The sequence below is a fragment of the Saccostrea echinata genome, unplaced genomic scaffold (assembly GCF_033153115.1).
Source record: "Saccostrea echinata isolate AGI-Se365-2 ecotype Australia unplaced genomic scaffold, CSIRO_AGI_Sech_v1 ptg000022l, whole genome shotgun sequence".
Lineage (NCBI taxonomy): Eukaryota > Metazoa > Mollusca > Bivalvia > Ostreida > Ostreidae > Saccostrea > Saccostrea echinata.
The window spans coordinates 1,738,349-1,882,527 of record NW_026889771.1 but is presented as its reverse complement, the minus strand read 5'-3'; the positions used below and the strand labels follow the sequence as shown (position 1 = coordinate 1,882,527).

Here is a 144,179-nt window from a genome sequence, read left to right as displayed (position 1 = left end):
GGAAATGGGGCATTATAAGTGGCAAAAATGACAGGTTACCTTAGAAATATCTTGGATGAACCCATTAAAAATGTTAAAGGGGATTTCCTTTTACTCTATTGTATCAAAAAGTTGGGTTAGGGCAACCAGACTTGCAATGAACATATTCAAGCGAAAAAATATTTAATATATATATATATATATATATATATATATATATATATATATATATATATATATATATATATATATATATATATATATACAAAAAAATGACGTTCAGAAAAATGGAAAGGGGAGGACACCCCACCCCTTCTTCTATGTACCTTGTCCTCTCAAGTAGGAGAGATTTTTTTTAACTATACTGTATAAAAAAGAGGGGGTGGCTACAAGTCTTTCAATGAACAATTTCAAACTAGAAATTGCTAAAATTTACTTTCAAAAGGGGGGATCCCTCCCCCTTTTCCGATTTTTTGCAGGTGAAATAACTTTTCAGAATTGTTTTAACCTATTTTTTGTTCAATGTAGAAAAAATAAATCCTTATGTTTACCTTGAAGGTCAATAAAATGGCCTGTCTTTAAATTGAAATACTTCAAAACTACACTGTATTGAAATTTTTCCATATTGATTTGACAAATGTATCACTATTTTAAAGTAGATGTAACAAGCTAATTCAGAGAATTTGTGTCCCCCGCTTAGGGAAAAAAGAAGAGCATGCCCAGTTCGCGGACCCCCCCCCCCCCGGATTTGTAGAATTATTAAATGTATATATGTATATTGAAGCAAATGGAAAATGCAAATATGGATATAAAGATTTGATTGCTTATTCTTTAATATGTGTATAGAGATTCTTTTTATATAGAATATTTATCACACTGTAATAATGATTTTATGAGTTTGTACAAGCCAGACGTCGTAACTTTTTCATTTCACATGCTGAATACTATCATTTAGTAAATCAAAAAAAAATTTTTTAAAAAAAGGATCGTCCTGGATTCGAACCCGGCACCTCTCACATGCGAATGAGAGTCATACCCCTGGACCACGGAGACACTTGATTATATAGTAAATTAAATGCAAACATTAGGTCACATATAAAGTTTATATTCACGTTCGATATTGTCAAAATTTTACACAATACATGGTGTCTAATTTAGCCTTTACTAAGCAGTTCTAATAGATGTAATAAGAATACAAAGTCCGCCGACAACCTGTATTATTACGTAATAACTCTCCACAGGCTCCTGTGCTAAAAATAGTGCCAAGCGACTTTAAATACAATAATAAAAACAAAACGGGGTGGGACACTTTGAGAGGAGCGAGAGAGGCCCTAGGGAGTTATGGTATAAATTTTCATTGCAAAAGGTCAAAAGCTTCTTGAGATATCGCCCGGAAACGAAAGTGTTACACACAGACGGAATGTATGAATTTACGACCTTGAACTTTGACCTTTTGACTTCGCAATCAATAAGGGTCTTTCTTAGGCCACAGGGAGTTGCTATGTAAAATTTCATTCCAAAAGCTCAATGGGTTCTCGAGATATCGCGCGGAAACGAAAGTGTTACAGACAGACAGAAATACAGACGGACGGACGGACAGACAGACCCAAATTAATATCCCCCACTTTCAGTGAAAGCGGGGGACAAAAAAAATTATCCGTCTTACATGTATGTATCCTATTCTCAGACGATCATGTTAACAGACTTGAATGTACATTATACTCGGACTCTTCCTTATTACTTCTTTATATTTGAAAAGGAATTCCCGTAGACCACTGTTTATAAATAAAATTGAATGCATATTATGTTTGCCATGCACGTCTGCTTCAAATTTGAACGTTCTTGTGATTATAGGCCCAAGATCACTATTAATTTTTTAATTGAGGCAGGCTACTGACAGATACATGTACATGTGTAAGTTGATGTTACAGGGGTTTCAACAACCTCGTTTAAAGTCAGCATTTCGTAAATTAAATGGTCGTACCAATGACCTTGTCAACTAATATAGACAGAGGACTAATTTCACTTTGCATTAAAATGTCCTCAATATCAAGAACAGAGAATTAAATATATCAAGAGTTATTATTTTTAAAAAACCGTCAGTGTTTAAATTAGTACATTGTACAATAAGAAATGACAAAGCAGTAAATGCTATTGTTTATGTTACTGATAATGTATATTGTATAGCATATACTACATTTATCCTGTGCAAATTCTATGTGTAAATATTCATGTACATATTTTGTATACCTATGAGATCTAATGTCTCTGGTTCAAATGAAACATAAAATATAACCCATAATTGGGTCAATTGTTTGGCTTTTGTTTTTATATGAAATTCGAAAACGAATGCCCCGTTTACCTGATTTATTCGTAAGGCTCACGGCGGGTGTGACGGGTCAACAGGGGATGCTTACTCTTTCTAGGCACCTGATTCCAACTCTGTAATTTTCGGGGGGTCTTTTTTATGCCCTGTTAACAGAATTGTATTGTTTGTGGATCTTTTAAAATCATCACTGTTCGTTATCTTCACCCTTTTTTCATTTGGAAATATATCCACAGAATGTCGTTTGGAAAATATTATGTCATTTGCGATACATTCTACCTCATTTTTACGACTTTTTTGCCATTAAAATATATATATATATAAAAGAATACTTTGGGAGACATGTTTACCATAGAAAAACAAGAACATCCCGCTTGTCTGTTATTTAGCAATGAATGTCTATAATCCGTCAAATATCTAAATATGAAACAAATGGAAGACAGTCATAAAGGGAGACTACGTTCAGAGTAATAACCAATAGTAGCCATTTTACGATGTTCAATATGTGCTCAGGGGCGTCAGCAAAGAGGCGGCAGGGGCGGCGGTCGCCCCCCCCCCCCCCAATAATTTTGCAAATAAACAAAACAAGCAACAAAAAGTGTGTATGAAAGGGGGGGGCAAGCAGCGTCTAAATGAATGAATTTTTACATATGGAAACTTAAGCAAAAAAAAAAACTATTCTCAGAAAAAGTGGAGAAATTGAGCAAAAATTGGAGCACTCCCTCCTCCTGACACCCCTTATAACAGGCCTGTTCATTGTCGATTTTTGATGAATCGAAGTTGTAAGTTATTAAATTAAAGCAAAATACTAAAATACTGGGTAAAAATTACTATTTAAAACAACTTCAGTTGATTTTTTTTATAATGTCATACATATTTCTGCAATTAAAAATGGAGAGATTTTAAAGGATTAATCATCCTGTCCATTTTAAATTTCATACTTTTGCAATAAATATTATTCAATAATAGAAAATTATATGTATCTTTATCTTTACTTCGTCATAAACCCTTCAATGTTCTTTCTATGCCGATTGGGAAAAAACCTAGCTCCTAGCTATTTAAAAAAATATTCCGGTTTTGTTTTCATTCATACATGTAGTATATTTAACTTATTAAAAAAACGTAAAACATTTCTTTTTGGTTTCATATTTAATTGGGTTTTTTTTAAATCAGAAAATACCTCTAGGCTTTTGACTTAATGGGGAAAATATCAAGATTTTGGCGGAAATTTCAATTATTTAGTTCATGTCACAAAAATTTGGTTAGGACCCCCTCCCCCTTTGATCCAGTTCGCCTCCCCAATGTCAAATATTTGCCGACGCCCCTGGACTGCTAAGAACACAATATGCTTAATAGTTAGAATTATGCATTGAATGTAATGCTGTTTTAATGCATTTTAATTGCACCTTCGTCCAGTGCTGGTCAAAAAGGACATAAAGAAGAATTAAACATTGAGGTTCAAACCTCAGCATGAATCGCCTGTTAAGGGGTCATTTTTCAACTGGGGTCAATTTTTTATAGGACACATATATATTTTTTTTAAAAATGACCCCTGGGTCTCTTTTTCTACAAAAAATTAATATTTTCTACGGCTGGGTGTCATTTTTTGCCTTTGAAAAATGCCCCCCGGTCATTATTCTACGGAGGTCATTTTCCGTCTTTACACCATCTTCGCTAGCCAAGGGTTTCTGATACGCTACTCTCCTCATAAGCCCTTGGCATACGGTGTTAAAAAAAGTTGGGATTTTTTTCTCAAGTTGTGATTGGAGTTGATCGACATCGTTCGACCAATCAAGCAATTGTTTTTTTGTAAATGACGATATTTGCGTTCGGGATATATCTTGACTCTTTAATATCGGGAATGAAAAACGCAAGTAAACAACGATCCGTAAGATAACATGCCATTCTATGAATAGCTATATGGTGTCATCCAATATCTTAAGCTACGTGCAAAATATGTGATTAAGAATCAATACTGAAGATCTAGATTTGCATTTTAACATGTTTAAATAACCAATTAACATAACTCAATACCTTCTTGTTAATTATTCTTTAAAAACATTATTTTTTTAAATACGCTTTTTATTTCTGTCGATGACGCAATCTGTGCGTACCTGGTAAGAATTGTGGTCACGTGACGAAAACAATCCTTTGTCAGCACCGTATTCCAAGGGTTTATGAGGAGAGTAGCGTATCAGAAACCCTTGGCTAGCGAAGATGTCTTTACACCGGAATTTTTATTTTACGATAATTAGTGTTTTCATTGTGCTGGTGATAATTAGTGTTGGACCGTTAGATTGTTTGAGAATAACAAATTTAACATCCTTTTGGTAATACCACTGATTGGTATATGCACCGCCTTAACAGATCTACATGTTGTTTGTTTATATACGTGCAGAAAATTTAAACATATTGACTAAAAAATGCCAGATAATTATCTAATAGTATTTCTTCTTTTGAAAAAAAATATATTCTTATAATGGTAAAATACATTTATAAAGTCAACCTGTTGGACGGGGTGGGGATAGGGTGGGGGTGTTATTTGCATAATAACGAAAGTCGGAATAGGCTTTTCAAATATTTATCATAAATCAAAATGGAGGCACCAAACTTCGTTGAACATACCGCCACACAAAAACAAAAGGCGTAGCGATTATTTTGTCTTAAATTAAAAGTCACTGGAATGGATCTGTTGCTTTATGTTTGTTTGCAAATTCTAGACATCAATACGTGTATTTGGAAAATTATATTTTTAAATCATTGATAATTTATATATTCAGAATTTCAACTCGTTTAAACTTTAAGCTTTCAACATGTGAGGATAATAAAGGGTGATCAATCTCATAAATCCAGTAAACAAAACGAATCACGAAAAAACAAGGACTCCTGGAAACATCAGATGTTGGATCAGGTGCCTACGAGGAGTATGCATCCCCTTTTGACCCGCCCTGGGTCCTATGTACTGATCATGTATATGGAGTACTCCGTAGTCAAATTTAGTATAAAAGCAATGATTTAACAAATGGTATGAAACATGTCAGACAAAATACGACCCGAAGATAAGCGGCTGTATTTACAACAAGGTCTACGCATACTGTCAATTTGTGACACAAGTTTTTTTGAGAGTTTGTTTCAAAATAGCGTATAATATTATATTTTATAATGATTTTTTGCAGGTTAATATACCTTTATTCTTTGAAATAAAACATTCTTTTCGCATATCAAGCACTTTAAAAAGGTTTTTGTTTGTGACAAGAAAATTTATGATTGCCACAACTTCACTGAATGTGGACGGTAAGCTTTAACATTTTGATTATTAGTTTCGTTCATAACGTTCTTTGGAATCCAAAGAGAATTTTATTTTAGTTTAATATAATCTAAATCCTGTACCAAGTTTTATGAAATTAGAGCTTAATTGTATAAGGGTTTTTTTTATATTTTATGAATGCAAGTCTGATATGCGGTGCTTATGTCAGTCAACCTGATTTAATGTTATTTCACTTCTTCACTAACTTCTTACTCTATATTCTAAACAAAAAAGAATTACGCTTACGGATGCATGAAAATAATTATTTGAAAATAATTTACGAAGACTAACTGGTCGCCCGCGTGGCGCAGTGGTTAGAGCGTCTGCTCGAGTCGCGGCGTAAGGACTTGATCATTACGTCGCGGGTTCAAATCCCACTGTGGGACGTGGAGACCGGTCCTTCGGATGAGACCGTATAAACCGAGGTCCCGTGTCGCAGTAGGTGCTGGCACGAAAAAGATCCCTCACTGCTCAATGGCCATAAGTGCCGAGTATAGGACAAAATTTGCAGCTCCACCGGCAAGTGGTGGCGTCTCCATATGAGTGAAAAACTCTCGAGAGGGACGTTAAACAACATACAAACAAACAAACAAATGAAGACTAACTAAAAGACAGTATAGCTTAGCATCAGTTCTCATGCACTTTTGATCAACAGTTGATCAACATGGTATTTAAATGAATTTAAAAAACATAAACATGACATTTTTCTTCCAAATCCTTAGGATCAAAGTGCAAAAATTCTCAAACGCAGAAAATACATGTTACACGGTTCTAACATATCACAGGGCCGCAATTAGTCACAGTAACATGCAGCTATCCTCACGTAATGTAGAAAGGTATAGTTGTTATAAAACAAATCAATTTTTCCTAAGTAAGATTTTGCCCATAATGGTGAGTGTTAAATGTTTTCCCGCTGTAGCACTTTGACTCCCATTGTTTCCTCACTCTATGCTCTTTTGGGCGCATGATATACATGTACTCCTATATATCCTTATTTAAAGGACTTATCGCATGTTTCTAAATTATTTGAAATTAAAAGCGTATTACGTTCCTTATGACCACAATTTATAAATTCTGTGTTTTTACTGTGGATAAATCGCGGTAATCAACCAATTATTGACTCAAATGAAAACCCCTGAATTAAAAATCTAAGTTAATTAGATAGCAATCACGTGACCCTGTGACGTCAAAGGCGACAATGGCTGATCAGCTCTTCATTAATCTTACTAAAATATACGCGATACAACCTGAATTTTCTGCGTTGTGGACGACCAAATCACTTATTTTATCGATATAAATTGAATATTCAACCTTATATGCTAGAATTGTCAGCAAGAAAAAATCTGAAAAATCTGTTAACATTGTAAAAATAGCATCGACGATAGCGAGGGAGACGCAGCGAAGACGAAGAAACTCGTCATAACAATGTAGTTTGATTTGTCATCTTATCACATGTATTAACTTGTTTGATTCACAAATTAAACATTATATAACTTTGTTATTCTTCGTTTTGTATATAACATTAATTTATGCAAGTCTTCATATGTTTTTTAAAGGATGGCGATCTTGAAAAGTAAATTCCCGATCACGAAACATTGCCGTAATTAGAGCTACAGGTTCTAAATATTTTGAATAAAAAACGAAAATATCTTAAAAGCCTTATACCTTAGAACTAATTAATGTTCTATAGTAATTGAAAAGCATAATTATAAGGAATTCATTTTTTCAGCATTTTTCATAATTAAGCTGCATTTGTCGTTGATAACTCCGTAAATGTGTGCATATTCTCATCTCTCTATCACCGAATTGTCGCCTATGACGTCAGAGCAGTATTTCGCCGAAATCCGATTGAAATATGCATATTGCCGTATTTGAATTTCAGCTCTCCATATCTCTTAAAATATGCTTTCAACAACGTTTATTGTATTCAGTATTTTAATAAATAAGGTTATAGATAAAATTTTTCATAAAATTACGATTTTTGAAAGATCATGCGATAAGTCCTTTAAGAAAATGCATAATTTTAAAACGCAAATCTTATTCTGAGAGCCAATCAGAAGATTATGGTCTAACATATTTCTATATATAACTTTAATTACATATTTTCGCCTAACCTTACTTGTGAAGCCAGGATTGAACAAATCTGATCTGTATAACAAACGGATGCTTCGGGTTTCTTTTCTTTCTCGTCTATTTTAAGAGGACGATCTAAAGTATCAACCCATATATTCTTGATACAAATATGTTATTGTTTGTCCATCGCAATACCCAGGCCAATTGGTCATGATTTGAAGAAATATGCTTTTATACTCTTTACTCTTTAAATGTTGTCTTCTTTGGCCTAAAAGTTCTTGGGAAGAACATTTGAAAAGACCCGACTCCTTTTTTACTACTATTTTTTTCTTGAAATGGCATGATTATTTATCTGTACTTACAAGCTATATATTTTACAGTCATTACAAATATTGCTTTGAGACCAGTTTCGTTGATTTTAGCCCAGTGGTTCTTAAGGAGAAAAAAATGAAATGTCGAAAGTTTTCACAGAAAAGAGAGAGCTTACCTCAGAATGCGTTCCAATAGATCACACGTATTCTTTCTTCTAAAACAGAGGTTGTATGTAGGTACATTTATACTACGTTTACCATACACTGTATTGTGCAAGTATATTTAGATTGCGACAGATTTTAGCATTGTAAATTATTCTAACAAACCTTTTCATGTTTTTATAGGAGCAATTTGTATATTAACTTTCTACAAATGATTTAATGCATCATGTTTGCCTAGGCTAGTTACAGCCATGAAGCTTTGTCTTCGTTTTACGCCGAAATGTGGCTGAAATATTGCCGACTAGGCGTTAAACAATAATAATAATCATATAACGCTTGCAAACTTCTTGTGTACTCCGTCTTGTGTTCTTTTCATCTGATTGACTGCTTCACCACTGGCCTTGTCACCTGTGCCTCTGTTGCATGTTTCTTCATTACTGAACAAATTTGCCCTTTATTTTTAACCGTAAATCTTCATATTCATAAATTTTGTATGTATATAACCTACTATAATGTTATTAATAGAGAGAAAGTCAAATGCAAATGAAATGTTTTCTAAAGGAGTTTTCTTGCATGGGAACTATTTTGTTCGTGTGGAAAGATTTCAAATAAGAAATGCAAAAAAAAATTTGCTTATTTTAGTTTTATAATAGTTTTTCAAACATTATAAAACTGAAACTGATTTTCCAGACATTAGACAAATAGTAGAGATTATATATATATATATATATATATATATATATATATATATATATATATATATATATATATATATATATATATATATATATATATATATACCATTAGATCAATATAACTATATATATATATAAACATAAATAAATGATATTTTGATTAGTTCCTTCTTGATAATTCGTGAAAGATGAAAGTTCAGGTAAAATACATTTTAAGAACTTTTGATTTTTTAGCTTGTGTCAAAAGTATTTTATTTTGATCAGGGAATCACTTGCTATAAAAAAGAATAAACGATTCTTCTATTTTAATTGAAAGATCACTGGAATGGATCTGTTGTTTCATGATTAAATGTTTGTAACAGACATCAGTACTTGTATGTGGAAAATAGCATTTTTAATACATTGATATTTAAATGATTCACAGTTTTAGCTTTCAACATGTGCATCATCGACACATTAGAAGAAATAATAGCGCAGTATTTTATATATTAGCTCACCTCAGCTAGCTATTTCAATAGAATAGATCAATAACACGGTATTGGCAGTCTTTGTCATGGCTCCCAATATTTTCTCTTCAGCACAATATACTATCGTGTTGTCCTGAAAGTCTCGCGCACATTTACGCCTTATGTCTGACCAAATGTTTTTGTCCGATATTGAGTTATCAAGCAAAACTTCTGAAATGTTTTCCTCATAAAAATATGGTTTTTGAACAAATCTGGACTCCTCTCACAATGCTTGAATTTGACATTGTGGTTATGGAGAAGATATAACCTTATTATTTTCTTCACTATACTTTCAGAGCATACAACATATTGTTGGAAGACCTGATCTCCAAAGACAACATAGATATTGTAGGTCAGAAACACAAGCATCTTTTAAATGTCAACTTCAGACTACTTGTGTGTACAATCAGAATGTTTTTAACAAAATAATGTTGCATAGGACAAATGACAAGGTAAGTAAATCAACGAGTTCCATTTTTGTTGAAATTATTTATTTTATCGTGGGGAATGGTTGTATACAGAGTTAAAAGTCGTAATTTTTATGCTATGATTTTTATGATTTCATATTTTCCGAAAGTTTCTTGGAATTCTTAAGTATCCAGATTTGATTTAGATCAATTCTCGAATATATTGTTGCACAATGTTCCTGAAGTTTTCCTTTACTGCTGTTAATATTTTAGTGAGGAGTAAAGAAAGAGGCTTGGTATAACATTTACTGGAACCTGCTATGTATCTTTGTTTGTAAGGATTTTTATGAGGTTTTGGAATCCAATATAAATATGGTAATTCAAGTTCATTTTGGTTGTTGGGAATATTAAAGATATTCAAAACTGACATATGATTTTGAAGAATTTCCTCCTTAGAAAGGGAGCCATGGGTATAAGTTGGATTACCACTTGTAGATTTAAATCCCAGTTCTTCTAAATACAATTAAAACAAGCTAATTCAGAGAATTTGTGTCCCCCGCTTAGGGAAAAAAAGAAGAGCATGCGCAGTTCGGTGGAGGGGGGTTCAACTGTCCCCCGTATTTGTAGAATTATTAAATGTATACATGTATATTGAAGCAAATCGTTGAAGAGGAACGAAATGCAAACTTGATCTGTAACTCATCAAGATACACTCACATACCGAAAATCAGCTTAATATCTGCAAGCGTTTAGAAAAAAAAAGTGCGGAAAACCAAGTGGGACAGACTGACAGAGGGACAGACTGACGGACGGACAGACTCAGAGGAAACCTACAGTCCCCTCCGGTTTCACCGCTAGGGGACTAATAATGAGCCTTAAAATCAAAGACAATGTTGTTACATGCTTGGTTAGCTTGGACTAGTACACACAAGGATAGATGGCTATTATGCTTTGCATCGGTGATCGTTCATTTTGCAGAGTCTGTTGATTTTACTTTAAGCTGTTTGTTTCGTATTTCAGTATTTTTTTTTTGTTTTTTTTTTTTTTTTTTGTGTTGTTTGTTTTTTTTTTTGTTTTTTTTTTTTTTGTTTTTTGTTTTTGTTTGTTTGTTTTTTGTTGCAAATTAATTGTTCGTTTTGTGTAAACGTCTTTTATACCCTTTCCTCCGCCCATAGCCATCGATATATCTAAATGTCGAATTGCAGGCCAAGGCAAGAGTTTCCTTCTCATGTAGAAGATTTTGAATAAATTCTGCTTCATAGGAATATTAAATCGTTCAGCTAATAGAGGCAATAAGTAACCATTGAAAATCCAACAAATCACTCATCCAAGAAAAGCAGATCACTTATTACATATATCCAACCTCATCTTTTCACTATTCCATTAAAAGGATGAATCGTTTAAACGTCCAAATCTGCCCCCCCCCCCCCCCCCGATAATTTACAAAAAATTAAATTAAAGAATTTCTAAATATTTTTTCCTCAATCTTTCCATCAAACATTGTAGTTTATTAATTTCAATTTAAATTTTTACTTCCTTGCGCTGTAATTAGGTATTTATGTGATTAATATAGCAGGGGTATGCTGTTTACATCGATTTCTCATAGACTTTAGGCCACACCTCCATTTTGCAAGCCCATTTTTTATATGAGCGCATGGATGTTTCAAGTTGTCGTAAATACGGTCAATGTAAAGAGCTATACTAGTCATTTACATTCATGAAAGAAATTGAAGCAATCTTGCGCTCATTTGTTATTTTGCAAAAAGGTGCAAAATCACGGGTGCTTGTCTCCATAGTAAAGGCACCCTATTTACAAATTTCAACCCGTCTTTGATCTCATGAATAACAAAGCACTGAACACGTGACTCAAATCTATTCACTTCCACGCTTTTAGCACACCTACGCAACATATAGTGTCTAGTGTCTGCGAGCTATCGATGGTCAAATCATATTTCAAATGAGTAATTAAAATTCTGGGAGAAAACTTTATTATGATTAAGATGTGTTAATATATTCAGTCGATTTTGTTTGATTTTTTTTTTTGGGGGGGGGGGGGTATATATCAATTTATATTGAAGTCCTGTAGCATAAAGCTTGCACTTACTGCTTGTGTCTCATAAATACAGAATTTTAAAATTCAAATTACTGTGGGTATATATGATTCATTTGCCCTTGTTCCTGAAAATATACATCGGTGCTCCGTTCGTTGCCTTGGAAGATATGAAAGATTTTTTTCAGTCAAAACTGTCATTAATTTTATAGTCCGTTATTTGAAAAAACACCAATTCATCATATCTTTCGAAAAATAAATTGTTTGTAAAAAGTGCACAAATGCATACTTCCAATAGAAGAAACCTTCATGGAAAGAAATTGAAGTACGGAGCGCTCAAAAAACCTGTGTATCGGATGAAAAGTCATTTGATGAATACATTTGCACAAAAAGCACCCCTAATTTGAATAGAAGAAAGCTTCAGGTTTAATCTGAAGCAAATAATATAACTTCTAACATCGGCACAAAATTAATTTCACAATTTTTTTTTTTTTTTTTTTTTTTTTTTTTTTTGTTTTTTGTTTTTTAGATCATGTGTAAGAAAGTCCATGTTCGCAGGTATTTTTAAAGCATAATGTTTAAAAGCAAGAACATGCATTCGTATGACCCTTTCACATGTCCGATCTAGATATAAGTAAAAAAAAATCAGTCGAATGAAAAAGGGCGTTAAAAATACCTCAGAGTGATTTATTATTTATCTTACTACAGGGAGAGAGTTTGTTAAAATCAAAAAGTACAGGAGTGGATTTCGACAATTAATGAATTCCGAAATGAGGAAGATCATATTAACTTGTCTGGCATGAATAAACAGGATTTTTTTAAGCAATGCAATTTGGACTGTACAAAGTACACTGACACGGATGTTTCTTTATCCACCAGCTATGATACTGACTTTAAACTGACGTTTAATTGACGTTTAAATTTTCACTTTCTTAACTATCTATTTTTTATACACCGAGTGTAGTTTTATATCGTAATTCAACCGCCTACGTGTATTTGTTGTAGCACTCGGATTTTGCAAAATTATATATGCATGAACAATTTCTAATTATGTTCGTAATAAGCTTAAATGGATTAATTATTTCTTTTTTAAAAAAAAAAAAGGGGGGGTTTCTTTAAAGTGTGAAAAATAGTGTATCCTTCGTTTTACGGCCTGTTTCCAAATTCCATTGTGTATTTAATATATAAATAATTTAACGAATTTCTAGTAAATCATTTCAAATACGACTCGTAAGTTAAGCAGAAAAGAAATCAAAGTTAAGCCAGCCAAATTAAAAATGTATGCTTATATTTTGTCGGTCTCTAGCATGAAAAAGGTTTTTTAGGTGTCAGTTAATCATAAAACTTAGTACACTTCGAACACACGCTAATGTATTCACACTAATCGCACGCTTGAGAGACGCTCCGCCTTCTCGTTCAAATAATACAATGACCTACCTAGCTGTAATGGCGAAACCAGAATTTTACAGTGAAGTATAAGATTTTATTTAATCGATATAATGTATATATTGAAAGTGTCTTTCCCCAAAAAATCTTTTATGAGTATCTATACAGACTATGCTTTAAGACTTTAGCTATAATAGAACAATGTTCTGATTTGAAAATGTAAAATTCTGCATTTAAAAAGGGGCGAGAAAGCAGTGTTATGAGGATTCATTCTTTGTAAAACATAAAATGTAGAAAGAATTCTAATGAGAAGCTTTCATAAAGAACGACACTCTTAAAGTCTCTATTGAATGGCCAAAAGAATTCCTAAGCTTCATAATTTGTCGCACTGTTGAATGTTAATTTCGATGTAATTAACAATTAAAATTGCAGAAGATCACTTTTGCCGATTAAAGGTTCATTTTCAGAAGTATTTTAGTCAAACTGTCTTTGAGGGTTCTCTTGCTGTAGAAAAAATAGCGATGGGATTGATTTAAAAGGAAGTTTATTGATAATGACCAGCTTCTGACATCATTGAAAAATGCTTATGATTGGTCATCTACCACTTACTTTGCTAAAAATTATTCCGATTCTACTCATAAGTACTCTAAAGTGTAACTAAACTCTACTCTGCGTTCTTCATAGACAATATCTATGTAGTCTTTCAACAATGTGTCGGAATTTCGATGGACAGTAATTCCTATAATTTATTTTCTTATGAAGCATAATTGGTCTTAAAAATTCTACATGTAAAAAATAAACTCTTGATGTAGCCTTCAATTCGACAACGACAACATTTAGAGACATCAACAAGGACGACATTTAGATGCATGGACAACGACGACATTTAAATACATCGACAACGACGACATTTAGATTATGTCCTGCTGATCTTCAGAGGATTATTTTAAAAAAATTTCCCTCATTGTTTATATGAAAAAATTTGACCCAATATTGTGGTCCAACCCTAGCTTTCAGGGGTCATGACAAAGCCGAACTTGAATCTACGCATCACTGGGATACTTCAGCATCAAATATGACTTGCGTGTTCCTATATTCCTATCCCCCTGTGGTATTCTCAACCTATCCTGTGGGCATGGTTTGAATTTTTTGGTCTTCTGAGTAAATGTCATCCTTAAGGCCCAGTTGGATCTTTAAAAAGTCTTTTAAATGACCTTACCAATTCTTCACGTTTTCTCTATTATCCCCCCTCCTCCTCGACAAAAGAGTGTGGCTCTTCATTTGAACGAACTTGAATTCCCCTCACCAAAGTATCCTTTGTGGCAAAGTTTGGTTGAATTTGACATATTGGTTCTATGTATTATTGGTAGACAGACGCCTCGGCCCAACAACAACTTGGCCCGTCACGTCTGACACCTGGGCCCTGACAGGTCGGCCCAAGATTATTAACACCTCGACAAATATAAAAGACACCTCGGCCCAATCAAACTTTTATGATAGAAAAAAAATAAACCCAGCGTCTGAATTGATATTATTGATTTATTTTTTGTTCTGACGATTAAACGATTTTTTAATTCAAAAATTTATAAATATGGGGAGAGGGATTTCAATGATAGATAATTGTTTTACTTTCCAACTGAATTAGATCAGACTTTAATTTACATCTTTTGCTTCTCGAAAATGCCCTTTTGCTATATATACATTTAAATAAAACTTTTTCAACACACATGTACTAGCAATTCTTTAAATCTTATGATTTTTAATTTCTATTGAAAAAAAAAAGAATTTTATCGTATCATTTGCATTGTTTCTCTGATGTGCTGAAACATCTGATATAGGTTGATAATCTGTGAAAAGATATACACGTATATAGACTTCATTTTTACGTGTTTTGATAAATAAAAGAATTAGCAGTTGCAGCTATTATTGCAGGAAAAAAATATATAGATAGAGTTACTGAGTTATGTAATTTTTTCTGCAATATCTGGTTGCAACCATTAGACGGGTTCGAACTAGTTTGATATAAAGGGAGAAAATATTCATTGGACGTAAGTGTTCTTAATTACCTTCTCACAATTAAGCCTGCTCGTAATTAACCCCTCATTGTCACCAATATGACACTCACTTGAAACTCCAAAAGATCTTGTTTGTTTATCAGTTACCATTTTCAATGATTGTCTTCTCATTCCTTGATTATCGTCAACATACTCGTGGAAGGTCTTTTTTTAATATATATATATATATATATATATATATATATATATATATATATATATATATATATATATATATATATATATATATATATATATATATATATATATATATATATATACATAAAAGATCGTTTATCCATGTACTTTTTCAAGCAAAATTTTATTTAAGTCGCAAATGGGAAATATATTTTTCCTAATGAAATTTTGCTTGGACCGAGGTGTCTTATATGTAAGTCGACCTGTCTTAAATCTTGTGCCGACGTGTTTGGGCCGAGGTGTCATTGGACCTACAGTTAAATGTCAATGGATCGAGGTTTCGTTGAGCCGAGGTGTCTGACATTCTTATTATTCTTAGTCGTAGGTTATTATATATTTACGTCCACTGAATATTTACTCCTTTATTTCTTAAGAAAACCATTGTTGTTAATCAGTCAGTAAACACCACTAAGGATATCACCTGTATAGATTTGAGCAGTGGCTCTTCCATCATTGAAACGTACAATGATGTACATGTCAATAATACAATATTTAATCTACTTAATTCTTCATTAGATGATTATTTGTACAGATATCGATATAAACAATAAAATGTCTTTCTTTGGCTGTTAGTATGGAAATTAAATTGCAGCTATTGCAGAAAAAATTACATAACCAGCTTACGCGGGTTATGCATTTTTTTCTGCAAGAGCTGCAACATTAATTCCATACTAACAGCCAAAGAAAGCATTTTATTGTTTAAGTAAAATGGGCATCTGAATCACACCAAATGATAGATAGGAATAATTTTTTCTGAACCAAATTCTGAACACATTCTTATTTGTAAATATTTCAGAAGTACATTGAAAGAAAAATTATTCTTTCTTTATTTAAACATTTTGTGATAATCAGTAAACAAGACTAGAAAAAAGTCAAATTTTCCATCCCTGAAAACTTGAATAAAACGGCAACAAATTATTTCCTGTAATAGAACGAATATTAACTCTGTCGCCGGATTTCAAAATTAGTGGTACAGTATTAGAGCAAGACTGAAGCCCTGGATTATCTTCATTGTTACAGCCTAGCAATCCTTTCCTATAACTATTAACGCAAATTTCAGAGTTAAATATTTTTCGTCCCCCTACCAAACTAGACCAAGCAAAGGTGTACAGTCCGTCAGATGGCGCAGTGAAAAATCCGGAGTGAGTGTCGTATGCGCTCCCGTTATTGAAATAAGCACCGTCATATACAATGTTGGTTGGAGTATTCCTATGAAAGTGTAGGGTCCTATGAGTACATGCGTGGAAAGCTATGAAGGATTTTCCTATAGAAAGAAATCAAAAATGATTTTTTTTTTCTAAAAGCAAACTCAATTCATTCCTTACTGATTTTATTAATTGCTATTTTATGATATTCGTTGTGTTTATTTTATTAAGATAATTAGATTTAATATATATCCTGTTTATGTCTTGGGAATCATTGCTCTGACGTTGAAGCTTTAATACATATTTTTTATCTTTCTTTACTAGTGATCACATAATCGATCGATATGAATGTTTGATTTCAAATTTTCCATTTACCTTCTGAAAGTGCTTTTGACTCCTGAACACACCGATAGGTGATTTCTAAATATTTACTGTAATTTGGACATTCATCTCCAAAGATTTTATTTGAGGCATGTAGGTGACACATTCTGTATCCATTACAGTTCCATTTGACTTTGATTTCAGAGGTCTTTGACCGACAGGTGTTTGTATTAGTATTATTCCCGGGACATACATGCTGATCTGTTCGACCATAATTAGCAGAAACAATCTGTATCTTTGTACCATTGGCACATCGTATAAAGCCTTTCTGGTCACCACAAAGAGCGAAAGACTGGTCTATATTGTAAACAAATAGAAATTAAAATAACAACATTGTGATGTCTAAAAGTATACGTTCGAATTTTAAAAAAATTAAAAACAAACCCGAGACTTTTGTCACTCCCATCAAAGGCAAAAGAAGGAAAGTGATTAATGGAAATGGTTTCATCTTTTTCTGTCAAATAGATAATGCACTTAAATAAATAATAAATGTAACCGTTCTTTTTCTTTGCACTCGTAAAACTGCATTATTGCTTATTGACAAAAAATATTGAGCGATCATAGAAGGTTTGTACGAAAGCTGGATAGGCTTATTTCTGAGAGGATATAAAATCTATTTCATTATAACCATGCAGTTATCATCTCGTTATAAAGAGTTGGTTATCTCGTTATAACGGAATAGTTTTCTCGTTATTACGGGAAAGTTTAAAAGCAATACAGGAATATAATGGATTTTATCAATCGAATTTAAGTTGAAAATGTGATAAATGGTTGAAAACTTAATTAGCACTAGGGTTAAATTATGATAGAGTATTGAACTGACTTGCTGTCAATAATAATATTTTGATAAGTAAAGTAACATTAAGGCGGACACCTTTACACATCAGTTGCATGACAATATCACTGTGTTGAAAACAATTAATGAACAAGCTATATTTTATATTCGTTCTGTTCAATATAGAACACTAATCAAAAGCATAAGACAATAAACTGTTATGCTTTTTGTTCCATAAAATATTTATAGTGCACACTACAAACAAACTGAGCGAATCGACTCTGTATATTTCCAGTACTGGTATTCTTAACTTAGAGATATTAACGCTGTAGGTCAATTCTTATTCTTAATAATGAGATAACTAAGACGTTATAACAAGATAACTAACTCGCTATAGCGAGATAATTATCTCGATATAATGAGATAAGGAAGACATTGACTCGATATAACTAACTTGTTATAACGAGATAATTATCTCGTTTTAACGATATTACTAACTCGTTATTACAATTTAACTAACTCGTTATAACGAGTTACTAACTTGTTATTACTAACTCTTTGTGACGAGTACTAACGCGTTATAAGATAAATACCTCGTTATAACGTAATTTATATTTTTTTATCTTCTCAAAAATGGGCCTGGCCTATACGGCTTTCGTAGGTTTGACATCAATAACAAAATGTAAAATTAAAACAAAAAGTATGTGGCTGCTAAACCAACTTCTCCATTTCAAATATACGAAGGGGTCAACTAAAAATCAAAAGACATATTTTTTTAAAAAGTTTTTCCCCGATTGGAAATATTTAAACTAAGGAGGCATGCAAAATGCCTATAGCTTCAAATTTATAAAAGTTATATTCAGTTTGTGAATTTCGTATTAAGCGTTAACTTCTTATTATTGAAAGGTATGGAATTCTGACAAACAAAACTTTTCTGTGGAAAATTCTTTTGAAAAAATCCTTTTATGATTTTTAAAAAATGTATTTTTAGAATTCGACCTGAAGCAATAAAAATCCTGAGTAGCATTTTGTTTTTCGAGACTAAGACATTAACCATTACGCTGTACAGCCTAAGAGAATTGATGGCATTCAAATTATGCTTGTGATATGACCCTTGAATAAATGGACTTCAAATATTTCTCGGGAAAATATTTTTTTAAGGTATAGGGGGTCATTCCCTCATGTTTATATTACCCAATAATTGTATATTTTTACCCATAGTTTGAGTATAATCTTTCAAAAAATGGAGTGAACACACACTCATATGGAAGAATTGTGTTATAACATGAAGAAATGATCATTTTTTACCTCTTTGGTGTGTGTATGTTATTTCATAGACTAATGATTTCAATCTATGCGAGATTGTTGCATATTGCCGAGATTTTACATCAAGTAAACGTTAATTAATATTAAATGAAATATCTAAGAAAATTTGGTCGCATTGAGATTTAATTTTTGACTTTCTTATTTGTCGCACAATAGGCATTTTGCACGCCTTGTTCGTCCATCTTCTTCAGCAGTAAATAATAACATAAATTATTTAAAGATAAACATAGACGGCCATAACAAAAACTAAACATAAATAAAATAATGTAAGATTATCATTTTTATAGAAATCATTAATTCATAAAAAATAATATTACACACATAAATCATAATGTTTAGTATTACCAGATTAGTAAGGTAGAAAATTGACTTTACCTTCAAATGTAATTTGGCAATATTTGCGCAGTACTAGTATAGACACTGTAAATGTGCTATATCATCATTATTTATAGATTGTTATATATGTATTACCTGACTCTCACTCTAAACGTGTGTGTTATTTATCAGGTTTCAAATTACATGTAATACATATTCTCTTACTGTATGTAACAGGTTTTAGAGGTAATTTCCATCACAATACATTAATTATGACTAGTCTTTGGTCGTGCTTAACTGGTCTCAACTGATCATTTAGACTGGACATACATGTTTACTTTGAGTAAATATTTCTATTTGATTGACAGTTGCTGATCAACAGACTATTATTTTTTTCAGAATTCTAAACATTTATGATTGTAGGCTATAGTATACATAATTTCATTTCGATTTTTTGCACATAATTGATAATAGCTGCAGAACTGTAGCTCTTTGGATGAGAAAATTCGGACCTGTCAGACAAACCAGTGCGCTACTGATCCATTGTAAAAATGTTCGAGTTTTAAAAATATGCATTCCGACGTCATGTTGGGGTTATCGTTAAAAAAACACGCCCGAGTTTATATCTATACATATTGCCTTCTTTTAAGGACGATATAATAGATATATTTAGATTCATACATATGCCTAATTCGTTTTAGTATATCTAATATGCCATCTTTTCCGATACAGTAAAATTGACAAATGTCTTGGTTCATAACAAGACCTTTAAATGATCTTCTTGCCCCAAAAAACAATTTCTGACGTGCACTGAGCACTGTTTTTGCCCATATATGAAGTTGGTGACTACCGATAGTGGTTGCACCAGAAGCAGTCTCCCAGTTAAAAATCAAATAATATACAGAGATTGATTATCATATCGCTCAATATCTATCAAGTACCTTGGTGTCCATACCCAGTCCACCCAACTTCCGGTTGCCCCTACTTTGTGGAACAATTGAGGTGTGGTGCTTACTTAATGCCGTGGCTATCTATAGTAAAAAAAAATTATGCTAATATATTTGAAACAATTTTTCCTTAGAGGAATGCATAATCTTTCAAACCTGAAGACGCCAAACTAATTGCTTTAGCACGCTCTTCTAGGTTTAAACGCCGCATACAGTTTGTATTATTTTACATTTGATTACATATTTAGTGAAATAGCCAATATTCATCCCCCTTCCTAAATAATGATCCTTATGTTGAGGTAATGACTGTTTTGTTCCTTGTAATGTATTACAAGCTTATCTTTTAAAAAGATTGGTGAGCTAGCGCTGTAGCATAATAAAATACAGAAGATACCTGAACCATTTGTTAAATTTGCTGAATCGATTAATTATTAATAAAAAGGCACATTAATTGGAGCACTGGGGGGTTGAGTCGGGAGGGGGGGTCATAATTCAGAATGGTGAATCTAAGAGTGGGCTTCACGTCGGCAATGGCATAACTCCTAACTGTGCTTTAAGCATTCTGTAATCTACTGTAATTTCAATTTGGAGGTGAAAAAAGGTCAGTAGAACCAATGAGCACTAGTTTAAAATATTCCAGTGTGGTACTGTTTTTTAGCAATCGCATCTTCTCGGAACTTTCCGGCAAGCTCGGTAAACATATCCGAGGTTGCGGCGGTTTTCCGAACTTGCCGGAAAAATCAATGAAGGTAGATTAGAAAAGCTAGGTATTCATTACAATTTTAGAAATAACAGTCTTCGTTTTATAAGACCCGAGTAACTGTTACTTTTTGTTCATTTACGTGCAGGATAGACAACAAAACACGAAACTTCAGATCATATGTATTTTCAGATGATAAAAACTAAACTGACATGTCTTTCCGACATACTCTGAAAAGATTTTTTTCCGAGCTTGCCGAAATTATCCAGGAAGGTGGTATAACTGTGAGGAAAGCTAGATGTCTAGAATCTTGGCATTATATGACCTAAGTTTTTCTTGTACTTTTATGTGTAGGTTAGACAATAAATTAAAAAAAAAATCAGAATCCGGATCTAGACTGGTATTGCCTGTCTCTAACGTAAGAAATGTATATCGCACATATCAGACAGGAAAGGCTAGTGTAAATTCTGATCATATCTATATTTGTATGACAAAACGAAATTGTTATCGCACAGTCTATCTACAGTAGTTTTCCCAGAATGCCCGACCGTGAAGTCGAGCATGCGTATTCCAGAAATATAGACTAACGTAGTTGCTAGCGCTCGAGAGCGCTAGCAAAAAGGTTAACAAACAATATGAAATTGAAAAATTACAATGTTTAGCTTGTTTTACGATATTTTGTTTAGTGGCATTACTTTTAATTTTACTTAGGCATTAGATGTATCGAAATGTTGAGTTGAAGGCCACAGCAAGTTTCCTTCCCAAGTAGATTTCGAGTAAATTTTCTGTCTTGTTCATACTAATATATTAAACATGATTGAGGATAATATAAAATTACAATATTTCAAAGAGCATGCAATATCCTTCAATAGTTATTTTCATTCATGCGTCGACTCCACATAACCACGTGAAGAGTCTGCCACATTCGTTACATTTTCGAATGTTTTACTAACGATAGACGATAATGGCCAACTAACAAACTAAATAATATGATAAAGAAGATGACTTCATCTTTCCCATCGTCAACTTCCTTTAATTAAGTATAAATATTTCGATGGCACTTGCACATGCTGTTTATGTACTCTAGCTGATTTAGTACACAAGAATATGTTGAGAGTAAGAACAACTTCTAAACCAATGCAGGGTACTGAAAGTATGTTGCTATCACAGGCTTTCAACAGTCAACAATTCGCAAATTTTATGGCTGTTATAGCGACATTGTTTGCAAATAAAACCTATTTTTTGTCGTTGACTGCCATCTCTCGATTACCTATTGTTATACCATTGTGTTTACTACTTTTGACTACAGATTGCCCCGTTTAACTGAAAAATACATAAGGCTCAATGCAAGCGTGACCAGTCGACATGGGATGCTTACTCCCCCTAGGTACCTAATCCCACCACTCGTGTTTCCAGAGGATATTGGGGTTTTTTCCGTTGTTCATTAGTATTCCTTACAAAATTTATGAGAATGATCGCTGTTCGTTTTCTTCACCATTTTCATTTTAAGAAATACCAGTAAAAAAATTCTAATACATTAAAATAAGGACTGGATAAAATAAAAACCCTTCACTGTATAAATCTGGCATCACGTTTTTTTTCCTTGTTTTTTTCTTCTTCTTTTTTTCCCCCCAAAAAAGCATGTCATTTTGAAATAAGTTCTGCATGAATTGTTTATATCTTTGGTAAATTTATTCCTCTTTGTTTAAGGTCTCATAGATTTGTGCTTGATTTGACAAGAAGCTGTCACAAGGCCAAAACATGAAAATTTCTGACAAATGTAAATTTGTGGAATAAAAGAGACCAATACGTTGTCATTACCTTTATAAAAAATTCTGTAGTTTACTATAGTATTATATTTTACTAAATATTAAAGTTTTTAATTTTATCTGTTTTATTTCATTTTCTCCCATTATTACACTTGATTTTTTAACATTAAAAGGAAATATTACGCTGTATTTGAATATTTCCAAAATTTGCAGACTCTAAATTAATCTAATCCAAAAAAGTTCTTGAGTAATTTCATAGTAAATTAAAGTATTAAATTATGTTCTATACTCATCTATAATAAAATATGCAAAACTATAGTAAATAGTTTGTTAGAATAGCTTTGAGTACAAATAAAAAATAAAGTACATGTAAGTGGTATTATTTACTAATGTAAACATATACAATAGTTTATTAATTACAATTCATTTAACAAAAAGAAGTATTTTTGAAATATAACAATATTTTTTTCTCATAATTTTTTTTATCTGTAATTACAAATCAGAATATTAACACTATTCATTCATAATAGTCTAAGTTGTATTAGATCAATAATTGATTTGCCACAAAAGAATTCATAAAATTCTTCGAGACTTTTAATTTCTGCAACTTGAGATCCTTAATTTCCTCTCGTATTGATTACAGATGTATAAATAACAATCTTTATTAGGCAGTGTTGCATCTTTTTTTTCAATTTAGAAATTCGAATAGCAAAAAAAACTGCTAAAATATGACTATGATTCATCTGTGAGAAAACCATCATTCACAAATGTATATTAAATATTTTAATCTCCGTTACTCTGAATACACATTGTACAAAACCATATATATCATAAAAATGGAAAACGATGCATATTTATATTAAAACTATAGTCTGTACTAACATATTACTTTTTAAAATTGAAATCTGAATATTTGAGTTTCTTTGGTAAAATATATGTACAGCAGTTATTAAGAATGTGACAATTAAACATCCAAGATACAACAAATAACAAAATGAATAATACATGTATTATTGCAATCAATCACAAATGAAAAATGAAAAATCTAAAATACTATTATATGAAAATCATATACAAAGTTATGAAGATGAACGCTGAATATTTACGATAGATGTCTTTAAATAAAACATGAATATCCTGGTATCGCTGAATTTTGACTTCAAAAAGTGTTTTCTGTGGAAAAGATGAGCGTGCTTGGAAGCTGAGAGACAATAAAAACAAATCTACAAAAAGAAACCGTAGTTTGTTAGATTTTGGAGTTTATTTTTCCTTCTACACAGTATCTTTTTCAGTTCCATTCATAATGAATTTCATTTCTAGAATTTTGACCCCAGTTCTTATTCTTGGCCGATGAAAAGAATGTGTCTTGTGTCAAAACAACTCAAAAAGAGTTTGTTTATGGCCATTTTTCAAATCAGCTTTACAAAAAAAAATCTACCTTTGGTTACCTATCCCCTGTTATTCCCAGTGTTTCCGCAGCGAGCTATGCCATCTGGACCCACGGGACAGGAATATCCAGGTGTTCCCTATAGTGGAAATATATATTCTTTACAGGCAATAATATCAATAAATACCCATAACCAAATAAACTCAGAATCTTATGCAATTGAAAATGTGATTCCAAAGCAGGGAAAATTACGTATGCCCAAGACAAGTAAACATGCGACTGTTTAGGATGCCGCACACAAGCACCTGCTTACTTTTCATGATGTAGTAAAGCTTTATTCATACAAGATGGAGGCATGTCTTTGCGACGTTTTTCCATTTAAATTTGACAGACTTGCACTTCTTTCACTTAATTTTGAGGAATAGGAGTGACCTATGATAAACCAAACACGTCTGGTATAACAAACCAACCCCTAGTACTTTGAGAGTAAGCAGACGAGCGCTTGTGCATTGTTTAAGGATTGCCATCACTAAATATTTTTCAGTGCATGCTCATTCGACACATCTCCGGTATGTCTTGTCCAAAGAGTTACTTAAAACATGTCCGTCTAACATTATTAGCAAAAAATCGTAAAATAAATACCTGTCATGCAATTAAAAGAACTATTAAAATAAGATTCCAAAACAAGAAAATAAAGGTTGGGTAACATCATGCACGGATGTGTAAGATGGAGCATGCTTGTTACCTCTGTGTAATACTGAATACCACAACCGGGTAATGGAAGACCATTTTCACCAACAGGACAAGGGGCGTCTAGACCGGGCATTCCCTGACCACGCAAAACCATGAACAATTAGCAAGAGCATTTCAAGAGTCAAAAATACAACTATTGGGACACACACAATGACAACAACAACAATAAATCAACAGATATTATGACAACAAACATAAAACCACATTACAACCTTGTTTTATACCTTGCAATTAAGATATTTATAATCAATTGGCTAAATTCTCAAAATGTGCTCTGATTATCTCCTGCAGCTAGGTTTAAACTTTATCATTTATTTAAAAACAGGATTTCTAATTATCAAATGTGTAGAGTAATATACCCTCTGAATTATTAACATACATTATCATTATATATTTTTTTTTTAATTTGACCATAGCAAAAAAATCAGTATTTTTTTTCCTACACATGCTACGTATTTTTTTTTTTTTTTTTTTTTTTTTTTTGCCAATAGTGAAAAGGAAACGAAAATGGCAGAAACAATACCTGCATTCCTTTAGGTCCTCGCTTGCCCCTTCTTCCCCTATCCCCCTAAATGATAAAATGCACACTGGGATTTTTTTCGTACAATGCAACAAATACGGGATTCAAAAACATTAATAGAAAATTCATCGAGCACATCCACATGGTTATCTTTCTTACCTTTTCGCCTTTCTGACATGTGCATGCACCTTCATTCACTGTGTTCAATGGCCCAGGAGGACCCGGTGGTCCCTGAAAAATCGGCGAGTTTTTTTCACAAAGATCCGTCAATTATGTGGATAAGATAAATACATGTATATCTCTTTTCCTTTTATTTTTACAGATCAAAATGATAATCATAATTACCAAAGGCATGAATTTAATTAGAAAATCAACAACAAAAAAACAGAATCGTGAAGTTTTCCTTTCAAGTACATTTCAATTATATATAACTTTTTATGAACTCATAATGATTTATTATTATAATAAGATTAATAAAGCATATACACGTCAGTTATAATAAAAAAAAAGTATAAATGGATATAATTGTGTTGAAAGTTGCAAACGATAATAAGCTTAGAGCAGACATTTCATAATTCTTAAGCCAATTAATCAGTGATCCCTGCTTTTAAAGAATACCAAAGAAAAACCTGGAAGAACAAAAAAGATCATGCAGGTTAGCATGCATATCAAACATTCACTGCATCAAATAGTACAGTTTACTCAATGCACTTCCAATTTTCCTATCCAATATTTTCCTTGAAAAATATTTAAATGTGTCCAAAAAGTCATTTTGGTGAAATTTATTAAATTTTTCAGGCTCTTTTAAAATAATGAAAACCAAAAATAAAATTATATGTGTTATGTGATCATAATGGTGACACTCAAATCCTTATATCAATACTGAGATCCCTTGACAAAATAAAATCATACAAGCAGAAAAGAAATCATGTGTAATTTGTATTCTCCGCTTTAATTAAGATACATCAATATGCATTTATTCCGTCTTTAAATCAGATAATCCAATAAACATGTATTCTGTCCGTAAATCAGAAATAAAATGGTATCCATGTAAAATAGAATTAATTTTACAACGGGTTTTAAAATACACTCAACTTAGTTTATGGTGCTTAAAACCTGTTCACTATCTCATGCAAGGTTGCATCAAGGCGTTTACAAAACAGTCCGCCCTTGAAACATCGCATTTTTTTTCTTTCCCATTAAACAGAGGTATTCTGAATGCCGATGTAACGAGGGCGCACCGAATCATCAAACCTTCTTAACTCACCATTGGGCCCTGTAGACCTCTATCCCCAATCTCTCCTTTTTCACCTTGTGGCCCAAAGCGCCCCTACGTTAATCAATTACACTTAAAATCTAGCAATTACACACCAAAAATATTAGCTACATGTACCTGTTTGGAACAGTGCCTTAAGCAATCCTTAAGCAATCCTTTCATTCTTATTAGGCCTAATAAAGAATAGACTACGTTTCTAACACAATTACTTGCTTGGTAGAGTTGCAACTACAAGGATTTCTTAAGCTATGAAGGTTTTAAAGTATTGAATAACATTCATATAAAGTCCATGTATTGCAGAGTCGTAATTTTTTCCTGAGCATATATATATCATTTGACAACCACATACATGTATCTGTAGCAAAGGGACTACAACATCAATTTTTCTAGCCATTCAAAACATTGAAACCATAAAGCAACAATGAAGCTAGAACCCTTCTTAGTAATAAATTTTTTACATACGTTTATCAATGCATGAATCTACAATTCACTTTAAAATAGACATCTTCAAACAAAGAGAACTTACAGGTAAACCCATTGGTCCCATCTGTCCTTCCTCCCCCTTTTCACCCTATGATGAAGCGAAGATTAATAATGTCAGACAAGCATTGAAAGTTAAAATATTATAGATGGAAAGACAAATTCATGTTTTCATTTGGTACTGCCATTATTGTTCTTTCAGACAAAAGAGAGAATTTCAAGAAAGTGTATACATGTACTTATACCAATCGAAGACATAAACAGGTTAATTTAATTAATGAATAAGACATTATAAATTACTACCAACCATTTCTCCTTTAGGACCAACGGGACCTTTTTCGCCCTAAAATGAAGACAAAGAAATTTCTTCAAACACGTTGAATTCCATTGAATCTGCTTGGATTTACACTTCTATTGAAATGTTTGGTTTGGATTATTGTTACACCTGTAATGATTATTGTTACACCTGTAATGATCGTGATGCTCACCTTAATTCCTGGTCTTCCTTGTAGACCTGCTGGACCCTGTATGAAATGGACGATATTCAAGATATCTATATATTTAAAACAATATTTTGTATTTATTTTAATGGAAACAAGTTTTAAATAAAGTTTCTGTGTTGTTACGAATAAGATATATCAGTTAAATAATGAATTTTGCCTGTGGACCAGGGGGGCCTGGGGGTCCTGGAATCTGAAAAAAAGAAGAAAAATTATTTGTATTGATCTAGAATTTAAAAATAAACTAACGTGGTTTAGAATTGATGTAACACAAATGCAACAGATGTAAAAACTTACAACTCGACTAACTCCTTTTAAGTCTGCGCTGTTTATTATACTTGTATCACCCTATAATACAAAATGTAAACAACTGTATCTTCAGAAATACCGTGACACATTTACACGCTGTCTGTTTTGTCATTCTTTTACAAATAATCATGTATTTTAACCAAAAACAGATAATAGAAGGCGAAGGAAATTCAGGTAGTGGTATTTGTTTTATGTTTGCATGAAATGGTCTATTTCATAAACTTAATCAAAGTTTGATAAGGTTATAAGTTATAACACATTTCCTCGCAGTGCTTACTGGGGGGCCCGGAAGGCCAGGAGGACCTATCTGTCCTTCACGTCCTGGGGGTCCCTCAGGGCCCTCATCTCCCATGTCGCCTTTCTCTCCCTAAAAAACGGAGAGTATCTTTTATATCTTTGCTCATTCTCTATAGAGAAAAAGTATCTCAGAAAATAGATATTACTAGTATCATAAATGTAGTAACATCAAATACACAGTCATGAAATGTGAAGATAACGAACAGTGCTAAGAAGTTAATTTAAACAATACAAATTGTGAGCAGAGCCAACAAACAAATTGAATACAAATTGTGAGCGGACCTCTGAAAACAGAGGTGGGATCAGGTGCCATGGAAGAGTAAGCATCCCCGGTCACACTCGCCGTTTGCCCCTTGTCATGATCGGGTTAACGGACAAATCTGTAGACAATTCAGTGTGAAATTAATGGCAAACAATTTGTATAAATTAAAGTCAACACATAACGTTAGATTCTATTTGCGAACAAGGTCATTGTATAGACCATAGAATTTGCAAAATGTTGACTTTAAACGAGACTGTTGATATCCTTGTATCATCAATGAAATGGATAAAGAGTGATCGATCTCTAAAAACCTACGAGCAGTAAAATCTGAACAGAGCATTAAAAAGAAATTCCAGAGATGGGATCAAGTATACAAAAGTAAATTAGTACAAAACATAGTTTTAACAAGTAACAGCTTTTCAAAAAGCTTGCCTGACTGACTAAAGCAATCATTATCTATAGTACTTATAAAGTGAAGAACGTTTCGCTCCAATGCCTGTTTCATATCATATCATTGAACAGAAAAGGAAAAATAAAACCGTTTTAATTTAAAAACTGTTTAATGAAGTTGAAAGAAATAATTTTTTACGGATGCAAATTGTTAACCGTCATAGTGCGAAACGTCGTTCCACGGCAGGGAGAACAGTATTTGGATGAGAAATGTTTCGTTACCGTACATTTTGAAAACTTCCCATGAGAGGATTTCGACAAAAAAAGTTTCTTTTGAAATATATAACTACTGTCCGACTCTTTTAAACAATGGAAAGTGAATAAATTCAGGTGAATATAATATATGTTTTGCCTGTATTTTAAAGTACATATCAATGCATACGAAAACAACGGGACCACAAGTGGAATACTAAAGTATGTACTTCCATGTACATAACACTTGAAAGAAGTTAATGATGACATTATATTGAAGATTGTTTAATTGCTTTAAATTAAAACTAGGGTAAGAAAATTAAAAAAAAAAAAAAACGAATGAAATATATAATACTGTCCAAAATGCGTATTCAATCGGACTCATCCATTTTGGAGATAAATAGGAAAACAAAATAACTAGGAAAAATTAACAAATTCCTTGCTTTTGTGTTACCTGCCCATATACGATATGTTCTATAAACTCTGTGATGAATTAAGTTGTTAAAGCTCGAGAATCCGCTTATACGAACAAATATTTTATTTCATAGAAGTCATCACACCCATACAAAAGAACAGGCATTCAAAGGAAAAGGCGGGAACATTTGGCGCGAAATGATTGTGTCACCCCTTTCGTAGAAGACAAGTGGACTGAAACGCAGAAGAAAGGTTACACTGATATCCGTATAGGGAATTGTATGAAATAAACAGTTGCATGCAAAAATTTCTAAAGGAGGTCAACTCGTCAACATTTTGCCTCAGTAATATTATTGTTCCTTCTGCTTTGTTATTAAAATGCAAATAACAATTTTCTGATGTAAATTTGCTTGTACAAAGTTAAGCTGACTACTTTCAACTCTTAGTTTCAAACCATGGAAAAATTATCCTTAACCTGACTGACGCTCGTGGCGCCAGGCAATAACGGAGGACCAAATAGACATCGTCAAGCATATTTTATTTTAAGGTTATCAGCATCAATCATCGACATTATCTTACAAATTTGGATAAAATGTAAATTTGAACAACGTCTACAGTAAGACAAAAGCTGTAAGTAAAAAATAGTATATTTTGAAAACCAAATTTTGCACTTATGATTGGACCAACAGATGAAGCCAAATAATATCGTCTAATCTTTGACTAAAATAACTAAAAGAAGTATATATTTTTTTAAAACGTTTTGTCGTCTTAGCAAAACAACCTCAAACAGTATACTGATATACTTCTATCAAGCTGTATTACATGTATAGACATTAGCCCTATCATACGAAAGACAGTGCAAAAGAAAGAAAAAGAATAAATACAAATTTTAATGTTTGCCTGCAAAAAGAACATTTCTGATTATGTATGTGACTAATACAGAAAAACTTTTTAATAGTTGCTATAAAAAAAATAAAGCATCATTTTTATTTATTGCAATTTTTTCTTTTGTTCATTTTGACGATTTTTTAAAGATTAAACATTTTGAAAAATTGTTAAGTCGTACGAAAATTAGATCACCTGAAAATTATCTCCCTTGCCTTGAACAGCATTTCAACCAATAAATAATAATTGAAAATTTTCACATCATGCATTTTCTACCAATCACAAAAGAGAGGAAGTGCATAGTCCGAAGACTGTAAAATACAGGAAATAAGACATAGGTTTGGACTTCAATTACAGTTCTATGATATAATATTATATAACGCACAAGAGAAATAAATCATCAAAACAGCTGGTAAAATTAAAAAGTTGAAGTAAGTCTTCCCCACAGTCATCAAGAACTTAGATGAGACACCCTAATGTTTTAAAAATCTCTCCTCGCCAGAAAATGTTTGGGTAGAGGCAAACCATTCGGAATCTTGGTGCTTTTAAACTCTGACTATAATAAAAATAAGTGTAACTGTGTTTAACAAACTATGAGAAATAAAAAGTTCATTTGCCAAACTTACAGGAACGCCTCTGATGCCGGGTCTTCCATCTTTTCCAGGAATGCCCAATCCTCGCTCGCCCTGACGTAATAAAGGAAACGCATGTCAAATGCCCAGGTAGAATAAAGGTGAAAGTTAATCTACCATTATGTGTCAACAGCCAACATCATCAAAGCACTGTCAATTTTCTTATATATGGGTACAGAATACATTTACTAAGCAAATATACCAGATTTTTTTAATCTCTAAATTATCAAATATTCATATCGATGTGATATAACCATTTTCTCAAAAACGTTAAATATTTCTTTAAAATGGAATTCAAATACTTTTTTCAGAATTCAATTTCGCTCTCAAATCTTTTCTTTGTAATACATAAAAAAATCATCCTACCTGTTCCCCTGGTGCCCCTTTATCTCCCTTGGCACCTTTCTCACCCGGAAGTCCTCTTTTACCCAGAAGACCCCGTGGTCCTGGTCTCCCTATGCCTCGTTTTCCTCGCTTACCCTTATCGTGGGAAAAAAAATATTTTATTATATAAATTAAACGATAAGTAAAAGAAAAAAATATTAACTCATTCAACTGAATGGTTATATGCAGAGATATTTTCAAATCTTGCAGTATTAACCACTTTAGTGTGAAGCCCCTCTTAATATATCCACATCCACCGATAACAATACTATGTGTACTATGTAAAGATTTACAAGCAAATAAATTGAAGAACATTTAAATTCCTTATATTCTCATTAAAAGTCAATATATACCAAATGTAAAACCATAAGAAAAACAACGAATATATTTTTGTCAGAGAAAATTTTTAAAAACTTTTTTTATATTGTTTCAGTTGCTATTTGAACTAAAAATCCTATTTTTAAAAAACTGTTCATATTCAATTTATTTTTGTACATGCGCAACGTGTTCATGCAAAAAAAAACTTGTAAATATTTATAATTTCGAGTTCTTTAATTGTGTACCAAAAAATTATAACAAAATATATTGATAAGACAGGACTACACGTAATTGAAACAAATTTCTCAAAAAACACAAACCTTAAAGCTGACAAAATGGTGTGTTATAAAGAGGAAGCACTAGTATTAAATCTCAGGCTTTATGTTATTTTATTTTCATGCTGTTTGCGATTGTCCTTGACAAAATATTTGCACCCAGGAATGAAGGGAGCAAAGATTTCTTTAGAAAACAATAAACTTAGAAAAAAGAATTTCTTTCACTCATATAGTTAGAAAGTTTTTAAAATGATGTTCTATGTACGGTGATAGAGTTCAAGTAAAGCAAGTATGTTCTTCAGTTGATTGAAATACTCACTAAATCTGAAATTGAACTTGTGCGACATCTTCTGTGATAGCTACAGAAAAACAAAACTATCCATAAATATAACACATGCTCAACATAACAAAAACAACATGCTGACCACTGTACATCTAGGCTGTGATCTTTTGTTTAACTATTCATTCGTGTTTCTATTAGCAGGGCGTACATCTGCACCAATCTGAGACTGTTTTACCTTTTTGCCACGTCTTCCTCTGTCGCCCTTTTGACCTCTGACGCCTGGTAATCCCGGAAGTCCTATTTCACCCTTCATGATGAACAAATTCTTTATGTTACATAGAGCTTTATGTTTTTTATTGAATGACATGAACAAAATTTACATAATTTTGCAACTTTCAACGGCGTATTGCCATAATGGTGTATGTTAGAGGATTATATAACAGTTACCTAGATATAATCAGAAGTATGTGAGATATATGAACAAAATGTAAAATTTCAAGTGTTAAAATTGCAAACACATTACTGCAAATACAAACCTTCTGCAAGCTGAAAAGATGTTAGTTGATATAATAAGTTATTGGACTGCAGCAAATACATGAACATGCAGAAAAAGCAACTTTCAATTTTCCCGCCACCAAGGATAGCCACCGAATACCTCCTCTAATTGCCTCCTTCTTGAGCGCCGTCTGTTGGAACAGCCTCGATTTCGTGATCGTCTCTGACGCAATTGATCTTCTCCGTCATTTGAGTCAGGAGTGGATGGATCTCCCGATTTTACAGCGCTGGACAACACCTCCATGCGACATGTTCTCGAGTGGCGCTTAAGGCAGACAATTTTGAGAGTTAAGCAGCGTTATTTATTGATTATTTTGTATTTGCTGCAGTCATCTTGATTTTTCAAATATTGCTGCATAAACAAGGTACAGTTACTGCAGCGCAAAATTTCCAGTAAAAGCTGATTAGTAACCTAGTGAGACCATCACAGGATGAATAAGCTCACCCGTGGTCCTATATCCCCTTTCTCTCCCTTTATATACCCTGCGGGATAACCCCTTGAATTGGGTACAGATAACATGAGACCAGCTACCTGAAATAAATTTCATTTGAACTGTACCTCAACTCTAAAATTTAGGAATCATGATTTGGCCCACAGTGTATCAGACATGCATATAAGGTGTCCCATCTCCATGCTCATGACCGAATCTAAATGTAGTTTACGTTTTAGTACATCAATGCACACTTTGTATTCAAAACTACCGGATCACACTTCTTGACGCCAAGCAACTCAACATGAATGACGTCATGCAATTGCGCATGCTCCGAGACTTACTTGCTGACCTTGAGGACCTGGAGGTCCTGGGTCGCCTCTACCAGGGAGACCTTGAACCCCCTTCGATCCCATCATGCCCTAACATAAGGATATGTTCGGTTTGAAAGAGAATAACAATTGAACCTGCCACCTTCACACTTCAATTATTTACCATAAAGTTATTGATAATCATTAATTGTAAGCTATTGACCTTTTTAATCCTACTCCATTTTGAAAGCCAATCAGCTTTAATAAAATATAGATGTATTTTTTATATTTAATTTTAATTTAAAGCTTTAGGACTTTTTAATTTCTTAACAAATCTTAAAACGGCGAGACATAGCAACTTAGAAGATTTTCCTCCTTTTAATCCAATGGAAAATGTGATTAAATTCTTACCGGTACTCCCGGATTGCCCGGAACACCCTACAAATGAAGAAATAAATAACTCTACCTCAGCCTCAGTGATTCTATCACACAATCCAGATACCATGTCATACACTCAAGAATCTACTTACTCGATCGCCCTTCGGCCCAGGAGGTCCCTGTAACAAAGATACCCCAATACAGATTAACAGGGGAAATGGGTAAAAGTTATTCTGACCTGCTTTAGGAGAATGGAAATAAGTGGCACAATATTTGTCCATTACGTAATAAACATGCAAAAAATCAAAGACATCAACAAATTTCTATCTATGCATACTTCGTCTTAATATTTTACTCATAAAGTGAGTAAATTTTAGCACAAGTTTAATAAATATTGACTGAACTATTGAGAGGGAGAACAAATTAAAAAATAAAATGCCTGTGCAGAGATGAGACCATGCAAAAATGGGGCAAAGAGTTTTTACACAGAAATGAAAAAAAAATCTTTAAGCTTTTCTAGCAGCACTGCAAGCTAGAACTTGACAATGTTAGTGATGCACAGCATGACCTGGGACAAAAAATTAAGATTTTCTGCAAAAGAATATATCCACCTGTGGTCCGGCTGGTCCAGGTAACCCATCAAATCCGGGTAACCCTGTATCCCCCTTCGGTCCTGGTGCACCTGGATCGCCCTGAAGCCCCTTGGCGCCTTTCTCTCCTGGTTCTCCCTGAATACAGTTCACAAAATATTCATAAGCCTAAACTCTTCACAGATATGTTGTTCCGTGGTCTTTTTTGAAACATGAATTACAATATACTGTTGTAATCTGTCTATAAAGATTAAGGGAGATTAAGGGCTTGTTTTTAACCTTCGTCTTTTTTTCAGATGACTCAATATATTACATCAAAAATCAAATAGTTCTGATGGAGATTGTTTCAAAATGAGCATTGATTCTTAATACATGTATCATAAACAAAGATCAAAGATATACAAATACAAGTACAAATACAATAATTTATATTTATTCAGTTTTCATTCATCTTAAATCACACATGCACATGCATCGGGAACACAGAACACAAGGTATCCATCTACCAACATGTAGTTTACATACTGAGTACTGTGTGAACTATAACAAACAGGCAATAACGTGCTCTCTGAATCGAGATGCATGAGCTCCTTCTTTTTACTTCTGTATACAGCACTTAATTGAAATCGAACTTAATACACAGGTAAGATCTTGGGTAACTAACGAGCTTCCGTTCAGGATTGAAATTAAAAGATTAAGAAAAATTGGTTGCAGTATTTATTTCAGGAATAAAAGCAAATTACACTTTGGATTTTTTTTAATTTTCTCCTCAGCCATATTTCTCCAAGCAGATAACGAGAGGAAATGCTGAATTTGAAAAAAAAAATACTTCTGACACATTTTCTACAAGTGAAGGAAGAGATGCCTGGATTCATTACACTACAGAAAATATAGTTTTAAGATAGTTCGATCCAATAAACAATAATTTTCAGTTAGAGTTTTTGTTCCTGGTTTAGGAGACTACTTCCTAAAATACAGTGTCACCATGTGCATGTTTTGGGAATTAGCAAGCCAAATCAATACATAATTAAATAATTCCGGATATAAAACAGTACACATGGGCATTACATTTCATCGTATTAAGAACTGCCATCGAAAGTAAAAAAAAAAATCCTCCAACACTACCTTGAGAATCTCGAGCTGACGTTCTGCCTCTTCTGGAACGAAACTGGGTACACCCTTCGGTCCGCGGTCACCCTTCAAGGAGGAACATGCTTCATTCATGCATTCATACAACACCATTATTAAATACTAGTACCTAATAATTCCATTAAAAAAAAAATTTCATAATGCGCTGTTTTACTATATTAATGCATGCAATACTGATGCATGCATTTGTTTTCCTTCTTGTTTGTTTTTCCAATTCTGTTTTGCTCTCTGTTTGCTTGGTTTGTTGTTTTTCATTGGAGGGAATTCATTTTTTCACCTTTGTTTGAGTGTTTACGTTTATACATACATACATTTATATATATATATATATATATATATATATATATATATATATATATATATATATATATATATATATATATATATATATATATATATATATCCCCTTGTTTTTTTTTTATTTGGTTGTCTGTTCATTTTGTGTTAAAGAATACAAAGTCAGACTCTGGTGTATAAGTATATAACAACAATGAAACTGTCTGTATACTGAGACAAAAGTGTGTGTGCGTAGAGATCTCGTATTTTGAGTTTGCGTAACTTTGCGGTTTAAGATACTCATCACACATCATCAGAACTTGATTATTTTACAGTTGTTTCCCAAAACAACAGTTGTTTACTGACTAAACAAACTTTGTTATTTTGATTATGTTTTGTTTTTCCTTGATGTTAAAGTTTCTCTCCAAATAATATCAAGTTTTCACAAAGACCAAATACTTTCATGACTTTGTGTTTATCATAATTCTTCAAACATATGTTCCTAAAGATTGACTGTACAATACATGCAGATTTTTTTTCTCCTAACAATTCATTTTTTAGTTTTTTATTATTATTATTCAATTGCATGCCAATAAGCAGTTTTAAAACACTTTGGCTGAAGTCTTCATTTCTAAAACTATTAATTTGGTCTACAGTGTAATGCATTAAGGAAAAAAACCACTTGAACTAACTGAAATTGACAATGCTTATTGAAATGTGACAAAACAATGCAATGCAAATACATTTGTGGCATGCGCTTCCTCCTGCAAGAAGAACTAATTTTACATTAAGCAGTTCTCAGGGCATGCGCAAAATACTGAGTAGAATTAACATGCAGGGTACCGACCTTGATAGTAATAACTTCGTAAGACGCCCCCTAATAAAACCGGAAACGTATTACGTCAAATTTTGTTGACGTGAGACTTCAATTATAATTTTCAAGAATTTCAGAGTGCTTTATATTTACTGCGATTTTTTTTTTTTTTTTTGTCTCATGATTTTGATACCTTAAGGTCTACTATATTTCGGAACGTTTCGTCTTGGAATCGAATTGACCTTTTAACCCCCTGTAGAATAAAATCACATTGTCACAATAAACTTGATGTAAAGTAGAATGATATGGTATAATACTTCAAATGCCTCTAAAGCATTTCATGATTGCCAGATTGCTTAGAAATCCCTGCTAAGAACAGAAGTATTATATCAATTATAATCCTTCGGGTTACAAGATAGTTCAAAGGGAGATTAAAGATTCTGCGATAATGCATCTATGTTACGAATTATCCTTAATATCAAATAAAAACACATTAACAAATAACCGAATTATCATATACATCTCATTCTGATTTGTCTAAAAGTAATTCAATTGATCTGAAACACGAAGTTCAGACAGAAATAGAGATTTGTTTTTTACCTTTGGTCCTGGCGCTCCATCATATCCAGGTAAACCCTCATTACCCTTGTCTCCTTTTTCTCCCTGAAACACAATAATCCGTACTGATGTGATTCGAGTAAAATTTATAAAATTTTTCAAAAATTTAAATAAGAAATTTTGCCTTACCTTTGGTCCCTGAGGACCCGGTTCACCAGTATTACCCTGAGGTCAAAATAAACAAGATATTAATGCTATGTAAGCATCATCAAATACTGGTAAATAATGTTTTGTGAACAAAATAAATAAATAATTAAAATACACTAAATAATGCAAAAACCCGAAACACTGCATTTGATAAAGATTAATCTGTAGAGTTATCTACCTTTGGTCCTGTTTGTCCCATGGAACCCTGCAACAAATAAGGATTCAATGACGTTTCAGAAATGGTGAATTTTATATATCGTATTAGCTGAACATGCCATTATGATTGTCTATGTTAATTTTAACCAATACACATATTTATTAGAAATTAAAATAACAGAATTGAAATTTTATAACCTTTGAAAAACTACTTATTAGAAATATTAAAGACTTTTATACTCTTGCAAGAAAACTATTGCCTAATCTTTGACAACTTTCTAAAAATACATTTTATTAATTTATTTTACATACATGTAGCATCTGTTAGGATTAATAACAAATGATATGTTACCAGTGTTATAAGGAGCTGGGTTAGAGATTATAATACACTCCCCAAAAAGGGTAAGAAAATCGTGCTTCTGTATGTTAATGAATTTGAACTTAAAAGTTAAATAATGAGAAGCGTTTTAGAAGCATTTATTATGAGATAAGTATAAGATAAGTATTAGCAGTGGTTTTTTTATGTTATTAGTGTTTCTTTATTTCTCATAGTCAACAAACACACACTGAACATTTTAATTTAAAAAAAAAAAATCGAAAATCATTTAAGAAGTAATTCAAAAAAAAAATCGAGTATTATTTGGTGATCCAAAGTTATGCAATAATTTATCATTCCGTTTTTTGTGACGTTTTTCAAGTCATGCTGGTTTTATTTGTGTCGAGTACATGTAACAGTTTAATTACTGTGCTTTAAATGATAATTTTGATGTAAAATTCAAACGGACCGGAAACCCTGGGTAGCCGATATCACCTTTAGGTCCCTGAAAAATATACCCAAAATGACTGCCTTCTAATTCAATGATGACTAATTATTAATTCAACCAAATGACTAACTACTAATCCAAAAATAATTAATTACTAAATTAAAAATGGTTTTATCTAAACGATAAATATTATTGCATAAAACGATAGGCTCAAACACACTGCAAAATTTCCATGTATTTTAATTCCCAAATATCAAAACGATGATACGTGCATTTATTAGTATATCAACATCTAGTTACTTTTCATAACTGTGTTCTTTAAATTCTTTCAGTCCTTTCATTTGAAGTTAATTAAACTGCATTTAAACCCATCTTGAAATATAACATATGACCTTTTTTTTGGATAAGCTATATCCCTGCAGATTAACGTATGTGCATGTATGTGCACTTTTCCGAAATATCCATCATTTAACAAATTGCAGCACTACTTTCAGCGATCACTTTCTTTTAAATGGTTATCTGTTTTATGTTTCGTGCATTTGAAACAGAATAAAGACATTTGTCAAACTCTAGGCACCTTCATCTATACATCATTATGCCTCATCAAACAGACACAATTGCAGCAGGCCAATCAGGAGTACATTTATTCCATGTTAACTGCGTCTGCAGCTGACTGCAATAATGCATTGAGAAACCGCAGATCCGGGAAAGTGACGTTTAAACATGCGCTACCCGAGGAATATTGGAGTACCCCCTTAGAGAGCTGGCGTGAAATGAATGTATTAATCCTTTTTTCAACATGGGAGGCATAAGCCCGAGAAAAGGAAATTGGATTACTCGAAAAAAAATATTGCCGTCTAGTTTTAAGAGAAACGCGAGTAATTTGCACTAGAGAAATTAACAAGACAACCTTGAACTAAAGTAATTATCTAGACTTGTTGGTTTTAATGAGGCTAAATACTAAATTTTAATTATGATGAATTAGTTTGAAACTACCTTTGTGATAACTGAAAGCAGGTACATCTTATAGATAAACTAAAGCATTTATTATTCCCACAATCTACCACAAACAGGGAGATAAAATTGTTATTTATCGTATTTTAATTAATACGAAATTCATTAAATATATCAATTATATATCCTTTGGAAAGAAAGTTAAAGGCAATAAAGAAGCTAATATAACCAACTCTCCAGAAAATTTTAGTGGAAATTGTTAGTTTTTATATGATCTCGTAAAATAAGATAGAAGAAAAGAAAATATCGATTTTTAACAATACCGGAAAACCACTGTCTCCCTGAAACACATCATGTTATGTACAATTGGTATAATGTAATATTCTTCCAATTTTCTTTATTCATATTCATTTTTTATTGAAGTAAAGCACAACAAAAATAATAGTTACCTTCTCGCCTTTCTGACCTGTAAAGGAATACGTATCTATAATTTTTATGCTTTTCAAAACGCTTTTCAATTTATTTAGAAATTCAGTTCTCTTAAGTGGATAAACAGATGATCATTTTAGAATATCTTTATCTAGTTATTATATAAAACTATATATATTAATGCATCGAATGAATCCTATAAACATCTTTAAAAAAAAAGAAAAGAAAAGAATGTATTAAGTGAATCATTCTTCATCATTTTTTTTTTAAATTAGACGAAAATCAGAAAAGACAGATGTGAACAAACTCATTTGTAAGAGTATTGCTCTTCAGTATTCTGCAATGACGTCATGGTCAAAGCTGACAAGTAGACACTCATATTCCCACAGACATCACATATACGTCATCTATATAGTTTCATAATCTGTTACATAATCATAGGCATAAAGTGTAAAAGAACTACTAGTATACTTTATTAGTTTAGCATTCTTCTATTTTCGATGTTAAATGTATATTTTCCGAGAAATACTTTATTACAAGTTAAATATACTGCAAAGGATGTCAAAATTCTTTGAGAGAAGTTATAGAACGTTGCCAGCATAAATTCTAAAGGTTAACGAACATTAAGCGAAATTGAATATAAAGACTATCCCGAGATTCCGCATCCGCCTCTCCGACTGAAACACAGCTCTTCCTTATTATGAAAGGGCTGGAACTCAAATGAACAAGCATTAATGGTATGCTTTCAAGCACATTCCTACATTGTTTTGACAAATTTACAACACATTGTGTATGAATTGTAAAATTTGTAGAACATAGTATATTATAAAACATTCGTTTACATCGCATAAATATCAGATGCTTTTTGCTGTTGAAATCATGTTTTTCACATCTTGTGTCTTTTCTAGAGACTTTTATTAAATCACATTTCATTTGTGTCTTTATAAATTACTTGACATTCATATTTTTTTTAAAATAAATAAGTGAAAGCAACTGCCATAGATCTGAAAACAATTGTATTTGCTGAAATATTTTTGAAATATTTATTTCAATAGAATAGGCAATCACAGAGGTCATTGATTGTTTTATCCACTTAAGATCACTGAATTTCTTTAGAAATCTTAGTGGGGTTTTTTTTACCATTAATTTTTTATTCTAGTTTGGTTTAAAACTTTTGCCCATGACTCAGAACATAGATACATGTAAATAATCATAATAATGGCATCTTTGGGAGGGACGGATTTTAAAAAGATCTTGCTGGATATTCGGGACTTTGGACCGAACACTGAATTAACAAGTAAAGCTTTCATAGTCCATGCTTCCCCTTAATTAAAAAAAAAGATTTAAAAGAAAAGAACCAAAGATTTACTGGTAGAACTTTTGCTACTGCGAGGCAGAGATGGCCCCGGCGACACAACTGGAAAGACAACCTATCTGACATTTAAGATTTAAAATTCAACGAATTTAAGATTTTTATAGGTAGTTTTAAATTCTGTTTTACTTCTTGAATTAAAGTCATAAAATTTAGGCATATGAATTTTGCATAAAGATGGTTGTTGGTAGTTTGAATTGCAGTGAATTCTAAAACTTTGATTTAAGAAATAAATTCTTCAATTCTATTGCTTCAAAAAATCCAACTGACTGAGACATACCATTAAGTTTGTGAAAGACTAGACAGAATTTCACATTTAGATGATCACAAGCTTATTTGACTTCATTCACAAAATTAAGGAACATCATTTCTTCAATGAACACATATCAAAAGCGCACGCGTCACGGTGCTTCCATTTTCGTTTTATCACGGGATGCTACGCCACGCGCACCTGTTGATGAGATTTTAAGGGGGAGTGTTTTTGCACTTGCTTCTGATGTAATCATCCATTGCTTCTGTGATCATAAATACTGAGAAGTGTATAAAAACAAAGATAGATATAGTGTACTTAAATGTCCTACCCAGTAATTATATTGTGCTTCTTTGTTAAATTATTACACCTTTGGACAAAAAATAGTTTTGTTATCTTCAACAGTTCTGGATCGTTCTGCTGTGTTTATCTCAAATGTTAGACAGACATTCTTTGGAATAGGACTAGTATTCAGTTGATATGCTGCGTTAGTTTGTCTATTTCATTTGCCAGTTTATAATATTTGATTTGCCAGTTTATAAGCGTATCTTTTACTAACACATGTAGTTCGTATTGTAAAAAAAATAAATCAAAACTGAATGATTTTAAAGATGTCACCCAATTTTCCCACACTAGACCATAAGCTTATCAAAGTTGTTTACCAAACCAAATTATTTCAAAATCCGTAAACTATACAGAAAATTGAAACATGAAGTATCAAAATATATTTCCTTTTAACAAACTGGAAGAGTTAACAATAAGAAGTATGACATTCAAGCACTTTTTTTTCAATCCCACGACCTTTAAAAAAACGGACTGAACTTGTTTTTCAAAGATTTTGATGAATATATATAAGTTCTCAGACTTTTCATGCTCTGTATATGAATCTTGTATACCTTAAGTAAAAATTCATCACAGACTATCTACCGTGCATTTAATTCCAATCCCAGATAACATGCAGTCTTTATATTTATGTAATTGGGATCTACCACAGAACAATTTAAGATTTGGAGAAGATTTCATCCAGACCCTCCATTTCCCGTATTTTAATAAGACATATGTTACCAGTAGGTAAACTTTATTTCAATTGTTTTGAGCATGAACCAATCACGCGTAATAAGGGGTATTACTTAGGTTTATCATGTTGTTAATTCTTCAGTCATGGTTTTCACTATAAGAAGGAGCTTCTGGTCCGGCGATTTGAAAAGCGTCTACATTCTCTGCCAAAGCAATCAAAAAAATGTCTATGTTGTTATTTTAAAAAGAACGTTTCTATGATATAAAAATTCTATGTTATAGAACATTGGTCTTATTTTGTCTGGCTTATAAAGCAAAGCTGGTATTCAAAACAAATTCATGAAATATGGAGATAACGAATAGTATTCAAGCTTAAAGTCCATTAAAACAGTATAAATCGGGAGCAGAGAAAACACGGACCTCCAAAAAAAGATCAAAGGTGGGATCAGGTGTCATGGAGGAGTGAGCATCCCCTGCCGACCGGTCACACGCGCCTGCGCTCCTTGTCATGATCAATAACGGAAAAATCCGCCGAAAATTCATTGTGTAAATAATTTCCTAACAATTAGTATGAAAAACGTCAGTCAGCATATGACTTAATGATAGATTATATTTTCATCTATTATGATCTATTTTTCCATACTTTTATTGTACTGCAAGGAATGAAATTTGATCAAGTGTTCAAATTAAATTCATTATAATCTTTATTAAAGCTCTTTCTTATAAATGATATTGGTTATGTAATGATGGTTTTGTTTTCAACTTATTCTTAACTGAAACCACAAACATGGTCGATACTGTAGAAAGGTAAATACATATAGATACTTGTTCAACTTTATTTACATGTATCTCAACAATAGATGAAATGTAAAAGAACTGCTACAGTTATACAAATGTATTTGTAATTTCTAATTATGCACTTAATGCTGACTACTCAACATGAAAATAAAGTAATTTTTTTTATTTGTTTGTTTCGTTGATTGTTTTTTTTTTCCTCCTATTTTTTTTTTTTTTTACATTTAAACAGTTTTGAGCGATAAAATGCCCCCAGAGGAAGATTCTTTGAAATCTATCATGACTGTTAAAGTTTCAAAAAATCACGTATAATCGATTGTATTAAAAATGTATCTTAAAAGTAACCAGATATATCTTTGATGATGCAAAGAACATTTGAGGTTTTTCATCGTAGTTAAAGGAATTTCCAAGTTTTTTTTTTTAATTCATAAATATTAAACTTAATGTCGAAGTGGTTTAGAAATAGAAACCTGAAATATGTTCGAAAACATTAACCTCTTAATTCTTTCGTCGTCCACAAAATATAGATGGGATATGTCACTCGACATTCTTTATGCTATTTAAAACGTTTGGATTTTTTTCTTCGATGAAATTTTCAAATAACATAAATTGTCGCGGTTGAAAAATCACATAGCTCACTTGTTGTGATAAGACAAAATGGAAATAGAAATATGTATATTTCCATGTTCATGTTTTAATATTTAGATTTTTTTAAAATCTATAGTTGCTATCGTTATCTTGCAAAAAATAACAAACTAGGCTCTTCAAAAGTTTCTTTTGCAGTAATGTCAATAAAAATTATTAACTATTTCCAAATCTATATCCTTCAAAAAGCTACTGACAATATTATCGAAAAACTATGAAATACATCTTATCAAACATTCTCATTTGTAAAACAAAACATTTCAACAGACCTGTCAGTTTTCGAACAAGTATGTAAAAATAAGTAGCATCTTTAGAAAATCTACTGGTATCACTAAGACAAACGTTAACTCAGACATTCTTTCACGTCTTCATCTGTCAGTATTCATTGTAATGCATGGACCTGTATTCGGTTACAAAACCAGAGCCCTCTTTATCGCGTTCTTGTCACAACATGGCGGTTTCTTGTTGATTATTGATACCAGAGGCAGTTTAGTGGTTTCTCATCAATCAAAATAGAATTCACTTCGAACACGTTGAGAGGTGGTCCGGCATAGCTACCACTGACTTAACACCTTTACATCCTGATAAAAGCAACTTTAAATGAGACATTGGCTTTCATTTTTGCTCTAGAACGACAACAGACCCTGGTAGTTTTTATCATTTATGTATTTTAGTTGTTTTTGTCAGACAGTTTTGTCCGTTTTTACTTCTGACCTTGTACGACCTTAGGGCGCGGAGAATACCAAAGGAATCCCGCATTCTAGGTTTTGATACTAAAAATGAAAGATTAGTTTTTTATTTATCAATAATGATGGTTACTTGTGAAGATTTACAAACCATGTATTGGCAAGAAATAGAAAACAAAGCAAAGATTAATATAGAAGGACCATCTGTTCTTCACACAGTGAATTCATCACATTTGTTTCTAGGTGAAAGGTTAACGGCTTTTCACATTCATATCTTAAGTTGTTTTGCCCCTTTAAACAACCATTTAATATTGTCAAATTATTTACGCCAATTACAGTTCAGATCTATAATAGTTATACGACATTTTAAACATAACAGGACTTCCTTAAGAGATGTTTTCAAAGTTGTTTTCTTCGTGAAATTAGACAATGTGCGAAATTTACAACTGAACGAAAGTATAGAAGCCGATTACTAGCTAGTATCTATACAATTTGGATACATTTAAGGTATCGCATACTTATTTATAATTAAAATTAAAATATAAAGTAAGTTTCAAGTTGGTAAATGATAAACTATAAATGTATCCATATGTACAAATGAATACATGTAAATAACAAGCCTCGTTTTCAGAAGGGATATGATACTGGAAAGAATCAATTAGACATTATCCTCGACCAGTCTAAATCAGGATATTGTCTACTTGTCTTACATAGTACACAAGGAAAACATGGTTAACTCCAAAAATTAGGTTTATATAATTCCAAAAATTATATATATTAGCCTGTCAGAATTATTAAAAGAATGATCAAAATGTTCCTTTTTTGAAAATTAACAGATACAGTTAAATTTTTTGAAAATACGACAAACAAATGACCAAATCTCTGTTTTTTTCCTTTATCTTTCCCGTTTTACGTATAGAGTGTATAGAATATCAAAAAAATCAATTGAAATACCAGACATACTAAGACATTGTCATACAGTACATATAGTTGAGAAATGTTAAGCATCAGAAGCAGATTTCTGGTAAGCGTCGCAGAAAAGCATAGGATGGGAAACATACATGTAAACATAAACGCAAAGGAAATGACAGCAAAGGAATGTTCAAAATCATTCTAAGTATCCATAACAATTTGATTACAATGCTATTGAAATTAAAGCTATTCTTTTTATTCACTTCCAGTTGGGAAGCAATCTACTTTTAATGTTTAAGCAGTACTTTGGTTACAAGTCCTGAATTACGTGGAGACATTGAACGTCGTCTTCACAATAGAACAGAACTGCAGGTGCTGTTGTGATTAGATCTCGTAAAATAAGATGAAGTAAACACAAATTACCGGGATCAAATTTGATACCTGTTTCAAACAGGTTCATGTCTTGTTTATGGGCTACTAAGAGGTTGTAATCGTTTCCTATTACACTGTAGCAAAAGTTCAGAGTATTCAGTAAAGAACTCAACAACGGGCTACCAACTCTCTCTCTCTCTCCCTCTCTCTCTCTGCTTATGTCTTGCAGACGCAAAAAATAAGCAATTTCTCAAAAAGCAAAAACAATATTTCGCACTTTTCCAAAATGCGTTTATTCAATTAGGAGAGCGGATTAAAAGTGCTTAAACCCTAAACACAGGAAGCGCATTTAATTAGTGTCTACAGACCTAATTAGACGTTCAAACTTCCCCATTTTTTAAACAGAATAATCCACAACACAAGTTTTCTTTGACATGCAGAACTTAACCATGTCACGGTTCGACGACATTGAAGTTCTAGTTAGCGCGGGACACGTGAAGAGAACGAGATGTTATCGCGCGCGTGGATGCTCTGTGGGGTCGTTCATAAATATTATTAGTTAATAATAAACTGTTAGCTAAAAACTATCTTCTTCAATGTAATCGAATTGAAGAGGATCTGGATTTAAGTCGCAGTCAATATATTAGATTCGCAGTTCTTATCTCATAATCGCAGTAGAGGCTAATTACTTAACGTAAACAAGACCCTTGTTGAAACAACCCAGAGCATAGTGAACATTAGAATCTCTTTCACTTGAATTTATATACACTCTTATGTCTACTTTTATCCTAATGTTGTTGACATTTTTCTTTCTTCATCTTTACGTCAAAATTACGCCACGTACGAAAAGAAGACATTACCTACAACCTTGTCCTTGAAAATGGGAGTGCAAAATGTTAATACGTCAGGTTTCCTCAAAGCTAGGACTTTGAAAGCTTACCTGCCTTGTTATACCTGTATACATGTATCTGGCAGTTTGAGACAGAGAGGGGGGTGTTTACAGTTGGACCCCCAATTCTATCAGCAATGTCAAGATTGTGCACAGATATACATATTTTTGTACCATATTTTGTCTCTGTCCAAAACCGAAAATTTTTAAGTGTGTGGAAATTTATTCTACAAATGAGATACCCTTATTCAATTCATGAGACAAACTCTCTCAGTGTATCAATGGTGTTTTTATGGTTGCAACCTTGACCTCTAACGTGCGTGGGTGGTTAATTAGTACTCACCTCGACAGGTGCATGACTGTCTTTTATAACGGGGTTGGGAATGCGTGTAGAAACTTGGTAGCTGCGCCGTTACTAGTTGCAATTTCTAGAAAAATAAAATCAAAATATTTTGTCTTTGTGTAATGTCAAGACACCTGATATATCTGTTTTAATGTACACCAAACATGTATATAGGTACAATACTAGTATAAAATTTCTTAATCCTCGGACCGTGTTGTCAAACCCATGGAAAATGAAACAAAATCAGCAAAAAAAAAAAAACAAAACAAAACAAAACACACACACACAATAATGCTTTTATGTATATTTCATACTTAAAAATTTAATTTACATTATTTATTTTTAATTTGGATGATGCAGAATTGATATGTCGCAGATTTTTAGATTTTTTGATTCTAGGCATTGGTCACTGTCTTAAGATGTATACTATAGTATATACTATATACTATATATATATATATATATATATATATATATATATATATATATATATATATATATATATACTATATATATATATATATATATATATATATATATATATATATATATACTATATATATATACTATAGTAGCTATTTGATATCGGGCTCCAACAGGCGAACACACAAGTATCCCGTATCGGAATAACTCAAGTACTGGTAATTAACATGATGTATATATCCATCAGTTATTGGGGATATCTAAGCTTATATGTCTGCTGAATAGATTCTTATCAGATTTACTCCACATCGCTTCAAACAAATTCTATACCGTTCCTTCGCGGTTCTTGAACGAAATTTATTTCTCTGAAATTGCCTCAATGGAAATCGTGAAAATCACAGCAAAAATACGTACCTTAGAAACTTCTTCTTCAACTTTCGTAGCAATTATATCCTCTCTGTTCGATCTGAATAATTCTAAATCCACTTCAAGTTTGTCCACCCTTGACTGAAGGGAGATAACTGTGTTCTGATAGGACACTAACGTCCATATTGTAAATCCCAATAAAACCACCATCAGGGATATGGCAATCCCTGAAAACATCCACAGAGAGCATCGCAGACATTTGTCCGTCTCTAGTCTTCTCATTGTCCTCTCCGACCTACCTTTCTCCATGTTTATTCTTCTATATTTGAAATCGAGTCCTTCAGAATCTTTTTTTTTTCAAATGTCGCTAACTCATTTCAACAAAGACTGTAAAATTACTCCACCACTTTGTAAATCCATGGAAGAAAAGTGTGTGATAATCCTGAATAAAAGCCACAATCTTTGAGAAGATGATTTGATAAAAAGCCCGATTACTTGGGTCGCATGTTCCGGTCCTATACACACCGACTGAATTTTAACTCGGGATACTGGAATCGAATTTCACCGTTTTCCGACGATGTGTCGCACTTTGTAAACATCTATTATATCCAGCCATATTAACAATATCTTATTAAAATAATATAATGGGATTTCGATATAGTTCTACAAAAACTCCTAGACTGCTATCCGCATTGATAAAATAACACATGGTTTGGTCGAAAGCGGAGAGAGACGGCAATGTTCCAGCATGTGAATCTCAGAGAGCAATAGCAAGTCTGATACACAAAATATTTAACTTCCTTCTCGCTATCAGTTATCTTTTATTTTTTAAATCAAGATCTAAAAAAGCAAGCTGTGATACCTCAGATTTGACAACATTTCATTGATTTTACGTAGATGAGTAATGGCAACATAATGGGACGATTGCGGCGCAAGTTTTGAGATATTTCGTGAAATTTATTGTTCTATATCATAACCATGCACACCAAAAACGCTAGGAACATCTGTAACACGGGAGTAAATTGTCAGAGCTGCCAACTGTGCAATTCACACAAAACACATCAAGGTGCATTTACAGTATTGTCGCTTTCCAAACCTAAATGCCTCTAATCTGGCAGCAATTTGATTCAGGTACCGAGATTCTAAGAGAATTTGCCTTTGGACAGCGTAGGAGTAGGTTAGCCAATTTCTCATGATCTTGCATTCCGATAGTTATGCCAGAATGGGTTCAATAGTCGACAGAGGTATATGAAAGGGAAACAAATATTACGAATATCAATTCAAAAACTCTAAGAGAAAAATACATTTTTTTTTCAAAATAAATCGGTTAATTGTGAAAACGTGTCGATTTAAGGATCTGAGGAATTGGAAGAATTAAAAAATTTCAAATTCTTGTCTACAACTCCTGAAAATAAGCATTAACAAATATTTTGAATAATATTATGATCTAGAAAATCACACTCACACACACACGAACACACCCTTCCCCGTGTACTTTATATATGTACATCACACTAATTATAGATATAGAATGCTTTTATCGTAACCAATAATTCAATTCCTCTTCATAATAATATTTCTTTTAAAAAATAATCTATAGATTTAATGTGCATATTTTGAACATACCCCCGCTTGAACGACAGGAGGTACACAGTGACGGGGGATGTCCGTTCTTACATTCCCCAACAAAAATTTGCTAGTTAACTATATAGTTTACTACAGATACAGTGTAACTATAGTAAATACTTTGAAACTTTGATTTACTATAAAACTTGACTCTAGAACTTTTTTTGAGATTTCGAAGCTTAAAATCTGTAAATCCAGTATACCAATGATGTAAAATTCGGAATTGAAATAATGTGTGAACATTTTCTGTGCAAGTAATATTTCCATTCAATATTTAAGATTGCGTGTATGAATTAAGTGTATGGCTTAAAACATAACAATCTGAAATCCATAGTTAATACACGTTGAATTACTATAGTAAAATCTTTGATACTTTAGTAAACCAAAGTCCTTCCTCTGTCAGTGACACTTTGGGGTACCCATCTTTTATCTGCAACTCCTCATATACCACTGAATAAATTTTAATTAGACTTTCACAGAATCAATTACATAATGCCATTGTGCACGTCTTATTTTACATTTCAATCGGAAAAATATTTAGGGTTTCTCATAGCAAAACAAGGACAATGCCATTCTTTCTATAACATAAAGGGTGGAGGCTTATCCATCTCTTATTCACAACTTTTATACCAATGAATAAAATTTAGTTAGACTTTCACAGAATCTTCTTTACATAATGCCATTGTGCACCTCTTATTTTGCATTTCGACTAGACAGCTATTTGGAGTTTCCCATAGCAAAAAATGGACTTTACCATTATACACATATGGGAGCGGGGGTATCATTTTGTGAGCTCAGTGCTTACAGAACCTCTACTTATAAAAAGTTATTTGAAGACTGATTGTCTTGTTACTAGCCTAATTGCTAATTGTTTATTTGACAAGAATTCTTTAACTTGTGAGAGACAAGAGTTTGTTTAATTGAAGAATGAAACTGAGTACGAAGAGTAAGAAATTCATTCACAATTATACTTTAAGACCCACGGAGAGGGTTCTATTCCTTAAAATTTCGAAAAATGGGTCTCCTTTGGGGGGGGGGGGGGTAATAAGGGTAATAAAGGTGGTATCCCTTCATGCTATGGACAATCGTAAAAGCTTCAAAGTTTTGTCACGAAGGCATACTTTCATGTCTTGCACAAGCATGATAGCCTGGCCATTTCCTCGTGGTGGCATTATTTTTTTTTTGAACAGATGCTGTAAATGTGTTATTTTATAAAATATGGTATCCCTCCTTTGCGCATGAATATATCGCCATGGTCACAATGAAATTTTGGAATATCCTGGAATAACCTGAAAGGAATCGAAGGGTTAAAAAATCTCTATTTTATCGCAGTTAATAATGCTTTCATAAATCTAGTTCGTCTTGCAAGTCTTAACTGAAACAAAGAATGTCTGTATTATTAGCATTCCTTTGTAATCTAAATGAAGTCTTTTCTTTCTTTTATAATGGGTATAATTCAGAATCTTGTAATATACAATGAAAATTTTATAATTCTATGCTCTTTGAAAAACGTGATTGAATGAAACCTGAAAAGCATCTTTTATTGAGCTAAATAAAAATAGTAACATGGAATTTCTATTATGTTGCCATACACTTAATTGAATGTTTTGAAAAATTGTGGTAAACGGTTATTATCCCCTTCCAACAATTTAAAACAATTTTATCGTTCTACGCAGTGAAATTATCCTTTAATGGTTTTAACCATGGCTATAAAATAGTTAGATTGATTCATTTTTTTTTTAAATTAGTGTTAAGAATAAAAGATGTCAAAATAACATGAAATTTATTAAATTGTTTGAAACAACAATATATTTATACATGAATATTTTGGGGGGGTCGATTATTTAAATCCTCGTGTTATCAGAAATGCTACCTGGTTTTTGAAGACCAGAGAAAGTTAAACTTTATATATTCTATGTTACTGTTCTATTTATAATTTTATTTGCATACTTTAACACAAAGATCAAATTTTTTTTTTTTTTAATTTTCTCATTTTTATCAAATCTTCAACAATTTTAAGGAACGATTTACTAAGTATTTCATGCAACTAATGTGTTAATGTGTTTGCTTAAGATTTGCTTTACTTATCAATTGATAATTGATAGCAAGACATTGAGACTTTATCATAAATTAATCCTGGCGCAAAATATATTTTCAACCATTTATCAATTGACTTTAAGTTAAATTCGACTGATATTATAATCAGTAATTCAAAATCACCAACTCGTTATAACGAGATACAAACTCGCTAAGACGAGATAACTAACGAAATAACTAACTAGTTATAACGAGATTCTAACTCATTATAACGAGAAAAATAATTCGTTATAACAAGTTAGTTAACTCGTTATAACGAATTAAATATTTCTTCTACCTTGTAAAAAATAATCACATCCGGCTTTCGTAGAATTCTGGATATGCAGTATAATAAATCTTTTTTTAGTTTATGAAAACGAAATTAAGTCTTTCTCTTCACAATAACAGTTGAATAAACATAATGATATCAAAGGTGAACGACATACAGATCTATGGAGAGTTGAACATGTATCATAATTTTGACATCTTTATGCCCAGTGACATTGAACTTTGAGATATGACATTGAGTCTTCAAGGTACATACACCCCCACAACACCCCGCTTGAAAAGTAGGAGTGTATAGTGATGGGGTGTCCGTCCTTCCGTACGTCGGTAACACTTAGGGTATCCATCTCTTATCCGCAACTCCTCCTATACCACTGAATAAAATTTTAATAAGACTTTCACAGAATCTTTATTACATAGTGCCATTGTGCACCTACTGTATTATTCTTCGATCAGACAGATATTTGGGGTTTCCCATCGCAAAACATGGACTCTGTCATTCTTTCTATAACATTGATGGGGGTTTGGGGAGGGGGGTACTCAACTCTTATCCGCAATTCCTCCTACACCAATGAATAAAATTTAATCAGACTTTCACAGAATCCTTATTACATAGTGCCATTGTGCACAAACCTCCTATTTTATTTTTCGAAATTTCAGAATTTTGGGATTTTCCATAGCAATACATGGACACTGCCATTCTTTCTATAATATGGGGGATGCCCGGAAGGGGTACCCATCTCTAATCCGCACTGAATAAGATTTTAATTAGTGATACTTTTACAGAATCTTTATTACATAATGCCATTGCGCATCTCGTATTTTTCGTTTTGAACGGACAGGTATTTTAGGTTTGCCATTACAAAACATGGACATTGTCATTCTTTCTATAACATGGAGGCACCCAGGCATCTTTAATCCGCAACTTTCACTATACCACTAAATAAATTTCATGAAATTTTCACAGAATCTTTACTGCATGCTGATATTATGCACTTCCGATTTTTCGTTTTGATCGGACAGATATTTGGGGTTTCCCATAGCAAAATCTGGACACTGCTATATACTTTCTATAATATTGGGGTAATTATCTCTTATCTGCAACTCCTCCTATACCAATGAATAAAATTTAATCAGACTTTCAAAGAATCTTTATTAGATAGTTCCATTCAGTATCTTTTATTTTATATTCTGATCGGACAGATATTTGAGGTTTGCCATCGCAAAGCATGGACACTGTCATTATACTCATATGGGAGAAGGGGTATCATTTTGTGACCTTAGTGCTCACGATACCACTAGAGTAAGTCACGCACTTGTAAGATTGAATTCATTTGAATCAGTATCTCCCAGACACGATTAAAAATGTATTCCCGAATAACCCTAAGTATACGATATGACCATGCATGACAGACTTTGACGTCACTTCCTTCCAGTGTGATAAAGAGTGAGAATTATGTTTTTGGAAAACCACTGAAGGACATTAATATACAGAAAATTAAGCCACGTTGTATCTAAATTTACAACAGAAAAATATTTAAGTGCAAATATGTAATACTTTTATGGGATGAAATCGGCTATCAGGTTTCAAAAATAAATCGCTCCGTAAACTTGAAAACATTTCTCTTAGAATGGGTTAAAAAGAAAATTACAAATGAGAAACGCCTGAAAGATTGCAAGGCGGTGAAAGAGGTGTTAAGTTTATCAAGATATATTTAAAAAGGAGGATTTAGAACACTCGGGGTAATAAAACAGTCGTATAGTGATATTTTACATTCATTAGGAGAAAACAGATTTGCACTTGCTAGGAACAGTAACTCCTGAAATGATAATTTATATTTATGGCAGGGAATATATATTTGAGGATCTAATTTCTAATTGCAGAAATTCTTCTAGATGGAAGATTTATCTTAGATGGATCCTTGGTTCTGGAGTAAGATTATTTAAATTTTGTACGAAATAAAATGATTTTCATTCACATATACATTGTATGTATATATATTTGTGTTTATTTGCATATATAATATCATTATAATTGAAACATGGTGTGTTCAAAATATTTGAAGTAATTAAAGGTTTAAAGATTTTGAGTCCTTTAGAACTGTTAAATCTAAAAAAAAAAATCCATGCAACATGTGTAGACACTTGTGTGTATATCACATTCGATCGTAAGAGATATTTTGAGCAGTTTGAGCCAGAAAATTCTTGTACATGTATCTTTTTTTAAAGGGAAATGGCATAGGGGCCATAATTCCGCGGAATCACACATTCTTTTCGATTGCTTCTATATGCCTTATATTTATTTTAAGTATGCTAGGACAAATTTCCATGGAAAAGTGACCGCGTACTTAGCTTAAATTAATACCACGCGAAAAAGTACTTCTTCATTATTCTTGCCATAGCTTTTTGGCCCATTTGAGTGAGTTTTTCTGAACACCCGTTGCCTGGCGTGCGTCCGTCTATCCGTCCGTCTGTAAACTTTTCACATTTTCTATGCACTTCTTCTAGAACCATTCGGTCAATTTCAACCAAACTTACCACAAAGCAACATTAGAAAAAGGGGATTCAAAATTGTTCAAATGAAGGACCGAGCATCCTTCCAAGTGGAGATAATCAGAAAAAAAAGCAAAAATAGGTTGGGTCATAAAAAATCTTCTACTCAAGAATACCGTGTCAGAAAATATGAAACTTAATGGAAAGCTTCCGGAAATAGTGTTGTTTTAAATTCAAAGTTTTACAACTGAATATATCATATTAAAAAAAACAAGATGTGTTTGTGAAACACTGATGCCCCGTATGGCAACTTATAGTGAAGATTAAACTCTCTCAAATGCAAATCAAATATGTTGGTACAATGTACCAGAAGTAAGGTCTTGTCTCGAGGAATATACCTGTGAAATATGAAAGCCCTGGCAGCAACCATTGAATAGATATGGAAAAGATTCAAGTTTTCCAAAAGTAAGTCAAATATTTAGGCCAAGGTCAAATGGTCAAAATTTATGGTGCGCAAAGAAAGGCCTTCTCACAAGAAAAACACATGTGAAACATAAAAGCCCTAGCACCAACTGTTCAAAATGTATAACCAAGGTTAAAGTTTTTCAAGAGAAAGTCAAACTCCAAGGTCAAGGTCAATTGGTTATATTGGTTGGTATCAAAAGGAAGGTTACACATGTGAAGTATAAAAGCCCTAGCACCAATTGTTCAAAAGTTATAGCCAAGGTTAAAGATTTTTAATAGTAGGTCAAACTCCTAGGTCAAGGTCAAAGTTGTTGATATCCAAAGAAAAGTCTTGTCACATGAAAATAAACATGTGAAGTATGAAAGCCCTAGCTTAAACCGTTCAAAAGTTATAGCCAAGGTTATAGTTTTTCAAAAGTAGGTCAAACTCCAAGGTCAAGGTCAAAAGTTCAAATTTGTTGGTATTCAAAGGAAGGTCTTGTCACAAGGATTACACGTGTGAAGTATGAAAGCCCTAGGACTAATTGTTCAAAAGTTCTGGCCAAGGTTAAAGTTGGTTTAAGTTTGGCAAAACTGGGTCAAACTCTAAGGCCAAGGTCAAATATAATGGTACCAAAAGAAAAGTCTTGTCACAAGAAATACACATGTGAAATATGAAAGTCATAGCTCCAACCAATCAAAAGTTATGGGCGATGTTTAAGTTTTTGCGGACAAAAGACAAACAGACAGACAGACAGACGGACAGGGCAAAAACTATATACCCCCGAATCTTCGATTACGGGGGCATAAAAATAGGGGGAAATCCTTTAAAATCTTCATCTTAAAAACCAATTAAATTGAAAAGAAAAATAACAAGATGTGTTTGTGAAACACTGATGCCCCCGCACGGCAACCTATAGCAAAGGTTAAACTTTCTCAAATGCAAATTAAATATGTTGGTACCCAAAGTAATGTCTCGTCTCAAGAAATATACTGTGAAATATGAAAAACATAGCAGCAACCGTTGAATAGATATGGAGAATTTAGGTTAAAGTTTTTCAATAAAAAACCATTGCTTTCAAGAGAGGGGACATTAAATACCATTCCTCTGTCTGTCCGTCTGTCAGTCTTTCTGTCACAAAAACTTTAACCTTTTGGTTAAAAATATGGTATGAGGTTATATTTTTTAATAAGAAGAATACGAAACTTCAAGTGCCTGTTCTTCATTTTGCTATTTAATATTCGATCGGAAGCGATATCGCTGGAATTCATTCAAGTTAGAGGGTACCCGATGCATGGTGAACTCACCCTATATTTAAAAAAAATCTTCAAGAAGAACAGGGCCTAACTTCTAGGGCTGCGCAAAAATATCGATATTCCGGTATATTGCGATTCGTTGACAAAAAAATATCGTATTGCGATACGTTTTTCCAGTACCGGTATATCGGTAAAATGCTTGGGCTTGGAATTTCTAAAGTAAAATATGAAAGGGGGAGTTTCGATAAGGCTGCTCAGCGGCCCACTTTTTTTCATAAAAATAAATTTCAATTTATTTTTTCAAAACTAGTTTAGAATTCAAGATAAATATATTAACTTTTGTTATTTACATTTCAAAAGTTAATATGAGATGAATTCACACCGTAGCTGATACATACTTAAATGTACCCTCAGATCCGTTAACATTAGGCTTATGGGAAAATATAAGAGGGTGGCATTTAAAAATCGATGTTTAGAATATGAAGTGCATGAGGGACACTCACCTATGACAAGCCCTTTTACTATTTATTCGTAAAATAATTTTTTCTTTCAATAAGAGAGATATCTCTTTAGCTTAGAGAGATATCTCTTTAGCTTATAGAGATATCTCTTTAACTAAAAGAGATATCTCTTTGACCAAGAGAGATATCTCTTTGACTAAGAGAGATATCTTTATAACCTAGAGAGATATCTCTATAAACAAAAGAGATATCTCTTTTTGCAAGAGAGATATCTCTTTTACTTAGAGAGATATCTTTTTAAGCTAGAGAGATATCTCTTAAAGCGAGAGAGATATCTCTTAAAGCGAGAGAGATATCTCTTAAAGCGAGAGAGATATCTCTTTAACAACGTTAAAAGAGATATCTTTCTAAGTTAGAGAGATATCTCTTTAGATTTTCAAAAAGAGATATCTTTCTAAGTTACAGAGATATTTCTCTTAATGAAAGAGATATCTCTTTTCAAGTTAATCTTAAAATGAAATAATTATTCCTCCCTTAATACGAAAGCGAGGCTAGACACCACATGGCAGGAAGTGTAATGTTTGATGATCATATGACATATATACGGTAGATCTCTGCCTCTGGAATAGATTCAGCATGCCGCTGTAACCGTGATTTCTGTCGCTAGTGCTCAGGGTCGCTCTTAATAGAATATTTTGGGAAAAGAGCGACTCAAATCACTGGCCTCTGCGCATGCCTGGGGATTTTAGTCGCTTCAAATCAAAGCGGTGCTCTACTGGTTTTAAATCCAAGGTAATAGTATCCGAAGTCTTAGCTTTCAGTGTTTTATTTATTTATTTTAATCCTAAAAGTATGCAAAACAATTATATATTTTATTTAAAACTTAATATTGAATTTTCTTCGTATAGGATTATTAAATTATGTTTTAGATTTCTAAAATCTATCTATTTTCCAAAAGGAAATAAACGACTTCAAATTTAATTAGAAATTTTTGTAAATTGAATATATATTTAAAAAGAAAAGAAGGGGGAAAAACATGCTACGGTTAACAATCTCTCAGTCATTTGTTTCAACAGGTGTGAATCATGCCCAGGGTGTTATCTTAGACAGGTGTCAACAATTACCTGTATGTTAATAACTCACAAACACAGCTCCCCGTGGTCAATTTTTACCAAAGGTGTGAAGTGTGTTTTTATAACCACTTCATTATGTACACTTGTTTCTTGTCTTCAATGAACCATAAATACCTGTATATCACCAGAATATAAAGTGTTAATTCTTATCTCATTTCGACCTATTTTTTATTTAACAGATAAATTAAATAACGGGAAAATAATTCTGAACAAATAAATAATGACGACATAATAATTTTAAATACGTTTAGGGTGGTTGGCCACTTGTCCGGCGAACTGATAAGAAAAAGTGAAAAAAAATGGATGTGGTTTTAATTTTATGTAGCTGATATAAATTTTGAGTTTAATAAATCTGAATATGAAGAATTGAAGAAATATTATCTTGAACAAATCAAGAGCGTCGGTGATTCCAGTCGCTCTTCAAAATTACGGTTTCATTTTCAATTGTTTTAGACGAACCGACTAGTATGCCTTCTGTTACAACATTAAATAGTAAAACGGGATGCAGTTCTGATTTAAAGTAGATTATCTGAGTGTAGTTCAATATTTCTAGGGAAAAAATCGGAAAACGCTATTTTAAATTTATTTAAGTTATTCGGTCGCTCCTCAAAAAGGGGTTTCATAACCTACCAGAATTATATTTCCATCTCTAACAACTTAAAAAATTGGATGCAGTTATGACAAAGAGTAGATGATAAAAGGTTAGTTTAATAATTCTAGAGAAAAAATTGGAATAATAATTATTATGAATAAATTATGAGCATCGGTGATTTCTGTCGCTCGTCAGAAATCCATCAGAAGCTATAGTTCACGGTCTGTACCAACTTAAGGAAATTAAAATGGATGTAGGTTTAGCTTCAAAAAGAAAATCGAAGTGTAGTTTAATAATTCTAGATAGAGATATTAGGGAAAATAATTATTTTGAATTAGTTATGAGCATCAGTGATTTGAGTCGCTCTTCAAAATGGCGATTTCAGAATTTATCAAGACTGACTTATTTAACGTCTGTAAAACCAGTAAAAAGTGAAATTTGATGCCGGTTTCATTTGAAAATAGATAATCTAAGTGTAGTTTAATTATTCTACATGAAAATATTATGGAAAATAATTATTTTGAATTAGTTATGAGCACCAGTGATTTGAGTCGCTCTTCAAAATGGCGATTTCAGAATTTATAAAGACTGACTTATTTAACGTCTGTAAAACCAGTAAAAGGTACAATTTGATGCCGGTTTCAATTGAAATAGATAATCTAAGTGTAGTTAAATAATTCTACATGAAAATATTCGGGAAAATAATTATTTTGAATTAGTTATGAGAATCAGTGATTTGAGTCGCTCTTCAAAATGGCGATTTCAGAATTTATCAGAACTAACATATTTATCGCCTGTAAAACTAGTAAAAAGTACAATTTGATGCCGGTTTCACTTGAAATAGATAATCTAAGTGTAGTTTAATAATTCTACATGAAAATATTCGGGAAAACAATTATTTTGAACTAGTTATGAGCATCAGTGATTTGAGTCGCTCTTCAAAATGGCGATTTCAGAATTTATCAAGACTGACTTATTTAACGTCTGTAAAACCAGTAAAAGGTACAATTTGATGCCGGTTTCAATTGAAATAGATAATCTTAGTGTAGTTTAAAGAAAAGAGAGAGTTTGATTTTTGGAATGTTATATATAATATCAGAGAAAGAGGAGTAAACGCTTCCCGATCGATTCACATGCGAAAACATCTCCGGCTGACGTGACGTTAAAATGACGCAGCGATGCTGCTCCAGGTTGATAGACCTATGCATGTATATAATTTCACAGGAATTTATCTATTTATCCTATAAATTAGAAATTTTGCACAATTGTATCATTTGTTCTATATAAAATGTTGACGAATTTTCATGAAATTATCTCTGTTCTTTATGAAGTAAAGGGAAATGTCTCAATAATTTCCGAACAGCCCTCGTATATGATAAGAAGTATTTACCAACATAAGAACATCATAAACAACATTATAAAAAATGTGAAGAAAATGGGTTCAGATGACATAATTTTAATTTTAACAGCTTCAAATATATCTATTAATAAATGCTGTAAATCACTTTTATTCACGATAACTTTATTTCCGTAATTACGCAAGACGGATTTCATTTTCACGTGTACCGTTTAGCGGGAATTTTTAGCAGGGCAGGCTTCAAATGGGGGGCAACTTCCCCCAAAAAATCTGACAAGCAAAAAAATGATAATAATAATAATGGAAAAAAAACCCTCAACTAAGCAAAAGTTGGGGGGGGGGGGCGACTTCCCAAAAAAAAATCTGACAAGCGAAAAAAAAAAGGCTAATTTACTGTCATAATCCTAGAAATTTGCCGGTGCTCGACTTACAACATCAAAAAGTGGGAGGGGGGGGGGGGGCAACCAGCATCCAAAGGAAAATTTACTACAGCAAAATACTATACTCAGAAAAAAATGGAGGGGGGGGCTACCCGCGTTCTACGGGCCTGCCGGGTGCCAACTTTGGCTTAGTTTAGCGGTTCTGAAGTAGCCAGCTAAAATTTTAATTTGCACCCTTGCGTATAAGTATACAGAATACAAGAAAAATATAAACTTTGGTCAGCCTGTTGTTAAACAATATATCTTCCATCTGGTGTTGGTTTTTCATCAATCTCTGGTCTAAATCCGTATTCAGAAGTATATTATTATATATATTATACTAAAAATTCTAGAAAAAAACTTCCTCTCTTTTACAAAGTCATAGTACTCAGTGTCTGTCAAAATAAAGTTCTGCCAAAATTACTGGCACACTTTTGAGCAAGCAAAAGGCCAAATTTTACACCCGCCAAGAAAACCCGACATACGGTATTTTCAGTAGTATAGATAACATACAACAATAACCAGAATTCATCAAAAATGTTGTCTTGCTTATAAATATCAAATACCCACCTGGAGAAAACAAGGTGTCGCAAAAGTTTGGTGATCTACAGTATATATAAATTGTCAGTATCAGAGAACTCATTTATGATGGAGGGATTGAAGAAAAGATGCATGATTGGAAAAAAAACATAATTAAGAGTTCTTGCAATTTTTATCATTTTCTTAAAACAAAAAAAAAGACAAATTATAAGAATATTTTCTTTTTTAATATTTTTGTTAAAGTATATTCTTTTTGTTATTATAATACTTCTACAAAACATAGATTTCTATCATGCAATTTAAAATTTTGAAAGTTTTTGCAAAAACCTGTGACGTCACAAAAGGATGGAAATACCCTAACGCCTAGCTGCAAAACACGTCATACTACCAATAGTCCTCTGCGTCTCCGCACAAATAAGGCATTCCAAAAAGTGGATAAAATTGACACTGATTGGTTGTAAAAAATTTAGACATCCAATCAAATACTTCCATACAAGGAACTGAAACGTACAAAAGTGCGTAACGGCCATATAACAATCCATGGACAATCTGTGAGCTACTTTCGATTGTCTGAATTTATCACTACAAATCACCGGGGTTGCAACAGAATTATTTGAAGGTCTTCAGTCATACAATAACTTGTTGTTAATTTTATAATTTGTAGAATGTAAAGAACATCAATCACTCAATCTTTAAGAGAAGGGTTAGTCATTTTTGCTGTTTTTAGATTCAAGTGTAACATAATACGAAAATTCACCTTGTTCCATGACAAAACCACACTCTTCTTCGGAAAGCATACTTCTGATTGTATCTCGCCTCAACTCCACGGAAAGATCATCTTTGTTGAGACGGATCTTCACTTTTTTCAAGTTTTTGCTAGACACAAGAAAATTTTTAAATCCAATGATTGACATTTTTGGACAAGCATACAAAGAGAGAAACTCCAAATTCCCTTCGACAAGACAAGCCAAAGAAGCATTCGTCAAATTCTTGATACCTTCCAAGTCCAATTCCTTCAGCAACGTAAGGTGTCTAGCCAAAACGATGATGCTCGTATCCGATAACTTATGATTGTATGCGAGATTCAGATTTCTTATTTCTGGACAATATTTGCAAATCTTTAAAATATCAGAATCACAAACCCTCCTACAAGCGGACAGATCCAGTTTTTGTATCCAGGAATGGTCGAATGGAACTTGCAATGGATTAATTGGTTTAAAGACTTTTGACAAGTCCGAGTCTTCCATGATGGTTGTCTGCGAATTCTTCTGATTCCCTAAATTTCCATTCTTTTGACTTTTTTGCTTGATAATTTCATTTGTTAACCCATACATTACTTTGATTTCGTTTTGTCCTTGAATGACTCTAGGACAACATTTTGATTCGCTGTATGTTTCTCCGGATCTAAAGACTTCATAACAATCGCATTCAGTGTTGCCTGCAGCCATATTTTGATGCAGAGAGGCTATTGGAATTTCCGGAAAACGTTCATTATTACAAAGAACAATCTGTTCAACAAATGGACAACTGTACATCTGAAATTCCTGAAGTCTTGGACAATTCATTACCAGACAACTTAACCCAAATCCTGTGATATGACGACAGTGACAAAGATTGACAAAGCTAAGCCCATTGCAATGCCGAGACAGTTCCATAATTCCATAGTCTGTGATCCCTAAACATCCCTCAAAATCCACCTCCTTCAGTTGAACACAACCGCGTGCAAGAGCAAGAATTCCTTCGTCAGTAACTGCCGATTCATCTGAGTAACATATGCGTAGTTCTTGGAGGTTTCTACAAATGGACAAATATTCCAGTGCTTTGTTGTTTACAAATGTATTTTCCCAATGGTCCAAGCAGAAGCGGAGATCCCTATCACCAAATCCTCGCTCAGCTGCAGCAAACGTGTTGAGAAGAGGACAATTTTTGCCAATGTACTCATACATCTCCTCTGTAATGTTCGTACAGTCCAACAGAGTAAGCTTTCTTAACTTCTTACTTGAACATGCAGCAACAAACAAGTTTTTCATTTCATTTGGATCCCTTTCAAACCTATCTAAAGATAATTCTTCAAGCATCGGCAATGACGATGTGAGATCTAATTCGTCTGTTTCGTGTGTATTACAAGCACTTAATTTCAAACCTCGTAAGTTTTGACATGTCTCAAATATTGTCTTAATTGTGCGCCCACTTGTTCTCCGTAAAGAAACATTTAAGCTTTCTATCTCAGGATGTTCACTTACCAAATCCTGCAATTCAACATTTCTGTTTTGTCTATTCCAGACAATATTGGAATCTTCGTACCTTGGAAAGTCATCCGTATTCTGACATTCGACGAGTGTTAGTTTTTCCAGCTTCGGAAGTGGTCGTATTGGAGGCAAATAAGCACAGAGTTCTGAGTAAAGGCTCCAATCCCACACAATAGTTGTTACATGAGGATATTTTTCAAGAAGTTTACGGAAACATGTAGGAGATACATTTGTATCAACAGTATAAATTGCTTTCAAATTCGGACAGAAAATGTCTTCTCTCAGAAATAAGAGAGGTCCGTTATATTCTTCAAACATACCCATAAGCATCGACTTAAATGGTGTTGGCTCACAAAATCTTTTCAGATAAAGTTTTTCAATGTTGGAGGCAAGATAGTCATCAGGTTCCTCTCCATTTATTTCTGAGTACTTCAAAGTATCGATGTTTCTTGCTATCACGCGGACACGTTGTATATATCCTTGTTCGTCGTCGGCCTCTTTTACCCATTTCAGAAGTCCGCGTGTATTCCAAAGACATTTTCGGTCTCCTAAATCCCGCCAGTGAGTACAAACAGCTTTAACGTTCTTTACAATGTCATAAAATGACATAAAGGAAAATATTATCACAAGAAGTTCATCGGGTAAGTCAGATATCCCAACAGGCATATTAACTGAAATGAGAACGTTGATAATTTTTAAAAGGTTAATTTGTATCTTTTCATGATTATTGATAACCTTTGAGTTATCAATAATCGCAGAGAATGTGGTAAGTATTCAAAACTCAATTTACACAAGATTTGTTTGTGAAACACTGATACCCCCATTTGGCAGTTCATGGCAAAAATTAAAGTTCCCAAATGCAGGTCAAACTCCAAGGTCAAAGTCAAGATATTAAAAATAATGGTACCCCTAGATAGGTACTGTCACAAGCAAAACACGTGAAATAAGAAAGCCCTAGCACCAACCGTTCAAAAATTATGGCCAAGGTTAAAGTTTTTCAAGAGTAGGTCAAACTTCTATGTGAAGATCAAATGGGTCAAAATTAATTGTGCCCAAGGGAAGGTCTTGTCACAAAGATTACAAGCGTGAAATCTTAAAGCCTTAGCACCGACTTTTCAAAAGGTATGACCAAGGTTAGAGTTTTTCTAAAATTTGTCAAACTCCAAAGTCAAGGTGAAAGTTCAAAATTGTTGGTGCCCATTGGTACCCAAGGGAAGGCTTGTCACAAGGAAAATACATGTGATATAAGAAAACCCTAGCATTTACCATTCAAAAGTTATGACCAAGGTTGAAGTTTTTCAAAAGTAGGGCCAAACTGCAAGATCAAGACGAAAGAGTCAAAATTGTTGGAATCACAGAGATGGCATTGTCAAAAGGGACACACCTGTGAAATATTAAAGCCCTAGTACCAACTGATTAAAAGTCATGGCAAAGATTAAAGTTTTTTTTTAAGTAGGTCAAACTCACAGGTTAAGGTCAAAATGTCATCAAAATATTTGCCCCCCCCCCCCCTCAAAAAAAAGATCTTGTCACAAGAAATACATCTGTGAAATATAACAACACTAGCATTATCTGTTCAAAAGTTGTCCAAGGTTAAAGTTTTTTTTAAAAGTAGGTCAAGCTTCAAGGTCAAGGTCCAAATTTCAAATAAAAAATATTTGTGCCTGAAAAAGGTCTTGTCACAAGGAATACACTAGTAAAATATGAAAGCCCTTCTTCAGAAGTTATATCCAAGGTTAAAGTTTAGTAAATTTTTTTAAAACGTGGACTAAACAAGCACTGCAAGGTCAAGGTCAAGAGGTCAAATATACTGGTACTTAATGAAAGGTCTTGTCTCAATGAATATACCAGTGAAATATGAAAGCCATAGCTCCAACTATAAAAAGTTATGGGCAAGATTAAAGTTTTAATAAATTCGAAGAGAGGATATTGATGATGCATGTGTACATATAACACATAAGTGATTTTGTCATCATTTGTGAAACATAATTCAGTTACACCCCAGTGAGCAAAAATGCATAAAAAATATCAGAGTATGTCTTATAAATCCAGTATAAAATGTTTATGCATCTTTTACTGTGCTCCAAATATTTTATTGTTACTATCACAATATAAATAATTTATGCTTCTGATCGTCAGATAGTTGGGGGTAGTGGTTTTAAATCTATTTAGACAAAATAAAGAATAGAAATAAATAAAATAAAGTACACTACATATAAATTACTCTTCTTTTTTTTACTTTTTTTTTTATCTGCCACCATTTCTTCATTGCGACTGTAAGTATGCAGTTTTGTTTTATCTAAGAATTCAGCACCATGAAATCTCATAGAGAGAGAAAGAGAGAGAGAGATTCCTTAAAATGTTTTTAAAACTCAAAACAATAAACCAAGAATATATTCTTTGAAACGTATGGGCGTAAGTTGTTTATAGCTGGTTATTTTATACCCAATGAAGTAGATTTTTTTTTTATAATACATGAAATAATAATATTTTTTAAATCTATTGTCAGCTTATTCTGGTATAGTACAATAATAATAAATAATTAATTATTAGTATCATGATATGTAAAAAGGACTTATCGGGGGGGGGGGGGGGGTAGATCCAAGACTTCCAGTTGAGGTTGAAAAAAGGGGGGGGGGGTCACAAACTAATGACAGCAAAACTTGCAATTAATGTAATTATTTAAAGTTTAATCCCATAAGTTGTCTTGAATTTAAATTTCTTTATTGTTTATTAATTGAAATCAATCTAGAAATTGAAAATTGCTTTATACTTTCCTACTCCTCTCATTTTTTTTCTCAGTGAGAAGGGGAGGGGTGCCTGGTGCGGCGCCACCACTGTGTACAAAAACTATTTCATAAAGAAAACTGAAAAGAAAATATAGGGACAGCTCTTATTGTTTCTGAGGGTGTTACCTTTTTAAGCAAGATTTTGTTGAATAAAATCAATCTTGCGCTGATTGCAGGACAATAAGACAAGGATAAATGAACACCCGTACATGTCTTTCACTTATGACTGTGACCCACATCATGGCCGTAGGAACCGGAAGGGGCTGATAATTTTGCCGATATATAGATTACTATCATAAACATAGATACTATATGCTTGTGCCCCTCAATAAAAACGTCTGATGACCCTTTTTTTTTTTTTTTTTTTTTTTTTGCTTGTCAGGAAATTTTGGGTAGTGCCTCCTCAACTGTCAACTGAAAATGTATGGCTGAGCCCCCCCCCCCCCCCAATGAATTTGCTTCCTACGGGCCTGCACATATCAGCAATATAAATGCAGCTCTACTCTTTTTATAAACCATAAAAACCATTATGTGCAATGAAATCGAAAGTAGGAATTTTACACTATAGTTACGTATGCTAAAAACGAATAATTATTTTGTACATTTACATGAAAAATAATCATATAATTTTCGCAGATTTCTATCTTTACAAATTCCTTGCAATTAAGATATTTGGGAGAGAAATATTCGAATATTTTGCAAGAGAAGGGGGGGGGGGGTTCTAGCAAATATCGATAAATATAAAATAATGAACAGGGCTGATTTATTTTCTGCTTTAGCCTTAAATTAGTGATTTTTAACAGGTTTATCTTTCTTAAGAATATTTTTTTGGAAATGTATTTCATATTATTCCAAAGAAACTCACATTTAGGGCGACAATGTTTTGATGAGTTTTGTTTGCTTAATAAACCATTCTGATAAGTTGCGACACCCCTTTTCAATTAATCTATGTCTCTGTTTCGAAAACGACGTTCAAAATACTGTTACAAATGAATATAAAGGGATTAGAAACAAGTCTTTCCAACTTTTTACTTCCTCCCTTTTTCCAAATCATTTAGAACTTTTATATGTTAAAATACTCGCAAGTTAAGGATCTAAGAATTTCGCATTAAAAGTCTATTTCCATTTAAACAATTTTTTTTTGCAATTACTTCTATCCATTTATTGAATTACATTGTAGTTCTTCAGTTTAGAAACATTCGTTTTAAGATCATTTCAGGTATCTCGTTTTTTTTTTTCGGACTGCCCTCTTCCCCACTTTGAAAAACAAACTTCGTGCCTGGACGCGCATTCCAAAGATCAGCTAATATTTGCAGGCGTGTAGGAAAAAGTCCGGAAAACTAAGTTGGACAGGCTATCGTCATTTGAAGCAAGTCGTATGTTTTTTTTAATGATGTTCAATACTCAATACTTACATGTAATTAGGAGCGATGCATCGCACAAAAATGTGTTCAAGGGATAGAAATACAATGTTCCTTCTTAAAAATTATATTAGCATAGGGACCAGGTAGAGTGAAAACTTTCCGAGACAGTAACACAGATTATTTTTACTGTACATGTATCTATAAATTTCAATCAGTTAAACACGCAGTTGCCATCAAGACTGCGATGTGAAATCAATTTCCAACTGTCCTTAATTGTCTTAAATTAATTATGAAGTTTATTAGTAAGATAATAAATATCTATCCCAATTAATACTAGTTTTAATTCAAAGTCACATATGTAAAATCGCTCAAGGTAATTTTTCCGCCCTACGACGTTACGTTTCTAAAAATGACGTTCTACTAGCATTTTTCTTTTAAAACACCGTCATACTTCAAACTCTCTTTTTCAAAAAATATAATCGATATCGAAAAAAGAAAAACGGCAAAGAAAAGCTAAAAGTCTACACTATCAATTGACAAAACCCCGTTACTTTTTGAGACAGGGCCATTTTTGATGGTTCGTGGCTCTTGCTCTTTCAACATTCAGTTTTGTGTACAAAAAAATGTTCTTTCGATATAAATTACGTTAAAAAATTTGACTGTCAACGGGCATTTTAATCAAACTTTGTATGACAAATCGATTGCACCAAACGCACCCTTTCAAAAACGCACCTCATTACTTTATATCCTATCTTCACATTAGATGAACGATCCCTTATTGTAGCCCTACAATCCCCATGGGCCATAATTTGAAAAGAATTGAATCTGCATTGTCTGAGAATGCTCTCATATTGTTACCACTTATCATGGCTCTGCTTTTCAGTTTGAGAGAAGATTTTTCTGACATATTCCTGAATAAAGCTTTTATTCTTCAAGAATATTGCCACTCCAACTCTACCCTGGAGATATATTCAAACTGCCCTACTTGAGGATGCTTGCATATTATTTAATATCACTTATAGTCCTGATGTTAATAATGTCTCGGTTTAAAAGATGTGTGAAAGTTGGTCAATATATGGGGTCTCACTTGCTCAGTGGTTAGAGCCACGGTACATGTATGCCAAAGACCCTGGGTTGAGTCCCTCTTGAAACTTGATTTTTCACCACCTGTTACATTTGGCACCCAATATGATAAGAATATTTAAAAAAAAAAATCCTGAATTTTCCTGTATATTCCTCTATGAGATCTTTCATATGCACCTACCATCCTGGGCATGATCTGAACAGAGTTGAATCCATACTACTGGTAGTGGTACCTGATGATGTTTGCAAATCAGTATGACTAACTGTGGCTCTGCTATTTCTTGATATATTTTTTTCTTAAATATGTAACAGGAAAGGAGAAAAATCTGACAGACCAGACAGGGATTCAAACCCGGGCCCCCTGAATCTCCAGTCAGAAGTTTTACCAACTGAGCTATCGAACCCACCTGACCTCCACAAATATTTCTACTATTAAATTAAAATAAAAATATTCTTTTGGATGTTTTCAACAGTTTAAATTTTTTCAAGGTAAGGGGCTGACATAGGGCTGGTGATTCATAACCAGTTTCTTTTGTGCTAAGCAGATGAAGATCATAGACTTAGAGACTCTCTATGGAAGGGACATAGATCATCAGAGGTCTATTACTTCCAACTTTCAGTATACCGGTATTCATTTTCAGCTGGGTGAACTGAGACAAATAAGACATAAGAAGCTTTAATTAATTAAGGTGTTCAATTCCTAATTGGACAAAATTCTCTATCTTTAAATATCAATCTGATATAAAATACTCTTGCATTCATCTAAAGTAGGGATTGATATGAGGAGAGAATTTTCAAAAATGTTACTACCTCATAAAGATAATCTCACTTTAATCAATATACCCCTGTAATCTTAAATACAGGTACTAAGAATACAAACAAATGTTGTAGTGAAAAAAAAGTAATTTAATTATTAAATTAGGAATAACACTACAGTTAAACTACTGGATAATGACTCCCATCATCAGTTTGATTAAGTGCATCAGATTTAACAATTTATGGGAGAAGAGACTGCATCGAACCATTTAATTATTAACATTTTACATTTTCAGGGAAAATTTATTTATTGTATCTGTATTCTTTTTGTGCCCTTTCTTTTACTTTTTTTCCCTGCTTTTGATTTCTACTTTTAAGACATTGGTTGTAATAAATTATCATCTTAAGCACCATGTTTCTAACAGAAATTTTACAATCAAAATGTCGCTTTGTTAAATTAAGCTGTTTTAAATAAACAATATTGGTCTGGATATCAAATGTTCATCAAATCCATTATTCATAGTATGTAGTCTTGACATATAACTTCAGAATGAAAAGGAGGTCATCCATGAATCACAATAAAATGATGTAATCTATTTTGCTTTAAGTGTAGCATAAAATAGCTACAAAGCGCTCGAGTTGTCTGAGAAGGTGGAAAATTGTCCAAACAGTGGCCAAGTTCTTTGAATCAAAGGTGATTGTCAATGTGAATTGTTCTACAGGAGAGCTGTCTTAGGGGTGACTTGTCCAGCATTGTAGTGCATGTGCAAGCTGATTTTACAACATATTATCTGGTTATATATTTACTTAGCTTATATATTCAGTGTGGACCCTGAGGTTCATAAACTTCAGACTGAAGTTTAATAATTGACTGTAAAGAAGGTTAAACTCCCCATCCCCACCCTAACAATAATTCACTGACATTGTATCTACTTATTTAGTTTAATAAATGTCTCCAATGCCTATATCATAACTGAACAAAGCCAGATATCTATAGACATGATGACCATACTTAGAAATGTAAAATGAATTCAGTCAAAACACATATTATCAACTTACATACATAACTTTGATGGATAGTTATTATTATACTTGTACAAAGTGGTCATCTAATGATTCATCATCAGTTATCATACATGTAGATACTGAGTTGGGATATATTAATGAAAATTAGTCGAAGGGAATCCTTCTATAATCTATAACCACAAAATATGATGAAAAACTGCTTTAAATTCATAATTAATTGCAGAGAATTTTAATTTAATAAACACTTAAGCACCTATTTAGAAAAAATCACCAGTAGTCCTAAATTATATGAAAAAAGTCAGTGCTTTTTAGTGTTATAAACACAATAGAGGAAATTCGCGTCACAACTTTGTTTCGAATTAGCATTAGACTTGTGTGATCAAGATTTAAATTTATTCGTGCTTACAATGAACTTATCGCTAATAAAATAAGATAATTATTCTTATTTTATCTTTTAAAACACTGTCTTACTTACAATAAATCGACTTTACAAATCATAATACATGCCGATTCGTATGCGGTTGCCTATTGCCGGGTGCGTCGATTTACCCAAATGGACCCAAATGGAACCCAAATGGAACCAAATGGACCCAAATGGAACCCAAATGGACCCAAATGGAAACCCAAATGGACCCAAATGGAATATTAAACATATATTATCGTATTCTCAAGTTGTTACTCATTTAAAATGTTGAAAATAATGAACTTGCAAATGGAGAATATTTAATTATTCATTTCTAATATTGTATTTTAAAATACAAATTGATTTTTTTTTTCATTTTGTAATAACTATTGCATATCATTGAATATAAAATTGAAGTATTTCATTTTAAAATTTATATAGTTTTCATGGCCGTAGGAACCGGGGGGGGGGGGGGGGGGGGGGGGGGGTGTAGCACGGGGCCTGTGCCCCCCCCCCCCCATAATTTTGCCGATATATATATATATATAATACTAAAGAAAATTCATTCGTATTTAAAATACAATATTAGAAATGAATAATTCATTAATATTCTCCATTTGTAAGTTCATTATTTTCATCACTTTAAATAAGTATTGTAACAACTTGATAATACGATAATATATATATTTAATATTGCATTCGATTTCCATTTGGGTCCATTTGATTTCCATTTGGGTCCATTTTGATTTCCATTTGGGTCCATTTGGGTCCATTTGTGTTCCATTTGGGTAAATCGACGTGCCGCCTATTGCCTAATAAAAGTTGGATGCCGATCTCGACGATTCAAAACATAATTCCTCGTACGATTCTGTTGTTGCCTTTTTTCAATAAGAGGTTATAAACTGTCTAAATATTTAATTTAATTAGTCAAATTGTCCAACTTCTCACGTAAGAGATGAAGATAAACGAAGCCCACATGCCGATCGCGATGTCAATTAAGAAATGACCATACACTTATTTTCAGAATTTTTGAAGTAAATATTGAATAAAACAGAATTGTTCAAGAGTGTTATAACTTTTTTTGCTTCAAAATGTTTCATTTTAAACACCAATAACATCTATATTACGTGGTTATAGCGAGCGCAGCGAGCGGCGCAAAGCGCCGCTCGTCACTGCGAGCTCTAACGACAACGCCTGGGCGAAGAGAAAATTCGGACTACTGCACATTCATTCAATAGAATTTTTTTCCGCAGTAATTCTGACCCACAATGCATCGCTTCTTGTTCTCGCTGCTAACTTCGTTCACGCGGTGACAACAACTAAAATTTCACAAAAAATAAACTCACCTTAATTAATGGCTATTGCATGCAGATAGTAGATTAAACGATTTACAGTCACTTCGTACACAAACCGAGTCGTACACAAACCAACTCGTATACAAAAAGTCAACTCGTACACAAAAAAAAGTCAACTCGTATACAAACCAGAAGTCAACTCGTACACAACTCATACATACGTTTTCCTATGTGATTTAAGGTAATATTTGCCATAGTTTCCAAAAAAATTGAGAAGTCAACTCGTACACAAATGTGTTTTCTGTACATTTTTAACTAGTACATGTGTATATATATATTTATAGATCTTAATCTTAATTGGCTATACACATCAAAGACACATTGCTTAACTATAACATATTCTCTAATTGTATCAACATTTTGGCACATGAGTTAACTAAATCAAGATTGTCAAATTCATTCTTAATTCTTAAATTAATTCTTAAATAAACGGAATTATCTTAAATAATTCTTATATTGTAAATTTGTTAAATATGTAGTTGAAAAACTTAATTCAAATGGATTTCTAATTGTCAACAGAATTGATATACGTAGTTTTTATATTTCTAAAAAGTTTTCTGTTATGCAAGTAATGCATGTTGATGTAGAATATAATATTTTATAGCATCCTAATTTATTATGTTAAATAGATATATAGTGTAGATAGTAAATTCGATCTAAATACATGGTAAGAATTTAATGGTATACTGTATAACACATTTTTCTTGCACTTATCTAAACTTATTTAAACGAAAAAAGTTTTAAAAACTTACCGTCTTGCTGCAGGAAAGACAACTCTCTCGAACCATGGTGAAGTATAAGGAATGAAGAAACTTGGAGACGTTTTCGATACATATAGTATCTCATAATTAAAGGATACCGAATTATGAGCATCTCGTAATTAGCGTTTTCCGCAGATCCAAGAAACCACCGCGCGGGTGTTGGTTTAACAATACTTCTTTGATGTCTTTGATGTTCCTATCCTATCAGGGAAGTTGAATTATTTAAATATTTAGGGAAAAAAACTTAAAGAAAAGTAACACTTCGTGTTATCAAACATTATTTGTATAAAATTAAATCATAACGATTGTATATAAATGTTGTGTACGAGTTGACTTCTGGTTTTTGTGTACGAGTTGACTTTTTGTATACGAGTTGGTTTGTGTACGACTCGGTTTGTGTACGAAGTGACTGGACACCGATTAAACGTTCTTTGTTAAAATATTTGCACTTTTTAAATGCAGCTAACGTACGACGTCATGTGACGTCACAGTCTAAGACGTTCCAAATGTCTCGTGCGGTTTGAAGAGGCGGGTCTTAAAATGAAGTGAACAATGCGCTCGCCCCAACGGTCGCACCGTCAACATATTAACTATCTTTGGGTATAATTATACGAGTAGCGAATTGCAAGGCTACCGCTTGGGATTTCTATTTTTAGAGCGACTCTGAGCACTAGCGACAGTTTTCACTGGTACACCGCCCAATCCCAGAATGAAGTATGTAGAAAGAACTGCTAAATCCCTTGTTTGAAACAACAAAAGGATAATGACTACTTTGTTGATAAACATGCTTAAGTTTTATATTCAGGAAAACGAAAGTAGGCTAGCAATAATCTCAACTGCGATGGACCGAATTTTCTCAGCTTTTGAAATAATCAGCTGTTTCTAATTTTAAATCTAGACAACACTGAATTACTTGTCATATTTATTTAAGTTATATTGTTAAATAGGTCAAAATTAAAGACTACTTTAATTAACATCCTCGTCGAAATCAAGTTGGAGAAATCGGGTGGGGGTCTATTCCGTTGAACAGTGAATTTTTGCTGAATATTTTTATTGGGCGTAATTAATGTTGTTTTGTAGAAAAAAGTGGGGAGATTTGCTCCCAGCCAACCACCAGCAATTCTACAATTAGCCCCATTAGGTTCTGATGCTCATGGTTTAATGCACAGGACCCCCCCCCCCCCCATTTGTTGATGTATAATGCACTATAAAAATTCACAGTTGATGCAATAAGTCATACATGTGTATGTATCCAGAGATATATATGTCTCTGGTATCTGATGTATCCCCCCCCAAAAAAAATATAAATAACCTCTCTATTTATATCATTGGTATATTTTTATACATAGCTTATTAATGCATTAATTGTGAATTTTTATAGTGCAATATACATCAACATATATGCTTAAAAAAATAAATAAAAAAATAACTCGGGAAGCCCAAAATTTTAGAGGGTTGGGGTGGGTCGTGTTCCTGTTCCCTTGAAGCACCTGTGGTTTAATTATGTACATTTTGTCTCTTGTCTTTTATACAATAAGCTGAACTCTGATTGATTGCAAAGATCAATAATATGCGCTAGTCATTATCTTTCAATAAATCGCACAAAAAATTAACAAATTTAAATAAATTCAGTCTAACTAAAATTACATGTAGATCTTTATTCCGCTCCAACAAGATTGCTACACATTGCGATCTAGTTGGGTCTAATTTTAATTTTTTTTTGCTCTCACTAAAGGAAAGGGATCAAGACATTCTTTGATTTTGATGCAAATTCTATTGTGTGAAATGGAAATAAAAATTATAATAATGGATTGCCAAGTCATAATTGCAACACTTCTTTTATGGAAATCTATAGCTTGAACTTGTTTTTTTTTTTTAGAAGTTTGAAAATTTGCCTTAGCAGAATAGAAATACTTTCCTTGTCATCTGAAATGTAGGAGAATATAGGTACCCCTTAATCTTCAGAATTTTTATGCCCCCGCCATAAAATGGTTGGGGGGCATATAGTGTTACCCTGTTCCGTCATTCTTTCATTCCGTCATCATTGAATTTCCGTTCATTATCTCGGCAACAGTTGTACACATTCAACTCAAATTTGATATATGGATACGTCATAGGAATATGCAGGTCAAATTTGAATTTGGTCATGGTATTGACAGTTATCCCCCTTGAACTTGGAAAAGATTTAAAAATTCTCAATTTCTAATCATTATCTTGGCTACAAATTTAGAATTTGCAATTTGAAATTTTGGCTGTCTGCGGGGGCATTTGTGGTGTTACCACACACATCTAGTTTGTAAAATAAAATCCATGCCCTTTGGTCTTTGTTTTCATTTCCCAGCAAAATTAATCTATCATGGTACATGTACATTCTCTGACAATTCCTCAGAATTTTTTTTTAATATTTTTGAAATCAAATATTTCTGAAATTAAGCAAAGTTTACGGTTCAGTGCAGTCATTTAGGGTACATACCAGTAATATTCCAAATCACTTTTCATTTAATTTTATTTAAATGCAAAAGGTGTAAATAATTTTTTGCCAGAAATTGGCTGCTTGGTATTGACAGAAAGCAGTTTCAGTGATTATGGTACAATTCATTGAGTATACCTTCCATAAAGTAACCATGACTGGGAGATTCTTTTTTATCTCTGATATAGTGTAAAACAGGTCACTTCAAATAATTTGTGTGTTGCAGGTTGAGACATCTGAGTTGTGTCCCCTCCTTTGTCATAATGCCAGCTAGTGTAAAGCTGAGATTGATCAATGTACTCTAAGCTAACTAAGGACTGTGCTCTAGACCTGGTGTATTCCTAAGGGAATAGAGAGCCAACAGGTATTTATTCTTACTGATTGCATGACTAAATATTAATAAAATGTATTAATCATATCTTAATGAATTCCATCTGTTTAACAATCTTTGATTTACCTCATTACTTAAAAAAAAAATGTTACACAGAGGAATTGTCCATTTCAGAAAGACAACTATAGTTGTAAGGGTCCAATCACTATGAATCGATTTCATTGAACATTTATATGGGAGTGGGATATAACTCAGTCAACAATATTAGTTCTCTTTATAATATCCTTAGCTTTCAAATTTTCTACGTGATTCAGGCCACAGAAGGAAGACACATGTAGTTTATGAGATCACACAAAATAAGTTTGTTTGTAGACCATTCTGCGTCATCACATTTATGGTGATGTGTTAAATACACATAAATAAATACATGTATAACTTTAATTCACTCTGTCTTACAAATTAAAACCCTTCAATATTATATACAGAAGTAGTTGATGAAAGGTTGACACCTACATACACTGTAAATGAACTTAAAATTTAAGAAATACCAGGTACATCTTCTAAGATTGAATTGTGTGTCTTTCAAGCTTGTTTACTTCCATTATGAATTAATAATTAAACCCTCAGTTTGGCCCTCTCTCACTTTCATATTTTTAGCTCACCTGAGCCGAAGGCTCAAGTGAGCTTTTCTGATCACATTTTGTCTGTAGTCTGTCTGTCTGTCCATCTGTAAACTTTTCACATTTTCGACTTCTTCTCCAGAACCACTGGGCCAATTTCAACCAAACTTGCCACAAAGTATCCTTGGGTAAAGGGGATTCAAATTTGTTCAAATGAAGGGCCACACCTTCTTCCAAGGGGAGATAGTTATGAATTTGTGAAAAATTAATGGCATCTTTAAAAAATCTTCTTCTCAAGAACCACTGAGCTTGAAAATATGAAACTTATGTGGAAGCATCCTCAGATAGTGTACATTCAAGTTTGTTCAAATCATGACCCCCGGGGGTCGGGTGGGGCCACAATGGTTGTTCAAAGTTTTACATAGGAATACATAGGAAAAATCTTTAAAAATCTTCTACTCAAGAACAGCAAAGCCATGATTGGTCATATTTAAATGGAAGCATCCTCAGGTAATGTAGATTCAAATTTGTTCAATTCATATCCCCCCCCCCCCCAAACCACTTTTATATTTAAACTTTTCAACCTTTCAAGACTAAACTGATTTCTGCTTTTTCCTAGCCATAGTGCTCAGGTGAGCGATGTGGCCACTGGGCCTCTTGTTTTAATTTTATATTATCTATTCCTTTATTTGCTTAGCTTGACATTGAATGATCAGTTACATCATTACTACATTTTGTTATATTTATTTTTGAAATAATAATTTCACAGGTGAATCACAACAAGCAACTACCTAAACAAAGTTGAGAATCTGAGGGTGTCCTACCAAACCTATCCTGTCCTGTTTGAAGAATTCCAGGCCAAGAAAAGTGATGCACAAACTTCTGCACTCTCTGCACATTTACTTGTTTTTAAATGTCTAAAATTGTTTGAAAAAGTTTAATTACTTACTGGTACCGTGTATATGTATCCACATTTCAACAATGACAAAGTAATTTATTCCCAAGTCAATAAAACAATGTATCAGTGTTTTCAATATCTTTATTTGAATTCAAGATGAAAAGGTTATTACATGTACATACCAATACTTGTTTTTTTTGTGTACTGGTAATACATGCTATGAAAAATTGTAATATCATAAAGTATAGTCGCCCTGATGCTTATACTTATGTGACTTTTTTTATTTAAGAGGTCTTCCCAAGTTAAGTCAGTAAAATCTAAATCTGCAAAAATTCTATCATTAAGGATTCAAAAATACCTTCCAGTTATGGCTGAATTGTCATGGATTCTACCTGCATGTATACTATAATTGAACTATGCCTATATAATTCAATAACTGTGAACAAACTCCAACATTATACCCCCTATACATTTTTTTTCTGAAAATGCCAATATCAATTTTCTTAATGTAACCTTGAACTTGCCAAAATGATACTGGTTAAGAAAGAAAAGATGCATCTTCTATTCATCATAAATCTTTAAATAAAAGAGAGATATTTACTGTTTCTCCATTAAGACATTATAGACCTGACATGAGCAATGTTTTTTGGCCAATGACCTTGAACTTGCCACAATATCATGGGTAAAGGTTATGATGTACTTTCAGCTTACAAATAATCTTTGAAGTTTCCAGTTTCAATACTTGTCCATGAGGGAGTAATGAAATGAAAACAAATTTCACACATTTACTGCCAGTAATCTTGACATTGGATAAGGTCATGAAACACCATTTAGTCATAAGCAATCTTTGTGTCAAGTATCATTTGCAAATTATGCATTTGACAAAGGTAATACACTTTTTCTGCCAGTTACCTTGAACTTGCTGAAAAATGACCTTGATTTAAGATCGGTCATAACCGCAGGTCATGCTCAATATTTGCGATAAGTGTGAGTCTCTAAATGTTCTCAATTACAAGATACAGTCAAACAGGAATTATAGATTTTTATAAATTTTTATTTTATAAAATCACCTCAAACTTCATCAAATAACCTTGGGTCAAGGCCATCACACATATATTCAATTTACGCATGAGGCACAAACTTCCAATGCTTCTTCAATAGGAAATCAGGGTTTGGGCTACAGTCAGCCTTTTCATTCAGCCCTCACTCAAAAAAGTGTAAGGTAAATATGAACAACATAAAGAAAAGAAAATGAAAGAAAAGACAAAAATTTTATATTACTTATAGATGAATGAAAAATGAAACTTATACTTGTGTATTGGGAACATGTCTGAGAGAGGAACAAATGACAACTCTGCATAGGAGATTGATATCCTACAAGTTTAAATAAGGTCCACAGTATCAGTAAACAATAAAAAACTATACTAACATCACATGTAATTTTTTTTTCTGTAGCCAGAAGATTAATAATAGGACAATAATTTCTTCTTGGGTTGCAGTGTTGTTGAAGTGTATACATTGAATTGTTAAATTATGGTCACTTGACATAGGTGGAGTAAAACCTCTCTTATTGATAAAACTTGGATATTTCAGAGTTCCACAGATCCGTATAAGGCATTCAGGTGGGTTCAATTTCTGGTGGCCAGATAGTTAAATTGGTAGAGCAAATGACTACTGATTCAGGGGGCCCTGACTTGAATCCTGGTCTGGTCCATACACCCCATTGCTTATCTCCTTTCTGTCTATGCAAAGAACTTGACAATGCAGACTTTCCCTCAATGATAGAAGTGCTGTCTCTGCAGACTGTACTTGTGACCTACACATACACAAGGAAAAATCTTTTAAGACTTTAAGAGAACATAGTGTCTGTTTGAATTGATCTATTTCACGTTTCAATGTTGTTAACAGCATATTTCTAAGTTGTAATAAAACAAGAGGCCCATGGGCCACATCGCTCACCTGAGCACATTGGCTAGGCAAAAGTACAAATCAGTTCAGTATTGAAAAGATTTACGGGGGGGGGGGGGGGGGGGAGGCTTGAATTTTAAACTACCTGATGATACTTCCATGTCAATAAAACAAATGGCTTTGTTGTACTTGAGAGGATTTTAAAAAAATTTCCCATATATTCCTTTGTAAAAATTTGATCCCCCATTGTGGCTCCTCCCTACCCCAGGGGTCATCATTTGAACAAACTTGAATCTACACTACCTGATGCTTCCATATCAGTATGACTGAACATAGCTTTTCTGTTCTTGAGAAGAAATATTTTTTCTATATGTTCTTATGTAAAACTTTCGATCCCCCATTGGGCCCCACCCTACCCCTGGGGGTCATCATTTGAACAAAATTGAATCTACACTACTGAGGATGCTTCCATATCATAGTGACTAATCATGGTTTGTTCTTCAGAAGAAGATATTTTCCTATATATTTCTATTTAAGACTTTCATCCTCCATTGTGGCCCCACCCTACCCCCGGGGGTCATGATTTGAACAAACTTGAATCTACACTACCTGAGGATGCTTCCATATAAATATGATTCATCATGGCTTTGCTGTTCTTGAGAAGAAGATTTTTAAAGATTTTTCCTATATACATGTATTTCTATGTTAAACTTTGATCCTCCATTGTGGCCCGCCCTACTCCCAGGGGTCATGGTTTGAACAAACTTGAATGACTGTACACTACCTGAGAATGCTTTCATATAAATATGACTCATCATGGCTTTGCTGTTCTTGAGAAGAAGATTTTTAAAGATTTTTGCTACATATTTCTAGGTAAAACTTTGATCCTCCATTGTGGCCCCGCCCTACCCCCGGGGGTCATGATTTGAACAAACTTGAATGTACACTACCTGAGGATGCTTCCATATGAGTTTCATCTTTCCTGGCCCTATGGTTCTTGAGAAGAAGATTTTTAAATGATGCCATTATTTTTTCACTAATTCATAATTATCTCCCCTTGAAAGAGGGCTTGGCCCTTTATTTGAACAAACCTGAATCCCCTTTACTCAAGGATACTTTGTGGCAAGTTTGGTTGAAATTGGCCCAGTGGTTCTGGAGAAGAACTCGAAAAAGTGAAAAGTTTACAGACAGACAGATGGACAGACGGATGCCGGACAAAATGTGATCAGAAAAGCTCACTTGAGCTTTCAGCTCAGGTGAGTTAAAAATACATACACATGTAAAAATTAACTCGCACTTTTTCAGGTAATCATATTAACTTGTTACAATCACTGGAATCTTGGACATCCTTCGCATTTGAAGACAAGTGTCACAGAAAGTGTGTTGGACATACCCTTGTTGCACTTCATATCTGAAACAATGACAGAAAAAATTTGAAAGGGATGTTTCATTAATCATTACATGTAAATGGTCTTTTCAAATTAAATACAGTGGTCTGCAACTGCACTAGAAAAACATGAAATCAAAAGGCCCATGGCCACAATGATCACCTTAGTCACTATGGCCATGTTGTTCTTTATAAGTAGATTCCCCCCCCCCTCCCCAATCTTCCGAAGTAAAACTTGATTGTTTTGCCTGTTCTAGCTGGCTCAACCCTAGCCCCGGAGATATGAGGATCCCAGCTTCCTTAGAAATATTACTTATCTTTTTATTGTTCTTGAGAAGAGATTTTTAAAGATTTGTTTCCATATATATTCCTTTGTAAATTAATTGCTCATAATGGCCCCACCATACCCCCCATGTCATAATTTGAACAAATTTGATTGAACGTACAATACACAACCTAATGCTTCCATGTAAATACAGTTGAACTTCAGTATCGAGAACACTGATATCTCAAATACCATGGATATGTCGAAGTCCCAATTGCTTATTGTTTAAGTAACATACCCTTGATACCTTGAATCCTCAGATATCTCAAAGTTTTTTCTTGGTCCAATCGAGTTTGAGATAATGAGATTTTACTGTATGAACAATTATGCCTTAGCTTGATTGAGAAGATTCTATAAAAAATTCCTACATATTCTAATGTAAAACTTGATCACCCATTGTTGCCCCATACTACCCTAGAGGGTCAATTAAGCTATGAATGATTGTGAATCTACACTATATAATAAAGCTTGCACATAAGTTTCAACTCACCTGGCCCAGTGGTTCTTGAGAAAGATTTATATTTATCAAATATGTCATAAAATTTTCACTAATTATCTATTATCTCCTATTGAAAGAGAGCGGGACCTTTAATTTGAATATCTTTCATTTGATCCACAAATTTAGATCAGAATTCAAAGCTCAATTGAGCCTTCAGCACAGGAAAGCTAAATATGTTTCAAAATTAAGGGAACAATCATTTCATTCTAAGAAGGGGGGGATAGAGGGCTATTTTTCAAGTCAGCTTATTTCTTTCCATACCAGTGAAGGACAAACAAACTATTTTCAAGATGATAAATACAGAAAATTATATATATTTTTTCTTCACTTATAACATTTTAACCCCCCCCCCTTACACACACACACACACAAGGGGAGGGGGGGGGAGGACAAATTATTTGTTTTCAACATTTTGAGGTTCAGATTATTTATTTCCAAAATCTGCAAGTCACTTCCCCCTTTCAGAATCAAATGGTCTACTCCCTTTCCACAGGCACTTGTTTCTGTAATACTTTTTTTAACCCATAGTATGATAGTATATTAATAACATAAGGTATCCAACTCGTATGCAGGTAACGATCACAGGGGGTGCTTCCGGAATGTAAACAATGTTAATAAAGAGAAAGAAATATTTGTAGATCTACTAAATTGTATCAGTCATCACGATCATGGGTTTTAAAATATATATATTTTTAATTTATATTGTTTACATTTCGGGAGTAAGCCCCTGTGATACGTTTACCATGTTTCATAATTGGCTAAGTTTCTTACTCTGAACTTCTTTCCATTAAATCAGTTGATCAAGCACTTGTAGAAGGACAGCTCCCTTCTTGTGTCCTATCTTGGGGTCATTGTTACACCTGCAAGTCAGTAATTTGCTCACAAATACCATAAAACACCACATGTTCTACTTTCTCGTCTCTACTTTCGTTTTGATTTAATGCATTTCCGTGAATATAAAGCTTACTTCCGTTAAAGGGAGAAGTCATTAAAAATGCTTTTTAAATAAAAATAATGTAAAGAGATATCTCTTTACAGTAAAGAGATATCTCTTTTTGTTTGAGAGATATCTCTTTTGGACACTTTTGAAAGATATCTCTTTCACTTTGAGAGATATCTCTTAAGATAAACTTAGAGAGATATCTCTTTTACTCTGAGAGATATCTCTTTAACTTGGAAAGATATCTCTCAAAGTAAAAGAGATATCTTTCTAGGTGAAAGAGATATCTCTCTAAGTGAAAGAGATATCTCTTTAACGCTAAGAGATATCTCTCTTAACGAAAGAGATATCTCTCAAAGGAAAAGAGATATCTCTCTAAGTGAAAGAGATATCTCTCTTAGTGAAAGAGATATCTCTCTTAGTGTAAGAGATATCTCTCTAAGTGAAAGAGATATCTCTTTCTTAGAGAGATATCTCTTTAAGTTGAGAGATATCTCTTTAAGTTGAGAGATATCTCTGTTTTTTAAGAGATATCTCTCTAAAATAAGAGATATCTCTGTAATTTTGAGTGAAAATTTATTTTACGAATAAATAGTAAAAGGGCTTGCCATACTCACCTAATTTTTTTCAGTAATTAGATATACTCTGCACACTAATTTCTTGAAATACGATGAGTGTCGCGTGTGCACTTCATATCCAAAAAATGAAAATTGCATAAAATTTGCATATCTAAAATTAGAAGCTCCTGGTTTCTTGATCTGACTCTGTGTTAAAATACTAGGCCAAAAGTAGCATATTTTTTTTTAATCAAAGAAGATTCTCGATTATATTAACAGTAGAAAACATTATCGTATCCTATCTTCATTTCGACACTTTTTTTTGTCGCCAACGTATAACGTTAACGTCACATTTTTAGCTCACCTCCTTGAAGTTTTGGAGCTTTTGTAATACCGTCGGCATTGGTGTTCCAGGTAAAAGTTTTTGAAGCAGATTTTTTTCCAAGTATATCTATGCCCTATATTAACCAGAGTCACCTGATCCAGCGTGTTTTCTTGTCACCAGTCAGGTTTCAGATGCTGGATTTTTAGCCAAAGAATGTCCAGGTAAATGTTTTAAAAGCAGGTTTAAGTTTTTGGAGCAGAGCAGCTGTAAGCACTTGTTGACCAGACTTGCTTTATGATGCACACTACTATATTGCTTCACATGCTGGATATGACCTGCATTTCATTAATGAGTGAGCAGGTTAAAGATTTTGAAGCGGGTCTCATTCTTATGTAACCATTGGCCCTATCGTGACCAAACTTGCATTGATGATGCATCTAGGATTGCACATTACCAGACATAGTTCAGATGCTGGATCTTTCTTACATTTTCCGACTGACTGAACAAAAAATAAGTTTTAGAGCAAGTCCATTCCTTAACGTTATTTATCATGCATAGTTATATTTTTGACTTTCTTGTAAATAGAAATCCACGCTCCACCATGCTAGAGAGGCGCCCATATATTTATGTGTGGTTATAGGAAACGTGGCTTGTTTTAAGTCTGGATGTCTATAGGATCATATGTCTGCTTGATTACAGATTAAACACATATCTTTGGCGTTTTCACATGTATTTCGAACTGCGCTCTGTTCTAGCAAATCATATATAATGAATTCTAGAACTCTCTAAATGAGAAGTGACTAGAAATGGTGTAGAAACTTAAGTATCTATGGAGATTTGAGAAGCGAGAGGAAATAAGTCCTGGCTGGGATTCTCTCAGTTATGCTGAAAACATAATGCAGATCTATGTGGGCAAATACATATAAGTTTCTTAATGAGAAGGAATATTTAATGTATTATAGATTTTTCCATCATATTACGTATCATGATAAAATATTTTTGACTGTAATCAATATTATTCATATTATCAAATACATTGCAATATACAGAAGCCAGTAGCTGCAAGGTAAAAAAAAAAATGTTATCTGTCGGTCGCCAGATAAGTTTCTAGCGCCTGCCATTGAAATATCTGGCGGCCTCCAGATAAAATTGTAGTGTTTTTGACAATCAAGTTGTAGCACCCAATGATGTACCTTAATGCACTTGATTGACAGAGGTACACAGACCAAGTATTTTTGAAGGCGGTGCTTAAAATCTCTGCCTTTAAGGAGGCTGGGGGTTCAACAAATTAACCATAAGATATAACTTATTTTTTTTTAGATATGATATCTTAAGCTGTCAACTATTATTGGCAAAGAAAAATTTAATACATTTTTGTTTTAAAATTTTATCATTTTTGTATATCTTTATATGGAGCTCTTCTAAAGGATATCAATATAGTATGAAAATGGCCATAACCCCCCAGCCATCTTAACGACATCTACAACTTCTCTTTGAAGTCAAATCTCGGGAGTTTCAAGCCTTATTAGCAAAGATGAAATCTACACTTCATACAAAAAATCACTTCATAATGTCTTCACCTCATAACTTTAAATTTGTTTTATTAGATTACATGTCTACACCGCAAGGAACTTATTTGTCGGATTCTAGTTATTTATGTTGCGGCCAACAGATAAGTTTCTGGTCGCCGCGAGTCATTTATGTGGTGGCCGCAGGAAAACTATTTGGCCGCCGCCAAATATATTTTTCTAGCGGCCGCCGAATAATTATGTGGCGACCGCCAGATAAAATATTTTTCTTACCTTGCACCTACAATGTACTGGCTTACCTAGCAATATGATGCTTTTAAGTAAACTTTTTATTAATGTATGTATATAAAATTGCATTTATTTTTTAATCTTTTTATTTCAAAACATGTTATTTAATTTCAATTTTATGATATTAAGGTACATTTTTTATAAAACATGAGGTTGTATAACCTTATTGATGAAAATTTAGTGCATATACCTGTATATGACGTTTTTACATTCACCTATCTCATGTTTACATATCTTTTCATTTGCATTTTTCGTATGGGAAAATGTTAAATATTGATTATAAAGTTTATGTATAAACTGTCGATTAATTATGATGTTAAGACTTTCTATATATGTTACGTTTTATAAGTTAATCCATCCTCTTTTAAAGAAAAGTAACATTTGACACATCAGAAAAATATCGCACCTTAAAAAAACATTCGCATAAGATAAACACCATTTTCCGTAAAAAAAATTGTTGAGATTGGTTAATTTATGTCTTTATTCATATTTAACCTATTTCATTTACGATTTTGACGGTTAAAAAAATCCACTTTCCCCCTATGAAAATGTCTACTCCCAAAATATACGAAATGGGGGTATACTTAAATTTTCAATTATCACGTGACCGGAAAATGCATAACATAAATTATTTTCATATTTTTAGGAAGATAAGAAGTTTTTCTACAAAATATCAAAATGTCATAAAATTTCGTGAGGGGCCGAAAAACGGCCTTATCGAAACTCCCCCTTTAAGATACCAGAAACGCTTTCAATCATGCCAAACAATAAGGTTGCTGTTACATATGGTTGTATTTTGTTGCAAAACTGAAGTGAAATCGACAAGAACTTTTTTTGTTACAACGTATTTATAACACACGTGTAGTTTTATTCACTCTGATTACAAATAAAGGTTAATAAAATAAGAAAAGAGCATTTTAACTGTTATTAAAAATATTGCAATACAGTTTAAAATATCGCAATATATCGCAATACGAAATTCCCAGCCGATACCCAGCTTTACTAACTTCAGACGTGTTGTGCTACATCATGTTCAACAATTAAGTGGTGTAAATCAATTGGGGATTCTAAAAAACTTCAAAGAACTTTAAGAAAATTTTAGAATCTCAAAACTCTTTAAACATCGATAGCATCAAAATATGAAACTTTTCTACGCTTTATTCAACCATTCCTCGTGATAAATGAAAGAGCAGGCTTTTTGACATCATAGGCAACAGATTCCTTAATAAAAATGGAACTCCGACATTTTTATATCTTGTGGATGGTCATTTGCAAAATTACTTTGTTAAATATCATTATGATTCTACAAACAAGTACTCTAGCTGAAGTTGATATTAAAAATTAAGATGCTGTAGTTTCTCATTGACAATATTTATGTAGTCTTTGGAGACCAGGTCTTCCGACAATCTGTTAGAATTTCGATGGGTACTAACTGTGCTCCTTTATTGGCCGACCTGTTTAATTTAATATTCCTTAACGCAGAATTTATTCAAAAACTTCTACGATAATGACCAACTTATAACTAAACAGTATGACAAACTGTTTTAGCTTTTTTTTAGCTGTTTGACTTTAGCTTTTCCATCGTCAATTTTCCTTATTTATGTAGTATTGTTCCAAAATCACCTACATATGGTGTTTATATCTCCCAATTGATTCGATGTGCAAGAGCATGGTCTGAGTTTTTAAACCGAGGCAAACTGCTGACAAATAAGTTGATGATACAACTTGACTGACATGTTCCATACCAATTGTTAGACCATTGCTTTTATACTTAATTTGACTGCAGAGTACTCTGCATACCTGAGCAAAACATAGGGTTCACGACAGGTATAACCAGTCGACAGGGGATGCTTACTCCTCCTCGGCACCTTATCTCACCTGAAGTGTTTCCAGGGGACCGTGTCTTTGCAGTGTTAACGTCTCGTCATGTTTACTGGACTCATGAGATTGATCGCTATTCGTTATCTTCACTTTTTACATGAATGTGCGAGCAATCTCAGATAGTGCAGACTCATGTTTGTTTGAATCAATTCCCATGGATCTTGAGTGGGGTCATAGCAGGGGTTAACATTTTATTTGATAAATAATGGGGCAAATCCTTATTCTCAAGCACTACAATAGCATCATCAATTTGCAAACATTCTCAAATTGCACGCTTGGATTCAATTTTTTCCCCTCAAACTATGAAGTTGACGTAAGGCTAAATTTTGCATAATGCATGCATACAAGAAAAAAACTTCTGCACAACAGCATAGCCATATTAATATAAAAAGCAATCACATGACTGTTGTGTGGATTCAGAGACCCTTTACAGTTAAAATTCTTCAAGGGAATAACAAATTAAGTTATCTTTTCAAAAAAAAAATCTTAATAAGAACAACAGAGCTAAGATTACTCAGGTGAGTAAAATTTAACAGAAATGACCTTTTCACGTGAAATTTTTATATAGGAATAATTGTCAAGTGAAAGTTATCTCTTTAAGGTTTTTTCCAAACCTCTCGCTGCGGAACTGTAGCTCGCTGGTCTGAAAAATTTTTGAGATGGTAGCTTAAAAATCAAGAAACAGTGCAATTCTTCGCAATAAATATACACTTTTTTTCAATTTAAGAATTTTAAACGTTTTTTATGAATTAATGGCCAATTTAATTGATATATTTAAATCTTAGAATGTATAGATTTCTAAGTAACAGAATCTCATACTATTTGATAATTTCAGATTTATAATTTTCTACTTAGGTCTAATCAAATGTATCTATTGCTTATTTCTCTGGTATGTTAAATTATGTGTTACTTGGAGACATTTACACGATTTTCTCTTATACTAAGATTTAAACATATCGAATGGTGTTAATGATTTTTTTCTTTGATAATTAGGTCACTGCTTTGCCAGAGGCTGTAATAACACGTACAATTTTATTCAAACATTTTCCACATTCAATAACCATTCATAAGACAACATATTCACCAGTCTTAACGTTTTTTTCATGAATATTTTTTTTAATATTTTATTTCAAACAGCGTCAGCCTTTCTCTGCTTGAAAGTACACGTCTCTGCATCCCTGTTAGCTCCACGTAACACCCGGAAGTTTATGAATCGGGATCGGTTTGCTCCAAATTACCCACAAAGCAGTTCGGGCCACGTCGCATTCGCCATAGTTCTTGAAACGTGTAAACACACATACCGGCGACTGACAGATATTCCCCCAAAATGAATATTTTCAGGTTAATCGGGGATATGTCCCATTTATTGGCAATAGTTATATTGCTGATTAAGATGTGGAAAACTCGTTCCGTCGCAGGTGAGTTGTTTCTTTAGGCGTCCAAAATGTTAGACTGGCGCTGCCTGACTTCTCTTGAAATGTGTGACAGAAGGATACAATATGGGGTTTAAATGTTAAACATTATCTCTTTGCATTGTTAGTTGCTCGTTAACTCGTTGTTTAGGTTAGCATTATGAACGTTAGAAGTATGCACAGTTTGCAAGGGATATTCACGACTTTTGAAGTGCTCCCATATTTGTTTTAAAAATTACAGTTCAACACTACACACTACAGTATTTAATTTGCTGATTGGGTATAATGTGACCTTTCCAAAGGGTTTTTGAAAAAACCGACAGCAAAGTGTATTAAATTTGCCTGACACTGTTTTTGATGCAATCTGTTAGACTGGAGGGCTTAATGAACAGATTTTTTTCCAATATCGACTACAAAATCACCTGTACAGAAAAACAACTCCTGTCGTGTGTATTGATTGTAGGGAAAATATATATTAAAAAGTCAAATGTGTTCACCATAAAGGGGGAAATTGTTGCATATTTTAATCTCCAAGTTATTCATTTAAGGTGTAAAGATGTGTTTTTGCTCTATACTATTTATAAATATAATATGTTTGACGATACAGTCATTGGGGTGAGCGCAGTTTTGTATTATTTAGGAATGACTCTAATTCTTGGCCAAATTATTCGAGTATAACCTGGTTTGGGTCAGTTTACGCTTTATAATCCGCGAAGCGGATTATAAAACAGCGTAAACTGACCCAAACCAGGTTATACTCGAATAATTTGGCCAAGAATTAGAGTCATTCCTTATAATTTAATTTTAAAATCATTAAATAAATATGGGTGTAAAATTTCGTTGCTTTTTATTGCTTCAAATTTGCCGCTCAATAATACAACCGTAGTAACGGAAGTGATGGGAAGCGAGGGGAGGTAAAAACTGATACATAGGCCTAGCAGCTTGTTTACATGTGGTAAGATCGAATTATTGTTTGAAGTTAAAGGTATATTTATTAAATCTGGAATTTTCCATGAATCCCGAGGACTGGAAATGAGAGGATTGTATGCATACAGATGATTCAGCTGGTTGTCAGGGGGGTGTGTCCCCATACCAAACCAGGTTATACAGAAATAATTTGTGTTCCTTTTTGGATATTAACCAATCAGAGGCTAGAATACAAACAAAATTAAATTATTTGTAGATATCATCAAAAAACTTTCATATACACTTTGAACTTAGATCTGCATCTTCAAACTGCACATGTTTAAGACATACTCATTGTCACATAGCAAGTAAGAAGCATTTCCATTTCACACAGTCTAAAAAGTGCAAAATTTTAACAAGGAGGATTTAAGGAGCTGTATCTATCTGCAATTTCCATTGAAGCAAGGTATTGCCAATTTTTTTTTTTTTTTTTTTTTTTTTTTGGTTAACTTTTGATTGGTTAATGTGAAAACATAGTTTGCACAGCCATATGCAATTTATGGGAGATTTCGGATTCCAAGTTTACACTGGAAAAAAATTCTGCTGAAAGAATGTGCAGAGAGTCTGAATTTTCCCTTTGTCCAGGTATTGTCCAGAGAGCTCCTAGTGCAAACTGTGCTTCATGCCACTTGCTGCACTCGTATTAAACCAGACAAGTATTCTCATGAAAGAGCCTGTATTAATTTCCTATATCATGGTTTTTCTGACATTGATTTATTTATTTTTTCATTATAGGAATATCAGGAAAAAGTCAGATTTTGTTTGCCTTAGTATTCACCACAAGATACCTAGATCTATTTACATCATTTGTATCAGTCTATAACACATGTATGAAGGTTTTCTTCATTGCTGCTTCCTACTTCACTTTGTTCCTGATGTTCCACAAGTTCAAGGCCACATACGACAGTAACCATGATACTTTCCGTGTTGAGTTCCTAGTTGTACCAGTTGGAGGTCTGGCCTTCCTTGTCAACCATGAGTTTGCTCCCTTAGAGGTACAGTGATTTGTTAACTCATTCTGAATGTGTAATTTAACATTTCAATATAACATCAATGAGTAATGCATTTAACCTTATGTATGATTGATTAACATTTGCAGCTGTTTAAGTATTTTTAAGTGCATTATTATATCCTAAAAGTTAAAGAAGATGTTAATGCCAAAAAAAAATATAAGCAGTGCAACATACAAAATAGGCCACTGGTTTTAGTTTTTATATATATATATTTTTACATAGTGAGAATATTGCAGTGATTGAAGATTTGAGAAACTACAGTGAGATCATATTAAACTTATCTGTAACAAACTGTACATTAAAAATGGAATCTTGACTGTTTTTTATATTGATTAAAATATTCTAACAATCTTGGCTACATTGTAGATCTTGTGGACTTTCTCCATCTACCTGGAATCTGTGGCCATCCTTCCCCAACTGTTCATGGTCAGCAAGACCGGTGAAGCGGAAACCATCACTAGCCACTATCTGTTCGCCCTCGGCTCGTATCGGGCTCTCTACCTCCTGAATTGGATTTACAGATACTATTTTGAGGGATTCTTTGACCTTATTGCTGTGGTAGCTGGGGTTGTGCAGACCATATTATATTGTGATTTCTTCTACTTGTATATAACTAAGGGTAGGTAATCCTCCGAGAGAAAATTCTCCTTAGTGACCATGTTCTTCTGATCTATAGACAATACTTTGTGTAATGTGTTCATGCTTACACAAGGCCCTTATGTAGCTTGAAATGCTAGCAATGCATGTTCTATGAAATATTCAGAAATGTTAAAAAAATACATATTTCTGCTTTGCTTACCTGAGATTTATTATCCCATGTTTATACTTAAATCCTCAAATATATAAATGGTTTTGTTTACACAGTGGAAAATATCATTAAAAAATAATCAAATTAAAGTCTTATGATGGTATTAATGTACACAAAATTATGCAAGAAAGTGACATAGTACTAGGGTTTTTATCTATGTATAAAGGTAGGTAAAGTACTTTTGTGACTTTCAGGAAAGGGCTCCCTTCTGTTTACAAATAATGAGATCGTATTCAAGGACTCCGCCCCCCTGTTGGATGTGTAGAACAGGTACTCACACCATTTCTTGTGTGTATAGCTTATGATGGACCTCTCGTGCATGATTTAAAAACAGCTGGTTTACATTCAGTGTGAAAAAAAACAATGTACGATTAGACTAGGCTACTTATTTAACCCAAAGCTTTCAAGATGCACAAAGAAATCGTGTGAATATCTTACATAATATTATACCTTCCATTTCTAAGAATGTAAAGCAGATGTTAAGAGCATAAAATGGTGTGGGAATTTTTTTTCTATTTCCATTTTCTTTTATTTGTTTATTTTTTGAACTAGAACAACTTTGGTGATACATACACACAATTTTTATGCCTAATAAAAAACTTTTATATGTCCAAAAAAAAAAAATCGGTTCAATGGATATACAGACCAACAGGACACTTTCTTTAGTAGAAATAATTTTAGAACAAGACAGACCTGCATTTTCCTTAATTAGTATAGTGTATCTACTTTCTGCTATATCTCTTCACTCAAATATTATTCCCAGATTATTTCATGAAGACTCTCCATAAGATATATTTAAACTTGCTATCTTATGAGACTGTGTATACTTATTGTACCTGGTACATGAAATGGCTTCAGTTTCTCAGCATGATCAGTTTCTTTTCCTATATGGAATGCTTATAAAGTAGAATTTCAGGTTTTTCATACACCTCTCAAGACCATGTAAACTGAAAGGAAGGTTACAAAAAATTCATGTTTAAACTCCACATGCATATGATACTGAGAGCCTATTTTTATTCTTATTTTTCAGTGCTGAAAGGAAAGAAGATATCATTACCAGCTTAGTGAACTAGTATGGGCTCTGGGTATAAACTGTTTCTATGTTGGTCATCATTCGGGAGAAAAGGCACTGGACATTTTGTGACAGAAGTCAATGCCAAGTCATCAGAAATTACTCAAATGTCCAGCCTTTATTCAAGTTACAAAAATATGATTAGAAGACATATTTATTGGCATTTTTGCATTAAAAGCATAGTATGTGTATTGCATAGATATCATACGTCATTAAAATATGTACGAGAGTGTTGATTAAATGGGTTCAGTTGGTGTATGTTTGTTACTTTTGTACAACTGACAAACTAGGTCAAAATTCACAAAAATGTCAAAAAAGTTCTAGATTGATTTTGGAAAAAATGTGATCATTTGCCGTTTAGTAAGCTAGTCAGGAGGTGCTTTCCTTGGTGTTTAATGTAGGACTGTCACTTTGATATTTAAAACCTCTAAAGAGCAGCAATGAAAGAAAACTTTAATATTCTTTTCATATTCAAAATAGGTGAAGGTTTTTTTTCTCTCCATATTTTTTTCTTTATATTTTTGGTGCAATTTCTCATAAACCTAGAAAGATAAATTATCTGTTCCATGTAGAAATATGTTTTATTTTCATGTAGAGAAATCCTGTTATGTACTGATCATCTCTAGATAATAGTACATGTAGTAAGAAAATGAATTCTGGTTTAGAAGAAGCAAGAAAACTGATTGCCGTAAAGCATATGACTTTTATTCAAAAATATAATTTATAGCTATGAAACATATATTCTCTGTACATTCACCTGAAAGGGATATTCTGCAAATGAACCCTCCCTGTTCTAAAAATGAAAGATACTTCTGTTAGAAAAATTAAATGGATTACTTATAGCTGTATTTCAGTAGTTTGTATATAGAATGTTCACAGCTTGGTTCACAAACATTGTAAATACTTGTCCATGTTTATTTAATACTTAACAGTATAAACCTTATGTTAACAAAAACATTTAAAATTGTGATGTGCAAAATGGGCTTCAAGATGTCACTATTTGATACACTTGATAAATTATTTTTGTTTGTATTGAATACAGAATAAAAATCATTTTACCAAGATATATACTACATGTAGCTTAATATATACATCTCAAGTTTGTCTTAATGAAATCAATTTCTGGGAAAATCGTATCAGAATCCGATTATCTATGAGTCTGCCTTTGTTATTTGTAAATAAGCTTTTGTATTTAGAAAGTAGAGAGCATGGTTAATTGTTGAGTGATAATCTGGCATCAGAAACCATTGGTAGAATGTGCAGTGTATGTCATACATGTATAGCCTTGTTCAAGTGTTTTTACAGTTTCAAATACATGTAAAATGTTTTGCTCTTTTAATTCTTTGTTTTATGAATGAAATTAAAATGGACAAAATTGGAAATTATACTTTGCTTCTTTTTTTCAATTGGAAAAAGGTATGAAGCAATGAGATTCATGGATATTTATTAGCCTTTAAGTTAAGGGTATGGAAGATGTCCAAAACTTTTTGAGCAATGCTGCTTATGATTTTGTTTCAGTAAGAGAGGAAGTTTTTATATGAATGGGTCATGCTTGACACTTTCTGAATAAAGCCGCATTATAATTTAGAAAAAAGGGACAGAGAGTGCATTTTAATAACATGGCCATAATTAGAGGTATGATTTGAAGCCATTTCTGTTATCGGAGGATTAAAATAGTACTGAAATAATAAGTTGTCAGAATGAATAAAAATCGGGTATTTATGATACTGTATACTACAGGTATACATATATAAAAAGTTTCGTGGTGACTGTTGACAACTGACATAAATATAGATTACAGTGGCATTAAAAACCAGCTGGAAGTAAAAAATAACTGCAAGTCTTTTTATTGTCAAATTTTTTCATTTACTGTAAAATCACATTTTCATGGGGTCAAATTTTCGAGGTTTAAGGAAAAAATATTAGTTTGAGGGGATTTGATTTCGTGGTTGGAGATGTATTGAGTAGTTTTGTATATGAAATTTTACATTTTGTGTTGGACCTGAATTCTTGGGTCTCTTCATACCTCGAAAACCACGAAAATTAAACCCCAACAAAAATTAGTGATTTCACATTAAATCTTTGTGAACTTTTCAGATAAGGTCAAATGTAATGGCATTTGCTACAATACAATCATATGCTTACCTTCCATAAAACTAGACGTAAGGTGATTTTTTTTTTTTTTTTAACTTTTTTTAAGACTGCATGATTGTCCACTCTCAGATTAAGAGTTATGTCCCTTCTAATAACATAGCAATTGTACAACTTGATTTAAAACTGTACATTTGGACTGGGATTCAAGCCTGAAATCTCTGCATTACAAATCAGGTGCTCTAACCATAGAGCTATTCAGTCCTCTATCCACAATCTATATATAGCTCAAACCATCACATTTCTCCCTCCTTAAATTGTTTCGGCCCTCAAAGGCACAACAGCAAGATTTTTTTAGTCCACGACAGGACTTCCACCTGCAAGTCTAGATGTGTACAATGGCACCAAATAAAATAGGACAGGAGAAAATTATTTAATTATGGCATGGCTGGAAATAAAATCTGGGACCCTGCATTGCTAGTCAAGTACTCTAAACACTGACCCTGCCTGTCCCATGCCAATATCCATGGTCAATATAGCCCAAACCTACAATATTGTACAATGATTGAGAATTATTTTTTCATCCTTTAGAATTACAAATGAAAAGAATTCAAACTTGATATCATTATGATAAATTACAATTTTGCTGAGAAACCTGAGTTAGTTTAAGTTTTCTGTATCAAAATGCATGCAGTACGTGTTGTATTTAAAAAGAATGGAGGAGTACGAGGTGAATACAATCCCCCCTCCCGGTAAACCGTAATGTTGAACATGTTAACCACTATGCTATCATTGGAGTGTGTCGGTGTTCTTAAACAAGTTTGTTGAAGCATTTTATGATTTCAGAAATGTTCTATTTTTATATGTAATGGGTTCAGACTCCATTTCTTTTATACATAAAAATAGATTTTACATTAATTTTCCCGTCATTTAAACATTTTTTGTAGAATGGAGACTTTTTTATGGCTCCATACACCCATTTTCTACTAGATATGCTAAACTGTCAACTTTAAAAACACATTATCAATCAAATAAATTATTCAGTAAAATAAATGAATCAACCATAATAAACAACAAATAACAGATTTACATACACAGCAAACAGATTTGCTGTCCTGTATATTGAATGATTGTATGTCGTTTTATGTCCCATTCAAGAATGTTTCAATCATATCTAGAGATGTAACCATATACCAGTGAAGGGCTTCAAATTTAGACCTTGACTTGCACTCAGGGTCAATGAACAGTGAGGGATCTTATCATGCCAATGTTTGCTCCAACACGGGGCCTCAGTTTTGAGGTCTCATCCCAAAGACCTTCAACTTTCACTTCAAAGTGCAGAGCGCTTTGCGAAGGAACAGTTGCTACCTATCTTTTATTTATCTAGGTCAATCGCAACCAGGATATGAACCCACGACCTACCCCGATCACACAGTGACCACTCTACTGACTGAGTTACCCTGATGATTGTCCCATAAAAGATAACAAAATTCGATATTTACATCTTTCATAGTGAATCTATAAAGATTTCACATTTAATATAGGGAATTGATAATATTTTCTTAAAAATTAATATTTGGAATTCCAATTAAAAGAAAATTAGCAATCCAGTGTAATATTTTGAAATATGACTTTGAATCAAGATCGGGATACACTTTAATTAAGAGCATGTATAACAATAAATTATGGATTTAACTCATTTTACCGGTAATCAAAAGATTTTAAAGCTATGGCCAAGACAAAATTTTTACATCTCAACCTGAATTACCTTGACCTTTATAATATGATTAACCATAGTACACATGAACATAATATTCATACTCTTTGCTCATAGGCAACAATGTACCAAATGCTGAAATGAAATCGGGCAAGGGTTCTAAAGATATGCCCTATTAAGGACATACGCAACATACCTTACCTACTGATAATTTTTCAAGATATTCTTAATTTAATATAATAGTGCCATCAGATGTTCATAGACAAAAAATCAGCATGCGTTACCAGAGGTTTTGAAAAGATATCAATTGATGAAAATTCTTGTATACTTCAAAGAAAAATATTCAAAAATTACTAAACATATATTCTAGATGTTTTGTTTATCCAAATTTGTTTTAGAAGAAGTGTACAACAACATATATAGACATTAAAATGTAGCACACAGTTCCTTTAAGTATTGGAACTCTTCAACTCCAGGGAAAAAGACAATAAAGTTCAAACTACATTGTGTATGTCCTTCACCTATACAAGACTCAAGACCGACAGACAGGCATGGCAAAAACAACATGTTTCAACCTCACTGTACGGAAATAATACATGTTTGTTCCAATTACCAAAGCACCACGGGTGATTATTGGATTGTAATTAAATTAATCAAAACAAAGAATCATTGTTCAAAATTTTTAATATAAAAAGTCATAACTGATACTAACACATGGAGGACAAATAATAGAGACACTAGTGTATATATAAAGGAACCTTTCTATAATTATCCCAGGATACTGTCAAAACATCACCATAGGGATCAGGTGCATAAATATCTAACGAAAATTAAAAAAATGATTATCACAAGTACTGTTTTCACCCCAATAACATCCCTGTACCAATAACTTCCCTAGCCTCTACATCCAATCATCTGAATAGAATAAATGTTCATTTTTCATATCAAAAGCCCAAAATATGTTAAAAAAATTAATGGGAGTCAACAAGGTTCAGGTTTAAAAACTTTTAGACATTTGCATCTCATATTTACCCCCTTTTTTTCTCAAAGTACAGTATGTTGTCAAGGTAAATGATCTCTGACTAAAATGCTTAACTGTAATCTTTATCAATGTTGTTAATTTATTAAAAGTTCAGGTATTTAAGATAAAAACATGTAATTTTTTACCCTAAGTTGTTGTGCAGGTGGTACTTATTGGGGTGAAAACAGATCATCCCAACATGTGAGACAAACAGAAATAAATAATAACAAATGGTCTTGGTCTACTAGAAGAGAAGCTTTAACAGAGCTAAAAATAAACCGGGTAAGTCCTATGTATTGCATAACAAGGAAAAAATACAATCAAGCGATAGGGACTCTCCCCTAGGGAGGATCTAAGATATACATCATCTATTGGGAGAGGAGGTAAAGGGGTGTAGAAAAATATCTGAGTTTATATCACATTGTGTAGAATTCATTCACTATTGTGCAGATTCGTGTGAAATTGGTATTTGTGCATGTTACATACTTTACAAAACCACAATGCTGAACTCCAACCACTGTCCACTAACTTAACATACTTTTCACTTCCGAGAAATACAATATCTTTAAACCTGGGCCACTTTTAATGACTCATGCAACATAACACTTCAACAGTATGATATTATGATATGTACTCCTAGAGGTAAACCAAGTTACAACTTTACAAATGTAGAAATAACCAAACACAAATTAATCTGTGCTCATTTGAAAACAGCTTTGAGAGATAACATTTCTTAAACTATATATATAAACATGTATATCCCAGATCACCTACCTAAATAATTGATAAATAATTGATTACAAAATATAATAAAATTTTGAATTTGTACCCTTACAGCAGTAAGTACACACATCTTAATTTACATACAATGTATAGCAAAAAAAAAAATGGAAGCATGGAGTAAACTTTTTATGATATATGGATAGCACTATATCATAGAAAAGGTTATATATATCATTGGAAATAAATAAAGTGAACTCTTACATAACTTCACTTGCAACTGTACAATTCATTTGTGACATACATCAATATATACATGTATATTAAAACTTACTCAAGAAATACAGAGATTTAAAATGTGGAGAAAATTTTTCCATCTAATAACCTTAGTCAAATCTTTAATGTATAGATTTAAAGTAGCATCTAAGTAGGAATTCCTTAATGTTTTTAAGCATTATAAGCAATACATGTATAAGAGGCTGAGAAAATTTCAGTGAATCAAATATTCAAGAAACAAACTGAAAGTAAAATTTATGAAATTCAGTGGCTGGTGTTAAATGCAGTGAATCAAAACATGGGCATGGTTATTATTTAAATAATTCCATTCTTCAATGTACAAATTAAACAATTAAGAGTTTCTCCAGATTTTTCAGTCAATTGATCTTCTAACCCTTCCACATTATTTAAGTGATGTCTTGCAATATAATGTGTTGCTGGAGCTCCCTCAATGAATATGAAAATCTAAGAAGGTCAAGTTATTGGTGGTAGGCAGTGAATCACTGTTGACAACAGTAAACTATAACACAATCAGGGGCCATCAGTGGAGGGCGAAAACTTCACGAAAACTGATGGGGCACAAATTGTTCGGCATCAAGATTGTCTTCATTCAGCGGGCATAATCTAATTCTTACCAATGTCTCTGTTCTCATTTTGAGTTTTAGAACTGGCCATTAAGTGACTGGTGAACAATAATCTGCACAGCTGCTGCAATACCAAACTGAACACTATTACTTCGTACTGACCAAACATCATCTTCAATCTCTTACATTCAAGTTTTGGTTTGTTAACTCTCATCATTTTTTTCTTGATTGAAGTATTAGATTTGACATTTTTCTGTTCTGCTCACTAACTTTAATAACCTTGAAAAATCAAGGTCCACAAAAAATATAACAAAATGGTTGACACTGTTCACCTTGATTTGCTGCATCTACTTTTTTCAACACTTAAGAGCTCAAAAAATGAATTATTACTTTCTGATGGTATACAATGCAGCAGGGTTTAGTTCTGTTCAGTAAAAGGATATGGCGAGCACAGAATCAACTTATCAAAATAATCTGAATTTTTTGTAAGGTCTAAAAAAATTGTTCAAATCTCACAGATCTTGAAAAATCTACAAGTTTATAGAAGGAAAGGAAGAAAGATTAAAAGTATTAATATCACATTAACAGTGTATACACCTACATTAATTGAACAGACTAAATCCTAACCCAACCTAACCAATGCAAACTTCTATTTGGTTAATGCCATGATACTCTGATCTAGAGCGTTCACTTCAGTGTTTTGGGTGGATCCATCATTGGAACGTGGAGCTGTAAAGGGTCCCTAAGCCGTTTGATGTCATACTCCAGTTTGGCAGTGGCCTCTTTCAACTCGTTATATTTAGCTACATCCAGTCCAGTTTTCTTTGCATTGCCATGCACAGAGAGCAAATGTTGTCTATCTTTTACTTCCACAAAGTTGTACTCCTACAAGCAGACCTTCTGTATCAGGTGATGTTTATGATGACCAATAATTACAATAGATTTTTGTAAGTTTTTCAAAGATTATGACTTGAAATTTTCCTCCAATATCAAGAAAATTCCTTTTTATCAAAACCATTATATGAAGTACATGTAGTTACGGTAATTTACACTAAATTAATAGTAGTAGTGAGAGGCTCATGGGCTTCAACATTCACCTGAGTAATCATTCTAAATACTGTATAAGTGGAATTTTTAGTGAGATGCAAATTTGGCGATTTTTTGTCAAGAAAGATAGCTATAACAACCGATACGGTATAAATTGTTAGCGATATTCAATTTATGCAATCTCAAAACCCTCGCTAATAATGCCAAAATTGAATCCTTGCTAAAAATTCTGCTTATACAGTATGTTGATAAACAAAACCATCAACATAAATTCCATGATTTCAAAAATTCTAATTAATAAATATCTAGGATTGTCAAGTCTACAAATTGTTGCATTTTTCTTGCAGCAGTTAAAATATTTCTACGCAAAACTTTGCTCCCCTAATGTGGCCCCAATCTAGCCCCATGAATCATGCTATACATTTCCAAACTAGAGAAATACTAGCATATTAGTATGAGCAGAATCATTGATCCTTTGTAAATTACCTGTTTCGTGAGAACAAAGTATGCAAACATGGCCATAGTTGTTCCATAGGTCACAAAGTAAGTGACAGGTTCCATAATATCCCAGGAATAGTCCCACCAAGTCAGTCTAGCAAGGAACCCAAACTGTATCCCCATAGCAGCCAGGCCTGCCCATGACAAAAACTCTGTTCGTCGTTTTGCCATGGCATTTAGTGTATCCATTTTCTGCAAATAAGTGTTACAAAGTTATTTAAATTCAATTTGATCTAAAACTTTTTTAGATATATCTCAAAAACTGTTTCTACTTTCATGCAACATTATTGAATAGAATATCACTATTTTCTAAAATTTAAAATAGTTAAGCTACATTTAATTAATTCACGTACTTTTTCCATGGGAAGTAACTCTAGTTTGAGGTTTTCTAGTTTCTGCAGGAGTTCTTTCTCCTTCTCTATCTGATGCTGTTCTACATTCATTGTTGAGTAGAGATGAGCAATTAGGTTCTTGGCATTGGACAGCTCTTTTATATCTTCACTCGTTGCAGCTTCTACAAATCAGTATTATTACTGTTATATACACATTCCTGTTAGTTCTTTCTGAATTAATGTTTAAAAATAGTGTACAATATTTGCCTATACATGTATTTAAATTTTGATGAAGTATGTTTTAACAAACTAGTATATTAAAACACTACAAAATACTATATAATAATGAAGTTCTGCATGTTTTTCTAATTTCTGCATGTACATGGTTCTTTTAAACCATTCATCTTATTTTCAGTACCAGTACTTGTATTTCTCCAATAGGCTGATATAACCTAGGAATTGTAAGCATGCAGTTTCAGACCTGCCTACCCTTTTTACTTCTGTCAGAGGTATAATCTAAATCCTCATTTTGATGGAATTTCAGAGTTATGGGTGTAATTCTTCGTACTTTTCTATTTCGGTCTCACTGTGATTCTGTATAATCTAAATCAGACTGTATGTCATATTTCACATAATGAAGGACGTAAAAATATTTTCGTAGCATTTATTAATTAGCATCAATCGTCTATTTTCTGCTCACATCGGTGTTCTAACATTCCAACATATCTTAAACTTATGATAACTCCATTCTAAATGATGTATTTGGTCAAGAGCTTGCACATCACAACTATTTTAATATTTTGGTGGTATTAATAGCACGTTTCTTTATAATCGTTTCAGTAAATGATGTATTTGCATCTGTTTTTTCTTCCAAATTTTTGGCATGTGCAGCATGTACAAGTTTGGACGCTATCGTTTTCTGTATTTGGCTCTTAAGAACTGAAGCTCCCTTAAAACAAAGATTTAATATGCAGTTCTTAAATTCAAATGTAAGTCCTACATTAAAAAGAACCATTTATAAATAACACAAATTTAAGCAGGACATTTTAAAAGCATAAAATTGGTTTAGATGACGTAATAGTGTAATTTAGTGATAAAGAGCTGAAGAAATACACCAAAATCAGAAGGGTACTTGGCAGGTCTGCATTTTGAAATAGCATGTGTTTAACCTTATAAAGTAAAAATGTTGAGTCAAGAACGAATTTAAAGTGCTAAAACCATTTTTACAATATCTATGAAATTAAATACAAACAAAATACACGAACTGTATAAATCAGGAAATATAAGGATGTTGATATTTGGATAAATTTCTTTTTCCTATCAGGGAAAGAAAATATCTAGTGACCTAATTTTCCAGAAGCTCGCACACCCCCAGGTATATCAAGACCATAATTTATTTGTAGCTATAGCATCTAAAATTTATATTTGATTAACAATATTTTTTACAGGTGAATCAATACAGCAACTATTCTGTGTGTAATATAATAACATCTGCTTGTAATGAACAATACTATTTTTACTATATTCCATAGAAAAAAACAAACAAACCAAAAACAATACCCTATATGTGTTGTATTTTAAAGTTATAAGCATTGCATGGCCTTGTAGTTGTATACTAAGCAATAAATCAATTCATACTGGGACTCCTTGGGTATTTGATAAATGTCATACAGACTAGTAATGGCACTATAATCAACACTGCACTACTCTCTGATACTCTCAGGTAGGGTATAAATATTACATGATCAAAATACACCACCAATTGATTCAAATACAGGAAAACTGGTAGGCCATTAAAAGCTGCTCTTGGCACACAATAGCCGCCCACACAATGCATCACGTCACTGTCGACAGCTGCAGAGAGCCAGAATCTGCAGTGCACTATGTACAATTGGTGCGGTACTGATGACCGAAGACTGATCTGTAACTCTATAATCCGGTCTTCATTAACAACACAATACGTAGTAGAATGTCTACATGTATGAGATTGAGATGTGCACCCAATAACTGACCAAGTTTTCTAATTATATAAACATGTACTGTCATACCATTAAGATGTATTAAGGATGACTAGTATGTTTGTTTTAATTCATTTCAAAAAAGGCCGGGGCAGTTTAAGTCAACAGTACGCTCGTTCAAGTCTAATTAAGGAAGTTAAAGTATGCAGTATGTTTTCCTGAGGCACTGGTAAAGATCATAACTATATCAGTATTACAGCAGTAAAATTGTTAAACTACATCTCACACAGCATCAGTTATCAACTTAATAAATACTAAATTAAGAGATGGATTGTTATCAGGTAAAATCAATCTAGTAAAGATTAGGGGTGAAACGATACACCTCCTTCACGGTTCGATACGTATTGTATAATTTTGTCTCGGTTCGGTTATTTTCGATACGATACATTTTGATAGAAGGAAACAAATTCAACGTTGTTTTATGCTTTCTTTTTCTTAATCTAGTCACATATTTTACGAATTTTATTTGCAAATTGACTAGAAAAAATTGATTAAAATTATTTGACTGTCAAAAATTATTTTACAAACTATCAATCATCAAAAATTTACGTTTTCTATACTTATTTATACTGAGTAATGTGTTTTACCTTGTGCCAAACCCGACTGAATAGCGATCCCGACCGAAAAATGAACCGAACCGAAAATTAGAGATTTTGCACCGTGTATCAAACCGAGAAAAAATACCGCGGTGAATCGATACCGCGGTGAACCGTTTCACTCCTAGTAAAGATGAATTCAATTTATTACAAACAACCTGCCCAGAAATGGCAGACAAAAAAAAAGGTTTATTTTATTCTCAGCATGAGAAGCCTAAGAACTGAGGTCATCAACCCTGGCTATCACTGAAGGTCAGAAGCTCATCTGATGCCAGTGCACTTGGTAGTATTCTACCAATCTCCACCTGGATGTCCAACATGACAAGGATACAGTGATATAGGAGAGAAAAATTTAAGTAAAGTGTGTAAAAACTTCTTCCTATTTTAGGTTGACAAGATTGCTTGAGTGCATTAGTAATCAAAAGTTTCATCTTTAGGTAGACTTTATAAAGTGGTCAGTGAAAGTTTGATAAAAATCTGCAATTTGATCTGCACAAATACACAAGAATATCTGTATTAAACATTTTTCCTCCAAGTAAACTAAAAGCCATCTTTTTTTTTTTTATTTAGGAATCAAGCCTTAACTTAAAAACATATTATTGCTCTAAGTACATGTTTGTTTCTTATCTATAAAAATAAGTTCAGTAATGATACATGCATGAGAAATGCATAATATCCTGGCATTTGTACAATGCATGTTTGCAGTGAACATGCGTTTCACAGACATCTAGACAACGACAGTGAAGAAACAACTGATAAACATCAACAAGACTTAGAACAATGGGATACACTGGACTTACAAGTTACTGAATTAATACTGTGGCAGAAACAACTGATAAACATCTACATGATGTATGACAAAGGAATACATGGACATTACAACTGTTTTAACACTGTATCTCCTAGCTAATGTATGGTATACTGCAGTTTTAATGCTTATGATGTATCACAACACTTGGCTAACAATTCTAATTATTGTATACAGGGAAAATTTTTGCCCCCGTTTTATTTTTGCGCCTTTCGCCCTAGACACAAGTGGGGCGAATTCAAAGAAAAAAGTATAATTTCTTAAACAAAACTGTGACTAGGCAAATTTAAAACCAGGCAAAATTCTTTGCAAGTGTGAAAGGGTGAAAATAACCCTGTATACAATATCAGAATGCTTATACTGACATGTATAAAGGGAAGAAACAAATCAAGTATTATAAAAGATTTTTTTTCCATTTTAAAGATTCTTTGGGACCATACTTGGCAAATCCATGTGCGTAATTCCATGATCTAACATGTAAGAAGCTTCCAGACAACAATATAAAATGACATATCAACATATAAAGAAAATGTACAGAAATGCCTTCAAAACTTCTATTCTTCTAATTTTATTGACCATGTCAGTCAGGTAATACTACATTTGTTCCTCCATGCTAAATAATGGCATGTTTTAAAAACAGTTGAAATGGGATCCAAAGCTAGAGAGACTTCATACAAAAGTGGTAATTAAAGCACTCCGTTGATAAATAGCTTAATCACACTTGATTTGGTTGTCATTATAAGTGTTCCGGTGAAGTACAAAATCTTCTCTCTTCTGTTGGTTAAACCTTTTCTTTGATATTATTGAATCAAGGACTATTGATAACATGGTGAAAACATACAAGTTATTTCATTAAGTACCTGATATTGATCCTTTTTGGAGCAAAAGTCTTTTAATGAAAGCTAGCAATGATACAGAGCCTAGGTGCAATGACCACTAAACAGCTTGTACATGTCTAAACAAGCTGTGCTACTTCATTAGAGGAAAACTAATCACCATCTGACATCCCTGTTTATGGTCAATAATGAGAGTTTACAGCTTCAGGTCCTTGTCTGTTCAAACAGACATTTCCCAGCAAGCTTATTAAGCCCACATGGATGACAGCTGATTACAATACCGTTGTTAATTACTAACTTTACATCTCCTGCTTTTTTTTTAAATAGCTAAAATCATGCTTAATAGGGATATCACTTGATAATGTCCTTCAAGGAGAAAAAAAAAGATTTTCTGAAACATTTCCAATGCTTTGATTCCAAAATTCACCAACACTGCACATTTTTATTCGTATAAATCAAGTATCATGCTGTACAACACAACATGGAATATAACAGTTAATAATATGATGTTTATATCACATATATTTCTACGCAATGTACATATATGTCAAATCAGAACATGAACCATTTTAGCTCATTATTTTTTTTTTTGGTTAATGCCTGTAAACAAACCGTGATAGGAGATTCTTAGCAGATCTTACCAAATCCTTCAGGAGCCTTTATGTCATACTCTGTGCTATTTATCACAAGTTTAAAGCTGTTCCTTAGCAAAACATCTATGGTTGTGGATCGAGATATCCTGACACCATCTGTAAATAAAAAAAATAATATGACTAAAAAAAATACTTACAATGACACTCATTCTTATTTAAACAATATTCTTGAGTTTCTTTTTTCAGCATTTTTAAAAGCAAGACACATTTTAAAAGGAATTGCATAACTAAAAATGAACAGTCTATGAAGATGTCAATGTTTGACCTTCAAGGACAAAATTATAAGAAGAGGTCCATGGGCCACAAGGCTCACCCCCGTCACCACAGCCCTTGTGTTCTTCATAAGAAGATTAAAAAAAAAAATCTCTTTATTCTCATGAAAAATTCTGTCACCATATTGTGGCGCCATCACAGCCCAAAGGATCATGACATATTAACCAACTTAAATTCTAATATCCTGGGGATGTTTTAATATCAATATTACTTACATGACTTTGCTGTTTTGGAAAAGATTTTTTTAAAGATTTTTTTTCTTGTTACACCATGCATTCTATAAAACATGATCCCCAATTTTACCCTACCCTAATCCCTAGGTCTATAATTGAAACAAAAATTAAATCCACACAACTTGGGAATGTTTGTATATGAATATAATTTAGTAAGGCACTAGTATTCTTTTTTTTTTTAATAAATTTGCTATACCTGCAGAAAAGCTTAAGACTCAGGTGAGCTCAAAAGGACATTTTTGTATAATTTTTAAATTCTTTTAGTTTGCTAAAATCAATTATACTATCTTTAGAAATGTTAAGAATTGTGCTGATCGATTGCTGAGTATGTTTTACCATGTAGAAAATGTAACAACAGCTACACTTTAAAATTTTATCTTCAACAAGAATCCAAACAACCTTTAGTTAACTGTCAACTAAGTGTCTATTATTTCCAAAAACAAATATTCTATGAGATATCTCACATGCAAATGTACCTCAAGCTTATGGCTCATACATTTTTTTTCTCTTTCATCAACAATGGACTTCTTACATTTTTTTTTTTCTCTTTCATCAACAATGGACTTCTAACATTTTTTTTTCCTGTTCAGAAGTTAAAAATTTATAATTTTCCTTCCAGTGACTGAGACTGAGAGCCCCTGTTAGAGTTTGTTTGGCATGTACATGTATTATTATTTACAGTCACATATCTAACACACAGAATATACTACATATAAGTTTGTAAATATTATATTAGACACTTGAAGGAAGGAAGGAAATTACTTGACACTGTGTTTGATGTAATTATCCTGTACAAATACTTTGGTCATGCTGATACTACTATCTTTAGATATATCCACTAGCTGTTCTTAATTATGAAAGTCTAAAAAAAAAATGCTTTATCAGGGAAGTTGGTTGTTTAATTTTATAGGTTGTTCATGATCCTTATTTTTGATTTAAAGGTACTACAGATATTTGTAGCTCTGTACATACAAATGAAAATATGCTGGACAAATTAATGAATTAGAAACAACACTGATTTGTTACTTTGGGAATAAATCCTATCTGTGTCTGTATGGTAACTCAGACACTTCAAAGTATATAAATAAGAACTTGCTTCCTAACATAGTACAAATGACAATAGGTTTGAATTTTTCTCCCTTCTGCTATATGTAAGGGTGACCCCCCCCCCCTTTCTGCTGGGATGAAATTTCCCTCCTATCTGCTGGGATGGAAATTTCCTCCCTTTGCAAAGTTACATTTGCCAATACACAGGACGAATTCTCTCGTTAAACTGGGTCCATAGGACAGTATAATTTTAATGATAGAACATTCCATCTAGGAACTTCCCTTCTGATGTTATGGAATTTCCATTACTTTTGTAGGTGGGGAAGCTCACGCTTCTACGATGGTAGAATTTACCTCCCTCCCTTCTGCTGGTGTTAAAATTTGCATTCTTTTAATAAGTTGGAATTTCCTCCATTGTGCATATGGGGAATTTCCCCTTTTTTGCAAGGGGTGGAATTTCATTCCCTTCTTCTAGGGTAAAAATTCCCTCCCTTCTGCTAATGAAGAATTTCCCTTCCTGAAGCTAAGGATGGAATTTTCTTCCCTTTTCCATGAGTAAAAATTCCTTTCCTTCTGATAACTGAAAATTTCCCTTTCTTCTGCTATGTAGGAATTTCCAATCCTTTGCTATGTTGGAATATCCCTCCCTTCTGTTAAAGTAGAATTTTCTCTTCTCCTACTGATGTTGAACTTTTTTATTCCCACTTACCATCACTGTATACAGCTGCCCTATCAATGCCTCCGTCCTCCTGCTTCATATAGGTGAGGAGATCCCCCACTGTCTGGGAGACTGGTTTGAGTGTGAATTCACAATTCTCCCTCCTGGAGGGTAAAGGCACTGTAAACACGGACAAGCCATTTCTGACTTCTACTCTCGCTTCTGAAAAATCTGAAAAACAAAAAGGAACTGTGTCCATGAAAATAGAAAAAAACACATACCCTAAACAGCTTAACCCATCACTACAATATATTGTAAATGTATTGCATTTGCAGCTGTAAATTTGACTGTTCATTCTATTGAGCACCTTTGGCGGAAAGCAACTTCTGATAAATCAACTAGATCGCTAAAAAATAAATTATGTGATGTATATTAATACTTACATTCAGAAATGCACTAAATCAAATCTACATGAACTTGATAAAAAACCTAGTTCCACCAAATATTATACACAGTAAATTTGATATAGTTTAATATAGTAAATAGGAAAAATTGACTTTTACATAAGTTGATAAGTTCCATGTTACTTAAACATAACATTGTGCAATGTGTTCTGCTCTTGAAATTTGCTTCTCTGAATCAAACAAGCCAAACCAAACCAAAATTAACAAGCATTCTGAGAGTATTGCATTAGCAATACTAGTCCCCTACCGGCAAGTGCAATCTGGTTCCCGCTAAAAATTGAAAATGACATAAATCCGTCAAAAATCAATGAAGCGGAATGAGATGCAAACTTGATCTATAACTCATCAAGGTTAAGTCACATGCCAAAAATCAGCTCAATATCTGCAAGCGTTTAGAAAAAAATTGCAGAAAACCCTGAAAAATTGAAAAGGTCGTAATTCCGTCAAAAATCATTGAAACAGAATGAAATGCAAACTTGATCTGTAACTCATCAAGATACACTCACATACCAAAAATCAGCTCAATATCTGCAAGTGTTTAGAAAAAAGTGCGGAAAACCAAGTGGGATAGACTGACAGAGGGACAGACAGACAGATGGACAGACAGACAGACGGATGGGCAGACTCAGAGGAAAACCTATAGTCCCCTCCGGTTTCACTGGTAGGGGACTAAAAATGTCTTAAAGATGCATGTTCTTAATGCCAATTTGAATTCCCATAAATGCATGTATCTTAGTCATGAAGGGCTAACTTCAAGCAATGTGATTTGTCTTCATGAACATTTCATAAGAGACTAAGATCAAATTCCTATCCATATAAAAAAAGTCTACAGTTATTATGAAGGATGTAACAATATTTGCCTAGAATACTACTTTATTTCTCCTCTGGGTTTACTCAATCAATCTTTCCACTGCAATACAAATTCAGCCTGTTTCCAATAACAATTCTTTTAAACATGTTTAGAGGAGGAAAGTTGATGATTTACAAAGCAAATGGAAATGGAGAACATCCACAAGGAATTAAAAAAAAATGATTTGTCTTATCTTTGTTATCTTAATAAAGTGAAAGGCTGTCTCATGAAAATTTTAATAATCTATGAATATTCATAAGAATGATGCTAGTACATCAATCAAACATCTGATGGTAATATTGGTTTGGCAGAATCTACAGGGAAACATTACCAATGTTTGACTGTAAATGCAAGCATTATTTCAAATACTAAGTACACATACAACTTACAATTAAGTCTTTGATTATGGTAAGTAAATTCTATCCTGACGTGGAGATACTGCATTCAAAAAATTTCACATTTTTCAATATCAGACTCAGGTTTTGATATTCTTTTAAAGGTAGAACTACTTCATAGATAAAGTCCAATAAATCAAATTTAAATATAATAGTTTCACCAACAAATTGTTCCTCCAATGCTTATAATATCTGTAAATATATAAAAATGTTCCCAGTGTCCTACATCACAAACATCATGATCATCCTCCTCTCTCTCTCTCAATAAATCATAGAGGGATTATAACTGTTAAAATCATATAAATCTAATCATGAAGGGCATCTAACAAGTAAGATATATTGTTATCATGTCAAGTACACATACTTCACTGAAATGTTATGTCATCTTCAAGATCTAAAGGATATAAAGATATTCTTTCAGTAATATTTCTGCACTGTTAAATGATCATTGAATTGCTCAATATATGTTAAATGACCTATTGCTACCAAGAGACCATCAGTTAGAGAAAGATCAAACACGGTAATATGATCCATACTGATTCACAATCAGTCTGGTAAGATGAAGTTCTTTAAAGATAGGTCAGATCTGAATGTACAAAGTATATTGAGTAACTCATCCGTCCAAGAGAGTCACAAAATACTATAAACAGTCAAGAATAAAGCATTATATTAATAAATTTGGGAAACAGTTGTGGAGTATCTGCTGATAGAGGAAATACGGTTTGGGAGCTCAATTACAAACTCAGTTTCAGCTAATGAGAATAACAGGATAACTATATATAGACTTAAAACAGAAGTTATAAAAATTTGAAAACTTTAAAATGAAAATATATTATATAGTAAATGACTAGTGTATAGAGATCAAAAGAGACTACTTTATAAAGAATTATTTCAGCATTAACTTTTGCTGGAAAACACACTGTACAAGATTTATTAAAGCTAACAAATATAATACTTTAATAAATATTTATTGAAGCTAAACAGAAATACAAGTACCTAGACTACATTTGCTCCTTTGGGTATAAAAATCTGAATGATAAGAGTTCATCGGAAGTCTAGCATATCAATATTAAATTGACAGACATGATAATGTTAACCCTATGTAACTACAGCCAGAGGCGAGGCTGCAGAAGGAATTATTGGCTAGCATAAAGATCTGGTCTGTCATTTACAGTTCCTCATTACCCAGCTATCAGATGACCCTTTCCCATCACTTAGTTTTCAGCTCTTCTATAGATGGACACTGAAGTACATGCAGTGAAAATTCACTCAAAGAGTTCCAGACATGGCCAAAATTAAAACTTATACAAATGCACTATACATGTATGTGCACAAGATCCAGGGCAAATTATAGCTTCCTCAACATGTATGCATTGTGCCTTTAACAGATCATATGATTTAAATTAAATATGGCAAGTTGAAAGAATATAGATAATCTTTTGCGCAAAATTAAGTGCCTGGCCTTTGTCAGTTCATATTAGTCATGGACCTAAATGTCAGGAAAAGTCAGGCTAAATGGGAAATAAATCACATTATCAGAGAAGAAAGAAATTATGACAGTACTGACCAAAAAAACAAAACATTATCATTACATACATGTATTGCTACTTTTATTACATTTTGTATGATGCTGCAGTGGGATCAGTCTTCTTTAATGTTAATGTGTTACATAATACAAACAAATATATTACCTCTCTCTCTCTCTCTCTCTCTGATAACTATCATTTAAGGATTTTTCCACAATCGATTTGTAATAAAAAAATGACACAGAGTCAGCTTACACTATATAACAAGTATGGAAATGATATTCCCACCCCAAGTTCAAAGGCACCAAACTACATAATTATCACCAAATATGTTGTCTGCAATATTCTAACCATCATAAAAGACAAAAACACCAGGCCCCTGGAGACTTCAGTTTAAGCCTTTTATCTCTAGCTTTGAATTACAAACCAGTTGATAAAACTATAATTACAACCACAGGAACAGACTTATTAAAATGGCCTATTCTTTAGCAAGCTATATCAATGAGTATATTTTTTTGCCTGTAATGCTCTTAACACAATGTAGGTCTATTTTCACAGTTCTTTCACATTCCCATTCTAAATGTTTGCCTGTTTGATTTTGCCTTCAGTTTGTGTAGGTGAGATATGTTAAATTCAGGAATACTTTCCTGTATGTCGAACAAGTCCATTCTTTATGTTTGTTTCCACAAGTCATTGAAATTTATATAAATGTTTGTTTGTTAAGGTAACCTACATGTATTCAAATGAAGGAATTCAATATGAAAATTTAGGAAGTGTGAATATTCACTTAATTGACACTAAGTGCATTCAAATCTGTCTGATCCTTGATAACATTGCAATGCAAAATTATTTTACCGATTTTAAGATTATCACTTGCACTTTTAAGGTGTTACTCAATCTGAATCACCCAAATAATATCTGCAAGGAATATTTTTGGTTATGGCTTTTTAATGGCAAAAATGGAACCATTAAAACCACATAAACAAGAAAATAAAATATCAAGAGATATTCAATGGAAAACGAGGGCTCTTTAGTACGTTCTAGTCTAAAAATCATTATCTTTCTGGTAAAATCTACAATAGTAGCTCTCTTTATTTTTGCATGAAAGTGATATGATATTTAAACTAATGAAATAGGGAAAATACTATTCAATCAACAGCTTTCTTAATGAAAGCTTGCGTAACCCATGGGATTCTATAACCCAATAGTATGTTCTATTATTATACAGTGAACTAGCTCCTCTGGATATGGTGTTTTGTAATTCCAATCTGTATGTATAATTGATCAGCCATGAATACCATGGAAATGTCACAGAAATTAAAATTTAATGAGAAAATAAATTTGTCATCAATATTTCAAATAAAAAGGAGATCAAAAATTGTTTAAAAAAAAAAAAACTTTCACAGAATGCAGGCCGGGGGATATCAATATGGTAGGAACAGGAAAATTTACAAAAATGCTTTAATTAAATGTTGAAGATAATTACCTTTGGTTTGTGAGGTATAAAAACTACATGGACATACTAGGGCTTTAATCTGAAAAACAAGAAGATACATCTATACCAGTAAATCATGTAGACAGTAATAGAAAACATCACATTATTCATTATTGAGATAACTGCAACTCCATGCTAGAAAGATCTTTTTCATATGTATATTAATACTGTCTCTCTGTTAACACTATGAATCAATAATGAAAACCTTTGTGCATTCTGATCAATAATAGACTTATTCCCATTCATTGTTTATATATATAATGTTTACATTATACATATTGGACAGAAGCATCAAGTATATGGGAGAGCCAGATCCATGAATGTTGCATGTTATTAATAAATAAACTACAGAGCTGTTATAGGTTGCTCTTACACATTCTTGTCACAACCCCAGTATAATTAACACCAGAATTATAGAATGTCATTATATATCCACACATTTCAACAGACAGAGAGACACAAAAAAATTGTGTATTACATTTATGCAAACTCATTTGTATTTCAACCCCTTTTTCTGTGTGCAATGAAAGTAGATATGAAAGGCACTCTACTGATTGAATAACAGTTTGCGTCATATGAATAGATTCCAGAGTTTGTGTATGCTTAAGACATGGATGGGCAAATTTAAATCACGAGTGTTTATAGTGGGCGGTGTAGGAGGTCTGTCTAGTGAATGTTCCTGGTTTACAAACGTAAGATATCCACACATCCTTTAAAATATATGCACAGCTAGTTTTCAGACTAGCTAGGAGGCATAATTAGAATATTTTCTAGTTTTCATCAGAGAGAACATCAATATGATTTGAAAACACAAAAGATGAAATGTCCATTTTTTTAATAATACTTGATGGTTGATAAATTCAACATTGCTTGCAGATGAGGAATCTATTACACCCAGATTATTTCTAAAGTGTCATGGTGACATTTTTTATAATAGCTCTTAATAAATATTACTATGCCCCAGTAAGTGTTTTATCGCTAGTAATCTAGGAGAAAATGGAAAAAAATCTCTATTAACTAATGCACTAATGCACTTTACTCCTGCATGACATATCAAGGCTCTAAGAACCTGAAGGATTGCTAAAATATAATGACCTAAACAGACGATCCCATTATACAAACAAAAATTTTAAATGTTTCTAACATGTCTTAATACAAATATTGCTCAAACTACAATGAAAAACATTTTAACAATACATTACAGCACTTCTGAGTATAAAATATGGATCAAAGAGAACAACAGAAGTATAAAGGATAATATTAACATTTATATCTGTATACCTGACAAACAAAAAACTTGGCAATTTAAATGTGCATGAATTTGAAAACCCTGAGAGAAATTATACATGTTTAATGTGTATTCAGTTAAGATTTTCAGTATTACTGCTGATCCTAATTATCTCACTACATCATTTAGCTTGATGTACCTTGATGTTGAGAATAATTTGTCTTTGTACAGATTAAAATGATACTAGTAACTAGAATGAGTATTAATACTAGAGTTTTACAGGAATCTAATGCCTTCTCATTTCATTCTAATCAAAAAAAGAATTTTCACGTATAGCGCTCCACACTTTGATATAATTTCACTTTCAAATGGAAAGCGAGATAAAAAGCATCTTTCTCATCAAATTTGATTTAATAATGAATCAAGAGCACACTATATCAACTTCCAAATTGCTATTTACATTAAATATTCATATAGTAATACTGGTAGTTTTATTTTTGATCATGCTGATAATTTATAAATACTCTTCTTTTTTCACTTCTTCCTTTTATCCATAGTCTTCCATATTACAAATAAACTATTTCTTATCTTCTGTAAAAGTACAAACTTATCAAAATCATACTTAAAAATCCTATAACAGTAAGGGTAGACTCCATTCTGAATTATAAGACTGATATTCTACCACTATAAAGCTAAAGAATTGACTTACTCATCCTAGTTTAAAGGAACATTAGAAAAAAAAACATGAGCACCAGTATCACTCCCATATTTCAAAAATACCAATTATTTACATGAATGTAACTTAATTCTAATCTTTAAAGCCTACAGTCATTAGGATGAATTTAGATTTCAAACAAATCAAAATCACATCAAATATTCTAGTATTTGTAAATACTCTTAACTTATGCAACTTAAATGTTAATGGCATTTGATGGTATTGCAAGGAAGACCAAGATTAAAATTAATACTGTACATATATGTATATGAGTTTGAGCTGTTACATAACTATACAGGAACCAATAATGACAGCTTTTGAATTTTTTTTTAAACAATTACAAAATGGTTTATAAGGCTTAAAACTTTTTCTTCATCTGTGAACATACTGGTATTATCTGAGTCCTTATTTTTTTTATAACTCATAGACAAAGTATTCTAACTCTTAAGAACTTGAAGGTTTTTTGCAGATAACAGAATGATGGTGATGATGGGGATCGCAGAACACCTGACATAAATACATCCAAAAAATCACATGAAATTATTCCGATCACGCAATGTCCGAACTTTTCAGTGACATACATATGACTTAAAATTACCATGTGTGATATGATACCTTATATCCACCCACGCCCATTGAGGGCATTACAGGTGTTTGTACTAATGGATTTTGCAATGACAATAAGTTTACTTTCCGTACAATAAAACAAAAGTTCATCAATATAAACTAATTCAAAGGTCATCAATATACTTACTTGTTGCTTTCGGAATAGGTTTCTTGATATTAAACTTTGCATTGGCTGGTAGAAGTCTTGCCTAACAACACACAGAAGTCTAGCTGAAGCCATCTTCTGTCCTGCTATGCACTTTTGATTGAATCCCACACCCGATCGAATTTTCACAACAATACAGCATGGCCGACTTGTCACAGGTTGTGCTGACAGAAGTCGACAAACAGGGCGAGATAGACACGTTACATCTTGCGAACTCTATTAAAGAAGATCATCAAAAGATTGTCGGTGCAGTAAAGAGTCTGCAGTCTCTTGGTGATGTAAGATTTTCTAACATTATATGCCGATAATGATCATGATGCAACATGACACCCATACATGCCCATAAGTGATATGATACAGTATCACCATTAATATTCACTTGTCTTTTAATATATTAATATGTTGCATAGATTGTGATTAAAGAATACATAAGTTATAATTGACATAACATTGTTGTTCGGGTTGTACGATTTTTCTTGTTTAAATTATTTTAGAGGAAATTCGAATTCGACCACGTTAATGTGTTTCCATGCATGCTTCATTATCTGCAATCTTTCTTAATTTTATCAAGATTCACAGTTAGTTACATTTTCTGTCAATTATAACTGTTGGTCAACAGTGTTTTTTTTTTTATAATAGTTTACTTTCATTTCTTATACAGGTCACTAACTCAAACAACAAACTTTAGAGTGTTTAAATGTCATCAAATGCCCCAATTGTTTCAATTGTGTCATTGTATTTGGCATGATTTTATTCACTGTTTAGTAGCAATTCTCTTTTATGCTATATTTATGGTATGGAACTTCGGACAACACCATGCCTGTCTGTCATTTACGGAATGCTGTATTACCTTGATATGGAAAGGACTTTGATCATTCAGACATAAAGCATCTTAAAAAGAATTAAATTTTAAGCCAATATACAGTGTACCACTGAACTGTTATGTAAAATCTTTTCAGTTATCATATATAGCTGTGTTAAAGAGGAAAATTGGCATATATCTTTAACATGGTTTAACTTTCAAATTACTGGGTATGTAATTTACACTAAACAATTCTTTTATGTAAAGAAAAATTGAGGACTCTCTTGTTAGTGTGACATAACTTCAGAATTAATCTGGTATGTTTGTTGACTTTATATTTTCACAAGTTTTCCATGCTTATCACTGTTTTCCTCTCTGAGAAGAAATAGTATGGTAAATAAAATTGGTTTTGCCACTGTGTCAGAAAAATTACCCAAATTTGTACCACTGGTGAAACCTGGAACTCACTTTCACTGATGTGCAAGTCACATCTGTTGTACATTGCAATTTGTAAAATATAGAATATGTGCATATAATTAATGTATTCCATTCATCATGATCTTTTTATATTCTGTTTAATATATTTATCCAATGCATAATTATGTTTCATGAATTTATTTGTCAGATTTTTTTCTAGGTTGTCAAAGTTGAGCAGTATTCTACTAAACACTGGGAATTAACAGATGAAGGCAAAGATGTAGCTGCAAATGGAAGCTACGAAGCCAGGGTATACAATGCTGTGCCATCTGAAGGCATTACCCAAGCTGAAATTATGGTATGTAATATTTGAGAAGTTATTCTCCTTTGTATGTAAATTTCAACAAAAACTATGAATTTTTCACTTTTTTTTTAATATTATTAAGTTGCAGCTCATAGTAAGTTTTTGTAAAATATGATGATTATATATTTGAAAGTTAAGTATTATAATTAAATAGTGAGTGTTTGTTTTTTTAATGCAGAATTTACTGGGTGGTACAGAAAATAAAGTTGTTTTTGTTTCTTCTTCCTGGTTCAGTAATTAAATAGGTCATCTTTTAAGTGGATTTAATTTGGACTTTAACAGTGGTTAAATATATCTATATATTTTAGACCAAACTGATATAGTTCAATGCATTTTTTCCCTTGCAGTTTAATTAACCATTTTTAGTAATCAAAAATAATAAATTAATTATTTTCGCCATTACAATCTTCATCTACAAATCAGTATTTTTTAAAAAATTTCTTTGAAATGCAGAGATAATTAGTATCCACATATGATGTTATTATTTTCTGAATATCAAGAGCATCTTGATTCAGGCATTTTAAGCTAAAGATGAATAATGATAATTTGTTGATTTAATTCAACTGGGAATTTAACTGACCCTTGCTTTTAGTAAACCTATTGCATCAATTGTCAAAAATACTTAAAAACCTTTGGATGTCTAACAATGAGTAAAAATAGATTTCACTTTTCTGTGAAAGAGTCATAGAAATGCTCAACCCAGTAATACCAGGGACCTATATACTAACGGGATAGGCAACTCCTTCAGCGCCATGTTTATTTACCCAAAACGGCACGCACAACACTGAAAGTTTTTCAAACTACGTTTTTCCCCAGTAAAAAGCTTATTTTCTGATTAATGTACTATGTTCTTATTGTGTATCGGAATGGATATTTAATAAATTTTAAAGCACATATTATAAAACAATTCAGATATTAAGTAAACAACCACCGAAATCGGCGATTTCTCGGAAATACGGCCGATCAGGGGCATGCATTGATTTTTAAATAAACGTACTTACTACTAAGATAAGGAGTAAAAACAGTGCTAATAACGAATCTTGAATAAATTTTTGATAGATAAATTAAGACTTTATTCTGAAATATTTGATAGAAAAAGAGATATATTTAATTAAAATTGACTTACGAAATCCCGCAACTTACGAGATATCGCGAGACTTGCGGGAGTTGCCTATCCCGTTAATATATAGGTCCCTGGTAATACTGTCCAATTTATTTTGCTGTAGCATATTTGTAATGGTTGTAATGAAATGATCTCTACTTTCCTCACTTCCTTGTCTTTGGGTGAGAGAGCAAGAATTTAGGGGCATAAGATGAGGAAGCAAAAGGAAGCAAAGGAATGGAGAGATAATGAGAATGTAAGGATGACACACAGAGGGAGATTGTAAGGGCAACACAGGGAACAAGACACTAGGCTGTGAGAGTACAGATATAAAGAATCACTGTTACATTGTTGCTCCCTTGTCCTTTCATTTTTACATCCTCATGATTGCATTGTTTCTCCCTTGTCCTGCATTTCCACTCCTTCATCTTTGCATTATTGCTCCCTTGTTCTCATATTTACAGTCCTTCATCTGTGCATTGTTGCCCTCTTGTCCTCACATTTTCATACTTCTTTATCTTTGCATTGGTACCCTATTCTCCTAACATTTTCAGTCCTTCATCTTTGCATTGTTGCTCGCTATTCCTCACATTTTCATACTTCTTAATTTTTGCATTGTTGCCCTATTGTCTTCACATTTTCAGTCCTTCATCTTTGCATTGTTGTCCTCACATTTTCACTCCTTTATCTTTGCATTGTTGCCCTCTTGTCCTCACTTTTTCACTCCTTCATCTTTGCATCATTGCTCCCTTGTCCTCACATTTCCAGTCCTTCATCTTTGCATTGCTGTCCTCTTGTCCTCACATTTTCACTCCATCTTTACATTGTTGTCCCTTTGTCCTCACATTTTCACTCCTTCGTCTTTGCATCATTGCACCCTCATATTTTTGCTCCCTAGTGTTGAAACTCTTAAATTCTCAATTCTTAATATTGTATCCCTCATTTTCCCAGTCCTTTCCCTTATGGACAAGTGAGTGAGTAGCAGTATCAGTACACCAGGCTTATATCATAGTCATATTGTTAAATAATTAGATGGTTATTTTTAGGACAAGTCTGACTCTTACACAGATAAGGACAATGTGTGTTAATTCACAGAAATGTTTGAATATTGCAGAAAAATATACCTAATGCCAAGATAGGATTCAGCAAAGCTATGCAGGCTGGTTGGATTTCCATGGATAAATCATGTGAGGGTGGACCAAAGGTTTTCAGAAAGGTCAGTCTGTAGTAGATTCCAAAGTAAAAGAGCTGCACCAACAAAATCTAAACAAATGGAAAGCAACATTTTTTTAATTTAAATCTCAATTTTGCATGCTAGTTTCATAAAATGTCTACAATTTGAATGTAACCTTTTTTTTTTCAAATTGGTTCAAAATAGAAACAAATCATACAAATTATGAATTATGAGGGATATGTATATATAAAGTGGACTTCATCGGAAGATGACAGTAGGAAATGCTCTCCTGTAAACAATGGCAACAAGTCATATCTAATATTTAATAATCATTCCTCTTATTAGTGAGATTCTTCCTGAGACATATTGTCATGTCCATCAAAAATAATATTTGAATTTAAAGTTTTTTTTATTAAGTTGAAATATAAGTGAATAATTTTAACAGGATACTATGCCTTTATTTAATTACAGAGTGAATGCATTAAAGACACAGTGCAGGAATGCATGTTGAAGTTTGCAGCTAATGACTCAAAAAGTGTCCCAGAAAACCAGAAATCTGACTTCAAGAAAAGGAAACTAATCACAGAAGTGTTAGTATCAGCTGTGCTCATGGTGGAGCATGCAACTTTGACAAGAATTTGTTATAATAAAAAGTTATAATTTCAACATTTATTGATAAATTCAGGATTTTTTTATGGCAAGTATTTTATAGCTAAGAATAAAGTAAAAATTGAAGGTACATGCTCGTATATGTTTGAAAGAAAGAAAAACCCAAAACAAATAAAGAAATGCTCTGAAAACTGTTATTTTTATCACCAATATTTTATTTTGCAGAAAAGAAGTTGGTTACAAGGTGTCCAAGGGAGCTAACTTCACTCTGACTGTCAGCAAAGCGGAAGTGGATCTAACTCCTGAAATGATACAGAGGTAATATCGTAGAAAATGATACAGAGGTAATATTGTAGAAAATGATACAGAGGTAATATTGTAGAAAACGATACAGAGGGTATATTAAAGAAAACGATACAGAGGGAATATTGTAGAAAACGATATAGAGGTAATATTGTAGAAAACAATACAGAGGTAATATTGTAGAAAACAATACAGAGGTAATATTGTAGAAAACGATACAGAGGTAATATTGTAGAAAACGATACAGAGGTAATATTGTAGAAAACGATACAGAGGTAATATTGTAGAAAACGATACGGAGGTAATATTGTAGAAAACGATACAGAGGGTATATTGTAGAAAACGATACAGAGGGAATATTGTAGAAATTGATACAGAGGGAATATTGTAGAAAACGATACAGAGGTAATATCGTAGAAAACAATACAGAGGTAATATTGTAGAAAACGATACAGAGGTAATATTGTAGAAAACGATACAGAGGTAATATTGTAGAAAACGATACAGAGGGTATATTGTAGAAAACGATACAGAGGGAATATTGTAGAAATTGATACAGAGGTAATATTGTAGAAAACGATACAGAGGTAATATCGTAGAAAACAATACAGAGGTAATATTGTAGAAAACGATACAGAGGTAATAGCTTAGAAAACGATAGATTTAATTTCATAGAAAACAAGAAAGAGGTTATATTGTAGAAAATGAAACAGAGGGAATATCATAGAAAACTCGGAAATGAAATTTGCCACTTATAAATTGACAAATAAACATGCTAAATAGTTAATTCTAGAAAATATTAAATGTATTAAACTTCAAGTTAATCAATTTGAAAATGTTTCTTTGTTTTGTACCACTTAATTAAAATTGATATTGACAGAATATACCATTTGCATTAGCATGGTGTCTGAAAAAATAAATGCAAATTGAGCTTAAAGCTTCATAAGCCTGGTACATTTTATTTTTGGTTTGTTTGATGTGTTTGATTTTGCTTGTAGTGGATCATGGAAAACAAAAACTTTCAAGGAATACAACTTTGATGCCCTAGGAGTGCCCCCTCCTGCAGGTCATCTACACCCTCTTCTCAAGGTCAGGGCACAGTACAGGCAGATCTTTCTTGAAATGGGGTAAGTGGTTCTAAATGTTATGTCTTTGATCAATAACATTTTTGGTTTATAGCCATGGAGTTTCATTTCCCATTTGGATATTATAATTTTAAATTAAGGATAGAAATAGTTAGTAAAATGCTGCTTTGTGATCAAAATTTGCAGAAAAATATCTATGTTTAATAACAGCTATGACTTTTTTTTGGGGGGGGTGGCATTTTTTTAAAAGGGGACACAAAACAAAATTTTAATAGACTTTGTATTGCCATATATTTAAATGATTTATTTTATGCTTTAAACTGCCATTTGTCATTTGGAAATTAACATTTAGTCTGAATTAAGTGTGTTTAATCTTGCATAATTTATGTTTTCTTCGATGTATGATATGCTTTTATTATATAACATCCAATATTTTGATCCAGAAATGAGAAAGAACAAAATACGTCTCTATTTTCAGCTTCACAGAAATGCCCACACAGAATTTTGTTGAGAGCTGCTTCTGGAACTTTGACTCGCTGTTTCAGCCACAACAACATCCTGCCAGAGACGCACATGATACATTCTTCATTTCTGGTTGGTAAACCTATGGATAAATAAAAACTTACTGTTCAGTTCACTCCCTCTATATTGCATGGAATGCTTTAATTGTGAATTTTAAAGAAATCCATATTCTTTTAGAATTTATGTTCCATAGTTTATAATAAGTTTGTCACATTGATTTGAAACAATAAAAAACATGTAATATTAAACATATTTTTATGAATAATATTATCGTCATGATCTGATTTGTTGGTTTAATAAGTTCTTTCTGTGTGTGTGTTTTTCATAGAACCAAGAACTGCTCATGAATTCCCAATGGATTATTTATATCGAGTGAAAGACATCCACTCTAATGGAGGGCACGGATCACAGGGGTAAGACTTCTGATACAATATGGAAGGGGGATCTAACAAAACTAGGCCTCTAATACATCAGGGTAAGACTACTGATACAATGGGGAGGGGGATCTAACAAAACTAGGCCTCTAATACACTAGGGTGAGACTACTGATACAATGGGGAGGGGGATCTAACAAAACTAGGCATGTAATACACTAGGGTAAGACCACTGAAATAATGGGGAGGGGGATCTAACAAAACTAGGCATGTAATACACTAGGGTAAGACTACTGATACAATGAGGAGGGGGATCTAACAACACTATGCATGTATACACTTGGGTAAGAGTACTGATACAATGGGGAGGGGTATCTAACAAAACTAGGCCTGTAATACACTAGGGTAAGACCACTGATACAATGGGGAGGAGGATCTAACAAAACTGGGCCTCTAATACACTAGGGTAAGACCACTGATACAATGGGGAGGGGGATCTAACAAAACTAGGCCTGTAATACACTAGGGCAAGACTACTTATACAATGGGGAGGAGAATCTAACAAAACTAGGCCTGTAATACACTAGGGTAAGACTACTAATACAATGAGAAGGGAGATCTAACAAAACTAGGCCTGTAATACACTAGGGTAAGACAATTAATACAATAAGGAGGGGGATCTTACAAAACTTGGCCTGTAATTCAATAGGGTAAGACTACTGATACAATGAGGAGGGGGATATAACAAAACTAGGCCTGTAATACACTAGGGTAAGACTATGATACAATTGGGAGGGGGATCTAACAAAACTAGGCCTGTAATACACTAGGGTTAGACTACTGATACAATGAGGAGGGGGATCTAGCAAAACTAGGCCTGTAATACACTAGGATAAGATTTTGAAATTTTATGCCTTGACATAGTCACATGTTGTCTAGCTAATAACTAATTAACTGTGAGGCTCAGGACAATTTAACATGGTCAGTTGAAGCATCTTGGGGGACGGTGTTGCAACCCAAAAGAAGATCACCAGGACCTCATTTGGAATTTTTTGACTATCTGTATTATCGGACCTTGTTCATGCACCAGTTCTGGATAAGCATATTATACACCCCAATGGTCCACTTTATAATTGAAGTCATGGAAAAATGACTAAACTGAAAATATGAATTATACATCTTTACTTTGAAGGTATAAAATGGATTGGAAGATAGAAGAAGCTAAAAAGAACATACTAAGGACACATACAACAGCTAACACAGCTAGGATGTTATACCAGTTAGCTCAACAGGTGAGTACATAAACACAACAGCTAACACAGCTACAATGTTATACCAGTTAGCTCAACAGGTGAGTACATAAACACAACAGATAACACAGCTACAATGTTATACCAGTTAACTCTACAGGTGAGTACAAAAACACAACAGATAACACAGCTAGGATGTTATACCAGTTAGCTCAACAGGTGAGTACAAAAACACAAGCTAACACAGCTAGGATGTTATATAAGTTAGCTCTACAGGTGAGTACACAAACACAACAGCTAACACAGCTAGAATGTTATACCAGTTAGCTCAACAGGTGTGTACATTAACACAGCTAGGATGTTATACCAGTTAGCTCAACAGGTGAGTATATAAACACAACAGCTAACACAGCCAGGATGTTATACCAGTTAGCTCAACAGGTGAGTACATAAACACAACAGCTAACACAGCTAGGATGTTATATAAGTTAGCTCTACAGGTGAGTACTTAAACACAACAGATAACACAGCTAGGATGTTATATCAGTTAGCTCAACAGGTGAGTACAGAAACACAACAGCTAACACAGCTAGGATGTTATACCAGTTAGCTCAACAGGTGAGTGCATAAACACAACAGCTAACACAGCTAGGATTATACCAGTAAGCTCTACAGGTGAGTACAAAAACACAAAAGCTAACACAGCTAGGATGTTTTATCAGTTAGCTCTACAGGTGAGTATATAAACACAACAGATAAGACAGCTAGGATGTTATACTAGTTAGCTTACAGGTGAGTACAAAAACACAACAGATATATACCAGTTATATACCAGTTAACTCAACAGGTGAGTACATATACACAACAGATAACACAGCTAGGATGTTATATTAGTTAGATCTACAGGTGAGTACAAAAACTCAACAGAAAACACAGCTAGGATGTTATACCAGTTAGCTCTACAGGTGAGTACATAAACACAACAGCTGACACAGCAAGGATGTTATACCAGTTAGCTCAACAGGTGAGTACAGAAACACAACAGCAAACACAGCTACAATGTTATACCAGTTAGCTCAACAGGTGAGTACACAAACACAACAGATAACACAGCTAGGATGTTATACCAGTTAGCTCAACAGGTGAGTACATAAACACAACAGCTAACACAGCTAGGATGTTATACCAGTTAGCTCAACAGGTGAGTACATAAACACAACAGCTAACACAGCTAGGATGTTATATAAGTTAGCTCTACAGGTGAGTACATAAACACAACAGCTAACACAGCTAGGATGTTATATAAGTTAGCTCAACAGGTGAGTACATAAACACAACAGTTAACACAGCTAGGATGTTATATCAGTTAGCTCAACAGGTGAGTACATAAACACAACAGATAACACAGCTAGGGTGTTATACTAGTTAGCTCAACAGGTGAGTACAGAAACACAACAGCTAACACAGCTAGGATGTTATTCCAGTTAGCTCAACAGGTGAGTACATAAACTTAACAGCTAACACAGCTAGGATTATACCAGTAAGCTCTACAGGTGAGTACAAAAACACAACAGCTAACACAGCTAGGATGTTGTATCAGTTAGCTCTACAGGTGAGTATATAAACACAACAGATAACACAGCTAGGATGTTATACTAGTTAGCTCAACAGGTGAGTACAGAAACACAACAGCTAACACAGCTAGGATGTTATACCAGTTAGCTCAACAGGTGAGTACATAAACACAACAGATAACACAGCTAGGATGTTATACCAGTTAGCTCAACAGGTGAGTACATAAACACAACAGCTAACACAGCTAGGATGTTATATCAGTTAGCTCAACAGGTGAGTACAAAAACACAACAGCTAACACAGCTACAATGTTATACCAGTTAAATCAATGGGTGAGTACAAAAATACAACAGCTAACACAGCTAGGATGTTATATCAGTTAGATCTACAGGTGAGTACAAAAATACAACAGCTAACACAGCTAGGATGTTATATCAGTTAGCCCAACAGGTGAGAACAAAAACACAACAGCTAACACAGCTACAGTGTTATACCAGTTAGCTCAACGGGTGAGAAAACACAACAGCTAACACAATTAGGATGTTTTAATAGTTATATTGATATATCCAGTGATGAAAGAGCCATAAAACAGTTAATTTTCACTTCTTTAAAAAAACATACAGATGGCTTAAAAAGTGGATCTATCTCTATGTAGTTAAGAAGTAAATTGTGTTTTAAAATCATTGCTTTAGGTGAAGAGCAATAGGTTTTCATAAGAAATAAAGGAGAAAATATATATATGGCAAATCAATAAAGAAAGAGTGAATCCTTTAAAAAATCAATTCCAATCTTTGCAGAAAGAGTTCAAGCCAGTCAAGTACTTCTCAATAGACAGAGTGTTCAGGAACGAGAATGTAGATGACACACATTTAGCTGAGTTCCACCAGATTGAGGGATCAGTAGCTGATTTCGGGCTCACTCTAGGGGATCTCATGGGAATCATTCAGGAATTCTTCAAAAAGTTAGGCATCACCAAACTTCGTTTTAAACCTTGCTATAACCCTTACACAGAGCCCAGCATGGAAATCTTCAGTTATCATGACGGTAAGTCACCATATCATCACCTGCATCATTACATCACACTTACACAGAATCCAACATGAAATCTTCAGTTATCATGATGGTAAGTCACCATATCATCACCTATCATCATTACATCACACTTACACAGAATCCAACATGAAATCTTCAGTTATCATGATGGTAAGTCACCATATCATCACCTATCATCATTACTCACATCTTCACAGAGCCCAACATAGATATCTTCAGTTATCATGAAGGTTAGTCACCATATCATCACCTATCATCATTACTCACATCTTCACAGAGCCCAACATAGATATCTTCAGTTATCATGAAGGTTAGTCACCATATCATCACCTATCATCATTACATCATACCTACACAGAACCCAGCATGAATATCTTCAGGTGATGCACCATTACATTACATTAATCCTCTAAAACAACCCAGCATTAAAACTATCATTGACAATAAAGGAAGCATATTACAGTGTATTAGTGTTGCAAGTGCTTGTTTTCTGTCAAATGAGAAAATTTACTTTTTTCAAAGCATATAAGGAAAAAGGAGGTTATTTGTCTCATATCTGGTAGCCTCTGCTTGAAAAAAGACAGCAGGATTTTTTATTTTATTTTTTGTTTAACAGTGGAACAAGTTGCAAAACAACCAGCACTTTTAGTACCTGTACAAATGGCAAAATTAAGGATTTCATCTTTCTAGTATTTGAGCTCACACTGTTCCTGGGCTGATACATCAAATAACCTTGCTCTGACTGTGCTTTTCTTACATTTCCAGGTCTGAAGAAGTGGGTAGAAATTGGAAATTCTGGTGTTTTCCGACCAGAAATGCTGCTTCCAATGGGACTTCCTGAAAATGTGTCAGTTATAGCCTGGGGTTTATCTCTGGAAAGGTAAATCACAGAGAAAGGTTTACAATAAACCTTATTTCTGTCTAACCCTCCAAAAACAATTCACATAGAAAAAAAAATGAAACCTTGTAAGTTTTATTGATGTTTAATATGCATAGTATCTTTTCTTTGAGAAAACTATAATTGTAACAAGTTACATTAAGTAAAAGATATTTTGAAATCAAACACCTTTCAGATCGGTGTATTGTTTCCAAACTGAAATGGATCCTATTCAGACTTTATAGGTTTGAATTCACTGTATTGATTTTTATCTTGCAACACCACTTGCATTGACCGAATAAATGTCACCCAATAAACCAAAGCTATATTTGGTTAATGCCCTAATATAGCCTTGTGCATTTTGATATCTTTAAAAGAATTGTGAAATCATCAAAATTACGTCAATTCACCATGCGTCATTGTTGTGCCTTAATTTGTTGAGAATAGCTTGTTTTGGAGGTCAATTTTAAAACAATGCTGCAGGATAAACAAAATACAATGTACATGATAACTGTCTTGAAATATTAGCGATATTTGGGCTCAGGTCGAAAACATGATAGAGGGCTCAGTAAGCCTCGCCTCTATCACATTTTCTTGCTCTTGCCCAAATATGGCTTATATTTCAAGACATTAACCAAGTATTTTTATATGTATACATGTATATATTGTAATTGTATTTTTGTTCAACTTCTTTAGTTGTAATGTTGATCAAATGTAGTAACAGTACTTCTTATCATAACCCCTGCTTGCTTACAATCAAAGAGTATTAATTTTTTTTAATGAATTTTACAGGCCAACAATGATTAAATACAAGATAGATGATATCAGGACTCTCATGGGACCAAAAGTCAACTTACAGATGGTGTATGACAACCCAGTTTGTCTTCTGGACAACTAAACAGACTTATTAAGCTATATTCTCATTTGTACAAATACAATGCATTATTTATATAAAAAGATACAAATCCACATACATGTTCTGAGTAATGCAAAGGTGTTGGGGTCACAAGCTAAGTACATGTAGTGTATGTTCAAAAAATCTTCAGAATATCAGTTACCTGAGCAAGAAGCTCAAATGAGCTTTCCTTAGTTTGGCCTGAAAATGTATACATAATTATGAGTATATGTATATGTGTATATATATAACCTATGAATATACATGTATGTTAACTTTTAACATTTCCTGCAGAAACACAGGCCAACAAACTTGCAAGAAGGCATCTCTGGGTGAAAGGAATTCAAATGTATACAAATGAAGGAATATGTTCTTCAAAGGGAGATAATCAATATTTCTTGCAGAAACTCTCATGTAGTCAAGATTCAATACCTTCACAAACTTGCCCTAAGGGCTAGGGTAGACCACAATAGGGAAGTCAGATTTTTGCAAAGAAATATATGCAAATGAAAATACTGGTATTCAGAGTAAATAAAAGCATTCCCAAATGGTGTAGAATTGGTGTAGAATCAAGCTCAAATATGGTCAAAGGCTTTAGTGGGACCACAATAAGGGAATTTATTTTACACAAAATTATACAAACTTTCAGGAGAACAAAAGACTACAATTTGTACACCTGACATGGTGCCTCAATATACTGTCAATACATGTACTAGAAAGATTTGGCTTGTGTGCTTGAGCTTTGAGAACATCCTTTTATGTATTGTAGTCTTGCCCTATATAAGGACATTTCTTGTTTTTAGGTCACCTGAGTCACTCAGGTGACCTATTGCTATCTGTTTTCGTCCGTCGTGCGTCGTGTGTTAACATTTGAACATTTTCAGCTTCTTCTCTGAAACCGCTGAACCAATTTCAGCCAATTTTTGCATATGGCATCTATGTGTGAAGGGGAACAAAATTTGTGAATTTCATGGTCCTTGCCCCCCTGGGGCCTGAGGGGTGGGGCTAAAACCATCAAAATTTATGCAATCTTTAAAAATCTTCTTCTTTACTCCTGGACATCAAGCAGTCAAACTGTTGACATGATTGTAATAAGCATTGAGCCCTCTACCAAAATTGTGAAATTCATGGCCCCAGGGTCAGGGATTCTGGTGCTAGGGCGGGGCTATATAGATCATATAGTGAAAGTGCATTATTTCTTTGAAAATCTTCTTCTCTACTCCTGGGTATTATTGAAACAAATTGAATACATAGTTATGATAAGCAAGGGTGACTCTACCAAAATTTTGAAATTCATGGCCCCAGGGTCAGGGGTTCTGGTGCTAGGGTGGGGCTATATAGATCGTATAGTGAAAGTGCATTATTTCTTTGAAAATCTTCTTCTGTACTCCTGGGTATTATTTAAACAAATTAGATACAGAGTTATGATCAGCAAGGGTGACTCTACCAAAATTGTGAAATTCATGGCCCAAGGGTCAGGGGTTCTGGTGCTGGGGGGGGGGGGGGGGGTATATAGATCATATAGTGAATGTGCATTATTTCTTTAAAAATCTTCTTCTCTACTCCTTGGTCTTATTGAAACAAATTAAATACATAGTTATGATAAGCAAGAGTGACTCTACCAAAATTGTGAAATTCATAGCCCCAGGGTAAGGGGTTCTGGTGCTGGGGGGGGGGGGGGGCTATATAGATCATATAGTGAAAGTGCATTATTTCTTTGAAAATCTTCTTCTCTACTCCTGGGTATTATTTAAACAAATTAAATACATAGTTATGATAAGCAAGAGTAACTCTACCAAAATTGTGAATTTCATGGCCCCTGGGTCAGGGGTTCTGATGTTAGGGCAGGGCTCTATTTATTATATAGTGAAAATGCATTAATGCTTTAAAAATCTTCTTCTCTGCTTCTGGGTATTATTTAAACAAACTAAGTACATTGTTATGATAAGCAAGGACACCTCTTCCAAAATTGTGAAATTCATGGCCCCAGGGACAGGGTTCTTGTGCTAGGGTGGGGCTATGTAGCTCCTACAGTGAAGGTGAATTATTTCTTTGAAAATCTTCTTCTCTGCCCCTGGGTAGGATTTAAACAAACTAAGTACATTGTTATGATATGCAAGGATGCTTCTTCTAAAATTGATAATTTCATGGCCCCAGGGTCAAGGGTTCTGGTCAAAAGGGGGGGGGGCTCTATTGATTATATAGTGAAAAATCAAAATTTCTTTGAAAATATTCTTTTCTGCTTCTGGTTAAAAAGCAAAGAAGCTAAGTATATAGTTATGATGAGCAAGAGTGTTTCTTCCAGAGTAGTGAATTGCATGACCCCTGGGTCAGATGTGCTGGTATAAGGGTGGGGCTGTTGATAATGTAGTGAAAATGCATTAATTCTATTAAATAATCCTTTCTGCTCCTTAATGTTAAGCAGTTAAACAATGTGATTACTTATGATGAGCAAACTTGAAACTTCTGGTCCCAGGGTGAGAGGCTCTGGTATTTCTCGGTGGTGAAGGGGGGGGGCTCTATTGATAATATAGTGAATCTCTAGTGAAAATGCATTATTTCTTTAAAAATCTTCTCTGCACTTGGGCATATCAGAGGCAAAAAGTGTAAAAGTTGTAATAAGGAAGGGTATTTTTACCAGATTTTTGAACATCTGGACCATTTGGTCAAGTGTTCTGGTCCTAGCCAGGGCTCAATTAATTTGCATTCTACTGAGAGGAGTTATTCCCCTTTGCCGTTTACTTTTGGTAATTAATCATTGTAAATAATGTACTTGAAAAATTAATAAAATAAGAGAATTATGCAAGAATTTTTATTGTATAATACAAAAAGTTTTTTCATAGTTTTAATGATCATGTGGACTTGTAAGTAATAGATAAATAAAAATGAGACAAAAATAACTTGTCTTATTAAATGTTCATCAAAGACAAAGAGAGGCCAATGTAAGAGATTACAACAAGGAATTAAAATAGTACAAAAGCACTGATAGTTTGTTAATATATTGTATGGTGATAGTGATAAATGGGGACTAGATTAGAACCTAATTTATGAACTGTTAATAAATAGTAGACTAATTATTTTGTTGATCCTGATCACCCTATTTTTCTTGCTTTTGGGCAACAAAGCTTCACCTTTCATTTCATTTTAATACTCTATGGATCCTCTAAATTGTTGTATTGTACTCAGGTGACCGTTAAGGCCCTTGGGCCTCTTGTTATGTACAGCACTGTTTGTATGGTGAGGGCAGTACTCTTGTATGTCAGTGTTCCATCCTATTCATAATGTAATGGAAGCAATAAAGGAGAGGTAAACAAATGAAGTGAGACCTAGATCTTATGTATGAATTTTTATATTTAAATGATTAAAACTTGAAACCTATACAATATCTAGCTTTTAAAGTCTTTTAAGCCATTTTTATTTTACCTTGTATAATCTCAATGTCAAACATGAGTAATACTATGAAGAAACGTTTTTTAATGGTGCATATTTATAAAGCTTACACAAGGCTGAACAATGGGTTAGATAAACTAACGCCCCCCCCCCCCCCCAATTCATTCAAAGATTTTGTTGACCTTTACCAGAAAATACTTTACCTAGTGACACTCTGTGTTCAGGTGTTAGACACTGAACTAAGATCACTAAAAAGATCCTTGACCTTGATTTAAAAATAAGAACAGAAATCACTCCAGCTACTTTTTTTTAAGAATACTTGCTGGGTAAAGTACAGTGTATACTAGTATATGGATAAGATTAAACCAATGAGGCAGAAAATAATTCTGTACTTTATAACGAAGTAAATTTACCTTGTATATCAAAAACAGTTCATCTCCTCAAATAAACAAGATAAATTTTCATTGAAAGGATTTATTATACACTGTGATGAACCAGCATCATCACTTGCATACAATCATCACATTGTTTAAATAAATAAATTTCATCAAAATCATAAGGTCTGTACCTTCTAAATTCTATATGAAAATCTCTGTAAAGGTCAGTCAAAACCGGTATGAAGAATTGTGTTACAAATGGCTTATATTGTTCCATGAAGTAAATATGATGAGCTCTGCCATTTATATGTCCTTAGGCTTCAATATCAGTTGCACCAACATATATTAGCTTCCATTTTCTTGAGTCAGAAATGAACTCTTTACAGTATGACTGGATAAAATTCTTGTCTAAAAATTTTTGAGTGTTAAATCAAAAACTCGAAATTAAGCTGCTTCTGTTAAATATCAACTTTTCAGTGCAGTTTCCTTCACTGTATGCCATGCTGGGACAGACCTTCTTCCCAGCTGCCAAAGACCATGAAAAAGAAGAAAATTCCTTTAAGTAGGTTAATATTTCAATGATGGGAGAAATTGATGTTTGTAGTCAAGTGAAACACAATCCAATGTACCCAAGTAATTTATAGCAGCAAATGCTTTTTATCTAAAAGCCTGCATGTTCCACCTTGCAGGGTAGATGGCTCAAACAATAGAGCACCTTTAATATTTAAAACATTAAATGTATCAAGAAAATTTTGACAGTTACATTTAACAAGCCAACACAACATATATCAGTTGACATCAAACGGACATTATAAATGTACAGACTTAAAACAAAGGGTAGGAAATTAATTCATTTGTAGTCAAAGGAAAAAAATATTTGTTTGAACAAAAGTTTAAGATAAACCATCTTCAAATGAGTAATGTCTGGTCATGAGAGGCCAGAGCAGATATTTTTTTTTTACACGGAGGAACATATAGTAAAACACGCTTATAACAAAGTACCAGGGACAGACAATTTTGTTTCATTATATGCATAATCTGGTTAAGTTTATAATATGCTTTTTATGTCACAGGGAATGAAAATCACTTCGTTGTAAGCATCATTTCATTAAAAGTGTGCTCCTTATAAGAGTGTTTTACTGTACATGGATTTTGAATAACATAATTCAAAATACAATATTTTCCCACAGATTTGACAAATAAGACAACATTTTTACTTCTTTCAAAATTTGATCAGTCAAAACTAGGACTAGCAAATAGGGAATATGTAGATATTTCACAGCCATGAGAAAAATATCGATGAAACCTTAAAATTATTTACTGAGCTATTGTCACAATTAAAGCTATTAAAATCTCTAAACACAGCACTGAAGGTAAATTAAGATGGATTTCATATCACAATGAATATGGTAATACTCGCATCATGAACACAATGCCACAGTTCTCAACTCATTCTCCTTTACCATAATTAAGTCAGAAAAACCAAACTTAAACACAATTACCAAAGTAAAAAATAATGTTAATTCAAAGTATTCACAATATGTCTCCAATGACCATTTGATACATGATATGTGTACTGTAATATATGGTGCTGTGATATTTCATAAAAACTTGCTGCTGAATTAGTGTAGGAAAAGCTTAAGAACACAACCCCAGAAGTTATTAATTCTATAATCACATGAATCCACAAGGTTTTAAGACTGAAAACAAGCAAATATTTTTTTTTTTAAATCTAATGTAGTTCTATCAATGGCACAGACATTAGTCTATTAAAAACAGCTCTACATTAAAGATGTTATTACGATAAACTAATTAAATTAATTTAAAGCATATGAATCACAATTCCAAAACATCAATTGTCAATTAATTTTAAAAAACAAAAAAATGGACAACAGCCCCTTCCATACAAGTTTAAAAATGCACACCATACATATTTTGTTCACAACTGGCATCAGATGAAGTAAATTTACACTACTGATCTAATACTATCAAATGATGAATCAGTGGTAAATGTTAATTAAATCTAGCAAATTCATTAAATGTAAAAATGACATATTTCCCATACTTCACCCTGATTGGCTGAGACAAAGTCCTCTCCTGGATATAATCACTGATTCAAAAGTAAAATATCGTACTAAATAGGACATTTGAAACAGGTAATTATGGAAAATTATGTTCAGCCACATTCCCTAGTAAAATAAAAGTTTTTAGTATTTCAAGACTGTCACTTGGTAAGCAATGTGGTCTATAATGACAGTATGTTCTTCCTTCTTAATTTTATCCCAACTTAACAAATAATTCCAAATAGCTTTAAATTTGCTCAATGCCCTTATATATTTTATGACCTTTTGCCCTTTATTAATGCATCTTTGTTTTAAAATTCACCCCCTTCAGGATTAGGGTGAATGGATCAAAAATCATGGACTGCTGACATTTTTCGTGTGAGCAACAAATACTAGAAACTTGTGTGTGATCACCAGAACTTAAATATTCTACTTTACTATTATTCACAGAGCTTGAGATCATATAAATAACAAATGATGTACATGTATCAATATTAAGTTAATTCATAACAATCAATAAAATATTTGCAAAAAATAACACAGGTATTAAATCATCTTATAATCAACTTATAACAAGAAAATTTTCTAGGAATGCTTGACTATATCTGTTAAAAATATAATAACTTTTATAAAGATGAAATGGTGAAAAAAGCAAAGCTTTTTAAGTAAAAATTTGCTATATAAAATGATGATATGTTTTCGTATGACAGTATTACAAAATGACGGGGGAATGTTGACAGAAATTTATCACAACACATTACCACAACTTTTGTACACGTATAAACCCAGGACAACATATCTCTAAAACTGTTCATTAAATTCCTGCACACCCTTTGTTAGTCGGCCACTCTTTGCGTCAGAAATTGCACCCCAAAGGTCAAATACAAAATCGTCCGTGAAACCAAAGTCTTTAAGTTCCGAGTTGTCCACTGCCATAGCGAAATCACTTGGATTATCCTTCTTGCTTCCTAACTCCCATATTGTTTGAGCTGTGGGCAAAAAATAATTAACATCATTCATAAAATTCACAGATTGTAAGTTAAGAATAAAGCTTTAAAAGCTTTTATTTATTATAAATAATACCTTATAGTGGGTTTCTTTAGCGGTTGTAAAATTTGGTGTTTTGCTTGTTCAAAGGCATGCCAAAAATTTTCGCACAACTTTTTTTGGCAGACAAGGAGTTTTGTGATTTTGCAAAAATGATAAAACTAACTTTTAGATGAGTTTCAGTACATTAAATATATTTGTTTGAATACCAATTTACGCAAGAGTTTGAGCAAATACCAGTGCCAGTTGAAAGATATAACATTTAACAGCAGACTGATCAAAGGTATTTAAGTTATTTTTTTTGTATTTAGTACCTATAAGCAAGAGTGCAAATTTGGCGATTAAAATTCTAACCGCTAAAATAAGCTAAAGTTAGCACCCCCCTAAAAATTCCCGCTATACAGTAATCTAGCGATAAATAAATTAAATGCTACAAGGGGTTTCTTACCAGTTATATTATAAAACCCCAACCCACCCCCACAATCAATGCATGTCTTTATTTGGCCAAACTTTGCTGACACCTTTTAAAGATTGATTTATTTCATTAACATACCAGTTAAAAGTTGGTTTTCAAGAACACAAAACATGACTAAAATCTGGTATTTTTAAATAAGAATTTGAATGTTTACTAATGTCACTCTGATGTTTATAAAATAACCCACAGGTAAATTTGAATTGTTTGTGAAATTTGAAACCTGCCGTCTGTCATGCTGGGGGTGTTTAAATCTGCTGTTGTTAAGGAGCAGTGAAACTTACAGGTAAAACCTGAGGCTGTAAAACTGCCATATACATGATATCATTGAAGAAAAGAGAAAAAAAATTAACTTCTAGAAATATCTAGAAAACATCACTCCTAGCTAACCATATCACTCAATAATAATATTTCTGTTCAGTAATTACTGGGTAATATTATAAGCATGATTTAGAGGCCATGTGTGTAGGTTTTGCCTACCTGACACATCTCTGTTTGTATAGTGTAGACTTACCTAATTCTGTATCATTGATTCCCATGAATGATTCCAACAAACCATTTACTTTGTCAACTGCCACATTCACTACATCATCAGGCTGAAAATACACACACATTATCAACATGTTACAATTTCTGAGCACCTTAAATTCCTTCAATTTTAATTTTTTTCTTCTTCATCAAATTACAAAATATTTTAAAGCATATGCATCAAATAAGAACTCTTTTTTGTCTAATGTTGTCTGGTGGAAAACCAGTGACTGATAAAAATGTTCTCACAGTAGCTTATACATGTATTTAAATGTAAGGGGGGGGGGGGGTTAAATTCATTTCACATTTCAACTACAGAAATTGGACAAAGGTCCATGCATAGATTTATGAAAAAGGTGAACGTTAATTATATATGGAGCAGAAGAACTGCAGTGTCCTGTAGACCAAAACCTTTAATATTCATAAATATTACCCGTCATACACTTAAGGCTACATAAAATTGAAATTATGCTTCACAGGCCTGCACGCATCCGTTTTGAGGTAGCCACATTCCAAATTTTATCGTATTTTTGATAAAATAAAAAGTTGGTAATGCGGAAACCAATCTGGAAAAAGAGTTCTGTCCTCATTTTCTTGTACAGGGTTCGACACTCGTTAAAATTTGGTCTCGCCATTTGGGCAACCTTGGTACTGATTTCAGGTTGCCCGAATGAATTCCAGGTTGCCCGAACAAAATATCAAAAGAAACAAAAATGTGCAATTGTTTAAAATTTGTTAAGATAACAGAAGTTGTGCTATTATAAAATATAAACCAGACATTTTTGGAATATCAAAGCTGTCTTCCAGTATTTTATCAAACAAAGAAGACAAGCAACAAATATTAATAAGCAAAATCAGAATGCTAATCTAAGGCTTTAAAAAATTATGTTTGCTTCATGTATAATATTCCCAATAAATCAAGGGTTGGTAGGATGGGATTTTATTTATTTATTTATTTAATTTTTGCTAATATACAATCTCACCTCACATATTGACACAAAATAAAGTTTCTAGTTTAAAACATTCATTTTCACTTACCAAAAAGGCCTAAATAAATGGGGTCAAACAACCCTGGACTGAATTAACCAGGTGTGATGTTTACAGTGGACACCCAACATGGCTTTTTAGCAGCAGAAAACGAACATCAGAAAGTTGTGGGGGAAATGCTAGATGTTACAATAATGATCATTACTCTTTATATTTATGGTGATTGTTGACTAGGTTTACATATTTTATATCTCAAATAAAACTTAATTTAACACTTTTGGTAAAAATTACATCAGCTGATTGATCAAACACAGATTTGGCAGAAAGAAAAATCCAGCGGCTGCTAATTGAATGGGGCGGTCGGGTTACAGCTAGGAAACAATGTTTTCAAGGCCTTTTAAAGTTTATTTTAAAATATTAAACATCATTATTGAATATTCCCAACTCGTCCCAGATTGTCATTTGGGCGAGCCAGACTGAAAATCAGGTCGTCTAATATCAATCGGGTGAAAATGACGAGGTGACGAGCGTGAATGTCGAACCCTGCTTGTAGTTAAATAGTAGTAGTAATATCACTTCCGGTAGCTATTTTCAAAGAGAACTTGGCTACTTTGTTTAAAAATACACTTGAAGATAATGCCTACGATGTTCACACGTTGATTAGCAATGGATAATGCAAACCTATTGATCAGACATGGAAAGTATATCATGAACAAAGAATTTTTATCTTAATTGTATAGAAAATTAGGGTATTAAAAAATACCTCCCTCATCTACTTCGTCACCAATAAAATGATTAAAAAAAAAAAAAAGCCTCCCACCTGCATCTGTTTTGGAGAAAATTGGCCTGAGAACCAGAGAATTAAATTTATGTAGCCTCATATTATTATAGTTTGAATTAAAGACTTGTTGAATTTCCATTATGGACTGGATGTCACCCAATACAAGTTCTAATTGGCCCTTGTCTTGTAGTAACAGACAGGACAGATTACACAAACAAGCTTGTATTATATGTTTGTTATCTCAAGCTTGTGTCCATAATCAAAGATAAACTGTCACAATAAACTAAAGGTCAGGAGCTACCTATCACTGATTGTACAACTCAAGACTATGACCATGATGGCATATTATACAATCTGTCCACTGAATATCTGAAGCATTTTACTGCCTCCCCAGAATAAATCATATCTCTTAAACTTATATCCCTGACACTAAAAACTCTGATGTACTCCCAAAAAAGTGACTGGATTCCATATAAAGCTGTCCAGCAAGCAGCTAAGATGTCCCTTGATTTGTCTGTGTCCAGATTTTTTTTTCTGCTGGGGAGTTTGTCAAAGGTCAACCAAAACCTACGTTTTTATCTTGGTCGATTAGTTTAACCAGAATACCTTAGGTATGAATAAACAGTGTTATCAGTCTAGCAATGTATCACTCTCGTATCTGATGAGAACAACACTGAGGAGACATTTCCTCCATGATGAAACAGATCAATGTCAGGTACTCTATACACAGTGTAGTCATACATTACAGGAGACTTGTTTAATTAGCCTTAATTATCTCATTAACATCAGCCTTCATTTCCTGCACTTCACATCTTTGGTTAAAATAAACTTGGTGAAATTTTTGCTTATCAACTTAATGTACTGGTATAAATAATGCTTCATTGCTTAATATAGTAAGAGACATTTGGGAACTGTACAGGTGTCATTTTACAGAAACACATGGAAATTACCTGTGATATCATAAACCATACCAAAATTTTATGTACACATACATGTAACTTTTTTTTTTAACTTCTGCTTTAGGCCAAACAAAAAAATATGTGTGGTTCCGGTTACACTTCCAAAAAAATCAGGGTAGGTAGGTAGGGATTTTTTTTTCTTTTTCTTTTCTTTTTTTTTTTTTTTAACAAAATGATTTTCTTCATTTTTTCTAAATAATACCTATCACTGCTTTGCAAATGACATTTAGATGTGGTGTGATAATATACTAGTCAATATTGGTAGGGGACACCTACATGCTAGCTTGCTTTGGATTTAACACTATTAAACACTTGCACTATGTTTTGCAAGGAGGCCGTCATTGCTGAAACTAAAACTTAAACTGGAGCCATTGATGGAAATTGGGGGAAATTCTGGAAAAAATATGAAAATTGCCAAAAAAAAGTTTAGGGTCGGGGGTATAAAATAGGGAAGGTCGGGTAACCGGAACCACACATATTTTTTTATTTGGCCTTATTATAAACGACATCAAAATATTCAAATAAGAAATATTACTTCTCTGAGTTAAACAAAGATAAGAATATTCAATATCTACATGAATGAATGTGACAACAATTTTAGATGAATGCATTTTATGTCACTGCTAAACTGTATCAATTTTACCAGTAAACCATTATAGATCTTTATTACTTTATGCATTGATATGGCCAATGAAGTTCAATGCTGAATGGTGACAAAAGTAAAGTACATGTACCATGTACATATGGTAAATTATAAATTTATATGTACAAAGTTAACCCTTTCTGTAATACTCACAATTTCCACTGTGGCAGGCCCTGATGATCTAAGTCGTAATGTCTGCTTGCCTGATCCTAAATTTCCACTTCCCTTTTTCCCACTGGATTTCTCAACAAAAGCTACGAATATAAAAAGGTAAATGTGACCAAAGTATTTCTAACCCTACCTTGAAGTACTTACTGTAAACATAATTTATCTAAAACAATAAAAACTTGTCACAGAATCACAACATTACAGGGACTAACTGGGGCAGAAACAAGCAAGTCCACTGTAGGTTGAATTTTTGGTGACATCTGTACATGAAAAACAACACAAACAACTTAGTGGCTTACAACAGAAGGTTCCCATTTGCAGTTATTGTTTTAATTGTTTTTTATCTACCACTTTTTTTTCTCTCAGTAAGATATAATTGGTAGATGGAATAAAGCTTAATAAGTATATAATATTTGACACTAATATTTTCTTAAGTGCGAAAAACTTGAACCAGCTGTAAAAAAAAAAATCTTTCAGTTGGAACATCTTTATAAACAGCTTAAAAATGTTTGATTTGAAGTGCTTATCAAAAGATGATTAAACAGATCTTCTTTTTTTTTTTAAATATTTTTTAAACTGCTCTATGAAGGTAATCATATTTAAAATGAAAAGAGAACCGGATCAAAATCACAATATAAAACACATGTTTTACCCATACTTGCTGCATGATCAGATGATAAAACAAACTGCATCATATTTTTTGCTAAAATTGTATTGTCAAATGCTTTGCCTTTTTTTTTAAATAAAAACTCAGCTAGGATATTGTCAAATAATAAATATGCTTTAGAAACAAAGAATCATATTCACTTTAAACACTGATCACCAAAAATCCAACCACATGACGTCATTTACCCCCCAAAAAATCAAATTGGAAGAATTTTCAATAATAAAGGTTGTTTTCAAAGTTAAAAGATGCTGATCTACAAACGGCAAACCAAACTTTTAAAAACAAAACAAAACAAAACAAAACAAAACAAATATATTCTAAAGTACAAATAAAAAGTTTATAGTGCTTAAATACACATGAACTTCATACTGAGATCAAAATGCACTTACAGAATCCTGACTTCATGGGCTCCACGACACGAATGAGAAATGTTGTTCCTTTAGGAATCTCCTTCAACATCTTAGCCACCTCAAAATGCCTGCAGCCCACTAAACTTTTGCCATCAATTTTTTCTATATGATCACCAACTGAAATCAGTTCTTGCTTGTCCATAATACTGTCCTCTTTTATTCGTTTGATAAACGCGTACCCAGCACCATTGTCTGTTATGGTCAGTCCTAATGCATCTTGGGACTTTGTCACCTCCATTTCTTTGGGGCGACCTTTGATATGGGCAAATATAAAATCCTCCAAACCAATTTGCCCACCCAACAATCTGGACATATCCACTTTGTGTGTATTCAATGTACAAAAGAGTATCTGAAATTATAACAGAGTTTTAATTACTGTGCATCATAGGACTCTATTAATTAAGCCAAAGTTTAGTATTTAGTATTTTAACATTATATTACTGTTCTAGATACTCTATAAGTATTACATTTACACACATTACATTAGTTTAGTGTTACAGGAACTAAATTCTGTCACCTTGCATTGCCAAAGCACTAACACAATCTGGATACCTCATAAAATACAGAAAAGTTAAATGAGAAACCAATGTACAGTTTTATTTTCCTGATTTAGAAGGTATTATGATAGAAGTTGTTATCATTAGTAAAAATGGCACATTAAATATGGTAGATATTTGAATGACATTTGTTTAAGTATTGTATATATATAATATCTGTTAATGCCTCTGTACAATGTGTTAGGATTGATCAAATTCACTGTATTAATTTACTTGTGCTAACAGAAAGACTGAAAATAGCATAATCTGTATCCATAATTAATCAACACTGAATTAAGCCTAATTAATTCAACACATATGAAGTACTGATCATTGACCCATACAATCTGTGACAGTATCTGCAAACTGTCATCTGAGAAATCATAGATTTATCAAACTGAGAAGTGAAATTTGAGAAAAATCTCAACCATCTCATCCTAGTTTTTACATAATAACAGTGTATATTGGATGATATAATCAAAATTAAAAACGAGTTAATATATGTACATGTAGCTGTGGCTGTGTATAGTCATGACATATACAATTATATAAATATGTACAGTATGCAAAAGCATATATAAATAAGGTGGGGTCATACAGAGGCTAGCCAGGAACTCCATATTTATACCTGTCCTTTTATTGTCAATCAGTCCAAAGCATCAGCTTTCATTTTTTCATATTACCTATAAATCCAGTGTTCACTCAATAGGCAATGTCTACTATCACCATAGATACCCAATGTGATGTTTCTCCTACTGTGCTTTTATTTATTGATTTCATATCAGTTTTAAATATTCTTATTTGAAATGTAGTACCATATTATTGACTGTATGTTGTCATGACTAACATCTTCATTAACTATACAGAGTAAAACCTGACTGAAATTATTTTGACCAAGTAGAAGATTATCAAAGAAGAATATCTACATTGTAGAACATATTTATGAGGAGATAGATTTGCTGATCATTGAACATAGTCCCTCCTTATATGTCCTTTTACTATACATCTCTTTATACTGTACATCTCTTTATACTGTACATCTCTTTTTACTATACATCTCTTTAAAAAAAAAATATATTTTTCTCCTCCCTTATCTCAGTTTTCCTCTCGTTGAATGATTTCTACCTTTTCATGTTCTTTTTTTGATTTTATCCTGAACCCACGTACCTTTACTAAGGAATCCCATGACTCACATTTTTTAGTTCAAGTGTACAATCGGATTCTATTTTGTTGCATAACATTTGTTGATGTTAGTAATGAAATGGGAAACATTATTTCCTAATCAAAATCACTACACATGTGATAATGCAATTGGTAACATCTATTGTCTAAAGTAAAACTTCTAGTGGAAAATAAAGTGTACATGTAATAGCGATCTTCAAATTTTTAAATGTGATGTTGAAAGTACTACGCTTTTATAATTGTGTACATGCATTTAATCATCAGTACAAGGTTAATTCTCTGTAAAAGTGTAGCATATAACCCATGTGGCATACATTAGTTTACTAATGCTACCTTAATTCAAATTGGGATGAGAGTTATCAGGACCTCAACACTATAGCAGGATCCATTTCATAACTTTATTGCTCATAAGGCTATATACATTTATCCAGGGCCATTTTTTAACCCTTATGGTAAAATCAGCAATCCTGAGCTGACTCCACTACGATCTTTACAAACCTCAGATGTGACTGGTGGAGGAATATGCATCAAATGATACATTTCTCCGACGGAACTGCCTTTTAATTCAATTCATATTTTACACTGCATAAAGTTTTCCAAAAAAGTTTCCTATCTTGTCTGATTCTTCCTTGTATATTGGTTTTTCAAAGGAATAATATTTGGAAGAATTTCGGATTGGGTCAAATGATTGTATTTGCAAATTGGTAGCACACTGTTCATGAGAGGTATGAGCCATCCGAGGAGCTCTGAGTGCTTATGGTAAAGAGGGGATTCAAAGACTCATACCACCCACCCAACTTCAATCACCCCAAAAAGAATGAAAATTGAATGATAATATCAGTCAAGGATGATTTCTAGATATTCAGTTTTAAAAAACAGTGACCTGTGACTTCAGTATTCAAACCAATAACCAACTGTCAGGCAAAGCATGGAGCTATACACATTACTTACAAGTTCAAATAATGGTCTAGCTTTTAGTTCTATGTACCACGACATTTAAAATAAACATTAAATATTTAACACATGAACCTAGTATAACTTTAAACGTAATTAAAATGTATGTGTTCCATTTTTTGAATAACAAATAGAGAGTAACTAATACAAAAACAAATGAAAGTAAATAATACATCATCTCACTTACTTCTGAAACAGGTAAATCATAGCAATCGGCTATTTTCTGGTATAGTTCTTTCACGTTGGTGAACCCAGAGATAATACCCGTTGGGCTCCCATGAGCCTGCTGACAGTGGAATACTAGTTTAGGACGGGGCGGCTGAGGAGGAGGCTCATTCTTCTGTACCGCTGGTTGTTGTTGCGTTGTACCATTAGTGTCAGGTGTGTTGTTCCCCTCCGCTGGGCGGGGTCCGTCATTTCCCGTAGAATTTTGTGAATACTCCACGAGATTGTCTTTACTTTTATTCTTTTTTCCGAATATTTTATGCATCCTTTCTAAAATAAAAGTCCAGATATCTCAATAAAACCTTTCCGATCGCCACAAAATCACATAGATTCAGGTAACCCTTGGAATGATACACCTTAGCGAGAAAGCGGAAGTTAGGTAAATGGAGGAAAAAATGTGGATTCCGATATCCGGTTAAAATTTTTCGAGATTTTTTACTAAATATTAGAAATACATTATCTGTCAAATAATTTGGTTATTTTATTATTTCTTTAGTGTTATTAGTTTCATTGACATGGAATACACAATGAAAATTTCAATTGATCGGTGCAATATTTTCGGATTTGAAATAGCTCTCCCATAAGGTCCTCATTTACACCTACAAATTACCTATCCCTTTGATTGGCCCAAGTTAATCTGGCTTCGTTTAATGAAAAAAGGCTGTAAAATACTTAAAGTAAACAAATCTGGTAAAAAAAAATTCAAATTTGGTTCAAAGGATACAGCCAAAATTTGGCATGCTTGTTTGCAAATTATATTATATTTGTTTGTTAATTTCATTTCATTTCATTAATTTAATTTAATTTAATTTAATTTAATTTAATTTTATTTTATTTTATTTTATTTTATTTTATTTTATTTTATTTTATTTTATTTTATTTTATTTAATTTTATTTAATTTTATTTAATTTTATTTAATTTAATTTAATTTTATTTTATTTTATTTTATTATATTTTATTTTATTTTATTTTTTTAATTTAATTTTATTTTATTTAAGTGCTAAGAAAAGAACTTATATGGACCATGATGAGAGTGGGTCATAGAAATCATAGGCACTCCCCAGCTTAATTGTTAAGAAATATATATCTACTATGTTTATAGTATAGTAGATATATATATATTTTAACAATTAAGCTGGGGAGTGCCTATGATAGAAATCTTTTACTGACTGTGCCACATTTTTTTTATGTTAATATATCTAAGCAAACAAACGAAAAAATATTATTGAAGAGGAGGCAGGGCATAATTGGTTTTCTATTGTATAGAATAAAACTGGCAAAATTACGAGTTCTGGACTGCCCGGGTGCCAGTTTCTGGAAAGAAGGGTGCGGAGACAGAACTATAGGCCCGGGATAAGGACCATTCTTGAAGTCAATTTATTACAAAGAAAATGAATAAAATCTAGCAACATTCCTTAAACAAACAAACAATCGCAGGTGCACGAGGACAAGACCCCCCCCCCCCCCGACCCACGGGCCGTTTTAACTTTTCCAGTTCCTCATAATTAAACTATCTTTCAATGTCATATTTGTGATATAATCCAAATTCGAAAAATAAACTTAAAAATATATAAATAATTTCTACCCACTCTGTTTTAGGTAATTTTTCGAAACGATGTTATGGATTATATCACAGATATGACACTGAAAGATAATTTATGAGAAAAAAAGTCGAAACGATATATTTTATTTTATGGAGAAATAAATGCAAAATTAATAACGAGTGTTTTAAAAGGGTGCGTTTGCATACTTTTACTGGATTCCT

At 32.9% G+C, this 144,179-nt stretch overlaps 7 protein-coding genes and 2 long non-coding RNA genes across 11 annotated transcripts; 3 read left to right on the top strand and 6 right to left on the bottom strand.

Moving 5' to 3' along the window:
- Positions 1-16,326: 16,326 nt before the first annotated feature.
- LOC133190622 (uncharacterized) lies at positions 16,327-17,428 on the bottom strand. Its single transcript, XM_061326312.1, has 3 exons — positions 17,365-17,428; positions 16,975-17,277; positions 16,327-16,718 (listed from the first exon to the last, which is right to left on the bottom strand). The coding sequence occupies exons 1-3, from the start codon at positions 17,426-17,428 to the stop codon at positions 16,327-16,329; spliced, it is 759 nt and encodes a 252-aa protein (XP_061182296.1).
- Positions 17,429-23,182: 5,754 nt separating this feature from the next.
- On the bottom strand, positions 23,183-49,184 carry LOC133190206 (collagen alpha-1(XXIII) chain-like). Its single transcript, XM_061325703.1, has 27 exons — positions 48,120-49,184; positions 47,283-47,367; positions 40,022-40,038; positions 37,877-37,903; positions 37,681-37,716; positions 37,534-37,596; positions 37,127-37,186; positions 35,820-35,891; positions 34,716-34,832; positions 34,257-34,283; positions 34,138-34,164; positions 33,760-33,837; positions 32,665-32,736; positions 31,536-31,649; positions 31,164-31,223; positions 28,315-28,404; positions 28,026-28,076; positions 27,889-27,921; positions 27,717-27,752; positions 27,536-27,571; positions 27,275-27,319; positions 26,740-26,802; positions 25,632-25,703; positions 25,476-25,520; positions 24,945-25,028; positions 24,251-24,338; positions 23,183-24,035 (listed from the first exon to the last, which is right to left on the bottom strand). The coding sequence occupies exons 1-26, from the start codon at positions 48,378-48,380 to the stop codon at positions 24,261-24,263; spliced, it is 1,749 nt and encodes a 582-aa protein (XP_061181687.1). The 5' UTR covers positions 48,381-49,184; the 3' UTR covers positions 23,183-24,035; positions 24,251-24,260.
- A 12,048-nt stretch (positions 49,185-61,232) lies between these two features.
- Positions 61,233-70,551, bottom strand: LOC133190776 (uncharacterized). Its single transcript, XM_061326464.1, has 2 exons — positions 70,497-70,551; positions 61,233-63,674 (listed from the first exon to the last, which is right to left on the bottom strand). The coding sequence occupies exon 2, from the start codon at positions 63,667-63,669 to the stop codon at positions 61,459-61,461; it is 2,211 nt and encodes a 736-aa protein (XP_061182448.1). The 5' UTR covers positions 63,670-63,674; positions 70,497-70,551; the 3' UTR covers positions 61,233-61,458.
- A 2,482-nt stretch (positions 70,552-73,033) lies between these two features.
- On the top strand, positions 73,034-76,990 carry LOC133190774 (uncharacterized). Of its 2 annotated transcripts, none has more exons than XR_009721610.1 (3): positions 73,034-73,254; positions 75,237-75,374; positions 76,731-76,990. It is a non-coding gene; the product is annotated as an uncharacterized LOC133190774 (long non-coding RNA). The 2 variants fall into 2 exon arrangements; XR_009721611.1 differs by lacking the exon at positions 73,034-73,254 and adding an exon at positions 74,427-74,487.
- A 1,121-nt stretch (positions 76,991-78,111) lies between these two features.
- LOC133190775 (uncharacterized) lies at positions 78,112-81,875 on the bottom strand. Its single transcript, XR_009721612.1, has 3 exons — positions 81,750-81,875; positions 80,043-80,178; positions 78,112-78,675 (listed from the first exon to the last, which is right to left on the bottom strand). It is a non-coding gene; the product is annotated as an uncharacterized LOC133190775 (long non-coding RNA).
- A 5,863-nt stretch (positions 81,876-87,738) lies between these two features.
- Positions 87,739-93,151, top strand: LOC133190205 (ER lumen protein-retaining receptor 2). Of its 2 annotated transcripts, XM_061325700.1 has the most exons (5): positions 87,739-87,916; positions 89,612-89,871; positions 90,256-90,508; positions 90,892-90,967; positions 91,728-93,151. In XM_061325700.1, the coding sequence occupies exons 1-4, from the start codon at positions 87,826-87,828 to the stop codon at positions 90,960-90,962; spliced, it is 675 nt and encodes a 224-aa protein (XP_061181684.1). In that variant the 5' UTR covers positions 87,739-87,825; the 3' UTR covers positions 90,963-90,967; positions 91,728-93,151. The 2 variants fall into 2 exon arrangements, with proteins under 2 accessions (XP_061181684.1, XP_061181686.1); XM_061325702.1 differs by lacking the exon at positions 90,892-90,967 and having other exon boundaries at positions 87,741-87,916.
- Positions 93,152-96,243: 3,092 nt separating this feature from the next.
- Positions 96,244-114,727, bottom strand: LOC133190204 (calcium uniporter protein, mitochondrial-like). Its single transcript, XM_061325699.1, has 7 exons — positions 114,605-114,727; positions 111,899-111,947; positions 107,229-107,408; positions 104,955-105,062; positions 100,077-100,237; positions 99,712-99,915; positions 96,244-99,063 (listed from the first exon to the last, which is right to left on the bottom strand). Exons 1-7 carry the CDS (start codon positions 114,695-114,697, stop codon positions 98,866-98,868), a joined length of 993 nt encoding a protein of 330 aa, XP_061181683.1. The 5' UTR covers positions 114,698-114,727; the 3' UTR covers positions 96,244-98,865.
- On the top strand, positions 114,707-127,098 carry LOC133190203 (phenylalanine--tRNA ligase alpha subunit-like). The gene is made up of 12 exons (XM_061325698.1): positions 114,707-114,900; positions 116,062-116,199; positions 118,422-118,523; positions 118,953-119,071; positions 119,316-119,408; positions 120,392-120,520; positions 120,957-121,072; positions 121,329-121,413; positions 122,567-122,666; positions 124,997-125,243; positions 126,018-126,132; positions 126,922-127,098. The coding sequence occupies exons 1-12, from the start codon at positions 114,763-114,765 to the stop codon at positions 127,025-127,027; spliced, it is 1,488 nt and encodes a 495-aa protein (XP_061181682.1). The 5' UTR covers positions 114,707-114,762; the 3' UTR covers positions 127,028-127,098.
- Positions 127,099-130,872: 3,774 nt separating this feature from the next.
- Positions 130,873-142,786, bottom strand: LOC133190202 (PDZ domain-containing protein GIPC1-like). Its single transcript, XM_061325697.1, has 5 exons — positions 142,376-142,786; positions 139,496-139,865; positions 138,425-138,525; positions 134,888-134,969; positions 130,873-133,843 (listed from the first exon to the last, which is right to left on the bottom strand). The coding sequence occupies exons 1-5, from the start codon at positions 142,676-142,678 to the stop codon at positions 133,656-133,658; spliced, it is 1,044 nt and encodes a 347-aa protein (XP_061181681.1). The 5' UTR covers positions 142,679-142,786; the 3' UTR covers positions 130,873-133,655.
- Between the last annotated feature and the right edge of the window lie 1,393 nt (positions 142,787-144,179).

Excerpts from the sequence above, each read along its gene's own strand:
- LOC133190622 (XM_061326312.1), bottom strand. The coding sequence starts at position 17,428 with ATGAAACCATTTCCATTAATCACTTTCCTTCTTTTGCCTTTGATGGGA. Across the intron at positions 17,278-17,364 it reads GGGAGTGACAAAAGTCTCGG|ACCAGTCTTTCGCTCTTTGT; the intron begins GTTTGTTTTTAA and ends TTTACAATATAG. Across the intron at positions 16,719-16,974 it reads GTCAAAAGCACTTTCAGAAG|GAAAATCCTTCATAGCTTTC; the intron begins GTAAATGGAAAA and ends TTCTTTCTATAG.
- LOC133190206 (XM_061325703.1), bottom strand. The coding sequence starts at position 48,380 with ATGGAGAAAGGTAGGTCGGAGAGGACAATGAGAAGACTAGAGACGGAC. Across the intron at positions 37,187-37,533 it reads ATGGAGCGCCAGGACCAAAG|GGGGTTAAAAGGTCAATTCG; the intron begins GTAAAAAACAAA and ends TTTATTCTACAG. Across the intron at positions 28,077-28,314 it reads CTGGCCTTCCGGGCCCCCCA|GGTGATACAAGTATAATAAA; the intron begins GTAAGCACTGCG and ends TTTGTATTATAG.
- LOC133190776 (XM_061326464.1), bottom strand. The coding sequence starts at position 63,669 with ATGCCTGTTGGGATATCTGACTTACCCGATGAACTTCTTGTGATAATA.
- LOC133190205 (XM_061325700.1), top strand. The coding sequence starts at position 87,826 with ATGAATATTTTCAGGTTAATCGGGGATATGTCCCATTTATTGGCAATA. Across the intron at positions 87,917-89,611 it reads GAAAACTCGTTCCGTCGCAG|GAATATCAGGAAAAAGTCAG; the intron begins GTGAGTTGTTTC and ends TTTTCATTATAG. Across the intron at positions 90,509-90,891 it reads CTACTTGTATATAACTAAGG|GAAAGGGCTCCCTTCTGTTT; the intron begins GTAGGTAATCCT and ends TGTGACTTTCAG.
- LOC133190204 (XM_061325699.1), bottom strand. The coding sequence starts at position 114,697 with ATGGCTTCAGCTAGACTTCTGTGTGTTGTTAGGCAAGACTTCTACCAG. Across the intron at positions 105,063-107,228 it reads GGCAGCTGTATACAGTGATG|ATGGTGTCAGGATATCTCGA; the intron begins GTAAGTGGGAAT and ends TTTTATTTACAG. Across the intron at positions 99,064-99,711 it reads ACTTTGTTCTCACGAAACAG|GAGTACAACTTTGTGGAAGT; the intron begins GTAATTTACAAA and ends GTCTGCTTGTAG.
- LOC133190203 (XM_061325698.1), top strand. The coding sequence starts at position 114,763 with ATGGCCGACTTGTCACAGGTTGTGCTGACAGAAGTCGACAAACAGGGC. Across the intron at positions 119,409-120,391 it reads ACTCCTGAAATGATACAGAG|TGGATCATGGAAAACAAAAA; the intron begins GTAATATCGTAG and ends TTTTGCTTGTAG. Across the intron at positions 125,244-126,017 it reads AATCTTCAGTTATCATGACG|GTCTGAAGAAGTGGGTAGAA; the intron begins GTAAGTCACCAT and ends TTACATTTCCAG.
- LOC133190202 (XM_061325697.1), bottom strand. The coding sequence starts at position 142,678 with ATGCATAAAATATTCGGAAAAAAGAATAAAAGTAAAGACAATCTCGTG. Across the intron at positions 134,970-138,424 it reads GGCCTGCCACAGTGGAAATT|CCTGATGATGTAGTGAATGT; the intron begins GTGAGTATTACA and ends GTGTATTTTCAG. Across the intron at positions 133,844-134,887 it reads AATCAATGATACAGAATTAG|CTCAAACAATATGGGAGTTA; the intron begins GTAAGTCTACAC and ends TTTTGCCCACAG.